At 39.0% G+C, this 142,547-nt stretch overlaps 11 protein-coding genes across 22 annotated transcripts in view; 6 read left to right on the forward strand and 5 right to left on the reverse strand.

The window, feature by feature from the left end:
• LOC122055705 (mitogen-activated protein kinase kinase kinase 1-like) overlaps nt 1-3,815 on the reverse strand; it is a 6,114-nt gene extending 2,299 nt beyond the window's left edge. Inside the window, exons 1-6 of the mRNA XM_042617258.1 lie at nt 2,228-3,815; nt 1,646-1,730; nt 1,453-1,515; nt 979-1,136; nt 364-439; nt 208-267 (exon numbers count right to left, since the gene is read on the reverse strand). Of these exons, the coding sequence (XP_042473192.1) occupies nt 208-267; nt 364-439; nt 979-1,136; nt 1,453-1,515; nt 1,646-1,730; nt 2,228-3,555 (1,770 nt within the window). The 5' untranslated portion in view covers nt 3,556-3,815. The remainder of the gene's footprint in view (nt 1-207; nt 268-363; nt 440-978; nt 1,137-1,452; nt 1,516-1,645; nt 1,731-2,227) is intronic.
• Nucleotides 3,816-17,917: 14,102 nt separating this feature from the next.
• LOC122055706 (J domain-containing protein spf31-like) lies at nt 17,918-21,878 on the reverse strand. The gene is made up of 9 exons (XM_042617259.1): nt 21,731-21,878; nt 21,167-21,257; nt 21,021-21,081; nt 20,685-20,762; nt 20,355-20,428; nt 19,248-19,361; nt 19,042-19,149; nt 18,317-18,355; nt 17,918-18,230 (listed from the first exon to the last, which is right to left on the reverse strand). The coding sequence occupies exons 1-9, from the start codon at nt 21,811-21,813 to the stop codon at nt 18,144-18,146; spliced, it is 735 nt and encodes a 244-aa protein (XP_042473193.1). The 5' UTR covers nt 21,814-21,878; the 3' UTR covers nt 17,918-18,143.
• A 145-nt stretch (nt 21,879-22,023) lies between these two features.
• LOC121968046 (reticulon-like protein B9) lies at nt 22,024-23,184 on the reverse strand. Its single transcript, XM_042518568.1, has 5 exons — nt 23,076-23,184; nt 22,826-23,006; nt 22,584-22,725; nt 22,412-22,481; nt 22,024-22,332 (listed from the first exon to the last, which is right to left on the reverse strand). The coding sequence occupies exons 1-5, from the start codon at nt 23,164-23,166 to the stop codon at nt 22,166-22,168; spliced, it is 651 nt and encodes a 216-aa protein (XP_042374502.1). The 5' UTR covers nt 23,167-23,184; the 3' UTR covers nt 22,024-22,165.
• A 35,414-nt stretch (nt 23,185-58,598) lies between these two features.
• On the forward strand, nt 58,599-63,545 carry LOC121968047 (rust resistance kinase Lr10-like). Its single transcript, XM_042518569.1, has 5 exons — nt 58,599-58,876; nt 58,987-59,562; nt 61,946-61,968; nt 62,068-62,565; nt 62,646-63,545. Exons 1-5 carry the CDS (start codon nt 58,632-58,634, stop codon nt 63,032-63,034), a joined length of 1,731 nt encoding a protein of 576 aa, XP_042374503.1. The 5' UTR covers nt 58,599-58,631; the 3' UTR covers nt 63,035-63,545.
• A 4,554-nt stretch (nt 63,546-68,099) lies between these two features.
• On the forward strand, nt 68,100-70,881 carry LOC122055707 (putative receptor-like protein kinase At4g00960). The gene is made up of 5 exons (XM_042617260.1): nt 68,100-68,529; nt 68,823-69,033; nt 69,451-69,688; nt 69,772-69,922; nt 70,385-70,881. The coding sequence occupies exons 1-5, from the start codon at nt 68,323-68,325 to the stop codon at nt 70,766-70,768; spliced, it is 1,191 nt and encodes a 396-aa protein (XP_042473194.1). The 5' UTR covers nt 68,100-68,322; the 3' UTR covers nt 70,769-70,881.
• An 824-nt stretch (nt 70,882-71,705) lies between these two features.
• Nucleotides 71,706-74,286, forward strand: LOC122055709 (G patch domain-containing protein 8-like). 4 transcript variants are annotated; one of them, XM_042617266.1, is made up of 3 exons: nt 71,706-71,853; nt 72,763-72,834; nt 73,313-74,286. In XM_042617266.1, the coding sequence occupies exon 3, from the start codon at nt 73,375-73,377 to the stop codon at nt 74,179-74,181; it is 807 nt and encodes a 268-aa protein (XP_042473200.1). In that variant the 5' UTR covers nt 71,706-71,853; nt 72,763-72,834; nt 73,313-73,374; the 3' UTR covers nt 74,182-74,286. The 4 variants fall into 4 exon arrangements, with proteins under 4 accessions (XP_042473200.1, XP_042473201.1, XP_042473202.1 ...); XM_042617267.1 differs by having other exon boundaries at nt 73,347-74,286; XM_042617268.1 differs by lacking the exon at nt 71,706-71,853 and adding an exon at nt 71,889-71,969.
• A 627-nt stretch (nt 74,287-74,913) lies between these two features.
• LOC122055708 (protein decapping 5-like) lies at nt 74,914-83,241 on the reverse strand. Of its 4 annotated transcripts, none has more exons than XM_042617265.1 (10): nt 82,965-83,241; nt 81,494-81,594; nt 77,391-77,459; nt 76,505-77,312; nt 76,377-76,423; nt 76,063-76,122; nt 75,749-75,943; nt 75,535-75,645; nt 75,307-75,455; nt 74,914-75,231 (listed from the first exon to the last, which is right to left on the reverse strand). In XM_042617265.1, the coding sequence occupies exons 1-9, from the start codon at nt 83,107-83,109 to the stop codon at nt 75,312-75,314; spliced, it is 1,680 nt and encodes a 559-aa protein (XP_042473199.1). In that variant the 5' UTR covers nt 83,110-83,241; the 3' UTR covers nt 74,914-75,231; nt 75,307-75,311. The 4 variants fall into 4 exon arrangements, with proteins under 4 accessions (XP_042473199.1, XP_042473198.1, XP_042473197.1 ...); XM_042617264.1 differs by having other exon boundaries at nt 76,060-76,122; nt 82,965-83,240; XM_042617263.1 differs by having other exon boundaries at nt 76,377-77,312.
• Nucleotides 83,242-99,419: 16,178 nt separating this feature from the next.
• On the forward strand, nt 99,420-103,171 carry LOC122055710 (phosphate transporter PHO1 homolog 1-like). Its single transcript, XM_042617271.1, has 13 exons — nt 99,420-99,812; nt 99,896-100,196; nt 100,342-100,747; nt 100,827-100,875; nt 100,966-101,037; nt 101,108-101,237; nt 101,312-101,435; nt 101,523-101,772; nt 101,870-102,019; nt 102,134-102,286; nt 102,376-102,654; nt 102,766-102,902; nt 102,989-103,171. The coding sequence occupies exons 1-13, from the start codon at nt 99,435-99,437 to the stop codon at nt 103,074-103,076; spliced, it is 2,517 nt and encodes an 838-aa protein (XP_042473205.1). The 5' UTR covers nt 99,420-99,434; the 3' UTR covers nt 103,077-103,171.
• Nucleotides 103,172-119,778: 16,607 nt separating this feature from the next.
• On the reverse strand, nt 119,779-132,309 carry LOC122055711 (paired amphipathic helix protein Sin3-like 4). Of its 6 annotated transcripts, none has more exons than XM_042617277.1 (23): nt 131,893-132,309; nt 131,207-131,374; nt 130,942-131,110; nt 130,767-130,865; nt 130,516-130,689; nt 130,011-130,320; nt 128,813-128,946; nt 126,091-126,166; nt 125,962-125,976; nt 125,547-125,791; nt 125,292-125,446; nt 125,010-125,125; nt 124,621-124,875; nt 123,774-124,436; nt 123,596-123,687; nt 121,639-122,289; nt 121,466-121,566; nt 121,244-121,382; nt 121,010-121,162; nt 120,694-120,866; nt 120,513-120,624; nt 120,243-120,426; nt 119,779-120,094 (listed from the first exon to the last, which is right to left on the reverse strand). In XM_042617277.1, the coding sequence occupies exons 1-22, from the start codon at nt 131,961-131,963 to the stop codon at nt 120,259-120,261; spliced, it is 4,239 nt and encodes a 1,412-aa protein (XP_042473211.1). In that variant the 5' UTR covers nt 131,964-132,309; the 3' UTR covers nt 119,779-120,094; nt 120,243-120,258. The 6 variants fall into 6 exon arrangements, with proteins under 6 accessions (XP_042473211.1, XP_042473210.1, XP_042473209.1 ...); XM_042617276.1 differs by having other exon boundaries at nt 125,947-125,976; XM_042617275.1 differs by having other exon boundaries at nt 125,935-125,976.
• Nucleotides 132,310-136,133: 3,824 nt separating this feature from the next.
• On the forward strand, nt 136,134-137,285 carry LOC121968048. Its single transcript, XM_042518570.1, has 2 exons — nt 136,134-136,763; nt 136,973-137,285. Exons 1-2 carry the CDS (start codon nt 136,211-136,213, stop codon nt 137,236-137,238), a joined length of 819 nt encoding a protein of 272 aa, XP_042374504.1. The 5' UTR covers nt 136,134-136,210; the 3' UTR covers nt 137,239-137,285.
• A 599-nt stretch (nt 137,286-137,884) lies between these two features.
• On the forward strand, nt 137,885-141,053 carry LOC122054645. Its single transcript, XM_042616093.1, has 5 exons — nt 137,885-137,895; nt 138,015-138,661; nt 139,766-140,197; nt 140,615-140,743; nt 140,875-141,053. Exons 1-5 carry the CDS (start codon nt 137,885-137,887, stop codon nt 141,051-141,053), a joined length of 1,398 nt encoding a protein of 465 aa, XP_042472027.1.
• Nucleotides 141,054-142,547: the final 1,494 nt, after the last annotated feature.

Below are 142,547 nucleotides of genomic sequence, written 5' to 3' on the forward strand. Positions count from 1 at the left end.
TTATTTGGATTTAGTTTTACTGATATGAACTTCCAGTAAAACAACCATACGAGTACATACTCTTTACTGTGGTGTTTGTTATGCATGCTACAAACACTTTTTGCAAAAGAAAAAAACTTCCACTGCCCAATATAATTAGTTGCATCAAACTTGTAACTCATGAAAAGTCAATTTGTATACTCTCATAAAAATGTACATGCAACTAACCTCAGGAGCCATCCAATATATACTGCCTTTGCAAGACTTCAGCATACTGATTTTGGTCATCTGTAAATGTTCACAAAGCAGTATTATGTATAAAAATAATGGCATTACCCAAATGGAACATGTATTGAAAAAAAAAATGTACATGTTGCTACCGACCTCCTTTGCCAATCCAAAATCAGTGAGTTTCACAGAGCCATTTGCATGAACCAATATGTTTGCACATTTAATATCTCTGAAAAAGAGTTAGTCTTAATAAAACCTTTTACCAACTAATAAACATAATAACACTTGGAAGAAGTAAAGAAAATGTCACTAAATCATATTTGGACCCATATTAACATTTACGTCATTATCCAAGTGATGGCACACTACTAAAATCTTGCCATCGCAATATCTCAGATTATATAACCAACCTCAAATAGTTGGAACAAAGTCACAAACACGGTTTGATGTCGGTCCTTAATTTCAAGCAATTTCTGGAGGATTGGCATAACTGCAGGTAAGAAGTTAAAATCATGGAAGTTGGGGTGTAGCATTCCACCAAAAAGGGATTGGGAAAGGTGACACTTCCTTGGATATGCATACATCTAATATCAACTTTAAACTTTATATGTTTGAACCACAAACACTATTCCAGAATATAGCTTATTTAAACCTCATCGTTCAATCTTAGGGCATTGCACAAGAAACACTATCATGGAATACAGATTTCATAACTTCAGCATTATATGTTACGGGAACCAAAAAACAAACAAAAACAAGTTGCATCACCTGTGCACAACATTCCGATCGTGAAGGTACTTTAAGCCATTTAGAATCTGTCTGGTGTATGCTGAAACTTGGGAATCTTGCAGGGAATACTTTTGATATAAGGATGCAAGAGAGCCTTGTGTCACGAGTTCCAGGAAGATAAATAATTTTGTGTCTTCCTATAAAATACATGTATTAAATAATTATAGAATGCACACAATTAGTTTCAAATTCAATGAGAGGCATCGAGATAGAACGTGAAAGATCTCACTACTAGATAAACTTGTAAAATTTTCTTACAGCAATATTATACTTCTCATAATTAAGGCAAAGTAAAAGGAATGAGAATCATGATAAAAAAAAAAGTTTTCAGCAAAGAAACTTTTTTGTTGATGAATCTGTTCATTGACTAGTCTATTAATGCAAAGTATCAATCAGAAGAGAAGATCATGAGAATTGAGAAAGTAAAAGAGAAGGATTGGAGAAACAGGATACCTTGTCTGTGCCATAATACTGAACTATATTTTCATGTTCGAACTGGCTCAAAAGTGCAATCTCCTGGAAGATAAATCAAAATGATAACACAGAAAAGAAGTGTTAGCTAAACTTTCACTTACATTCAACACCGCTATGAACAGATTAATGCAGAAAAGGAAACAAAGCTCGATTCCAACTAACATCCACTCACCTGCTCAAGTTGAAAAATACATTGCTGGGCATTGGCTCCTTGGTCAAGCAAGGACACTTCTTTAACAGCGAAAAAAAAGCCCTCTCTGTATGTGGAAAAAGAAAAAAAACTTGGCTTGAGTAAAAGAACCTAAGCACATGGCTAATTCATAGAAAATAAGCAAAGGGTTAATACACATGATTCAAACAAGATGGCACTCATGATAATTCAAATTAAACAACTAAGACATGCTTGAGGAGGCATGAAAGTAGTCGTAACCACTTAGACACGACAGTAATCATAGACATATTGGTGAGTAAACTATTGGGTTAAATTCTAAGTTGATCAATATGTAAGATAGAGCACAACTTACAAAAAGGAAGAACTGTGTGGAAATTTCTAACAAAAATCAAGAAAGGAAAGAATTCTGTTAAAATAATCATAATCAAATGCAATAGATAGAGAGGCTTTCTTCACAATTATCAACTTACTTAATGAACCTATATCCAACTGGAAGTCATCATAATCATGCAGTAAAAGAATTAAAGCATCAAGGATCTAAGTCATATATACACAAGGAGTTGCAGAGATTCTGATACTTACTCGCTCATCCCTTCATACACCATGCCGAAGGAACCATTTCCCAGGAGAACACCACGTGTCCAGGACTTTATCTTTCTTCTTAACTTCCCATTTGGCGATATGGTCAGCATTGTCTCAGTAGTTGTACTGCATGAGTCATCATCATTCATTGTTGAGTAAGAAGAAGTCCCTGTGAAATCTTCAGACGTTTCTCCGAACCATATCTCCCGCAACTCCTCCTCACTGACTTCATCTGCCACATGAATCTCCTCATCCTCGTTGTTCTCCAAATCCTCAGGCTTCCACCTGTCTGCATCAAGATCACTTTCCTCTTGTGCAAACGACCTAACAATGTCCCAAGTCGAGCTTTCATGATCGATGACTGGGCGGTTCATTGATGGTGGTGGTTTAAGAATTGGGGGTGGATTGTTGTCGAGCCTTGGCCTTGGAGAAGAAAGAGCCGGAGGCCTAACTCCTCTGATTCCTCTATCTCCACCAACAACGGGAGTCATAGGAGACTTTGCAGGTTCGGGGTCACAAACTGTAGCTCCAGCTGTTTGAACATAAGGAAGCCGTACATCTTTCTCTGCGGGATCCATCTGGTGAACTTGTTCTTCTCCAGGTGCTGAAATAGGCTCAGAAGGAACTGAGTCAGATGCCGAGGTAAGATCTTCAAACGGAAAGATGGGATCTCTCTGTGCTGAACTGTCCATCTGGAGAGGCCTTGAACTCGGACGGATGTCGGAGGACGACCTCACCTCGTGCCTCTCCCAGTCGGCAATAGAAACGCCAAAATCATCTGGCCGAAGCTGTACATCTTTCTCTGTGGGATCCGTCTGGTGAATTTGTTCTTCTCCGGATGCTGAAATAGGCTCAGAAGGAACTGAGTCAGATGCCGAGTTGAGGTCTTCAGACGGAAAGGTGAGATCTGTATGCGTCGAACTGTCCATCTGGAGAAGCCTTGACCTCGGAAGGATGTCGGAGGACGACCTCACCTTGTGCCTCTCCCAGTCGGCAATAGAAATTCCAAACCCATCTGGTCCGTCGAGGCCAAGGCTGCGGCATAACATATGGACCTCGCCCTCGATGCTGCCGCCGATCCGGAAGCTGGTTTGGTGCGCGTACCCCGACGGCAAGATATCCAAAGATCGCGTGCCGCGGAGATTGTGAGTCTCTTCCGACGGGGCGGAGGCAAAAGAGGACCACGATACCTCCGCCGCCTCATGCTCCACTTTCTTGACCGCGTTTCGCCGCTCCAGCCGCGGCCTCCCCTGCTGCTGCTGCTGCTTGGACTCCATCTTGCCCCGCCCCGAGCGGGAGGAATCTTTCCTATTGTTGAACAAAAACATAGATCGGTCGCGGCGCCACACCCATCAAACGGAAATAGAACAAAAGCAATCGCCCAAAGACGCGAGCTTTAGGAGCTCTCCCTGCCAGGGTTCCGCAAAAAAGCAATCTTTTGCAAACAAACAAGCAGAATCAAGAGAAGAAAAACCAAAGTCGATCAAAAACCGGAGGGATTCCGGCGAGTGAAACACATGAGGATTCCGCAAGTGGTTTGCTTTGCGAATGAGGATTAGAAACAAAAACGAACGTGAGACGAGAGAGGGAGGAAAGAGCTAGGAAAAAAACAAAACAAAACGCGGCCGACAAGACTCGATCTTGGCGGTCGGATCCATCAGCTCAATCGCCGTTCCTCGATTGGATCTTCCTAGTTCTGTGCCGTCACGGAAGCAGCCATTGGACTTGACGGACGCCAAATGGTCCACCCTACTCCGCCTCCGTTCCGTGAACGGTAAAAGAGCAGCACAGTAACAAATCAAAGGCAAACCCTTTGCTTTGGAAGCGCCGATAAAGTTGTCTCCCACCAAAATATCTGCGCGTTAAACCGTGGATCCAGGGATAAAGCTCCATGATTTTCGCAATGGCAATTGGCGACTCGGCGAAAGACTCAACCTTTGTCAACTGTCAAATTCGAAGGAGATGACAGGAGCGATTACGAGCTGGATCTGGGTTGGACGTATGAATGCGAAAGTTCACGCACCAAATTTGAGTCAGAGACGAAATTGATGAACACGAAAGAGAAATTGAATCGAACTGAATCTATTCTGCTATTCTTTAAAATCCTCGTTTACTATGTATATATTTATTAGATAAAGATTTTTTGGTCAAACACAAGCATTTTCCACCTTCCTAAACATTTGAAGCTCCGTTTGGAAGATTGAATTTTGGAGCCGTCAGATTTCACAGTTGACTTTGACAAATGACTCCATGTTCTTGGAGCTTCCACACCATTTTGCAATTTTAAGCTTTCATCATATTTTTTTCCCCTATTATTTTCGCATCAGCGTTGAGAGATTACGATTGAGAGATTAAAAGGAATTACGTGGTTTTATTAAACAAAGTGTAATTACTTAAGAATGGAAGAAATTTAATTTTCGAAATTTACTTTTTAATGTAATTAAATAAACAGCACGGCTAACGGTCAACGCTCGATTACAGTGGCTCCCACGCGTAAATCCGTATCCTCTCCTGTACGGCACTCGCCGTCTGTTAGTGAAACTCACTCCGCACCGTCGGTTGCTCCCTTGATATTCGTGCTGCGGAGATAGGCATTCCCCCCTACCGACCTACGTCCGCATAAATCGTGCAGAAAATGTTTCTATTCGTCGGGCGACGTGTCACGTTGGCTTAAACTCGTTTTAAGAGGTCTCTCTCGTGGGCCCCACTCTATCAAAACCAACGACAGGCGAGGTCGAGTTGTGGAGTCTGGTGTAGGACGTCGGGTCGATGATGCCGGGCCCCCGGCTTCGTTTCTTCGGTGGCGACGCTCCTTTGTAAACCAAACGCAGCAGCGGATCCCCGAACCGCTCCCGTTCATCCGCCAAAACCGCCGCCTCGTCGCCTCGCATGCGACCGCGCCTCCATGGCCCTTCCGCATTCCTCCTCCTCCTCCTCCGCCGCCGTCCGCGCGCCACGACCACCCGCACCGGGCCGCCTCCCTCTGGGCATCTCTCTCCGTCGGCAACCACGGACGTGCCATCCGCCTCCCCCAGTCGGAGCCCTCCTCCCCGTTATCCCTGTCCATCCGCGACGGCCGCCTCCAGGGCGACGTCAGCCTCAACGACAACGTCAGCAACGGCGTCTGCGGCGTCCTCCATAAGTGGGTCAACCATGGCCCGCATCGAGCTTGCCCCCAATGCCGAGGTGGCCTGCAAGGTCATTGGCGAGGAGTCCTTTCGTCGCATCTAACGCCGAAAGAATGACAGTCCCCGTCTCCTCAGCAACCCCGTTGGTGAAGCTAGTCCATCTCAAGTACTGAAGCTTATGGCGGCGAGTGATGTGGTGGTAGTCGTCTCGACTAAGAAGCTGAGGCAGTGGCTTCGGGAAGAGGGATTAATGAGTGAATCGGCTATATGTTTAGGGAGGGAGTTTGGCAGTTTGCTTCCCTACAGAATCAGCTTATGTTGTTTAAGCAGAAGCAAATTCTTCTCCTTGATATCATTCGCCAATTAGAGGTAAAAGATTGTCCCCCTTTCAACCCACACATTGCATTTTTTTTTCCTTAATTTCCATTTCCGTAGACATTGATCCCTTATAAAAACTTTTGCATTAAATGGAATATAATGATAGTCTCTTGATGAATGCTTACCATAGTTTTTTTTTAAAAAAAAATTGGAGTTAACCTGTACTCGCAGAGATCTTCTTAGTAAACCTTGCTGAGTGGAAAGATATTTCTCTTAGGGTGCGTTTGGTTCGGGATTATTCTTGATAACTTTGGTTATCCATCCAAGGTTATCAACAAAAACCTTATTTGGTTTAGGTATTCGATGATTCCCGAGTAATGTTCCATGTCCGACACGTCAGCAAAAGGGTCATGCAGCCCGGAATCGAAAAACCTTAGAAAACTAAGGTTTTTCTTGATTTCGGGGTTAACGAATTTTTTATACCAAAAATACCCTCCGATAAAAAAAAATATGGAAAAAAGATAAAAAAATGTAAAAAAAAATGTTTAAACAATTTTAAAATTTTTAAAAATATTTTTTTAAAAAAAATAAATATTTAATTTTTTTTAAAAAAAATAAAAATTTAAAAAATATTAAATTTTTTTTAAAAATATTAAAAAAAAATTAAAAAAATTAAAATTTTTTTTAAAAAAATAAAAAAAATTTAAAAAAATTAAATTTTTTTTAAAAAATTAAAAATTTTAATTTTTTAAAAAAATTATAAAAATTTAAAAAAATAAATCAATTAAAATTAAAATTTTAAAAATGTAAAAAAATATAAATATGAATAATATAAAAAATATAAAACCATTAAAAAAATAAAAAAACACATAAAAAGGTAAAAAAAAATATACAAGAAAAAGAAAAGTAAAAAAAACATAAAAAATAAATAATAATATTATGTATAGTTGATTTTGTAACTGAGGGTAATACGGTAAAATATTAAACTAAGGTATTCATTAAAACCTTCAAACAAACAAGTTTTTGTTGTATTACCTAGGTTGAACCAAACAACATTTGGTTATGTTTTATTCCCCGTAACCTTGGTTATGTGATTACTAGGTAATCACATAACCAAGGTTATACATGATAATTTGAACCAAACGCACCCTTAATGCATTTGATAGGCATAGATTGCTGAGCAAGCAATATTTCTCGTGGCATTTTTTAGGCTAATTAATAAGGTCTTTTCTGGAAATTTGAAGTTCACGAGGGGAAGTGAATCATTGCCAGCCCTCGAGTTGACAAGGCAAGGATTCTTTCCATGGGTCAGAGGAAGCGATTGCAGTTCGTTTCTATCAACATAAACATAACGTAAGAAAATAAAACAACATGCAAAAACACGACTTTTTACTTAGTTTCTAACCCTCAGAGTTTGTACGTACAAAGCTTAGACACTCAATCGAAAATCTATTATGTATATCTCCCTTTCCTAAACTTTTTCAGAAACGAACAAACCTCTTGTATATCAATCACATAATACAAAGATAAGCACATATCAATAAATACAAACAAATTAATTTGCCGAGCTGATCCGAAAGTTCTTATCGCAGCGCACTCTTCCTAGAACTTTCTCAGTCATAGAGCTTCACATCACGTTTTCTTTGAGCACAAAGTAGGAGAGCAGTAGGAAAATTGATTTCTCTCGAGCTCTATTAATTCCCGAGCCTTTTTATAGAGCTTTTTTTTTGGGTGTCTGGACCAGCCTAAGGCTCCTTAAAATCGGCCTCGTCCAATCCGATTGTGTCTGGACCAACCTCAAGTTCTCTCTAACTTGCTAGAATTTTTCTTTTGTTAAGTATTCAGTCACTCTTGACCTGTTTATATTTATTAGTCACTTGATAGAAAAAAATGATTAATCAGGTTGGGTAACGTCGAGTCTGGAATGATCGGCCCAGCCCTACGGAATTTTTCCACCTGTCATCAGGGTAAATCGAGAAGCGCTCGCAGTGAGCAGCCCATGAGCCAAGCATCCTTTAGTTGCGTGCCTCATTTAGAAGAAAAATTCTTGCAAATTCGCCATAGCTGGGGCTCATGGGTGCCTGGGTGACAACCTGGATGTCCTGCCACAGCACCATAGTCCTGGAGGTTATTAGTCACTTGATAGAATTTTCACCCTTGGTAGTCATCCAGTCAACATTTATCTAACTAAATTTTTTAGTCACTTGGTAGACTTACCTTTGTTAGTCATAAGGTTAACCTTAATCTGAATAGACTTTGCTTTGCTAGTCATCTGGTCACTACTTAATCTGACTAGACTTCTCATTTTCAAATATTAAATCATGTTTGGATCAACTCTTAATCAAACTGATCCGATATAAATATATTATCAAATATCAAAATTCTAAAAGTTAGATTGCACCAACACTCAGCTTCCTCATAATATCTGCCTCGAATACTCCAAAATGTCCCTGGCATGCGTAACGCATAGATAATCCTTAGAAATATCAATGTGCATGATGGCACTGCTCTTGTGTTGACCGGTGCAAATAGTTCTTTCAAGACAACCTTCCTTCAAATGCTTGCCGGATTCTCTTGCCCCTCCGGCGGGGAGATCCTTTGGAATGGACATGACATCACGTCTGCTGGAGTCTTCCAGTAGGACAAGCTGCAACTCAATTGGTTATCACCGTCACCGAAAGATGCCATAAATGCCAAGCTTTCTGTGTTGGATAATGTACAATGGTTTGAGGTTCTTTAGGGTAAGTGTGGGAAATCATTGCCAGCCCTCGAGTCGATGGGAATGTTGTAATTAAATTACGTTAACACAGTAATCTAATCTATAATTGTACCAATAAATGACGAGTATGCAATAAACAGTAATAAGAGTAAGGTTAAGAATTTGTGTATCTCCGGTTGAAGCGTCGGGCTTGCCGACTGTCTTTAGAGAATTTACTGCCGCCCACGGTGCAAAGGCTCTCCGGCAAAATCCTTCCAAGATCCGACAACCGCTCGCGTCGTTCGTAGGTGCACTCCAAGACGAACGCCGCACTCGGACTCAACCTCAAATCGCAGAAACCAAGCCTCAGAACTCGAACTCGGGAAGAAGAAAGGAGAAAGCAGAGAGCAAAGGAATGCTTTGCTTTGGAGTGAGTTGAGAAGGAAGTGAGGCAGTGTATTTATACACTTGAAGCAGTGCACGGGAACCAAAGTGTACGTGGGTTCGAAGAAGTGCGTTGCTTCTGCTTTCTCACGCGAAGACCAGCCAGGTGCGTCTCTTCCCTTCGCTTTCTCAGATGCGAACCAAACCGGACAGATACCATCAGGTGTGAACCAAACTGGACTCAGGTAGCCAAATCAGACTGGCAAAAACAAACCGGGCCGCCCGTAAGCGCGAGGCCCACGAGCTGGGGATTTGCACCCCCCCTGCGCGCGATGTTCGCGTGCGTCGCACCCGGTTTATTGATTTCCGGTTCAAACCCCCCTGAAACCACCTGATTTGGGTTCAACCCGCGCATGCGTGTAGGTCCCCTTAATTTTGCTAAGCATGGATGGAAGGACTTCATATATAAAGCCTTCCAACCTTTCTTTTCTTAGCAATGTGGGACTAAAAGCTTACACTTATGCATTACCAAAAGCAAAGGGAATAATGTGAATTAAAACTCAACAATCCCCCACTAATTCAAATTATTTTAGTTGAAAACAAAGAGATATGTTCTGAGGCTTGGTTGCAATGAGTTTTCAGTGAAAATACCTTACGGTTTGAATTTTCACCTAAGTACACCAATCTTATTCACATAGGTTTGAAGAGAACTGAGTCTTGATCTTAAACCTTTTATATGTGAAGATCAATTGGTAACAACTCATCACTGGCGACGGTTGAATCCTTCTGGGTTGGTGCATTACGGCCATGCCACCGAATGTTGTTTCATAAGTGCTAAGGAGAGTTGCCTAGACCCCCACACTGCGGCCCCACAATTACACTTACATAGGTGAGTTCTCCAAGGATGTACTGCAAGCATCCTGTCATTAAGACCTTGAACTCATTAAGAGCTCCTAAGCTCATCCTTACTAGCAATCAAGCATCTATCCAGGGAAGAGACTATGAGATTACATCTCAATCAATTTGATGCTTACGATTCATCCTTATAGCTTGTTTATACCACATTGAACCTACTTCTTGGGATCTCCAATCAGATAGGTTGGGTTGTTGCTATAGATGAATCCAGGACAGGCCTCAGTCTCATTCCCTTACTGGATCTCTTGATTTTCTCAGAATCAAGTGCTTTAGTGAGTGGATCAGCAATATTGTCTTTTGAACTTACAAAGTCCAATGACACCACTCCAAGAGACACTAGCTCACGAATGGACTTTAATCTTATTCGTACATGTCTCTTCTGTTTCTGGTTATACTTGGAGCTTCTAATCTGAGCTATTGTTGTTTGATTATCACAGTGTATTGAAATAGAAGGTATTGGCTTCACCATCAAGGGAATTTCAGAAAGAAGACCCTTAAGCCAATCAGCTTCAGTTACTGTGGTATCCAAAGCACACAATTCTGCCTCAGATGTAGAACGGGTTATAATCGTCTGTTTAACAGATCTCCAAGCAACTGCACCGCCTCCAAGTGTAAAGACATAACCAGTAACGCCTTTACACTCAACAGTGTCAGCTATCCAACTAGCATCACTATATCCCTCCAGGACTGCAGGGAATCTCCCATACCACAAGCCCAAGGATATAGTGTCTTTTAGGTATCTGAGTATTCTGTCTAATGCATCCCAATGCGTTCTATCCGGACAGCTGGTAAACCTGCTCAATTTCGATATAGCAAAAGAAATATCAGGTCTAGAACAATTTGCTAAATACATTAGACTACCTATTATTTGTGAGTATCTTAATTGAGACACTGCCACACCACTCTTATTCTTGTGAAGAGTTTTTGAAGGATCATACGGTATGACTATGGATTTAACTTGGCTATAGCCATATTTCTCTAATACTCTCTCAATATAGAGTGACTGAGAAATTGTTATTCCATCAGTTGATCAAGTCAACTTCAGCCCTAAAATCATGTCAGCACAACCCATATCCTTCATATCAAACTTACCACTTAAGAGGGTTTTAGTCTCATTAATAATAGAAAGGTTAGAACCAAAAAGTAGAATATCATCTACATATAAACATAAGATAATACAACTATCACCTTTCATTTTAGCATATACACATTTATCAGAGTCATTCATTTCAAAGTCAAACGATAGCATAGCACTATCAAATTTTTCGTGCCACTGCTTTGCAGCTTGCTTCAAACCATAAAGAGATTTGACTAACCTACAGACTTTATTCTCATTTCAGAAACTACATGTCCCTCAGGCTGATCCATATATATCTCTTCTTCAAGATCTCCATTTAGGAATGTCGTTTTGACATCCATTTGATGGACCTCAAGATGATATATGGATGTCAATACTATTAACACTCGGATTGTAGTAATTCTAGTAACAGGAGAATAAGTGTCAAAATAGTCAATCTCTTCTTTCTGTTTAAATCCCTTAGCAACTAGGCGGGCTTTGAATTTATCTACTGACCCATCAGGTTTTAGTTTTCTTTTAAACACCCATTTACATCCTATAGTGTTACACTCAGGAGGTAAATCTACCAACTCCCAAGTGGCATTAGAGATAATAGAGTCCATTTCATTTTTAATGGCCTCTTTCCAGTGCTTAGCTTCAGGAGAAGCCATAACATCTCTATATGTCACAGGGTCACCTTCTATATTATAGGTGATAAAGTCCTGACATAAATCTGTAGACACACGTTGCCTCTTGCTTCTTCTCAGTTCTGTACACTCACTAGATTCATCTAGTCTAGAGTGACTTGAGGAAGGTATACCTTCTATGGATAATGGAGCCTCTTCGGAAGCAGGCTTATCTCTAGTAGGAATACTAGATATAAAATGAGGTGTTCTTGTCTTCATAGGAAATATATCCTCAAAAAATGTAGCATCACGAAGTTCGACAATAGTATTTGCATCTATTCCAGAAATTTCTGATTTAATAATCAGAAATCTATATGCAATACAATTTTGAGCATAACCCAAGAAGATACCATCTACGGTCTTTGGACAAAGTTTTTTCCTTCTGTGTTCAGGTATTAGTACCTTTGCAAGGTACCCCCACACTTTAAGGTATTTCAAACTTGTCCTTCGGCCTTTCCAAAGCTCATATGGGCTTTTATCCCTATACCTCATGGGGATTCTATTTAACACATGGCATGCAGTGTATAGAGCTTCCCCCCACATGAAGTTGGGTAACCCAGAACTGCCTAACATGGAATTAATCATATCTTCAAGGGTTCGATTTTTTCGTTCTGCTATACCATTGGATTGAGGACTATATGGAGCAGTTACCTCATGAATTATACCTGTATTTTGACAAAATTTTTGAAACAGGTTTGAGGTAAACTCTCCACCCCTATCGGACCTTAACCTCTTAACAGATTTATTTGTTTGATTCTCAGCTTCAGATTTAAAAATCATAAATTTATCTAAAGCTTCATCCTTAGTTTTCAGCAAATAAACATAACAATAACGAGAGTGATCATCAATGAAGGTGATGAAATACATTTTATGATCTCTCATTATTACACCGTTAAACTCACAACAGTCAGTATGGATCAATTCTAAAATATCAGAATTTCTCTCAACTGATTTGAAGGGTTTTCGGGTTTGTTTATATTGCACACAAACTTCACATTTTTTCTTATCATTTATAGCATGCTTAGGAATCATGTCTAGGTTCATTATCCTTTTCACGGTATTAAAATTGACATGTCCTAATCTATCATGCCATATATCATAAGACTCAACGTTATATGAACAACCAATATCAGTAGATTTATTTAAGGTAGCATTTTCTACATTAAGTTTAAATAAACCTTTATTAAGGTAACTTTTTCCAATAAAGGTTCCTAAATGTAATATTACAACTTTATTACATTTAAAGTTCAACTCATAACCAGCACGGACTAACTTTGACCCGCTAATCAAATTCCGACGGACCGCTGAAACATGATGCACCTCATGCAGTGACATGACTTTTCCAGAGATGAACCTCAGGTCAACTTGTCTTATTCCAAACACCCTGGCTGCAGAATGGTTCCCCATGGTTACGGAAGTGCCTTCAATTACCTGATAAGTAAGGAAGGCAGAGTGATCAGCACAACAGTACACATTTGCACCTGTATCAACTAACCATTCATTAGGTTGATAGATCAAGTTTAGTTCGGGTTTGAAGATAACAAACCTATTGCTGGTGTCGTCACTAGCAGTCACGACATTTGCTTGTGCTTTGATGTTGGATGTATTGCTTTGGTTTTTCTCCTTGTCTTTTCGCTTAGGGCAGAATTTGGCATAATGTCCAATTTGTCCACATGCCCAGCACGGCTTGGTTACATTTTTCTTTTGAACCTTTGGTTTGGGTTTCATCTTGTTCTTCATTTTCTGATTTTTGAATTTCTTCTTGTCAGATGAGACTACTACATTTGCCTTTGGAATAAAATCCATAGGCATTCTTGTATCATCAATTTTATGTTGCTTCCGATGTTCTTCTTCGATATTTAAGGCAATCATCAAATCTTCTAGAGAGATTTTACCTCTCCGATGTTTAAGAGTCATGCCAAAATCTTCCCAACTCGGAGGCAATTTTTCGATGATTGATAAGACCTGAAATTTTTCGGGTAATGACATATCTCCTTCGGCAAGACCATGAATTTGAACTTGGAATTCATGTGTCTACTTAATTACAGATTTGCCTTCAACCATTTTGAAGTTTAGGAATTTTGCCACAGTGTACTTTTCTAAACCAGAATCTTCGGAGTTGTATTTTTTATCCAAAGATTTCCACAGCTCTTTAGCTGAAGAGGTTGAACAGTACACATCAAATAGTACGTCTGAGAGGGCAGACAGGATCCTCCCATGGCAGAGATAATCCCTTTGCTTAAACCTCTGTAAGGCAGCACTATAGGCAAGTTCCTCTTCATTAGGTGAAGGAGGATCTGTTTCTATAACGGAGAATAGCCCTAGCGTAGTAAGCCAAAATTTCATCCGTTGTTGCCAACGTCTGAAGTTTTGCCCGAAAAATCTTTCGGGTCGGGCGCTAGTCTCATCAAACCCTGTTACTCTATCATTCATCATATCTATTGATGCTACAATAAATTTTCTAAAACTGTTGTAATTAAATTACGCTAACACAGTAATCTAATCTATAATTGCACCAATAAATGACGAGCATGCAATAAACGGTAATAAGAGTAAGGTTAAGAATTTGTGTATCTCCGGTTGAAGCGTCGGGCTTGCCGACTATCTTTAGAGAATTTACTGCCGCCCACGGTGCAAAGGCTCTCCGGTAAAATCTCCCAAGATCCGACAACCGCTCGCGCCGTTCGTAGGTGCACTCCAAGACGACCGCCGCACTCGGACTCAACCTCAGATCGCAGAAACCAAGCCTCAGAACTCGAACTCGGGAAGAAGAAAGGAGAAAGCAGAGAGCAGAGGAATGCTTTGCTTTGGAGTGAGTTGAGAAGGAAGTGAGGCAGCGTATTTATACACTTGAAGCAGTGCACAGGAACCAAAGTGTACGTCGGTTCGAAGAAGTGTGTTGCTTCTGCTTTCTCACGCGGAGACCAGCCAGGTGCGTCTCTTCGCTTTCTCAGATGCAGACCAGATCACGCGGACAGATACCATCAGGTGCGAACCAAACCGGACTCAGGTAGCCAAATCAGACTGGCAAAAACAAATCGGCCTGCGCACGATGTTCGCGTGCGTCGCGCCCGATTTATGGATTTCCGGTTCGAACCCTCCTAAAACCACCTGATTTGGGCTCGACCCGCGCATGCGTGTAGGTCCCCTTAATTTTGCTAAGCATGGATGGAAGGACTCCATATATAAATCCTTCGAACCTTTCTTTTCTTAGCAATGTGGGACTAAAAGCTTACACTTATGCATTACCAAAAGCAAAGGGAATAATGTGAATTAAAACTCAACAGGGAATAGGTAGGCTAGCTAAGTGTACATTCGGTATATATGGAGTAAATTGAGAATGATTAATCCTTCTATATTTCCATTTCACAGGCAGTTTGAACTGGTTTCATTCTATTCTTGCATACCAAAGGCACCTTAAAATCTTGTCTTGTTTCAAATCAGTGTTGTCTCATAATGGCTAAGCAAGCACAAAAGCATTGGAGCTTTCTGCTCCAAAATCCACCACATAACTTGTCTAGGGATTCTCTCATAATTTTTTTCCCAAACAATTGAAAATAATATATAAACCCTTGTTCTTTTTATTTTTGTTTCCAATAATCCTCTCTTATTAAACGGACAACATCCATATGTTGATTTTCAGATACGAAACGAATTTGATTTCCAAAAATTGTTGTTTCATGTATTCTCCTAAAATACATAGAACAATCTATGAATAATAGTGCACATTGATGCTGATCAACAACAACAAAAGTGGGTTCATATTTCAACTTGATGAAAATCAAAATAGAATGAACTTGCTACTAAACATTACCTCTATGGAACTAGTATGATTTGTTGTTTCATATGGCTCTGTTCTCACCGATATGCTTCTTTTTTTATCACATGTTTAATCAAATATTTTACGTTTGGTTCATTATGCAGAAAGAAAAGGTTGATTTGGAGAATTCCTTTATTGATGAGAGCCATAAAGAGTCCAAAGAGTATTCATCCTCTTCTTTTCCGATGCATCGTCGATTTAATGGTATGCTGCATTGGAAAAAAGTTTACTAAGAAAGTCAAATGAATTCTGTTTATCCCTTGATTATCTACATAGTTATTTGTTCTGAGCATTTACAATGGTGCTTATTTGTTCTGAACATCTACTTGGGCCGTCTGAGTTTGTGCTGGGAGTTTTGTCATAGAGAAGTGGGGAGCTGAGTCCCGTAAATCCGACCGGCTCTTTGGTGATCGGATCTATGCTGGGAACCTGGCTCATGAGAGGTGGAGAGATGAGCCACGTAGGTTCGATCGATCTTTGGGGCCAACCGACTGTGTGCTGGGAGCCTTGTCTCAGAAGTGGAAAGTCGAGCCCCGTTAGTCTGACCAGCTCTTTAATCGATCGAGTCTATTTTAGGAACCTGGCTCATGAGTGACAGAGAGCTGAGCCTCATAGGTCCGACCGACCTTTGGGGCCAACCGGCTATGTGTTGGGAGTCTTATCTTAGAAGTGGAGAGAATTGAGCCCCGATGAGAATGGTTCGCTTAGCTACGTAGACTTTAACTTTGACTTTGACTGTTACCTCATTTTAACTTTCACTACCACATCATTTTGACTATCAATTTCATATTCTTATTTTTTTTTTTTTTTGGAGGGGGCTCACTACGTACCGTATAATGCAGCGTAGAATTATTGTGATATATGTTTATGCCCCGATCAATTTAAATAGTAGAAACAATTCTGCTCATGCTAAACTATGCTATTTTTCAATAGATTGGGATTTTTAACATTATGGAATATGAAAGAATGAGATGATGCGGCACCAAAGAGGACTTTCCTTATTCCAGAAAATTAGAGTGAGGAACATGAATTCTGCTTGTTTGAATATAAGGTCTTTTAGTGAAGAAGGAAATTCACTATGTCAAGATTTAGTTGCAACAGTTAGCACTAATAATGTTTGAAGGAGAAGATCATTTTTGATCTAAAGAAACAGATGATTGACATTTTTGGACAGTTGATTGGACAAAAAATTGAGAGGAAAAGGACGTGAATTAGGTACTATCTTGTGACTTTTGGATAATTGAATGTTGGTGTAAAATTGAATTTATAGTTTAGTATGTATCTAGAATTTTTTTGTCTAGAAAACTCTTATGTCAAGTGGTTTGAACTCAAGATGCTGCCTGGGATGGTACTATTCTTTCACCAATATGATTTAAATACCATTAGAAATGAATGTTTAATTTAACTAAATCTTTAAAACTAAACCCATCTTGAATCATAAACCTGCATACAAGATGAAAGGTGTTCATTCTGCTATCATTTTAAATTCACATTTGTTCCTGCACTTTTTTCTTATAAGTTAGGAACTATTATTTCTATTGGAAATGTTAGTATGTATTATTTTATACAAACTCATTATTACATTTTTGGTTTGATATGTCCATTCTTTTGAGCTATCTAACTGGATGGTTTATTCATTGTTAGGATTTAGATCATGTTGCTTGCGATACTTTCTTATGTTTTTTGATGCAATAAAAGAACATACAGCATACTTATTAAGGTAAACTAGAACATATTATTTTGTGTACAAATCATATGGAATTTAAAATCACACATCCATCTATAGGCAATAGTTAGCTATTAGCTTACAACTTTGTTAATTGTTAATGCTTGAACCTTTCAGCTGGTTAAGCAATGTCTCTCAGTTTTTTTTATTTATGTTTCTTTCAAGGATATTTTTCACCAGAGGGAACTGCTAGTGAATCTGATGACAATGAAAGAGCATGATGCTGTTAAGGGGAAGACAGATCAAGAAGATAATACATTTTTTGATGCAAAAGATTTTCTCTCATCAAATTCTCTTGAAAGCTGTGGCTCTGACTTTCCAATTTCTCAAGAAGGGTCTGATGATGAAAACCAATACAATGGTAGTTCTCTTGATAGTACTGGCTCCTCTATGATGTCTCTTCACAAAAGCTTGTCTTCCAGTTTAGTTTAATGAGCCACTTTCATCTCTACAAAAGTGCTGTGAAGATATTGAATACTCCTATCTTGTTGACCGAGCATATGAATTTGGCAAGAAGGTAGACTGGTGTATCTTAATCTTGCATGTCACTGTGAAGGTAATGGATGGAGGCTCTGGGGCTATAGCAATTTAAAACCAAATATTCATTTTGGTTTACTCAATGAAGTCAGTCAAACCTATCTTGTTCTAACTTATTGACTTGATCAATTGGACTGGTCAACTTGACTCGATAAAAACGTCAACTCAATTGACTTCATATTGGCCGGATCAATTGAATCAAACCTATCAGATTACATTGATCCTCTGCAATCGAGCATAGACTCACTGCCCAATCAAATCAGCCGCATGGATCAAAATAAATCTCATGGCAATTTTAACAAGGAAGTCTGGTCTTTGTTTTGTGAATAAACTATAAACTAACAAATTCACTTGCTGCCTGTAATGTGCACTACAAACCTATTTAATTACAAGTTGGATTTGGCATCCAGCAGTAAGTATATAAGCTAAAAATGATTTTATAACAACCAGTCAAAGACCAGCAAATGATTCAATCATCCAAACTGGCGCACAAAGCAACTGGCAAATGGAAATAAGGGAGTACTAATTAGCTTTGCAACTGCAGTGTACAACTCCAATTAATGTTAACGACTTAACAGCCGGATTAAATATAACATTTAACTGAATCCAGCATGGCAGACTTATCAGATATTGTTGTCGCGAGATTCTCAACCTCGATTTACTGGCCTTTGCACATAAGACTTGTTTGGATCTTCTGTCTTCAGTTTGGGAGGCCGTATCTCACCTTTTTTACCCTAAAGAAATGGGAAGTGAAGTTTGGATTCAGAGTTTGTATGTTAACTCCTGTCAGGAAAATTTGCAGAATTCAGATGTTGCTCACCTTCTTTCCGGTCTTCATGAAATCTCTCCAGCTGGAAACCTGTCATGAGGAAGTGTTCATAGGGATATTTATCAATTTCAATTTGCCAATTCATAATGGCAAGATCAAAACTGACTGGGTGCCAATATCTATTATTTCATTGTAGCATAAAAATATAGTGAAATAAAAAATTAAAAAAAGCATCATACTGCATGATCCATCACATGCTAACTTCACCCTTCCCTAGAAAGACAGCAGAATAGACCAGATCATGAACTTTGAGCGAGAAAGTTAATGACTCAATGCAAGATATAAACTAAAAGAGAAATGGGCTGAAGCCTATGGACCTGCTTTTCAACTACACCAGATGAGAAATGGTTACTTGGAATATCAAAACCGACTTGCAATGTAAAGAAAAGAATAGTCATATTGACATCAAACTGCCTTTCCACCGTTTAATGGACGGAATAAATTGAATTTATTTACAACCAACACAAAATCTCTTTCTGATATCTATATTCAACTTAGTTTGAACTTTCAACTTCTACAAGAGGGGCAAAAACCTTGACATAAAAAAAGAATGGTTCTAGAGCATCATATGCATCCAAGAGCCTAATAATTAGCTCATGTCCTAACTACTGATGTAATACACCACACCATTGAAACACGATTGGAATACAATAACTAGCTGCTGTACAAAAAAACATAGTTCAAATAATGAAAAATGTTGAAGATAGAAGACAAACTCGTTTATCTCTTGTTTCCTCCCACTGTTCCTCATGCTCACGTTTTCTTTTCCACATCTCCTTTGTTTCTTCTTCATCTTTCTTCAGTCTTCCTTCCTCTTCGGATATCTATTCAATTATGATTACATGTTCCACATATGATCAAGTATTAACAGCATAGAGTCAAATGCAAGAACATAATAGCACAGATGGGTAATATGGCTGACCCTCATTGCCATTTTCCTCCTCCTCCACTCTTGTTCAGTTAAAATTTCACGCACTTTAATTTTTAACTGTTGCTTGAACTCTTGTGATTGTTCATACTGCTGCTCAGATTTCCCCTGTTCATGCAAATTGACATTTATTTGAACAATGATTTACCTCAGATTATCTGATCACCTCACAAAAATGAAACATTAATTGTGCACACAAACATACAAAGAAAAAGATAGTGCATGCAGTAACTGACAAGTAATTAATTCAATGTGTCTAGCGATAGAATTTGTCCATCATGTCTGTACATATTTACGTATTATCCTAATTTGTTCTCATTTTAGTAAGTATCAGGGGAACACCTAATTGTTTTGTAGTAGAAACAAATTTATTTTACTCTCTCTCCTATAATTCATACATTCATATCAAGAATTACATTTTAATTTTTAACTTTTTTTGTTGTTTGTTTCTCAGATCCACAAGTGTATGGTGAGATACAATGACTTTCTTTAACTTTTTTTTTTAAAAAAAAAGCTTGTTGATGTTGTAGGGGCTCTCCAATTTAGTCACTCAACTTCTATACTATGAAAAAGATCTTTATCAATCGTCATTTTAACCATCTTCTCTTTATCCAGTGAACAATTCTTAATAGTAGATGTCCTATAGAGGTTTCATGTCCATATAGCTTGATTATTTATTCATTTTTCTTTTGTTATCCTTCAGGTTACATTTCATATACTCAGTAGATTTATTTTTTTTACTTTTTATTTTAACTTAACTCTGATCATTAGCACAATGCCATCTTTGAACATGCATTGAGGAAGTTTATCTTGATTTGGCTAATAAATCCATCTACTACACTCATTTCTTTCTTCGTTTCCATGTTCATTTATTCTACCAAGGTGATTTTCTTTGTTCAACATTCCTTAATCTATATATGGAAGTAGAAAATAGCTTGCCTTTCTTTCACTGGGAAAGATATATCCCAACATGGAAAGAAATTTTCAACCAGATTGAAATCAGACACATTTTATAAAAATAAAACACTTAAGTGGGACTTGCAAGAAATGCAGCACTCTGGTGCTATGCGTAAAAAATCTACAAAAGAATACATTTGATACCTCATCTAGCATTGCTTTTATTTTAGAAGCATTATCTTTCTTCAGCTCTTTTTTCTTCTTTACCTTAAGCTCTTCTGCAAAATGAAGTACCATCAGTTGATTGTCTCATTTTGTGACAAAAGCACCCAAACTAAACTAAACTTAACAAATACAAGCACATAATAAGGCCAGAATAATTTCAAGCAGGGTTTACTAATTTTGTTGATAAAATATAAAATTGGGTTAAAGATTTGTACATAATTTTTCTAAAGCTGACAATTCAATAAAGTTGATAGTTGAGATGAAATAGTCTACAATTATGAAATAAAAGAAAAATCTACTAATGCTCACGTTTAGCAGCATCAACTTGGCTAAGAATGTAGTCTCTTTCCTGAGGATCGAGGAGTAGCTGCTGAGCTTTTGCTAGTGCTGCACAATAATATCATTCGTCAATAACCTAGAAGATGTCAAAGTGAAGCAGAAAAGAAACAAGCTTCCATGATTCAGAACACTCATTTTTGGATGAAAAAAATGTGTCCTTTTTGTGCCAGTAACAAGACAAATACAAGATGAACTAGAATATAAGGTACCTTAAGAATGGTATTTTGTTGTGCAATTAGCATCAAAGCTATATGCAATAATATGAAAAGCTAAATACACAGACAAATGTCAATGTAATGATAGTACCTCCAAAAGCCTCTTTTGCTTGCGGATGCTTGCACTTATCAGGGTGAACCAGCAAGGACAACTACAAAACACGACCAGCATTTGATTACAAAACTGGTAAATGATCTCAGTCGCAAACCTGTTTACAGCTAAGAGACTAACTTTACCTTTCTATACTGTTTCTTCACATCACCAACCGAGGAATCAAAGGACAAATTAAGATGCTCAAACGGATTCAGCTTGAAGCATGACAGTATCCTGAATTGAATTACATTTGTTAGCAACTGAAACGTTAATGTCGGATCAAAATTATCAGAATGTTCCAACACCAAGAATATCTATCGAGAACAAGAAAAAGGTTGCGCAATTTCTAATTTCCCTTAAAAAAAAAACATCTTTCTCGGGAAAAATCCACAACTCTGAAACTTCAAAACACAAAAATCGTATCATCAAAATGATGCAAGGAATATAACAAATATACGTTGATCTATAGACTGCGCAAGATTTATATATATATAAAAAAAATACCACTTTCCAATATCCCCCAAGTAAAGCAATTAAAAGCAAAACCCAAACCCAAAGGTCGAAACACGTATTTTCCCCTCACGACGACTAACAAATTCCTTCGCAATCTACCAAATTAACCAGAAACCACAAGCTAAATCATCTTGGCACGAGGAAAAAAGGTAAACCTAGAAGTTTCCCCTACGTGGGAGCCGATCGCGACTTACCTTGTGACCTCGTTATCCCTCTCAACTTCGCTGACCTCGGACATGAAGCTCTTGAGCAGGAGATCCTCCATCTCGTCAGCCATCGCGACAACTCCGCCACCGGCGCCCAACCGCCCCCGTCTCCCACTTCGCAACCCAACAAGAAGGTAAAAAGGCTTCTCTCTCCTAATATTGGGCCTTATATGGGCTTTTACAAGCCTCTATTGAGCTCCTTAAGGCCTACTTAAGCCCATATATATATATTTATATACAAAAAATGGTTCTTTAATTAAAATATCAAAAGAGTCATATGATTATTGTAAATTATATTATGTCATAAATAATTGTATAATATATTACATTCCATTTTGATCCACATTGTTTCTCATATTGCATTTAATTGCACTAATACCTTGATTTTCCATACATTTATAAATATATATTCCCACATGTCAATCAGTTTGACTTTCTCTTGGCCGGGCCTCTTGGAATCCTCTCAAGGACTCTAGAGTCAACTCTCTTGAAGAACTCCTTGAGATCTTGACTTCCCCTGCTTGCCAAATAGTCAACCTCTTCCTCATACCTCTCATACAAAGCCGGAATGGTCAACCCACAAACAAGAACTAAAAAGAAAAACACCAATCAGTCAGTTTAATTCGAACAAAAAATATATAAATATTTCTTCAAAAATATATATTTCACCGAAAAATAATAGACTTATGGTGCTGCACCAGCTTCCTATTACAGAGAGTATCCACAGAGAAAGAACAGTCTGCAAAAGGAAAAATAAAATGAAGGAAGATTCAAGTAAATGAAGTAAAAACAAATTTAATCGATCTGAATATTTATTTAGGTCGAAGTGTTCGATCGATACCAAGAGGAACCATTTGAGATCCTTCCCACAAGCAACATAATGGAGCAAGGACAGGAACTGTGTGAGTTTGGCTCTGAAGGTTAGTGCCACTCTGGTGAAGGCCTTTTCAGATAAGATCAGCTCAGGAATCTTTGGAGGTGGTCTGAATTAAAGGGAAAAAAAGGTTAATTAGATAGAAATTTGGTGATTAGTAAAATTAAGGATGATCAAGTAGATTAGTGGAGGGGGTTTGTATTAAGTACTGTCCAAGAAGGGCTGCACCATTAGACCATATGAACACCAGAAGCATTGCAGTGATGGAGATGTGGCAAAGGAGTGAAAGGAAATTATACTCCAAAACCTCGAATAGTGTCCATATGATCGATACGCCAGCGAGTATGGAGGCCGACACTCGCTTGTCCCTCCAAAGGATGATGTCCGCGACTACAATTCACGACGATAAGTTTAAGTTTGTACGAGAGGGGAATGCGAGGAGGGGGGAAGAGGACTGACCTTTTCCGCCTCCGAAAAGGGCATGAAGAGGCCTGTCCTGGCCGAGGAGCCTTTTGATGGGCGAAGAAGAAGAAGAATAGTAGCGTGACATGTTTGTGTGTATTGATATTGTTTCAAGTGTAGAAGAATGAGGTGGGTTCTTATAAGCAAGTTTGATGCTATACTTTTCAAGTAAGAAAGTTCCAAGTGAGATTGGAAGAAAAGGATAACTTTGGTGGGCTTATTGGTTTCAGCACAAAGCTGAGTGAAAGAATAGTTTGTTAGTTTCTTCGATGTTATTGCCATACTTTGCTATCACTCCAAAGCTTTGAACCTTTAAATTGGCCGATGATCATTCTATTTGAGTTTGATTATGCAACTCTAGCTATTCTTTACATTATAATCAACTTGATCTGCCTTTGCAAATGAGAAGTTTTGTTTGCCATTCTATTGATGATCGGGGTTCTATATATGAGAACATTCGAATGGACTTAACTTTACGATTATTAAGTCTATAGTCAAGGTCATAATTTGTAAAATCGCGATTCTACGCAGAATCAATTTAAGGTTAAGATCGGATCAGTCGGGATTGGATCGTAAAATCGTACGATCCTATTAAAAACTCTTAAAATCTTATCAAACATGATTAATAATTAGAAAAAAATACATTAAAAACTCATTTACATATAAATAGATAACTAATTTTGCATATATATACAATCATTTACACTCAACACCTCATATTACATTACTATATGCACAAATTTAAATTAACTATTAATTTAACTACCATTCTTGCATAGTAATAATATTTATAATTTCATATCATAAAATGAAAGAATATAAAATTTCTATTAAGACAATAATAATAACACATTCAACGTCAAAAATATTTTCTTGGTTTATAAGATGATCCAATTTAAAGGCCAACAAAGCACCTAACGTATATAACAAAAGATATTGAATCCTTTGATTCAAATATGAATGTCGAAAATAATCTTCTAAAGATCGGTTGATATACACAATACTAGATAATAGACATCCAAAAACTTATCATTTGGGGGAAAATAAATGACAGAATATTATTGATAAAAAACTAACTCAAAAATAATTAAACATATGTTTAAATAATTTAAAACTCTAACAAGAAGAAAAAAAAGATAATAAAAAAAGATTAAATCTTCTGGGCATCCGAAAAAGATTTAAATGATATATTTTTTTTTGTTTTGAAATAGGGTGGTAATGGATAAACTTTGAAATTTATTCAAGATCTCTGAATGACTTTGATTTGATATATTATAGACCCCATAGTTCAATCCGAGTCAAAAGTTATGACCTCTAAAAGCTTCCACAGATCCTGTTACAATCCTACCGATTCTGTTCTGATCCTACCAATCCTATTGCAATCCTACTGTAAAACTCGATTCTGCACGATCCTGGATCGATTTTGGGTTTTCGGATCATAGGATCGTACGATCCGACGATCTGAATCATGATTTTGCAAACCATGGTCAAGGACAAATCAATTGGATATAGGTCGATTGAATCGATCAAACTCTCTTAAACTAACTAAATTTGATGAACTAATTAAACAATAACCTTCACATATGTAGTAAGATTTGGAAAAGAACATGAAGTCTAATAAGTTTAGCAAATTGTTTATATATAAAAATCTTTTTATCATCAAAGCTATTATAACTATATTTTTTATAATATTTCTATTAATTAAATATAAAAAAATAAAAAAATATTTCAAATTATATAAATCATTAAAGGAAACTCCTTTAAAAATAAAAAAATATCAAAAGGCCAGAAAATTTATTGCCAAATACCCCTTATTCAATGGTGTTAGGGACACCATTAAAGTTTCAAATTAGAAAGATATACAAAAGATCATGAATTTAAAAGGATGAAGATATCTCTATTAGTATAAAATCTTTTGGGAAAAGCTTAAAGTAGACAATATCATACCATTATAGAGATATGTAAATTCTTTTTGGACACAACAAATGGTATCAAAGTCATAGTTCAGACCAAATGTCATGTGTGGTGGATGACTTTGAACGAAAATGAGGGGAGGCCCGAAGCAAGTCAGGGTGATTGAAAATTTGGGAGAGACTCGAAGTAGGTCAAGGTGATCGGATGCTCGCAGGGAGGCTCGAAGCAGGTTAGGGTGACTGGATGCTCGAGGTGAGGCCCAAAACAGGTCAGGGTGACCGGATACTCGTTGAGAGGACTAGAGTATGAGAGTAATGGTGATCTTTTGTTTAAAGAGAGGATTTGTAAAATACCGAAAAAGGATGAATAACCATAAGGAAATTTTCAAAAAATTTTAGAAATTTTCTAGAAATTTTTTGGAGGTCTATGGCTTAGGCTACAGGGATAAATATTGGGTCACGGAAAATCTGTTTAGGTTACCCTATTTAAACGAGGAGAAGTTTGATTTTTCATTTTTTTTTCTTTTTCTTTATTTTCTTTTTTTCCCCCGTGTGCCCTATTTCTCTTCTCTTCCTCTACGTCACCGTTTTCTCTCCTCACTCGACGTTGAAGCCCTTCATCTCCTCCACCCGACAACGCCGCCCTCCCTCGCGTCATTTCCTCTTCTTCCCCAGCGTATAAAGTCCCTTGGCCAAGGAAGCCGGAGCCTTCTCTTCCTCCTCTCATTTGCGTCGGCTCATCTCCTTCCTCTCGGCTTTACCCTGACTCTTTCTTCTTCCGCGTCCCCTTCCTTTTCTCCAAATAGTGTCAATCTCTCTCTGGGTCGCTACCGGCCACCACGGCTTGATGTCGCCCGTCGCCGGTCACCAGATCCGACCTAGTGTCGTCGTCCTTATGCCCTAGTACAGTCGTCGATTCCTTCTTTCTATCTGGCTGTTGGCGATTTGGAGATAGGTGCTCTGCCCTAGTTGATCTGGGTGTTTGATTGGGAAGCAAAGGATGCTGTTGGCAGAGGTAAGTGGGGTTGTGAATAGATTTTTCTGGTGAAATGCTTGGTTGAACTCTTGATCTCCACTTCTTGATCTCTTCTTGATCTGAATGGTAGAGTGGACTCCAGCAGGGAGGTATTGTTTTGTGGGTTTTCTTGGTTCCGACAGCAATTCCATCCAGCAGCAACTTGTTCCAGCAGCAACAACGGCTGTGAATTGGCCCCCAGGGCGTAGCACAAACGGTAGGATCATGGTACCTCTAGCGTAATGGCCAGGGGTCGATTCTCAGGAACTGATGACCTGGGGTTTACCCCGCCATGCGCCTATGACTTGTATACCTGCATGAACCTTCCTTCATATCTGTGGGGCCGACACTAGGGGGGTCGCTAAGGTAGCGGATAAAAAAAAAATCACGGCTGTGAATTGAGGTAAGAAGTAGGGTAATTGATCTTAGTTGTAGATCATGTTGTAATTTGATCATTTTAGTGGTTGATTGTGCGTAGATTTATTAGTTTTGATTAATCTAATGGAATGATTAGGGTTAAGGCAATTAACCCTAGTTAACCGTTGGATTTAAATTTAGGTAGGTAAATGGTTATGTTAATTAGGGTTTTCCCTACATTAGTCTTGGGGATTTATTTAGCTATTTAATTATTTTGAATTTTAGCTAAATAAAACTATACATGTATGATTTATTATAGGACTTTGATTCGAGACGGCGTCTCGACGTGAGATTTGTTCTGATACGAACTACTGTTAATGGCGGGTACATTGACTTATCTCTTTTGATATGTCATGTTGATATACTTAGTAGATTTTTAACAAATAGTAATAATTATGTTTATATCTGCATCGGTATGTCACTATTTGTTTCTTGATCATGCTTTGTTTGTTACCTACTTGTTTTGCATACATGCCTTATTTATTATTTATGTTATAGAGGTAGTGGCATACCATGCCTTATGATATACCAGACTAGTTAGTTACCATATCTGACCCATGTACCTAGGTCTGTTTATTTGATCCATTTATTTTTGGTACATGTTTTATGGAGGTAGATATGGTCAGGATTTGCATGCTTAGTGTCATGCACCATCTTGCATGATTGCATGCTGTGCGATTGGTAGCCCCATTATTGTTGAGCTCATCGCCAGTTACATGGATCTGCACGCACAACTACTCATGGGTTAGTGGTATATCAGGCAGGGTGTGTGGCAGTTTGCTCTGTCAGTGCTTTGCTGGTCCACTCATGGGTAGCATGATGCAGTGTGGTAGCACGTTAGGGATCCCTCCCTGGACTTTCTCAGGGAGATGAGAGCATTGCGCTCCCCCACTTATAATTTGAGGTAGGAAGATAAGTGTACTCCGGCAGCATCTTGTCCACTCGGTCACTCATCAAGAGCAGTGACGACAAAGTGCACAGTTGTCATAGCTCTACCCACTTGGTCTCACTATCGTGTGTGAGATGGCTGACTGGCATCAAGGGTGACCATGTCATTTGCATCATATGCATTATTGCATTTATTGCTTGTCTTTGCTGCACTTTATTTGCTCCATATTAGATGGATGCATATGATTAATATGCATACAGGGACATGTTTTTTTGGTCTGACGACCTATCCTAATAGGAGGTCTTGGTGAGTACAGCTTCTCCCTTTTTCTTTTAGTTTTGCATTATATATTATCTCAGGAGACTGTACTCATATTTATGGGTAGCATGACGTAGTGTGGTAGCACGTTAGGGATCCCTCCCTGGACTTTCTCAGGGAGATGAGAGCATTGCGCTCCCCCACTTATAATTTGAGGTAGGAAGATAAGTGTACTCCGGCAGCATCCTGTCCACTCGGTCACTCATCAGGAGCAGTGACGACAAAGTGCACAATTGTCATAGCTCTACCCACTCGGTCTCACCATCGTGTGTGAGATGGCTGACTGGCATCAAGGGTGACCATGTCATTTGCATCATATGTATTATTGCATTTATTGTTTGTCTTTACTGCACTTTATTTGCTCCATATTGGATGGATCCATATGATTAATATGCATACAGGGACATATTTTTTTGGTCTGACGACCTATCCTAATAAGAGGTCTTGGTGAGTATAGCTTCTCCCTTTTTCTTTCAGTTTTGCATTATATATTATCTCAGGAGACTGTACGCATATTTATTACTATCAGTTCTAGTTTGCTATGCATGTCAACTTAGTATTCGCTGAGAAGTTGACTCACCCCGTTGATATTACCATTTCAGGTTGATGTTGTCGGGAGGTTCCAGTCGCTAGTCCCCCATCACTTCGTGTCGCGATGATTTTTTTTTTGTTTAAGGACTTGGGTTCCTTGGTTGTGTTGATATACTATGCTGATTTATATACTTGTGATGTTGGATTGTACTCGAGGATTTTATCGACTTCTGGTCTACTGCATTTATTTTTTTTTTCCGCTGCGTTGTTTTCTTTGTTGTGTTTTGTGTTTTCCGTGTGTAGTGGAGTAGGTGGTTTTCAAATATAAACTGTGTGGTTGTGTCAGCCAGAGGCTGAAATATATAAATTGTGTGGTTGTTTAGTTGTATTTTATTATTATTGTTTTGGTCGTATTGGCCGAGGCATTTGTGGCCCAGAGGACTTTGTAGTAAAGTCTCAGATTGTCACCTGTATTATAAAGTCCCACATTAGAATTGTTGGATCCTTTACAGCTGGCTAGATAGGGCTGAATAGCCTGAAATAAAAAATAAAATATTTCCCATCTTTTCAAGCTAAATTAAGAAACATTTGCATAAAAAAAACTTAATCAAAGAAAGAAAGAGGCAGATCATTTACTTGGTTACAACTCCCCCGGGGCGAGGTGCCTAGGGAGGTGCCTAGGTGATCCGGGCGCTTGGACCGTCTGGGCACCTGGACTTGGTCCGGGTGCCTGGACCAAGTCAACTTCCCTCTTGACTTCTCTGTCAGGGCATTCCATTCCAGTTCTTCTCGCTTGGGTGATTTCGACCATCCAGAATAGGGCTCACCTGAACCCATCTTCTAGCCTTCTCAAGCAACCTTCCGCTTTGACATCTTGTCTCTCAGAATCGTCGCACGCTTTCTTCTCGTCCGCCAACGTATTCCGCTCGCCTGGGTGATTTCGGTCATCCAGAATAGGGCTTACCTGAACTCATCTTCCGGCCTTCCCGAGCAACCTCCGCTCCGGTTTCTCGTCCCTCGCAGATACCGCGCGCCTCCTTCTCGTCCGGCCACACACTCTTCCGCAACATCTCGTTCCTCGACGCACCGAGCCCGTTGACTCTCGCCCATGCCATCCTTCTCGTTAGCTGCATTTTTCGCTGGACTGTGCTCCTAAGTTCCTGCATATTTAGACACGGGAGATAAACCACAACAGGACCTAACTTTATTTGGTTGATCACATCAAAATTACCTCGGGGTACTTACAATCTCCTCCTTTTTTATGTGAGCAACCTAAGTTAAGTTAGGATAAAAAAAATAAAAAAATAATGGATATATTTTGCATTTAAGAAAAATATGTAAAAAAATATTTATTTTGCATTAAGAAAAATATGCAAAAAAAAAAAAAAATCTACCCCTCCTAAACTTCACCTCTAATTCTCCTCATCTGATCACATTAAAAATGTGGTACTTTAAAATAACTTGAAAATAAAACTAAAATAGAATCTAAGGAAAACAAAGTCTAAAATGGCTATTATCCATAATCTTAGGAAAATGTAAATTTTAAAAAATATGGATTCTTACGGTAAATTTTGAAAAATATTTTTAAATTGAACTCTCTTTTCCGAAAGATTAAGATTAAGTTAATTTCAAATAGAAATTTTACAAAACAATTTATTTGAAAGTATTAGATAATTTTATAATAGTTAAATACTTAACAGTTAGTCAATTAAATATTTATTTTAGTAATTAGCTTCCAAGCTGTGCCTAGACACTATGCCTTCTTAGTTATTGGAACAATAATCACTTCTAGACAAAACCTTTTAAAGAAATTAAGTATTTAATTTTCTTTCTGAAAGCCCTAGGTCTAAAAAATTTTTTAAAAAAAAACAAGGCATGCACAAAGAGATAATTTAATTTAAACATGACTTTAAAACCCAAAACAGGTTCATTCTACCGGATTAATCAAAACTTTCTAGGAATATACTTCTATGATATTCTTCTAATTTGACTCTTATGGTATCTAAGTTACTAATTCAGTCCATTATATTTTTTAACTTGTTAAATATATGGGCATGCAAAAATTTTCAAATTTTCTATTTCTATTTTCAACTTTTCATTTTCAATTTTTATCTTATCAAAATCCTCTAATCGACAAGCTATTACTAAAGTTCCTTTTAACTCATTATTTTCTTTTAATAATTTTTTATTTTCTATTGCTAATTTGCAAGAACTCTTTGACTATATTTTTATAAATTTAAATAATTGGTCAGGAGTTAGGGATTGTACTTGACTTATCTTGTCATTTTCAAAATATGATGCTCCCCCTATAGAGCTGCTTTCTTTTGATGTTTCTCCCCCTTCGTCGATACTTTCGATGCTCATTTCCGAGGTGCTTTCATCGTCTTCGGGTAGGTACTCGACAATTAGCGTTGTTCCGGTAATCTCCTTGGATCCGGATGTTTTTTGAAGATGAGTCGGTATCCATAGCAGAATTAGATTCTTCTTTCATTGATTGTTTATAGAGCTCCAAGAATTTTTTCCCAAAGTTCTTTTGCACATTGATAGTTGTTGATTTTGTCGAGTTCTTAGCGGGAAGAACACTCAGCGGGTTGAACTTGGCATTACCATTTGCTATGAATTTATCATGTTGCTTCTGAGTCCAAAGATGCACCTCAAGTTATTTTCCATCTTTAGTTTTGGGGACATCAAAACCAAATTTCAAAGAAAGCAGTATATCAAAATCAATTTGAAAAAATACTTTCATTTTTTGTTTACAGAATAAGAACTCTCCCTCAAACGTTGGCGTATAGATGCTAGCTCCGACCATTTTTTGTGATTCGATGGACGATTAGTCTTTCTGAAGTGACCTGGCTCTGATACTAATTATTGGCCTTTGGCGGCCGGCTAGAGGGGGGAGGGGGGTGAATAGCTTGAAATAAAAAAATAAAACATTTCCCGTCTTTTCAAGGTAAATTAAGAAACACTTGTATAAAAAGAAACTTAATCAAAGAAAGAAAGAGATAGATTATTTACTTGGTTACAACCTAGGTGGTTATTAATCCAAGGGGAGTAAAGCTCACAAAAAATCTCCTTTCGACAGAGAAGTCTCTTACAACAGTTAAAGTACTCGAATACAAAGCTAAACAAAAGGTAGAATGTTTACAAGTGTTCTTCTCTATCTTTTTCAGTGTGATTTAGCTTCTGGTATCAGGGTTGCATTTATAACCCTGATCGGGGTGCTTAGAAGGGTTCCATGCGCCTGAACGTAGATAGAATTTTATCCACTTCGTAACAGATCGCGCCACGTTGCATTTCGATAAACTTTCAATTCCGAGCGCCCGGAAGTGTAGGATCGTTGCGCTAAAGGGGGTGAATAACGCTCGTGGCTAGTTCGTTCATTTAAAACAATTCAGTAAAAACACAGTGGAATAAGAAAGCAAAGAAAGAAAGACAATAACACAAACACCAAGAGTTACTTGGTTTGGAGCCTATGGCGACTCCTACTCCAAGGCCCGCACGTGAGAGTGATTTCGATGGGAAATCCACTAATCAATCAAAAGTTACAAAAGATTTACAATTATAGTACAAGTAACTTTTAAATAACACAATATTGACGACTTTGAGAAATAGATCTTCAATGTAGTCATCATTGGAGCAGCTTTTGAACGTCGAGAGGCATTATCGAAGCAACGTAAAAGCGCAGAAGTTGTTCTGAATGTCGCTATTAAGCTCCCGATCGAATGCTGCTTATATAGGCTGTTTCGAGCACCTGGAACCCCTCCGGGCCCCCAGACTGCCTGGGCGCCCCCCGTCTGCCCGGGGCGAGCCTGGTCCGGGCGCCTGGAGCAGCTCCGGGTGCCTGGACCCCTTCCGGGCACTTGAACCCTTTCGGTGCCCAAACTAACTTTTTCCAGCTTTTTATTTTATGCAAAATAAAGTTAGTCCAGGTAGTATAGAATATATTGTTGGTGCAATATTCCCCGGGTCAAGGTTGATCAAGTTGACTGAGCTTGGACTGAGTCAAGCTCGAGTCATGATGTTTGGGTTTCGATGTTTGACAATACATGTAAACAACACATGGAGATTGCAGGTGCAATTGTTCATGTGGATAGATTGTGAAGAAGAGTCAAGTAGGTCATGGTTGACTGGATACTTGACTAGAAAGTCCTGGTGAGTGAAGCCAGGCAGATGGAAAGTCCTGATGAGTGAAGCCAGGCAGATTGAAAGTCCTGGTGAGTGAAGCTAGGCAGATGGAAAGTCCTGGTGAGTGAAGCCAAGCAGAGTGAAAGAGCTAGTGAGTGAAGCTAGGCAGAAGAAAGTCCTGGTGAGTGAAGCCAGGCAGAAGGAAAGTCCTAACTGGGAAGTTAGGCAGATGGAAAATCCTGGTGAGTGAAGCCAGGTGAAAGACCTAGTGAGTGAAGCTAGGCAGAAGGAAATTCTGGTGAGTGAAGCCAGGTAAAAGACCTAGTGAGTGAAGCTAGGCAGAAGGAAATCCTGGTGAGTGAAGTCAGGTGAAAGACCTAGTGAGTGAAGCTAGGCAATTGGCAAAGTCCTGGTGAGTGAAGCCAGGCACGAGGAAATCCAGATGGATCAAGGCTGATCGGACATCTGGTGTTGGAAAGTCCAAGTAGGTCAAAGGGATTGACCGGATACTTGGCACGAGGAGAAAAGTCTAAGTGGGTCAAAGGGATTGACCGGACACTTGGTGAGGGAATCCTAGCAGGTCAAGGGTGACCGGATGCTAGGCATGATGGACCAACAGGTCATGGATGACCGGATGTTGGTTTAGGGGACTTTGGACTTGTTTTTGGGCAAAAATAAGGAGTCGGATCTATCAGCCGATCGATTGGCACATGCCCAATCGATCGTCCGATCGATTGGGTGAGTCCTCGCGACAAGCCTTCTCCCAATCGATCAGTGGATCGATTGGGGAGAAGCATCGTGCGAACAGAACAGCTCTGGATCGATCAGCCGATCGATCCAGAGCCCCCAATCGATCAGGCGATCGATTGGGAAGCTGCGATTTCGTGCGATAAGGGCTGGATCGATCAGCCGATCGATTCAGGCTATTTCAGAGAGCATACAGCCGCTCTGGATCGATCGATTGATCGATCCAAAGCCTCCCCGATCGATTGGGAGCAATCCAATTGATCGAGAGCAATCCAATTGATCGAGATCCGACCGTTGGCGTAATTTATAGCTGCAGGCGTTCGATTCCATCGGTAGAACTTGAAGAGTTCACGCATACAGCTCCGATCTTCACAGGCGACTCCATAGCTTTTCCACAGAGCTCTCCACGCCAGATCTTGAAGATTCTTGGAAGTTTTGTCCAAGTCAAGAGGCGAAGAAGAGAAGTTAGAGTTAGGGCTTTTATTACACTTCTTGTAAGCTTTTGCTTGTTCTTTACTGCCCTTTTCTTCCTTCTTGTATTGAGAGTCTTGTAGGGCTTCTCCGCCTTCGGTAGTTACCGAAAAGGAGTGTTTTTATTAGTGGAGGGTGCGTGAGTGTGTGGATCCTTGGATTAGTCACCTCTTCTTGAGGTGGATACCAAGTAAATCCTTAGTGTTAGCGTTGTGGTTGTTTTCTTTGTATTTTCCGCTGCATATCTTTGAAGAAATAAGCAACGAAGAGCAACGACCAACACGATGAGCGCACCGAGCTATTCACCCCCCCTCCTCTAGCTCCATATTTGGTCCTAACAAGTGGTATCAGAGCGAGGCCGCTCTTCACCAGAATCATTGCCGGAAGGGTCAACAAGCTAGAGGGTGAAGAAGTTGAAGCAAATTCTACAAGTTGAAGACTTCATCAAAAGGCTCAACTTCAACATGGAATTCCAAGACGGACTTGGATTCGATACAAGGGTGCCTCCACCATTCACAATGATGAGTTTCGATCTTTGGAGATCAAGGATCGAAAATTTCTTGATGGTGGAAATAGAGCAATGGTTTGCTCTTATGGAAGGTTTTGAGGCTCCAACAAATTCAAAGGGCAAAACTCTCAAGAGAAGCAAGTGGAGCCAAGAGCAAATTCAAAGGAGCGAGACAAATGACAAAGTGACCAAACTATTGGTCAATTTATTGCCAAGCAATATTTTGGCTCAAGTCGGAGAATTCAAAGATGTCAAGGAGCTTTGGAGCAAATTGGCAACAATTCATGAGATCCCCTCTACTGTACCAAATCACGAAGAATCCAAAGAGGGTGACTCATTGGATCAAAATCAAGAGGACTCCGAAGTTAAGAGATGCTCAACTTCCGAAGAAGAAGAAGTCCAAGAAGCTTCATCCTCAACGAAATGCAATGAAAAGAGCAAGGAAGGAGCATATTCCTTGTTTCATGTACAAGAGAACGAAGATGAAGAAGCCTTCACCTCTAGGATTGAGGGGGAGTGTAGATCATTGACACTGGAGCAAGAGGAAGTCTCCACATCCGGGTCAAAAGAAGAAGAGGATGAAGAAGTTTCCACCTCCACAAGTCAAGACAAATCTATTGGAGGAGTATCAAGTTCGGATCAAGAGGAAGCTTCTACCTCCAGATCAAAAGGAGAAGATGTCACCCCTACAAGCAAAGGTATAACAATTTCAATAGAAAATAACAAAAATCATATCATTTGCTTTGAGTGTAGGGAAAAAGTACATTACAAAAGTAAATGCCCTAAATTGGCCAAGAAGAAGGGCCAAGTGACACAAAAGGGCAAGGAGAAGCCCAAGGAGACCACTCCCGGAACAAAAAGGAGCAAGAAGCACATTGTGTGCTTTTTGTGCAATCAAAAGGGACATTACCGGATTCAATGTCCCAAGGGGAAGAAGGCGGTCAAGGCTCAAGGAGGAAGCACACCTCAAGGGGGAGTCTCCAAGGTAAAAAGAAAGGTATCATTTATTGAGCCTACTCCCTTGAACAATGGTAAAAAGCATGCTAAGTTAAGTCTTTATCATTTTAATGCTATTTACCATAAGAATAGAGAGCATGATAGCATTAAGGAAAAACACATGGCTCTCCATGCTAAAACTACCACACCTAGGGTTAAGAAGGTAGTGTTGGTGCAACCTTAGGTCAAGGTTGAACTGGGTGACCCGACTCGAGTTGACCTGACTCGAGGTATATTTTGATGTTTGACAAGAATAGAGAAGTTGTATTTTGATGTTTGACAAGAATAGGAACTTGGGGGATTGTGGGTGCAACCTTTGGTCAAGGTTGACCCGACTTGAGTTGACCTGATTCGGGAAAAGTCCAAGTATGGAGACTTGGCACGGAAAAGTCCAAGCAGGGAGCTTGGCACGGGAAAAGTCCAAGCAGGGAGCTTGGCACGGGGAAAAGTCCAAGTATGGAAGCTTGGCATGGGAGGTCGGAGAGGGCTCGGTAGCTCGTTCTCCGGACTAGGTCCGAGAGGGCTCGGTAGCTCGTTCTCTGGACCGGACGTGGAAGTCAGAGAGGGCTCGGTAGCTCGTTCTCTGGACTAGGTCAAAGAGGGCTCGGTAGCTCGTTCTCTGGACCGGACGTGGAAGTCGGAGAGGGCTCGGTAGCTCGTTCTCCGGACTAGGTCAGAGAGGGCTCGGTAGCTGTTTCTCTAGATCAGGAAGGCTTTAGGGTTTAAGGCTGGGAAATTGGATCGATCTGCTGACCGATCCAGTGATACTATGGGTATCTGGATCGGTCTGCTGACCGATCCAGTGATACACTGATTCTCACTATGGGTCATCTGATCGGTCTGGTGACCGATCAGTAACCAAACAAATTGGGAGAAGGAATAGGAGGGATCGGTCTGTGGACCGATCCACCTATGGCCTGATCGGTCCACAGACCGATCAGGGCTCTGCAACCAACTCTTTGTGAGAGTTGGGATCGGTCCCCTGATCGATCAGATCCGTCCTGGATCGATCAGGGTGGAGCCTGATCGGTCCAGGTCTAGCCGTTGAGTCACAACGGCTAGATTTCTGTGTCTGTGTCTTCTTCTTCACAGGTTCATATAAATCAAGAGGTGGAGGGCCTCTACATATGTGCAGACTTCTTCTTGCTCCTGCGATCTGAGCTTTGCTGAGCTCTCCACTGCTGAAGCTTCGTGTGAGCTTCCCTCGGCTGGACTCCAACTGATCAGTTGCTGCTGTTGTTGGCATCCGTGAAGTGGTTGCTTCATCACCAGTCGACGAGAAGGCAAGAAAACTAGTGTTTTTACATTCATATTGTTCTTGGCTTCTTGCTTTATCTTTGTACTCTGATCTTGTTGTTGCAAGAGAGATTGTGGCAAGGTTTCTCCACCCAGAAGGAGTTTTTATTAGCCGATTTTCCAGGGTCTCATCCACCGACGGAGTGATAGGATTCGTCCACCTTACGGACACGCCGAGGAGTAGGAGTATCATCTCCGAACCTCGTTATATCGTCGCGTTTGAGGTTTGATATTCTCCTGTTTCGTTTCTATCTTTTATTTCCGCTGCGCTAACTAAAATTGTAGGAAGAAACGTGAATTTGGGGTCGACTATTCACACTCCCCCTCTCTAGCCATCCGAAGGTCCTAACAAGTGGTATCAGAGTCAGGTCGCTCTTCGTCGGATTAACACTCGGGGGAGCACGAGCTAGAGAATGGATCAACTTGGAGAAGTCGTCACGATTCCACCCTTCTACGATCGCGACGACTTCGCGTATTGGAAGGTAAGAATGAAGTATTTTCTTATGACTAACATAGTAAATTGGAATTGTGTACAAGTAGGTTTTATTCCTCCGGTGGATAAAGAAGGAGAACCTCTCGAGAAGAAGAAGTGGACGAAGGAACAAATCCACCAATCCATAATCAACGACGAGGTAACGAAAATCTTTGAATTTTCATTACCTAATGATATCTTGTGTAAGATAGGTGGATATAACAATGCCAAGGAGTTGTGGAACAACTTGGCTAAGTTCCATGAGGAGAGCTCCAATTCAAGTCATGAAGAGGAGTCAAGTGAGCCAAGTAGCTCACATCATGGAGGTATGGAATTAGAAGTTGAGGGCTACTCAACATCTAAGGAAGAAGAGGAGGAGAGTTCTTCTTCAAGACTGGAGCAAGAAGAAGAAGCCTCTACCTCCGGAAGGGATGAAGGAGAGAGCTTATATCTATCCTCAACCCTAGGTAACTCAAGCAACTTAATTTCAAGTAAATTACATATAATGTGCTTTGAGTGTAAGGAATATGGGCATTACAAAAGTAAATGTCCAAAGAGGATTAGGAAGACTCCACCGGCACCAAAAGTCAAGGAAGCCGGAGTCCCGATACGCAAGGGCAAGGAGCACGTGGTGTGCTTCCAATGCAAGCAAAGGGGACATTATAGGAGTCGATGTCCAAGGGGGAGGCAACCTCACAAGGACAAGAGACCAAGCACATCTATGGGGGGAGCTAAGGCAAACCCTAAGGTATCCTTTAAGGTACATTCTTGCAATTCTAATAAGACACATGCTAGTAGTTTTATTGCAATTGTCAATAATGATAAGCATGATAAGCATGATAACCATAGAAACCGATACATGTGCTTAGGTGTCAAACATGTTAGCCTAGATAAGGACAATGCTAGAAATGCCAACCCTAGAGTTAACCCATCTAAGGTTAAGGAAAACCTAGATAGGAATCCCAAAACAACTAGACATATGCCTAGGAATACCTCAAAGAAAAATGGAAAATTAAAGCTTGAGGTATTAAAGAAGGAAAATCAAGTCTTGAGGTCAAGACTTGACACTTTAGAAAAGGCTCTTAAGAATTTGGAGAAGTCAACTCTAGGGTCTAAGGGTCAAAAATCAAAGCCTAAGGACATGAGAGGTTTGGGTCACAAACCTAAGTCTCAAGGGGTCAAGCCCGCTTATCATAATGTTCCATTCGATTATGGAACAAGACCTAGGGCTAAGAAGACCATCACCAAGGTCACAAGGGGAGTCACCCCTAGAGTTGATCTTGATGAGTCTCAAATGACCAAGGCTTTAAAGCCTAGGAGGGTCATTAGGAGGGTTGCTAGGGAAGTCATCCCTAGTGAATATTTAGTGAACCCAATGAGCTCAAATAAGTATTGGGTTCCTAGGAGCGTGATTCCTTCACGCTAGATGGTTTAGGGTGTGCCAACCTTAATTGGATAGGTAGTTAACCTACTCATGGCAAAATGTGACATTTTAGGAATTTTCAAGGTGTAATCAAGCCTTGAAAATGAAATTAAAAATTATTCCTAAGGTGATTAGGATGTGCCAACCACATTTGAGGAGTTTTCTATGGTCAATCTAATTGGCACATAGTGATCTAAAAATCTTTAGTATATGATTTTAGGTCTATTATGTTGGTGCAACATCCCTCAGGTCAAGGTTGACCTGGTTAACCAAGCTGAGTTTTGGTTTGGGTTTAGATGTTTGACAATAAGATATTGATTGAAGAAGAGTCAAGTAGGTCAAGGTTGACCGGATACTTGACTGGGAAGTCCTAACTGGAATGTTAGGCAGAAGTAAAAGTCCTAGTGAGTGAAGCTAGGCAGAAGGAAATCCTGGTGAGTGAAGCCAGGTGAAAGTCCTAGTGAGTGAAGCTAGGCAGAAGGAAATCCTGGTGAGTGAAGCCAGGTGAAAGTCCTAGTGAGTGAAGCTAGGCAGATGGAAACCCTAGTGAGTGAAGCTAGGTGAAAGTCCTGGTGAGTGAAGCCAGGCAAGGGAAATCCAGATGGATCAAGGATGATCGGACATCTGGTGTTGGGAAGTCCAAGTAGGTCAAAGGATTGACTGGATACTTGGCAAGGAAGGAAAACCAGATGGATCAAGGATGATCGGACATCTGGTGTTGGGAAGTCCAAGTAGGTCAATGGAGTGACCGGATACTTGGCACGACGAGTAAAAGTCCAAGTGGGTCAAAGGGATTGACCGGACACTTGGTGGGGAGTCCTGGCAGGTCAAGGGAGTGACCAGATGCTAGGCATGATGTACCAACAGGTCAAGGTTGACCGGATGTTGGTTAGGGAGGTTTGGGACTTGGTTTTGGGCAAAAACCAAGTGCTGGATCGATCCGTGGATCGATCCAGGCTCTGGATCGATCAGTGGATCGATCCAGATTCTTCCCAGCGAACAGAAAGCTTCTGGATCGATCAGTCGATCGATCGGGACGATGCTGCTTCGCGCAACAAGCGCTGGATCGATCCGTGGATCGATCCAGACGCTATTTCCAGAGCACAGAGGCGCTCTGGATCGATCCGTGGATCGATCCAAAGCCTCCCCGATCGATTCAGAACATTTGAATCGATCGGGATCCGACCGTTGGCGTCGATAAAGGCCGCAGGCGCTCGATTCCTTCGGCATCACTTCTCCGATTCACTTCAGCTCTTCGCCAGCTTCTCCACAGCTCTCTACAAGCACGTGATCGCCAGTTCTTGAAGGATCTTGGAGGTTTTCCAAGTCAAGAGACGGATCCATTGCAAGAGGAAGAAACTAGGGTTAGGGTTTGCACTCATTGTAAGCTTGTAAGCTTCTATTTCTTGTACTCTTTCCCTCTCTTCTTGTATTGAGTCTTGTAGGGCTTCTCCGCCTTTGGTAGTTACCATAAAGGAGAGTTTATTTAGTGGAGGGTGTGTGCGTGGTGTGGATCCTTGGATTAGTCACCTCCTTTGGAGGTGGATACCAAGTAAAATCCTAGTGTTAGCGTGGTTGTATTTGTTTCTGTATTTTCCACTGCATATCCTTGAAGAAACAAGCAACGCCAAGCGACGAGCACGCGACGAGCTATTCACCCCCCCCTCTAGCTACTTTTGATCCTAACAAGTGGTATCAGAGCGAGGCCGCTCTTCACCGGAATCATCGCCGGAAGGGTCAAGCATATCAAGAAAAGCTAGAGGGTGAAGAAGTTGGAGCAAATTCTTCAAGTTCAAGACTTTATCAAGCTCAACTTCAAGATGCAATTCCAAGATGGACTTGGATTTGACACGAGGGTGGCTCCACCATACACCTCCACGAGCTTCGATTCTTGGAAATCAAGAATCGAAAACTTTCTTATGATGGAGATAGAGCAATGGTTTGCTCTTACGGAAGGCTTCGAAGCTCCAACAAATTCCAAGGGCAAAGCTCTAAAGAAAAGCAAATGGAGCCCGGAGCAAGTCCAAAGGTGCGAGGCCAATGACAAAGTGACCAAGCTTTTGGTCAATCTATTGCCAAGCACCATCCTTTGCAAAATTGGAGAATTTGAAGATGCAAGGGAATTATGGAGCAAATTGGCCAAGCTTCATGAAGAGATCCCCTCCACTGCACAAGATCAAGAGGAATCCAAAGAGGGCGACTCATTGGAGCAAGACCAAGAGGAGGACTCCGAGGTTGAGAGATGCTCAACCTCCGAAGAAGAGGAAATTCAAGAAGCTTCATCCTCAAGGGAATGCAACGAAGGGAACAAGGAGGGAGCACACTCCTTGTTTCACATTCAAGATGATGAAGCCTCCACCTCTAGGATTGAGGGGGAGCAACCCTTGGTGACACCGGATCAAGAAGAAGGAGAAGCTTCTACATCCGGGTCAAGAGAAGAAGAGGAGGAAGAAGCTTCCACCTCCACAAGTCAAGCAAAATCAAATAGAGAAGTATCAAGTTTGGATCAAGAGGAAGCTTCTACCTCCGGATCCAAAGGAAAAGATGCCACCCCTACAAGCAAAGGTATAAATATTTTAATTAATAATAAAAATCATATCATATGCTTTGAATGTAGGGAACATGGGCATTACAAAAGTAAATGCCCTAAATTGGCCAAGAAGAAGGGCCAAGTGGCACAAAAGGGCAAGGTTAAGCCAAAGGAGACCACTCCCGGAACAAAGAAGAGCAAGGAGCATATCATATGCTTCTCTTGCAATCAAAAGGGGCATTACCGGAGTCAATGCCCTAAGGGGAAGAAGGTGGTCAAGGCTCAAGGAGGCACTAGTCAAGGGGGAGCCTCCAAGGTAAAGAAGAAGGTATCTTTTATTGAGCCTACTCCTTTACATTATGGTAAAAAGCATGATAGTTCTAACTTTTATCATTTTAATGCAATTTACCATAAGAATAGAAAGCATGAGGGCTTTAAGGAAAAGCATGTGGCCCTACATGCTAAGACTATCACTCCTAGGGTTAGGAATGTAGGTAAAAGTCTAGGCAATAACTCTAAGGATTTTAGATACAAGCCTAAAAACCAACATGCTCATGGACTTAATGAAAAACCAAATTCTAAGGATTTAATGATAGAAAATCAAGTCTTGAGATCAAGACTTGATAAAATGGAAAAGACCCTAAAAAGGATGGAAAATATCCTAAAAGGGCAAAATGAGCAAAACCTAGGGCTAGGAAAATCAAAGCCATCAAATAGCCATAGAGGTTTGGGATACAAACCAAAGGCTAAGAAGGATGTGTCTAGTTATCATAGGGTTCCATATAGTTATGGAACAAACCCTAGGTCTAGTGGTCAAGTCAAGAATACTAGGAAGTCATCCCTAAGAGTATTTTTGCAACCAAAGTGACTAAGACTTCTAAGAAGTCTAAGAAAGTCACTAACAAGGTCACAAGGGAGGCTATCCCTAGGGTTGACCTAGAAAATGTGACCAAGGCTTCTAAGAAGCCCAACAAGGTCACTAGGAAGGTATCTAGGGAAGTTATCCCTAGTGAGTACCTAGAGCATTCAAGGAGCACCAATAGGTGTTAGGTTCCTAGGAGCATCTTCTCTACCCCATAGAGGGGTTAGAGAGTGTCAACTCCGATTAGAAGGGTAGTTAACCCAACTTTGAGGAAATTGACACTCAAGGAGCATTTTCAAGGTTTTTGTTAACCTCTGAAAATGAAATGGAACTAGTATTTACTCCTTGAAAGAGTAAAATGTGCCTAGTGGTGAAAATTTGATTTTAATCTTAAAAGGCACATATTGGGAAATTCATAAGAGCTACCAAGTTGGGATTTTGGTATGTTCTTAGAAAATTAAAGGAAATTGAAGTCTTATGTTGAAGTGCTACTCTTGTGGAAAAATGAAATATGCCAACATTTGAGGAATATGCTTAATTTCAATTGGCATAAATTAATCAAGGGAATTAGAAATGCCAATTTAGGTTTTGGCGTTTTCTTGACGCACTTAAGGGCAATCTAGGTTTAAGTTGTAAGTTTAGCTAAGGTTTTAAGGATACTTAGATAGGTAGTCTAGGTATATTTTATTTATGCTAAACCTTGCCATGATTGTTTGCTCATAATATGCCATGACATCATATTTTATCTTATTTGTATTTTGCATTCATGACTTATCATGAAAAATACAAAAATACCATGTCATGACATTCATACATCATGTAGTTATAGGATATTTTCTTTTGAAAATTATTTCCTTTTGATGTATGCCATAACATTATCATGCATTAGTTTAATTTCTTGTAATTAAGGATAAATGGCATTTAACAACACTTATTAACAAGTGACATCCTAGGTGGATGTCTAATATTTTTGAAATGCCTAGATAGATATGCATGATCCCTAGAATAGGGCAAAACCAAAATCTTATATCTCACAAGGACTATAAGATGACATGTATGTGTTTTAGTGCACATTAGATACAAGTGAGATGTTAGGAAGATGAACAAAACTCAAAATGTTGATTTAGTGCATTCTTTTGAGTTTTAGGTTCATCAAAACACATAGTTATGTGTTTTCCCATCATTGGGAAAGCTAATGTACAAGTCATGTGCATTATGCCCAAGGAACATGATGGGATATTGGTTTTGAAAATGTTTTTAAAATGTTTTTGGAAAACCTTGGTGAAGGCTATCTTTTGATAGTAATCACCATTGAATAGTTAGACACAAACTTGAAGAAAACACTAAAGTTTTTGCAAGTTTTCAAGTTTGTGTCAATCTTTGAAAATATGATGTATTTTCATAGAAAACTATTTTTCCTTGATAATATATGCCCTAAACAATGTCTACACGAAATTTCATAATTTTTGGATTTTTGTAGAATTTTCTAGGGGTTTCAGTTGACTGAAATGGAATTTCAGCAACTATCGAGCTCCGATCGATCCATGGATCGATTGGAGTGCCTGAATCGATCCATGGATCGATTCAGAAGGTAAATCATGCGAGCAGTAGCTCGCTGGATCGATCAGCCGATCGATCCAGGTAGTCTGAATCGATCAGTGGATCGATTCAGAAAGGTTCAATCGATTGGAACCCAACTCCAATCGATCCAAGTTGCTGATTTTGGCTGGGAAAGCCTGATTTCAGCACTTTGAACCTATTTTAGTCTAGGTAACCATTCCAAACCCTTAAAATACATTTGTATACATAAAAAGGGTGTTTTCGTGTTGAAAACAAGGATGGAATGGTAAAGGAAGACTTCATTGAAGTTTAGGTTGAGGTTTGTTTCAAATTTTGAATATTTGAACCTCAAAACTTCTAAATTTGGGTTTCCTAAAGTTTTAGGGATTCCAAGTCATTGTTGGTGCAATGATAGAAGTTACCACCATGTCTTTAGGGGAGGTACTCTTTAAAGACATGAAAACTATTTTTCATGAACCTTGGAAGGTGGTTAACCTTCTGTTAAGAATATGCTCAAGGTTGAGCATGGGTTGAAAATGGGGAGTGGATATCCTCATTTGTTCAGAGGTTTCAAAGGATAATGCTCAAGGATGGGCATTTACCTACATTGGGGGAGAATGTAGGGGTAAGGATAATGAAGGGTATGGGACCTTCAGTATCGTGTTGATCACAACGAGTGATGTTGTGAAGAACGATGAGTAACTCTTCAGGGGGAGAGTCTTCAACAAATGGAGTTGTTGAAGTGTGCCCAAAATTGGAGCATAGGTTGATGTGTCCAAATATGGGTCGATGTGGTTTATCAATAAGGGATTGATGTGTGCCAATAGGGGGAGAATGAAAGGGCTTGTGAAAGGAAGTAAGTTAGGCTTTCATTACCTAGAGGGAGTTTGCCCTCTTAGGGGGAGAATGAAGAGCTTAACTTATGCTTTCATTACCTAGTGGCATGAAGAATAAGGCTATGGGATTAGCCTAACTTACATGTGGTATTGTAAGTGTTAGTGTGGTATTGTCAAACATCAAAAAGGGGGAGATTGTTGGTGCAACATCCCTCAGGTCAAGGTTGACCTGGTTAACCAAGCTGAGTTTTGGTTTGGGTTTAGATGTTTGACAATAAGATATTGATTGAAGAAGAGTCAAGTAGGTCAAGGTTGACCGGATACTTGACTGGGAAGTCCTAACTGGAATGTTAGGCAGAAGTAAAAGTCCTAGTGAGTGAAGCTAGGCAGAAGGAAATCCTGGTGAGTGAAGCCAGGTGAAAGTCCTAGTGAGTGAAGCTAGGCAGAAGGAAATCCTGGTGAGTGAAGCCAGGTGAAAGTCCTAGTGAGTGAAGCTAGGCAGATGGAAACCCTAGTGAGTGAAGCTAGGTGAAAGTCCTGGTGAGTGAAGCCAGGCAAGGGAAATCCAGATGGATCAAGGATGATCGGACATCTGGTGTTGGGAAGTCCAAGTAGGTCAAAGGATTGACTGGATACTTAGCAAGGAAGGAAAACCAGATGGATCAAGAATGATCGGACATCTGGTGTTGGGAAGTCCAAGTAGGTCAAGGGAGTGACCGGATACTTGGCACGACGAGTAAAAGTCCAAGTGAGTCAAAGGGATTGACCGGACACTTGGTGGGGAGCCCTGGCAGGTCAAGGGAGTGACCAGATGCTAGGCATGATGTACCAACAGGTCAAGGTTGACCGGATGTTGGTTAGGGAGGTTTGGGACTTGGTTTTGGGCAAAATCTGGTCGGATCGATCCGTGGATCGATTCAGCTCGATCGATCTCTGGATCGATCCGTGGATCGATCCAGAGGTCCCGATCGATCAGCCGATCGATCGGGACGATGCTGCTTCGCGCGACAAGCGCTGGATCGATCCGTGGATCGATCCAGACGCTATTTCCAGAGCACAGAGGCGCTCTGGATCGATCCAAAGCCTCCCCGATCGATTCAGAACATTTGAATCGATCGGGATCCGACCGTTGGCGTCGATAAAGGCCGCAGGCGCTCGATTCCTTCGGTATCACTTCTCCGATTCACTTCAGCTCTTCGCCAGCTTCTCCACAGCTCTCTACAAGCACGTGATCGCCAGTTCTTGAAGGATCTTGGAGGTTTTCCAAGTCAAGAGACGGATCCATTGCAAGAGGAAGAAACTAGGGTTAGGGTTTGCACTCATTGTAAGCTTGTAAGCTTCTATTTCTTGTACTCTTTCCCTCTCTTCTTGTATTGAGTCTTGTAGGGCTTCTCCGCCTTTGGTAGTTACCATAAAGGAGAGTTTATTTAGTGGAGGGTGTGTGCGTGGTGTGGATCCTTGGATTAGTCACCTCCTTTGGAGGTGGATACCAAGTAAAATCCTAGTGTTAGCGTGGTTGTATTTGTTTCTGTATTTTCCGCTGCACATCCAAGAAGAAACAAGCAACGCCAAGCAACGAAGCGCACCGAGCGAACGCGACGAGCTATTCACCCCCCCCCCCCTCTAGCTACTTTTGGTCCTAACATATTACACTTAGGAATATAGAATTTATGGAAAAATGATCAAAATTATCAAAAATGGCAACTAAGGCTAGAATTAGGTATTTTCTATACCTTTATATGTTATTTGCCATACATTGTTTGTCATATGCCATGTCATGACATCATATTTATTTTATTATCATTTGAAATATCATGATAATGCTTAGGTTAGTTATATGTCATGCCTTATTTAAGTTTCATACTTGATGACATGACATCATGACATTGGCACATGTTTCCACTTATGATATTATTTTATGCCATGTCATCATCTCTTGCATTTATGATCAATTAATTTGATGTAAGGATAGAAACACAATTTGATATGGAGATCAAATTGTTGTTTAGAAAATGCATGAGAACTTAGCTTAAGATGACCTAAACCCATATCTCACATCAAAATTGACTTGGATGTGTTTGATACACCTTAGATGTGTGTGAGATATTAGGATTATGAGTTAGGATCAAGGTGCATAGTTCTTGTACCTAGATGAGCCTAATTCGAATTTGAGGATCATAGGGAAAACTTGTGTACAAGTCATGTACATTTAGCCCTAAGATTGTGGTCCTAAATTGAATGGTTTAAGATCATTTCAAAATTGATTTGAAAAACCTTGATGAAGCTTTTCTAGTGATAGCATTCATCATTGAGCAAGTTGATACAAAGATGGATTAACCTTGAGCTATTTCAAAGTCTTTCGAACTTTGTATCAAGATTAAAAAATGGGAGTTATTTTCATAGAAAACTATTTTTCCATGATAATATATGTTATGAGGAATGTATCCTCAAAATTTTATAATTTTTGGAATTTTTTGTAATTTTTTAGGGGTTTCTGAATTTCGGGAGAAAAATCAGAAATTCTTATCAGAGAATTGTGGACCGATCAGAGAAGATTCTGATCGGTCTGGTGACCGATCCAGTGGAGTCCTGATCGGTCTGGTGACCGATCAGAGCGTGCCAAAATGTTGATTTTCGACTGTTATCTGAAATTTCAGCTATGGAAGTTGGTGCTTTAGATTTCTAAAGGGTTGAAACTCTCCAAGACATTGTTGGTGCAATGGTCAAGGAGGAGTTGACCTTTAGGGGGAGTTTTACCTAATGGTCAAGGGGGAGTTGACTTTTAGGGGGGATTTTTGTTCGTCAAGTTTTTTTTTTTTTTGATAAGTGATTATCACTAAGTTGATTGTTGATTTTAGTATCAAGGGAGAAATTAAGGGTTTCAATGAAAGGTATGGGACTTTCATTAGGAAGAAACTCTTGACCTTGATTCACTCTTTTTGATGTGTGTCAAAAAGGGGGAGAATGTCCAGAGAATGTTCAAGGAAGAACATTGGAGTTTGGGGAGAATGTTCAGAGAATGTTCGAGGAAGAACATTGGAGAACTATTGGAAAACCTAAGTTAGGTTATCGGGTTAACCTAACTTGATTATGGTTTTTGTCAAACATCAAAAAGGGGGAGATTGTTGGTGCAACCTTAGGTCAAGGTTGACCTGGGTGACCCGACTCGAGGTATATTTTGATGTTTGACAAGAATAGAGAAGTTGTATTTTGATGTTTGACAAGAATAGGAACTTGGGGGATTGTGGGTGCAACCTTTGGTCAAGGTTGACCCGACTTGAGTTGACCTGATTCGGGAAAAGTCCAAGTATGGAGACTTGGCACAGAAAAGTCCAAGCAGGGAGCTTGGCACGGGAAAAGTCCAAGCAGGGAGCTTGGCACGGGGAAAAGTCCAAGTATGGAAGCTTGGCATGGGAGGTCGGAGAGGGCTCGGTAGCTCGTTCTCCGGACTAGGTCTGAGAGGGCTCGGTAGCTCGTTCTCTGGACCGAACGTGGAAGTCGGAGAGGGCTCGGTAGCTCGTTCTCTGGACTAGGTCAGAGAGGGCTCGGTAGCTCGTTCTCTGGATCGGACGTGGAAGTCGGAGAGGGCTCGGTAGCTCTTTCTCCGGACTAGGTCAGAGAGGGCTCGGTAGCTCGTTCTCTAGATCAGGAAGGCTTTAGGGTTTAAGGCTGGGAAATTGGATCGGTCTGCTGACCGATCCAGTGATACACTAATTCTCACTGTGGGTCATCTGATCGGTCTGGTGACCGATCAGTAACCAAACAGATTAGGAGAAGGAATAGGAGGGATCGGTCTGTGGACCGATCCACCTATGGCCTGATCGGTCCACAGACCGATCAGGGCTCTGCAACCAACTCTCTGTGAGAGTTGGGATCGGTCTGGGGACCGATCAGATCCGTCCTGGATCGATCAGGGTGGAGCCTGATCGGTCCAGGTCTAGCCGTTGAGTCACAACGGCTAGATTTCTATGCCTGTGTCTTCTTCTTCGCAGGTTCATATAAATCAAGAGGTGGAAGGCCTCTACAAATGTGCAGACTTCTTCTTGCTCCTGCGATCTGAGCTTTGCTGAGCTCTCCACTGCTGAAGCTTTGTGTGAGCTTCCCTCGGCTGGACTCCAACTGATCAGTTGCTGCTGTTGTTGGCATCCGTGAAATGGTTGCTTCATCACCAGTCGACGAGAAGGAAAGCAAACTAGTGTTTTTACATTAATATTGTTCTTGACTTCTTGCTTTATCTTTGTACTCCGATCTTGCTGTTGCAAGAGAGATTGTGGCGAGGTTTCTCCACCCAGAAGGAGTTTTTATTAGCCAATTTTCCGGGGTCTCATCCACTGACGGAGTGATAGGATTCGTCCACCTTACGGACACGCCGAGGAGTAGGAGTATCATCTTCGAACCTCGTTATATCATCGCGTTTGAGGTTTGATATTCTCCTGTTTCGTTTCTATCTTTTATTTCCGCTGCGCTAACTAAAATTGTAGGAAGAAACATGAATTTGGGGTCGGCTATTCACACCCCCCCTCTCTAGCCATCCGAAGGTCCTAACAGGTAGATGAAATTTTAGGCAAGAACTCTAAGGATTTTAGCTACAAGCCTAGAAACAAAAATGCTCATGGACTTAATGGAAAACCAAAAACTAAGGACTTAGTGATGGAAAATCAAGTCTTGAGGTCAAGACTTGACAAACTAGAAAAGACCATAAAAAGGATGGAAAATATCCTTAAAGGGTAAAATGAGCAAAATCTAGGTTTAGGACAACAAGGGTCATCCAAGGGCCATAGAGGTTTGGGATACAAACCTAAAAACAAAAAGGATGTACCTACTTATCATAGAGTTCCATATAGTTATGGAACAAACCGTAGGTCTAGTGGTCAAGTCAAGAATACTAGGGAGGTTATTCCTAAGAGTATTTTTGTAACAAGTGTGACTAAGACTTCTAAGAAGTCCAAGAAAGTCACAAAGAAGGTCACAAGGGAAGCAATCCCTAGGGTTGACCTAGAAAATGTGACCAAGGCTTCTAAGAAGCCAAACAAGGTCACTAGGAAGGTATCTAGGGAAGTTATCCTCTAGTGAGTACCTAGAGCATCCAAGGAGCACCAAAAGGTTTTGGGTTCCTAGGAGCATCTTCTCTACCCCATAGATGGGTTAGAAAGTGTCAACTCTAAGTGGAAGGGTAGTTAACCCAATCATGATGAAGTTGACACTCTAGGATCATTTTCAGGGTTATTATTAACTTTTGAAAATGAAAAGAATAAAGGGTTTGCTCTTTCAAAGAGTAAAATGTGCCATAATGAGGGAAATTTGAGATGATTTTAATTGGCGCATGAAATCAAGTGCCAAGAACAACCAAGTTGGGATTTTGGTATGTTCTTAAGGGATTAAAAGCAATCCGGGCCTTAACATAAAGTGGTTACTCTTGGAAGAGTAGATTGTGTCAAAATTTGAGGAATATGCTTAATTTTAATTGACACAAATTAAGAAAAGCAAAAGAAATATCAAAATTGGATTATTGATATTTTTCTTGGAAAATAGTGGGCAATCTAGGGTTTAAATTTTAATTTAGCTAAAGTTTTAGGATACTTAGATAGGTAATCTAGGTATTTTATTTATGCTAAAACTTGTCATGATTTTTTGCCTTTTATATGTCATGACATCATATTTATTTGCTTTTGCATTCATATTTTATTATGAAAAACACAAAAATACCATGTCATGTCATACATACATCATCTAGTTATAGGAAATTTTCTTTTGAAAATTATTTCTTTTCGATGTATGTCATAACATCATCATGCATCATTTTAATTCCTTGTTTATTAAGGACTAATGACATTAATTAACAAGTAGCATCCTTGGTGGATGTCTATAATTCAAAAATGCCTAGATAGATATGCATGATCCCTATATTAGGGCAAAACCAAACTTTACATCTCACAAAGACCCATAAGATGACTTATATGTGTTTTAGTGCACATTAGATATAAGTGAGATGTTAGGATGATGAACAAAACTCAAGATATTGATTTAGTGCATTCTTTTGAGTTTTAAGTTCATCAAAACACATAGTTATGTGTTTTCCCATCATTGGGAGAGCTAATGTACAAGTCATGTGCATTAAGCCCAAGGAATATGGTGGGTTATTGGTTTTGAAAATTATTTTAAAATGCTTTTGGAAAACCTTGATGAAGACTATCTTTTAACAGTAATCATCATTGAATAGTTGAGCACAAACTAGAAGAAAACACTAAAGTTTTTATAAGTTTTCAAGTTTGTGTCAATCTTTGAAAATATGATGTATTTTCTTAGAAAACTATTTTTCCATGATAATATATGCCCTAAATAGTGTCTACACAAATTTTCATGATTTTTAGAATTTTAGGGAATTTTTGGGGAGTTTCTGAAATTCACCGTAAGTGAATTTCAGAACTATCAGGCATTCAATCGATCACCCGATCGATTGAAGGGTTAATCGATCGGGCAATCGATTGAGAGAAAGCTTCTCGTGAACAGAAGCTTCCTAGATCGATCCACCGATCGATCCAGCCCTCCTGAATCGATCAGTGGATCGATTCAAGTTGGTTTAATCGATTAGGACCCAACTCCAATCGATTGAGGAAGCTGATTTTGGCTGGGAAAGCCTGATTTCAGCATTCCAAACCAAGTTTAGTCTAGGTAACCATTCCTAACCCCTTGGAAAACATTTGTATACATTTAGGGGAAATTTTCATGATGAAAAAAAGAATGGTTTGGTTAAGGAAGACTAAGTAGAAGTTTATGTTGAGGTTTGGTTTCATTATTGAATTTATGAACCTCAAAACTTCTAATTTTAGGTTTCCTAAAGGTTTAGGGATTCCAAGTCATTGTTGGTGCAGTGACAGAAGTTTCGTGCATGTCTTTAGGGGGAGTTACTCTTTAAGGACATGAAAAATATTTTTTCATACACCTTGGAAGGTGGTTAACCTTCTTTCATGAAAATGCTCAAGGTTGGGCATTTGAATATAATGGAAAGTGGATATCTTCATTATTCAAGTGTTGTTTGCTCATGGATGATCAATTGATGACAATGAAAGGTATGAGACCTTCATTGGGTTAGGTGGTTTATGCTCAAGGGTGAGCAATGTTGATTATGAAGGGTATGGGACCTTCATAATCGTGTTGATCACAACAAGTGGAATTGTGAACAACGATGAGTAACTCTTCAGGGGGAGAGTTTGCTTTTTTGATGTGTGCCAATAGGGGGAGAATGAAAATGTTTAAGTTAGGCCTTCATTATCTAAGAGGGAGTTTGCCTTCTTAGGAGGAGAATGTAGGGTTTAACTTACGTCTTCATTACTTAGTGGCATGAAAGGAGTTAAGGCTATGGGATTAGCCTAACTTAAATATGGTATTGTCAAACATCAAAAAGGCGGAGATTATTGGTGCAATATTCTCCGGGTCAAGGTTGACCAAGTTGACTGAGCTTGGACTGGGGAGTCTTGATGTTTGAGTTTCGATGTTTGACAATACATGTAAACAACACATGGAGATTGCAGGTGTAATTGTTCATGTGGGTAGATTGTGAAGAAGAGTCAAGTAGGTCAAGGTTGACTGGATACTTGACTGGAAAGTCCTGGTGAGTGAAGCCAGGCAGAAGGAAAGTCCTGGTGAGTGAAGCCAGGCAGATGGAAAGTCCTGGTGAGTGAAGCCAGGCATATTGAAAGTCTTGGTGAGTGAAGCCAGGCAGATGGAAAGTCCTGGTGAGTGAAGTCAGGCAGATTGAAAGTCCTGGTGAGTGAAGTCAGGCAGAAAGAAAGTCCTGGTGAGTGAAGCCAGGCAGAGTGAAAGAGCTAGTGAGTGAAGCTAGGCAGAAGAAAGTCCTGGTGAGTGAAGCCAGGCAGAAGGAAAGTCCTAACTGGGAAGTTAGGCAGATGGAAAATCCTGGTGAGTGAAGCCAGGTGAAAGACCTAGTGAGTGAAGCTAGGCAGAAGGAAATCTTGGTGAGTGAAGCCAGGTAAAAGACCTAGTGAGTGAAGCTAGGCAGAAGGAAATCCTGGTGAGTGAAGTCAGGTGAAAGACCTAGTGAGTGAAGCTAGGCAATTGGCAAAGTCCTGGTGAGTGAATTCAGGTGAAAGACCTAGTGAGTGAAGCTAGGCAATTGGGAAAGTCCTGATGAGTGAAGCCAGGCATGAGAAAATCCAGATGGATCAAGGCTGATCGGACATCTGGTGTTGAAAAGTCCAAGTAGGTCAAAGGGATTGACTGGATACTTAGCACGAGGTGGAAAGTCCAAGTAGGTCAAAGGGATTGACCGGATACTTGGCACGAGGAGAAAAGTCCAAGTGGGTCAAAGGGATTGACCGGACACTTGGTGAGGGAGTCCTAGAAGGTCAAGGGTGACCGGATGCTAGGCATGATGGACCAACAGGTCATGGATGATTGGATGTTGGTTTAGGGGACTTTGAACTTGTTTTTGGACAAAAACAAGGAGCCGGATCGATCAGCCGATCGATTGGCACATCCCCAATCAATCGGCCGATCGATTGGGTGAGTCCTCGCGACAAGCCTTCTCCCAATCGATCAGTGGATCGATTGGGGAGAAGCATCGCGCGAACAGAACAACTTTGGATTGATCAGCTGATCAATCCAGAGCCCTTAATCGATCAGGTGATCGATTGGGAAGCTGCGATTTCGCGCGATAAGGGCTGGATCGATCAGCCGATCGATCCAGGCTATTCCAGAGAGCACAGAGGCGCTCTGGATCGATCGGTCGATCGATCCAAAGCCTCTCCGATCGATTGGGAGCAATCCAATCGATCAGGATCCGACCGTTGACGTCGTTTATAGCTGCAGGCGTTCGATTCCATCTGTAGAACTTGAAGAGTTCACGCATACAGCTCCGATCTTCATAGGCAACTCCACAGCTTCTCCACAAAGCTCTCCACGCCAGATCTTGAAGATTCTTGGAAGTTTTGTCCAAGTCAAGAGGTGAAGAAGAGAAGTTAGGGTTAGGGCTTTTATTGCACTTTTTGTAAGCTTTTGCTTGTTCTTTACTGCTGATCCTGTCCGAATGCTGAATCAACGGACGCTGGGCACGGGGCGCTCTCCGACCGCTGACGTTGCTTGCTGCTCCGGCCGCTCGGCTGTGGCTTTCTGTTTTTGCTCCACAAGCTTGGCGGCCCTTATCTCGATCAGAGCGTCGAGTTCCTCCGTTGAAAGCGTCACCGTGTGTTGTCGTCCAGCCTCGTCCATTGTTTCCGTTCGGATGCAGGAGCGTTCCCACAGACGGCGCCAAATTGATCTTGTCCGAATGCTGAATCAACGGACGCTGGGCACGGGGCGCTCTCCGACCACTGACGTGGATCTTCGACGGGAGGCACGAAGCTACGGCGAACCTGCACAGAAGTCGAGCCGGGAAGGGGTTCCCGGCGACGACCCTCCGATGCTCAAGTCAGGTAAGCAAGTGGTGGAAAAAGTAGCTCCAAAGGTGTTTTTTCGCGTACCTCCGGCGAAGTATGAGGCTCGTTATATAGAGCGGTGAAAGAGCTCCTGCACGTCCACCGAGGCGAATATGTGTCCGCAGCCCATGCCTCGGTATGTATCTGTCAGAAAGCTTACCTGACGCCATACTGCTATAGTCCACGCACGTCTTCGATGGGACAACGGAGCACCTTATTGTCAGACTTGGCGTATGGCCTAGCCATAGGACTTGACAGCTGTCATAAAATGTTCTTGTCCCTCTTTACTGATCACAGGCCAGGGCGTCCGGTAGGCCGGCCGGACGGGGAGTCCGTCCGGCCAGCCCTCACCTTACGCGCGGTAGGGTGGTATGTAGGGACTATTTAGCAGTATATCACCTTCTCTTAGGCCTTCCGCTCGGCTCTTTGCTACTATTATATTGAGCGTCGGAACCCCGACTCCTGTCGGGGCGACTTTTGCCCTCGGCTGTTCACCGGTCGGCTGGCCGGGAGGTCGGCCCATCCTTCTCCGGTCGGCCACCTGGCCTTCTGACTCCCGCGTGGCACTGGCATCTCAGAATGGGGGTCCCCTGTTCTAACCGCCGGATCACTTATTAAACAAGTAACCTTAATTTTGGGCCCTTTGCCATAATCAAAACTTAGGTTTGATCGTCTGGTGCTCCCTGAACCAATAGGAAGGGTTCCGAGCGTTCGGATGATGCTATTCTAGCTCCCCTGGGGCAAGGTGCCCCGGGGGCACCTAGGTGATCCGGGCACCCGAACCAGGTCTGGGCGCCTTGACCAAGTTAACTTCCCTATCGACTTCTCGGTCCGGACCTTCCGCTCTGGTTTCACCCACTTGGGTGATTTCGACCATCCAGAATAGGGCTCACCCGAACCCATCTTCTAGCCTTCTTGAGTAACCTTCTGCTCTGACTTCTCGTCCCTCAGAATCATCGCGCGCTTCCTTCTCGTCCACCAGCGTACTTCGCTCACCTAGGTAATTTCGGCCATCGGGAATAGAGCTCACCCGAACCCATCTTCCGGCCTTCTCGAGCAACCTTCCGTTCCGACTTCTCTTCCCTCAGAGACGCTGCGCGCTTCCTTCTCGTCCGCTCGCGTGCTCTTCCGCAGCACCTCATTCCTCAGATGCACCGAGCCAGTCGGCTCGCTCCAGTGTCGTCCTTATTACTAGTTACGTCTTTCACTCAATTTCCTATGCTGCTAAGTTCCTGCACACTTAGACATAGGGGATAAACTACAACAGGACCTAGCTTTACTTAGTTGATCACATCAACATTACCTTGGGGTACTTATAGGAAAGACATGAAAAAGATCATTCATTTGGGGGAAGGATTGCTAGGGATACAATCAAAGTCTCATGTTGGAAAGACATGGAAAATATCATGGGTTGAAAGGATGATGATATTTCCATTGGTATGAGGTCTTTTTGAGTATAACCTAAAAATAAAAACCATGATGGCTTAAGACTAAAGTAGACAATATCATACCATTGTGGAAATATGTATATTCCTTTGGGCACAACAAATGATATTGTAGTAGCTATTGGTAACTGTTACAATCAAGGGCGGATCCATGAATTTAAGTTTGGAGGGGGTCACATACTAAGTAATGAAAATAATTATTATATGTTGTATTCGAAGGTCGTGCAACCAAGACAGTGGGAGAGGAGGCGGAAATAATTATTATCGCTCCGTTTTGTAACATAAGAAATGTTAGTGCCTAGCCAGGGAAGGGGTCCCCGACATTGGCCTTCCGATTCTCAAGTCAGTCACTGGAAAACTGGAAGAAAGTGGAGCAACAATAAGGACAGGCATGAATAGTGAATAATGCGTACCTCCACCAGTACATGCATCCCCCTCTATATAGCGCCTTAGTGGACGACGTGCACGTGCCTCAAGGCGCAGGCATGCTTTCCTAACCATCCTATGAAAGGACCTGTCAGAAAAGTGTCTATAATACCATACCTTAATAGGACATGCAAATCCCTGATGCGACAATAGAAGTTTTCGTCGTACGATCCGCCTATTGATCATGCCTCGTTGTTAGTGGCATTATCTCCCAAAGAGATATAAAAGGGGTTCCACTATTTGGCCGAGCGGGGAAGCCGCTCGGCAAGAGATCCTCATCCTATCGACATCAGCGGATCTTCTCCAAAATCCCTTGGCTCAGTTGATTGTTTCCACCCGGCCGGACCAGCGCTCTAGTCTCCTTAGCATTCCTCCACTTCATGATAAGCATCTGATGTTCTGGCCATAGTGCTCTTGGTTGTCCTAGCTTGTATCAGCATATCTAATTCCTCCTTTGTCAACATTATCGTCGTACGTTGTCCAACATCCTTCATCTCCACGTCTCGGATGCAGGATACGTTCCTACAGACGACGCCAATATGATCCTATTCGAAAATCGTAAAGAAAGCTAGTTGAGGATGTGGCTTCTGGGTTGACTGCGCATAGACCTCGCTCCACTCTACAACACAAAAAATGTTAGTGCTAATCTAGAGAAGGGGTCCCCGGCGTTGGCCCTCCGACGCTCAAGTCAGTCACAAAAAAATGGAAGAAAGCAGAGCAACAGTCAGCACAGGCGTGAATAGTGAATAGCGCGTACCTCCTCCAATACATGGACCCCCTTTATATAACGCCCTAGTGGGCAACGTGCACGCGTCTCAAGGTGAGGGCACGCTTCCCTAACCATCCTATGAAATGACCTGTCAGAAAAGTGTCTCTGACACAATACCTTAATAGAGCATGTAAATTTCTGATGCGACAGTAGAAGCTTCTGTCGTATGATCCACCTGTTGACCATGTCTCGTTGTCAACGACATGATCTCCCAAAGAGATATAAAAGGGGTTCCACTGTTTGGTCGAGCGAGTGAGCCGCTCAACCGAGAATCTCTGTCCTGTCGACATTAGCCGATCTTCTCCATAATCCCTTGACTCGGTTGATTGTTTCTACTCGATCGGACCAGCGCTCTGGTCGCCTTAGCGTTCCTCCACTTCGTGATGAACATCTGATGTTCTGGCCGTAGTGCTCTTCGCTGTCCGAGCATTCCCCTCGGACAAGCCACTTGTCAATTAGACACTTCATGCCCGATAGGCAACTACAATAGACCTCCGCTCAGCCACCTTTGTTGAGTCTATTAGTTCTCTGACGTTGATCGTCTTAACTTTAAACTCCTACGTTATCTAATATTCCGCACTTGACTTGCATTTGGTGGGCCCCTTTATTACCGTATCATTTGGTATAGTTATATTTCTTATATAATATTCTATTAATTAAATATAAAAATGACATTAGTGATTTCTTTTTGATAATTTACCAAATAACATAGGTGATCCCTATTTTTACTATTCCTTTTCGAGTTTCATTATGCAAGTCTAGCTTATCTTTACATTATTATCAACTCGACTTGCTTTTGCAAATGAGAAGTTTTTTATAGTCAAGGCCAAATCCCTGAATAAGCTGAGCTGAGTTGAGTCGAGCTGAGATTTAAGGTATTCAAATTTATTTAATAAGGTAACTAAGTCAAGTCGAGCTTAAAATGATCTAAGCTTTTAAAATAATTGTTTAAGCTTAGCTTAGTTTCTATTTATGAGCTTGAGCTTATTTGAAGTTTAATTTGAGTTTGATTTGTTGAGATATTTTAAGCTCTCAATTCGAGCTTGGCTTGAGCTTAGTTCATCTAGATGTTAGCGAACTCTCAATTCAAGCTTGTTTGATTATTTGAAACTTTTAGTTGTTGATTGGTTATTGAGCTTGATAATTTAAATTTATTTATTTATTTTATTATTTATTTAGTATATTAGAAAAATTTTATTAATGAATATGGTCGGTGAATATTGTTTATCAACGTTGTTCACGAATATTGCTGACGAACGTTAACGAGCTGAACACATATGTGTTTAAGCTTGTTTGTTTAGCTTAATGAGCTGATTAAACTTATTAATTTAATTAATTTTATATATATTAAATGAACATAAATAAATTCTTATCAAATCGAATGTCAAACTTATTTACAATCATTTAATTTAATTTATTTACGACCCTAGCCAAATCAACCAGTAGGTCAATTGAATCGGTGAAACTCTCTTAAACTAACTAAATTTGATTATCTAATCTAATAAACTGAAGCAGTCAACTCAATAACCTGCCAAAGTAGTAATTTTTTTAAAAAAAAAATTCTCAAAAACCATGATAAAAGTTTCGGTAAAGTAGAGAAAAATCTCCAATCATAACTTGAATTTTACATGCAATCCCCACTCATGAAAAACTTTGTTTCCACTCCCTGCATGCAAAGTTTTATTTGTTTCAACTCTCTCATGCAAATATTGTGACCTAATTGTCCCTTCAATTTTTTAGATACAAAAGGTCCAAAAATAAGTATAATACCTCTTAAATTCAACACTTTACATTAGAATCGAGTATATTTTCTATTAAATTGAGCATATTTTTTTTCCTATTTTAATATAATTTCTCCTGAATTCAGCACCATGTAAAAAGAAAATCTAGTATATTTTCTATCCAATTAAATATCATTTAAAGAAAATCTAATATATATTCTATCCAATTGAGTATTATTTAAAGAAAATCTAGTATATTCGAGTATATTTTCTATTAAAATTGCCCTTCATATTTTTTAGGTATAAAATAGTCTAAAAATGAATATAATTTCTATTAAATTCAGCATTTTAAACTAGAATCGAGTATATTTTCTATTAAATTGAGTACGACATTTTTCCTATTTAATATAATTCCTCCTAAATTCAGTACCATTCGGAAAAAATCTAGTATATTTTTCATCCAATTGAGTACCATTTAAAGAAAATCTAGTATATTTTTCATCCAATTGAGTACTATTTAAAGAAAATCTAGTATATTTTCCATCCAATTGAGGTGGAAAAAGAATTGTACTCAATTTGATAAAAAAATATACTAAATTCTAATTTAATGTACTGAATTTAAAAGTATTTATACTCATTTTTAGATTTTTTATACTTAAAATATCAAGAGTAATTAGGTAAGTATATTAGATTAGGGAATAAAAATAAAATTATTTTCAATGGAGACTGCATGCAAAGTTGTGTTTGTGAATGGGAACTACATAGTTAGTCAAAACGACTATTGATTAAGTTGATCGCTGGTCGTCGTCTGCCAAAGTCATTCTTCACTCGGTTCATGCATTCGAAACTATGACGATGAACGCCGTCGTCGCCTTCTTGTTTTTCTTCTTCCGCTTCACGCAGGAATCCACCTCACAGGGGACCGCCGACTCCTTCTACTACGACGCCTGCGCGCCGTCCATGTGCGGCAACGTCACCGTCACCTTCCCCTTCGCTTCCTTCTCCTCCGAGGCCTTCTGTGGCCTCCCCGGCTTCGTCATCAACTGCAACCCCTCCTCCATCGCCACCATCACCCTCTCCGGCCGCCACTACCGGTAAATTTATTCGCTTATCAAAATCTCATCTTTATAGTTGAGGAACACTTTAATCTGATTCCCTATCGTAATTGATGAATCAAAATCAAATTTTGATTCGAATTCGACAGGGTGAACGCGATCTATAATTACAGGGAGGGCGAGTTGTTGCTCACCGTGTCGGACCTCGAACTCGCCGGCCAAATCCGGTCCAACTCCTGCACTGCGGCCGCCGGTGGCGGCGGCGGAGGCTTGCGAGAACACTTCCTCCCGCAATCCAGCTTTGCCGCATTCCGGCCCTTTGATGGGTACTTCTACCTCAACTTCACCTGGTGCGATCGCGGCCAATTTCCCCCCAATTCTGTCAATCTCCTCGCCGACTGCCCCGGGAGGAACAACGCCAGCAACAGCCTCTTCTTGCTGCCGCCGGAAGTGCCTCTGAACAACGACAGCGAGCTTCCGGCGGGGTGCGATCACGCGACGTTGCCGGTGCTGCAGCTCAACCTGCAGGGCAAGGACGTCACCCACCGGGACGATCTCTCCGCCGTGATAGATCAAGGTTTCGGGCTGGTGTCAGCGGAGTGGGACAAGAACTTCGCGGCGTGTAGCAGCTGCCAGGCGGAGGGAGGGCGGTGCGGGTATAACCAGATCTCCGGCGAGCCGCGCTGCTTCTGCCGGGAAACCTGTGGTCGCAAAGTCAACAACAAGTAAGACTCCCAATCTCCCATCCTTCATCTTTGCTAACCATTCAACGCCTGAGAAAATTAAATATTTAATTTGACCCAAAAAATTAATAATTAATTATTGTGGAAATTCTACGAACGTGTTAGAAATGAATAGCTATAGTTTTTGGATGGATCTGTCGAATGCAATTATTCTTCAAGTTAGTTCTCATGTTAGGCTCAGGGCCTTGTATAAGTTAACTCGAATCAAGCTTATTTAGGGCAATTGAGTCAATTTAAGCTCAAGCCGTTAAAATAATTATTCAAGCTTTACCGGGTGGGGGTAGAATTAAATGCATACGAGTACAATGCTAACACAATTTTTTTTTTACTTGGTTCACATTCTTTCCTTTGCTATTAGTTTAAGGTTGTGATCGTTAATCGCTTCTGATGGATAAAACACTAAAAATTTGAAATTACACAAATTCGAATATGGGAAAGAAATACAAATAATACTAATACGGATACCAAAATGAAGTAGAGATTTGATCGTTGTTGTCAAAGCAGTACTTCAGCGTTGTAACAAAATTTTAGAGTAGCGCGAATATCGGTTGAGTGTAGAAAAGTATTGTATTAAGCTTTTGGTCATAAGCTGCTTTTATAGTATATTCGGGGTACCTCGAATGACCCAGGGCGCCTCAAATAGTTCTTATATGATCCGCTTCATTCGCGTTATCCTCTTGATAAGAATTCTGATCTAGGGCGCCTTGGATGTTCTAAGGCACTTGAAATCTTTCGGCTCCCAGAAACTCCTTCAGGTGTCTGGAACTTCGTCCAAGTCATTTCCTTCGGTTGCCTGCATCACAGAGTTACCACACAAGCATAATATCAAAGCAGACATAAACTAATTTGACAGTCTCAGGACTGTCTGGTCCTAACTTTCATATTTCCAGTGAAATCCTTGGTCGATTGGATCGATATCTACTGCTCCCTTCAAGGAAATGAAACCTCACATATTCCTCTCAATTGAGTTTAGTTGACTTCGTCAAACATCTAGTCATCCAGACCTATTTGGATTTCTTGCTCGGCATCCAATCCTCTGACCCCTAGAACTTCCTCTCAATGTTCGATCCTCTAGACCCATCGACCTGCTAGACATTCGGTCCTCCAAACTCATTTAGACATTCCATCCAGTGTACTTGATATGCTAAGACTTCTTGCCTAGTCCCACTAACTAGGACTTCCTTGTCCAATCACTAGCCAGGACTTTCTTGCCTAGTATTAACTAGGACTTTTGTCTTGCCTAGCATCCACTAGGATATTTGTCTTACCTAGTATCCAGTCAACTTGACCTACTATCACTTTATGGTTAAGCTACTTGCACACTTAGTCAACCTTTATTAAATCACAATGAAACTTATCTTTGAAGTTTTGCTAACATCAAAACCTAGGTTCAACTATCTAATGCTTCCTGCATCAATATGAGTTTGATTCATTTAGATGTTATCGAGCTCTCAATTCAAATTTGTTTGATTGTTTGAAACTTTTACATTTTAAGCTTGTTTGATTAGTTATTGAGCTTAATAATATAAATTTATTTATTTATTTAAAAAATTATTTATTTATTTAGCAAGTTGATATGAGTTTTATTAATAAACATAATTCACGAATGTTGTTCACGAATATTGTTCACAAACGTTGTTCACTAATGTCGTTCATGAACATGCTCACTAACGTTGTTTATGAACGTTGTATTCAAACTTGTTCATTTAGTTAAACAAATTATTCAAACTTATTCATTTAATTAATCTTATGTATATTGAACGAATATAAATAAGCTCTTACTAAGTCGAATATCAAATTTATTCAAGAACATTATTATTACAACTGTTACACTAGGTAGTTTCTATAAAATTTTTAAAGTGATTTTAACCCAGTTAAAATAATTTTAATAGAGTTTAAACAATTTTATTCAAGTTGATAAAAAAATATATAATTACTCTATAATTATTTCTACAACAATGCTAAAAGTAAAGATATTCCTGAGATAAAAAAAACTATAATAGGTCGCCTATTTAATGTTTTTTTACAAAAGGGTTGCTCATTTGACAATTGTTTAAATGTAGGGCACCCTTTTGATTTTTTTGTCCAAATTTTTTCTTAACCATCCTAAACCCTAAACACCAAACTCCTTCACCTTCATTTACAACCCTAATTAAAACCCTAAAAATATTTTAAAAAACCCCCAAAATATTAAGAACCACAACCTCCTCTATTTCGGCACCAATTCTCCATCGATCTATTGCAACATACAAGGTGGTTTGGTCTTGTTAGTGTAAATCCATCAAAGTCATTGCTATAATAAAATTCCATGCATGTTCCAAGTTTGATAATAAATTTTATATATTTGTTTTTAATTTTCTTGCAGGTTTTCATGGAAGATCATTGTAGGTAATTAATTAATCAATTGTCTCTACAACAACTTTGTAAGTGTCTATTTCTTCTTGCACTCTTTTCATTTCGTTTACCTTGTTTCTCCTTACAATGCAGCCATTGTTACCCCAACAACAATACTTTTCGTAGCCGGGCTGATTGCATTTGCCAAGTTTAGGTCATCGATCCTTTGCATACTTGCCAAGCCTTCGAGCGACAATTCGAACATCAAGGAGTTCATTAGCACCTACAAGTCAACACTAACGACGGAGTACTCGTACCCTGACTTGAGAAGAATCATAAGAGGTAGCAAGGAGAAGCTCGGAGAAGGAGGATACGGTAACGTGTACAAGGGGAAGCTACAAAACGGGCTCCCGGTGGCTGTCAAAATCTTGGAGAAGTCTAAAGATGATGGTCAAGATTTTATAAACGAAGTGGCCACCATCGGACAAATTCACCATGTGAATGTCATTCGCCTTCTAGGGTTTTGTTGCGATGGCCCGCATCGAGCTCTTGTATACGAGTTCATGGACAAGGGATCACTAGCCAAGTTGATATCAAATGAGGAGATGAGACATGTAGTTGGTGCCCAACGGCTACTTGATATTGCTCTTGGTACGATGCAATTCAAATTCAAATACATATATATTATTTTAATGGATATAGTTTATCTTTTTCTTTTCAATATTTTACAGGTATTGCTAGAGGTCTTGAGTATCTTCACAATGGCTGTGAGAGGAGAATTTTGCATTTGGATATCAAACCGCACAACGTGTTGCTCGATAACAACTTGCAACCCAAGATATCGGACTTTGGATTGGCAAAGCTTCAATCAAGAAAGGAGAGCGTGGTGACATTGACCGGTGCCCGCGGCACCATTGGCTACATAGCCCCCGAAGTGTTCATGAGGAGCCTCGGAGGCGTCTCTCACAAATCAGATGTTTACAGTTTCGGAATGCTGCTTCTCAAAATGGCCTCAGGTAAGGAGAGCACCGAGTCGACGAACATGCAAGAAGTTGGATCCGCAGCGACAAGTACTTCCCCGATCGGATTTACGATCAGCTGCACGAATGGCAAGTGTTAGACTCGGGGCATGTGGAGGCAGAGGAGAATCGAATTTTGAGAAAGTTGTGATGGTGGGGCTGTGGTGCATTCAGGCCAATCCAGTAAGTCGGCCGTCAATCAGCCGCGCTATCGAGATGCTGAGTGGGGAAGCTGAGTGGGTCGAGATGCCTCCGAAACCGCTGCTGTTCTCGTTTCCGGATCAACAACAAAGTGGCCATGGATCCCAAACTTCCTACTTCTCAATTGAGTGCTCATCTTTGTAGCCTGTTTAAGCAACATTGTTCGAAGAGCAAGATATCGAAATCTATCGACATGCTGAGACAAGAAGGAACCGCTGAGACGATTTGAAAGACAGTTCAGCTATAAAATCACTTGCTTCACCTGGTGGATTTGGGGAGTGGACTTGAGCTAAGCTTATGAATTGTGCGGTTTGTTCAGTCCCACAACTTCTTGCACATATGGATCCACTTTCAAAGTGCATTACATCATGATTTGATGTGTTAAAATTCATATATGAATTCACTTTACAATTTATGTGCTAATAATTTTTTAAAAATATAATTTAGGTGTTCAAATTTCATTTGGACGATCTTCTGATTCCTCTACAATGTAAATTTAGAGTCTCCGTACTATGGTACGGTAGTAGGATATTTAGATTATCATCTAGAGATTCGTAATTCGATTCTTAGGTATGATATATTTGTAAGAATTTTTCCTTCAAATAGGGGGTGTAACTAAAAGATGCTGGGTTTTTGAGTTGACCATCATATGCAATTCTCGATTTATTCTGATGGCCGGTGGGAAACTTATGTGGGGTCGAGTCAGTCACCCCAGGAATAGTCAATAAGGCGAACTAGGATTATCATTCCCCCCCCCCCCCCCAAGGCTATGGTACCGTTGTAGGACATCCAGATTGTCACCAAGACACCCGTGGTTCGATCTCCAGCTATGACATATTTGTAGGAATTTTTCCTCTGCCGGGGGTACAACCAAATAATGTTGGACTTCTGGGTTGGCCGCTGTGTGTGCTTTCCGATTTATCTTGGTGGCGAGTAGGAAACTTTTGTAGGGCTGAACTAGTTACCCTAAGGATATTCAATGAGACTAACTGTGATTATCATTTTTACTAAATAAATTTAGAGTATAATTTATGTATATTAATAAATGGATCCATAAGTAAGATATTATTGGTACTAGAAATTTTAATTTTAATTTTCTATGACTGTGAGGTATTTTGTATTGGATCATTTTAGAGGTCTCGTGTAAGCGCTATCGAGTTTGAATCTTGCTGTTGCTTTTATATTTCGCGATTTAGGGCTCTCAATCGATTAGACATGCTCCCAATTGATTGTCGTGTCAGATCCTTACGATCCCAATCATCCAAAGCTCGCAACCTACGCAACGGTCATACCCTAATCAATTGATCAATCGATTTGGGAGGATTGAATCGATCGACTGATCGATTCATAGCACCTCTATACATTTGATGGAAAAGCCCTGGATCGATTGACCGATCGATTCAGGCTTCCTCGCATTCTTGAGAGAATTCCAGCCTCAATCCATCGGCTGATTAATTGGCGTTGCCCAATGGATCGGTTGATCGATTGGGAACCTCTCTGTGCTCACGAGAAAGTCTCCCCAATCGATCGGCTGATCGATTGACCTGCTTTCACTCGTAGCATACTCACAATCGATCGCCTGATCGATTGAGCTTTGGTTCAATCGATCACAATCGATCGCCTGATCGATTGAGCTTTGGTTCAATCGATCACCTGATCGATTGACCAATCCTAACTTGCCTAACTCAAGTCTAGAGTTCCCAAACCGAATATCCAGTCAACCTTGACCTGTTGGAACTCCTCATTGTCTAGCATCCGGTCAACCTTGACCTGCTGGGACTTCTTCACTAAGTGTCTGGTCAATCCCTTGACCCACTTGGACTTTTCTGCTTGTGCCAAGTATCCGGTCAATCATTTGACCTACTTGGACTTTCAATTACCAAATGTCCGCTCATCCTTGATCCACATGGATTTCCATTGCCTGGATTCACTAACCAGGACTTTCATATTGTCTAGCTTCATTCATTAGGGCTTTCACCTGGTTTCACTCATCAGGATTTCCATCTGCCCAACTTCACTCACTAGGTCTTTCACCTGGCTTCACTCACCAAGATTTTCATCTGTCTAACTTCACTCACTAGGTCTTTCACCTAGCTTCACTCACTAGGATTTTCATCTGCTTGACTTCACTCATCAGGACTTTCAACATCAAGTGTCCGGTCAACATTATCCACTTGGATTTTTCTCTTCTGCCAACATTCCCGTTAGACTTATCCTTACCTAACTTTTAGTTAGGACTTTCTCAGTTAAGTATCCGGTCAATCTTGACTTACTTCACTCTTCTTCTTATCAACCTGTTCAAACATTGACCAGAGGAGAATTGGTCCAATAATCTCCTTAAATGGATGATTACACCTATAATCTTTATATATTATCAAACATCGAAACTCAAATATGAAAATTCAAATTTGAGTCAATTTAAGTTTAGTTAATTTAGTAAAACTTGATGTAAGAAATATTGCACCAATATTTTGATTTCCAGTTCTATCCCATTCGCTCTGCTTTTGTAAAAACATTAATCAATAAAAATTTATAGTAGAAAAATTAAAGAGTATTTTTATATAAAAAATATTAAAATAATATTTTATTCATAATTTTATTTATTTCACCTTAGTCCTTAGATATGTCGATGATCATTCTAATTTCGAGTTTGATTATCCGTGCAACTCTAGCTAATCTTTACGTTATTATCATTCAACTCGATTTGAAGTTTTGTTCGTCATTCTATTCAATAGAGTATATATATATTTTTAATATTATTTAAAACTTAGCGTTTAGAATTTAAGATTTAATATTGAGAGGGTATGAGTTGAGTTATAATATTAAAGTTAAATAAATTTTAAAAATTTTTAAAAAAATTATACATATATTTATAAGGTGGGCATCATAAAATAAATAAAATATCGAGAGTATATAGAGAGAGGGAAATACTATGCTACATACTTATAATTGAGCATGCTGTGAGTATTTAGTGTTAATTTTTTAAAATATTTTTTTTAGCATTTAAAATTTAGGATTTAGAATATAATATTTAGACTAAAGAAAATAATTTTTTTTTTAAAAAAAATAGTGCTCATGGGATAAAATGGATGTGCATCATATTACCCCTCATATATATATATATATATATACAAGAATATTACCTTATTTATCTGATGATGTTTACTTTGCACTAAGTATTTTTTGTTTTCTTTATTTTTTGAAGTTTAGAATTTAGAATTTAAAATTTATTGGATAGGTCAATTGAATCCGTCAAACTCTATTAAAGTAATTAAATTTGATCAACTAGTCAAATAAGTTGAAATAAGTTGAAGCAGAAGTGAAATTCTTGGAAAAGAATTATGAAATCAAATAAATTTGGTATAGTTATATTTCTTATATAATATTCTATTAATTAAATATAAAAATGGCATTGGTGATTTTTTTTTTTGACAATTTACCAAATAATATAGGTATTTGTATATTTTTCCTAATCATATATATAATTTTAAAAATGTCGAAACAATATATTCTTTCTTTATTTTATTAGTCTCTCTTTTTTACTGTTCCTTTTCAACAATAACATTGTAATGTTGATTTCCGAAGATTGTGCAGACTTTTGAAAATCAACGTCATATTGCTGGTTTCTAAAAATTAATAAAATAAAAAATCTTTAAATTTAGTGTTGTGTTATTAATTTTTAAAAATGAATAACTATATATATGCTATTTATATTACTATTTTTAAAAACTATCAATATCATTATTATTAACTTAAATTTTTAAAAGTTATAACCATATAATATATGAAATCGAAACTCATTCAAGAAATATTCGATTCAATATATTGTGCTTCTTATAGTTAAATCTGAATTAAAATTTATCACCTTTTTAAAAAAATTTGTAGTTATAGTAGCTATATGTTATAATATAGATGTTGAATAAATTTTAAAAAATTATAATTTTTAATTCAGATTTAATCATGATCATACAATATATCAAATCAAAAATCTCTTAATATTATTTGAAACTTTTTTGAGGTGAATAAAAAAAGTGAAAGAAGTAAAAGGAAGATAAATACAAGTAAAAAAGAAAGATAAAAACTAAATTGTTGGGATTTTTTAAAAATCACATATGTGATCGTGTAAAATATATAATCATCTATGTTGTTCGGTAAATCGTTAAAAAGAATTCAACAATTTTATTTTTTTTTTCAAAAACAATGGTAAAATTTTCATGGTTAGTCAAATCACTAAAGAAATTATTGGTTAAATTTATTTATAATTAATTTTTTTTTAAATTGACATGATGTATCTAAATGTGATAATCTTAAAGTGATCTATTTAGGTCATTTGACTCCATAAATATTTATCATTGATCATCAGGATTAATTTAGAAAGCGCATGTGAAAACTCTTCTTGACCGCCAATCTTCTTAGATTTGTTATCCATCGAAAAAGAAATCTTCTACAATATACTAGTGTAGTTGAATTTCAAATTTTAGACGTCCAATTTAGTGTAGTTGAATTCAGTTGCAATAATTGGATCCGGTCCAGAGGATCAGTCTCCTAAGGGCATATGTAGTCGGAGGTTTATAGCATATAATTTATAGTATAAATTTGTCAATATAAACCTCTCCCCCACTATATAGGTAGGGTTTATAATTTTTTTTTATAAACCTGTATCAAAATCTTAGGACCAAATTTATAAAAAAAAAATAGTGAAGAGAGAATAGAGAGAAGATTTTAAAAGAAGTGGAATTTTTAAAAGAAAAAAGTTTTATGATAATAAAGAATGATTTTTAAAAGAAATAATATTTTTAATTTTTGATGGGACAATAATATAACAACATAAACATCTTTAAAAAATTTATGATTACATATGTCCTAATATTAGAGGGCCATAATTGGATATTTTTAAGTTTATTTATTTATTTATTTATGCGTATGTCCACGTAGTTCTCCCTCCATATTCCACAATGAAACAAGTGCCTGCAGGAGTCCGCGGGCGAGTTGAAGACCGAAGAAGTTTCCCCAGCGAGACTTGGTAGCGAAGGCGAAGTTACCCACGGCTGATGCATACGGAAAACCTCGAACGCGTACCTTCTTCCCGTCTTTCTTGGTCAAGATGGAGCTTTACTTTTCTCTAACATCCACTGACGCAGCGGTATATAAGGCCTGAGCTCCAAGAAAGTCGTCCGAGGTTGCAGAAATGAAGGTCGAGATGTGCGGATGCTGGAGGAGGTGGAGAGGAAGGAAGGAGGAGGACGAAGGTGGCGCCTGCGGCGGCGATGCGGAGCGTAAGAAGCCATCGTCTTCGTGGAACTTGTTCATCAACCTCAAGGAATTGGAGGCGGCGACTGGCCACTTTTCCGAAGCTAATCTTCTCGGCCAGGGCGGCTTCGGTCCTGTCTACAAGGTATTCTTTAATCGATCAGATATGCGTTCTTACGCACATCTTGCTCCCTATTTCTTAAAAAAAAAAAAAAAAATCATGCTTTCAGATCGGCTCAAGGAGTTGCAAATTGACCTAGGGTTGACTGTTCATTGACAAGCTCAAATTAGGGTTCTTGCGTTTTATGGCATAATTTGTTCGACGAGCACAAATTAGGGATCTTTCTACATTTCAACTGTTCTCTTTATTATCAAATAGGGAAACAAAGATTAGATCACCTTTTGCCTGAAAGATGGATGGTTGGCCAATTGATACAGGGGGTGTTGGAGAATGGGCAGGAGATAGCAGTGAAAAAACTGTCTTTGACCTCTCGGCAGGGGGTGAGTGAGTTCACCAACGAGGTGAAGCTACTGCTCAAAGTTCAACATCGCAACCTCGTGTCGCTGCTCGGTTGCTGCATCGACTCGGATCAGAAGATGCTTGTCTACCCCTACTTCCCTAACCGAAGCCTTGATCACTTCCTATTCGGTTTGCATCTTGCTCCTCTTTATACTTGCCATTGAATCTTGTTCATTTAACAATATGCAATATAAGATTAAAAAAAACACATTTGAAATAACTAATTATTGATAAAGAATGATTTGGTGGTATCTATTCTTCATAAAACAGATGATTTAGTGTTTTTAAAGAGTAGAGGGAATAAAGTGTATAAGGGAGTGATGACTGCTAACTTTCAATAGAGTATAAACTATTATATAAAAATCAACTGTAAGAACAGCAGATGCAGAAATTTTATTTTAATATTTTTCTTCAACAATATTCACCTTACTGATCAAGTAAGATTATTGTCTGGTTAAGCCTTCATGCATTCTTTTAAGAGGAAAATAGAATACAAAACTGGCCATACCGATCTCAACATGTCTTAGTATTCCTTGGTTTCACTAGATATGCATCGTCCAGCATCGCTTGATTGGCCACGGAGATTCGAGATCATTGTGGGAGTGGGAAAGGGACTCCTCTATCTCCACGAAGAATCTCCGGTGAAGATCATCCACAGGGACATAAAGGCAAGTAACATTTTGCTTGATGACCAGTTAAACCCAAAGATAGCCGACTTTGGCATGGCCAGACTCTTCCAAGGGGATGACACACATATTAACACATTTAAAATTGCTGGCACCTAGTAAGAGCCTCCGAGGATGCCTCTGTTTATACAACCTTTTAAATCTTTGTGATTCTGATGTAACAAGGCTTAGTGATTTGCAGTGGCTATATGGCTCCAGAGTATGCAATGAATGGCTATTTGTCCACCAAGGCTGATGTTTTTAGTTTCGGAGTATTGATGTTGGAGATTCTGAGTGGCAGAAAAAATCTTGACAAGAAATTGGGAGAAGAAAAGCACGACCTACTGGGCTATGTAAGTGATTCTTTGTGTCATATACTTTTCTCACACTCCAGTTTAGTTCCCATTGCAAGTTGTTTTGATAGTTGCCCTAGATTTAGACGAGTTGGTAATGTTCATGATGACTACTATCTTCGAATTTAGTTATTCCGGTGTGGTCACCAAAATCGGTTTGCCTGGTTAACAACACAAAAGAGCTACTTGGATGTTAGTCACCCATTGAATTCATGTTCCTTACTCCACTAGGATATCAAGAGCAATTATGCTATCCAGTTTATTCCTTCAAAAAGAATGGATTAGTCCTGTATACTTCACATAGATAAATGTACTTCCATGAACTTGTGAGTGACAAATTTACTTTCGATTAATTTTCCATCGATATTGAATAATTCTTGCTTGCAAACACAAAGTGTTGTTGTGGACAGACTGTAGCCTGTAGGTAAATTAAGCTCTTTCCGTTGTTCTGATTCTTGACAGACATGGAAGCTTTTTGAGAAAGGCGACTCATTGGAGATTATGGATCCCACCATTTCCTCAGTTCCTTCATGGAACAGTGATGAAGCTGCCCTTTGCATCCAAATAGCATTGCTGTGCTGCCAAGCGATTGTCGCCGATCGACCGGACATGTACACTGTCCATCTCATGCTATCCGGTGATTCTTTTTCACTACCAAGGCCAGGCCGGCCAGGAACTCGTGGGAGGATCGGGCATTGGACTTCCACACCTTCATCCATGCTCACAAATACAAAAACAAATTCTACTTACTCAGGTTCCGATGCTACCAAAACTGCATTTTACAGTGCAAATGAAGAGTACTCTCGCAACTCTATATCTGTATCTTTTACCTCAGAGGGTCGATGAAAGGAAGATTATAATACATGTTCCCAGGTATTGTGCGTTTATTGAATAAATAATTTTAAATTTTGATTAATGTAATTTCAAAACAAAGAAAGGAAAAGAAGATTGAGTCACCATTTCATGAGCATCTGTTGTTGGAGAAAATGAAACAGCACATCAGGCTTCAAAGGTGAAGTTACATAGCTAAGATTTTGGAATGAATGAAATGTGAGTGCACTTAAAAGAAGCTATCTGATTAATTTGGAGAAAATTACAAGTATTGTAATTTATATCTTTTTCAATTTTAATCCTGTTATGAATTAATTTATGTTCTTAGTCCTATAACTTGTAATATTTTTTAATTTCAGTTTTTTTTTCTTCCAAAATTGAAGTTTTTCAACGGAAAATGTCTAGTTTGTGGTTGGAATATAAAAAGGACATGAGTCATAAAAAATCAAAATCTCCAAATTCAATTTACAATTCATCATTTTCCGTTGAAAAATTTCAATTTTAGAGGAAAAATGATTGAAATTGAAAAATATTACAAGTTACATGATTAAAAATATAAATTGACTTATAATAGGATTAAAATTGAAAAAAAATGTAAGTTACAAGATTAAAAACATAATTTTCTCGATTAATTTATCTAATAAGAATTTTTCACATCTCAATAAAACGATTTAGATAAATTTAAGTAATTTTAATCAGATTGAGAAAAAGAGTTTTATATAAAACATTTTATATTTAATGTTTTTTGATGGAATGATTTTTTTTTAAAAAAAATTTAAACAACAACAATAATAATAATAATAATAAAGAAACAGCTTATAAGAAATAATCCGAGTAAATGGAAAATGCTAACTTATTAAAAATGACAAAAATAAATAAAAATGTTTTTTTTTGAATTTTAATAAATTAAAAAAAAATTATAGGTATAAAAAAATATACGATTCCGTCGGCGTCTTCCGTTCCGTATTAAAATATTTTGAACGCACGCGTGATCCAGTAGAAAGGGGACAGCAGACTGCGTGAAGAGGGGAGGAAGTCGCGAGGTCGTTCGGATTCTCCTTCTCACCGCGCCTCCTCCGTTGCCGTGTCCCTGGACCTAGGTAAGATCCCTCTTCTCGTCTTTCTTATGTGTTATTTGTTTGTTTTTCCGATCTATTCTCTGCAATCTCGAGATCCTCTTTCTGGCTTCCGCCGCTATGTTTTTAGGGTTTCATCGGTGAGGAGCCCGTGCGCTACTTGATCGTATCAGTTTTCACTCGGGCATATGATCTTCTCGCTCGATCTGTTGATTGTAGCGAGATGATAGGTGTTTTAGGTTCTAGGGCTGCCTCAGATCTGGGTTCTTTTTTTATTCTTGAATTAGGAATTTTGTTCTAGGTTTAGATTCAATCTGCCTGTTTTTCCTATTATGTTTTTACTCTGTGTTGAGTTTGTGTACTTCCGGGAATGCGTAATTAAGATATGGTCATAGGAGATACTAGCATCGGTGTCTTGATTGATTCTTCTTGCTTTATATTGTATTCTCCTATTCCATTGATACTGGATGAAGACCTCTTTTTGGTAACTTACTTTAGTATTGTAGGTTACAAGTGTTGATTAGAATACAACTGTTCTTATGCAAAGACCCTGATATCTTAGAATGTATGCTTTGATATGTTACTGCAAAGGTACTCTATATGTGACTCTAGGAAGTTATCATAACTAACTGTCAAATCTCAGATATCAGCATTAAAAGTTAGCTAGTTGGCTATTGCAATATATAATGGCCCCTTGTTGCTCAGAAATTCTCTGATCTATAAGAGTATTGGATGCAATTCTGCTCTATATTTGACTCTGGAAGTTCTTTCAAATTTTCATTTGCAGATACATGAAAGCTCTTTCCTTTAAATACACTTGCAGATTTTCTAGATTTTGTTACATTTACATGCCTTTTCTTCAGCCATTTAGTTTGCACTTGATAGTGTTAAAAGTCTACAGGCTCTAAGCATTGTTTTGCATCTGTGTGGCAGAGATTCCTGTTGATCTGTTCCAAGAAGTGAATTGGCTGTTTGTTCAAGTGTGCCTTCTCACATCCGCATAAGGTAAAAATTTGACCCTATGTTTCTTAGTGTAATTTTCTTTCTAATGAATCTTTTAGTATTCATTATTCAATACTCTCAAACACATACATATCTATCTGATTCTTTGCTATTTTTCCAAAAGTTAGCTTATAGATGAAGAAAAATTTACAGAATTTACTGTTTCCAATGCTGGGCATTTACTCCAGGAGTCTGTTATTTTGCCAACTATAATCTTAGGGCAGTTGTCAAAAAGTCATTATGGTGGCTATAGATAAAAATTGATGTAGTATCTGCCTGAAATTGCAATATTAGCAATATGATTGTCTAGAAATGTTTTCTCACTTATACATGATGTATAACATAGATGGTAGGAAAATTGAGCACTATACGGTAGTTACATTTTAGAAATACTAAGATTATGCTTTATGATGCACCGAATCCCTAGTGTTTTGACTCGTGAAATACTAGAAGAGTTAACATGATTTTTCTCTTTTGTGAGATGCACTTCCTTGCATCATTTCACATATATGCAGGTGTCAAGTTGTTCTGGTATACTATCAAATGGACTGCAAGAAGTTCTTGCAATTCGTTGAAGAGAAGAAGAAGAGAATTCTGGATAAGAAAGAGGCCCCCTTGAAATGGGAGCAGAAACTTGAAGCTGCTGCTAAGGCGAAGGCTGATGCAGAAGCAAGAGAGTCGAAATTAAAGGCTTCAACAAAGCACAAAAGAAGATCCTACTCTGAATCAGACAGTGACAATGATTCTGACAGCAGTTATTCTGATAGGAAGCGTAGAAAAAGGAGAGTTCAAAAGAAACACAGGAAACATGGCGGCAAGCCTGACTCAGAAGATGTTGGTAGAAGGAAACACAGATCCAACAAAAGGAGCTCGAGCTCCAGTGATGAAGATAGCAGTGAGGATGATTCACACAGGAAGAGGCGCACTCACAGGAAGAAGCATAGTAGATCGCCCACAGTGGACTCCAACAGCTCAAGCAGTGAAGGTGATGAAAAGAGATCTAACAGGAAAAGTCATTCTAAGCGCCACAAACACCATCATCTGTCAGGTGATGAGGATTCTAGTTCAGACGCTGAAATAAGGAAACAAAGCTCCAGCCACAGGCGACAGCACAGGCCAAGCTCAGAAGTATTGTCTAATTATGATGCTAACAAACACAATAATTCTTCCCTGAACAAATTGTCAGATGGAGAGCCTGAGACCGGGAAGCCATGGGATACCAAGAAGTCTCAGCATAAGCATGGGCACCACCATCACCACCATCATAAACACAACAAACATGGTCATGATCATAATCATGATCCAGTGGAGGCATATATGGTTACTGGGACAAAGGAGCTTGCAAGTTAGATTGTTAAGCATTGATGAAACATCCTGCTGAACTTGACTGTGCATGACAGCATTTATATAAACTATTCTCATGCTAAATTACTAATTGCTTGAATTATTGGATTATTTATGGCCTTCGATTGTTTAGCATATAGTGAATGATTCCCTCTCATTTGTGTTTTTTCTGCCCCCTTTTAGATGAACACCACACCCCTGACGCTGATTACAGTGGCAATGCACACTGAAACCCTTAATGCAAGTACGCGATCCCTATTGCTGATTACAGTGGCGATGCACACTGAACCACTAATGCAACTATTTGATACTAACTGCTGATTACAACGCCTCCTTTTCAAACTTCTAATTACGTTAGGGCACCATAGTGAAGATCAAAGGAAGTTTGGAGCATAAAGGTATTTTAACCGATCAAGATGCCATAGAAACGCCAAAAGTCACTCAAAAAGAAGTGGATTGGCGGTTGAATGTAGCAAGATCAGTAGGGTCACTCGATCTAAGCAGGCCAACATGACAGGACAGATGTTAAAGGGGCGGACTGAGGACCGTGCCAAGCAAACTGAATGCACATATTTGTAAAATTCAAGAACAAATAAAACATGATTCGTGCAGTTTAGGAAAGAAAAGCCAGTGCTTATCGATCATAACACAGTATGTAAACCCTAAACAGAATGTAATTCCTATGTAATATCACATCAAAAATATTTTTTTTCAAAAAAAAAAACTAGGTAGATTCCATTAAGCAAGTCACAAGATTGGGGAAAACCCATTCCTTTTGCTGTTTTACATGAGATTGGTCCGAAAACCATGATATGTAGCTAATGAAAAACATTAACCAACCAAACCTTGCATCCGAGTAATATGAAGCTAAACTATGCAGAAACATAGGTTTTGCCAGTGACAGATAACTGCTACAATGAAAAATATATCCCGAGGGGCCATCCATCGACAAAATGTTTTTGCAGAATTTTAGCTTGAGGTTGCATCTGCTTATTCTCCGTGTGGCAGTCGCACGTCGAAGGAAACACTGACTGGGAACATATTCTAGGCATAGCCCTACGATGATCAATTCGATTCTGATTAAAGCTGAATCGAATTTTCTTGCATACACATTAAAACTAGTGTGTGTACCTTCTCTAGGAAGCACGATGTGAGTAACCATAACCACGGCCTCTATTGTATCCATAGCCACCTCCGTAGTAGGATCCTCGACGTCCTCCGCCACGGAAGCCACGTCCGCCACTGCGACCTGGCCGTAGTCTTGTAAAATCCCCAAAAGTCTGCATGTGCAGTGTGGAAATAAATGCATAAACATCAAATACGGCGGCAACAACATCTCTGAAGAGACTCCATGTATACCTCTGTGTCTATTTTCAACTGCTCCGAAAATCTTGTTCTCCCACCCCGAGTTCCACGATCAAGAGTGGTGCAAGAAAGAGTATCAAAGAAATCATCCTTTACGTACACAGGCTTCGAAAAGAAAAGAAATAGGCAACAGTTGAAAAGAAGAGGTGAGAATATATAACCAGGTAACTGCATAAAACCCAAAAAAAAATTTAGTGAAAATACGCACCTTAGACGTGATCTTATTTAGAGTATCATCGTCTTCTTCCAGAGTATCATAAGTTTCATCTTCCTGAAACACTCCATCATTATCCTTCAAATGGGTTTTATTTTTACCAAGGTTGCCCCAAACTTCATCTTTGTTGAACTTTTCGTTCATTGCTGTGAAGTCAAAGTCTTCAGTAAATTTTGTCACATGGCGTGGCTGCAACCACAACAAACACGAATCACTTATAAGTAGTTATAAGCATCAAATCCAGAACTTCCCAATGTATTTATGCTGTCAATTCAATATAACTCAAAAGGGAAGTATGTCAGTACAACGTTTCCTTGCCCTCTTCCACGCCCTCTATTGTAGAAATTGTGTGAGGTAGCCCCATTAGCCTGCAAATGATAATAGCTCCACTAAAGTCACCTTACAATACTAAAGAAAATTTTGAAATAAAAGTTATCGCATAAAGGGAATGCCCATGCTAGAGTCTGATTGCTGAAAGTCCCACGAATCAAATTGGAAAAGCATCAGCACTTGCATATAGTGTTTAATAACTTCTTTACAGAGTAACAATCTGAAAAACCCAGTCACTACAACCATCCACCATACTCAATCTGTGTAAGTAAACACCAAAATATTAGCATACCTTGTGCAAGTTAGATTTTGGCAGTGGCAATATTGGCTCCTTGGTTTCTGCAGGTGCACCGAGTGTTGGTTCAGAAAGCGATAGTTTAGCTTTCTCATCACCCACTTTAACATCAGCATCTATTTTACCTGTCTGCAATGGCTGAGATGACGGAAGCACAGTGGTGACAAGCGGCAACAGCTTATCTGGAGTCACTAAGGCTACTGCCTTTTCAACTTGACTAGAACTTGATGAAACAGTGGTAGGGGGTTCTGGCTGTGAAATGGATAAATATGGCAAGGTAGAACCATGTCCGATGATAGGGTTGGAGCTAAAAGCAGGTGTAGTTGGAGGGATAACTTTCTCAAAATTAGAAATGGATAGTGAGGCCAGAGGAAGACTAGTGCCAAAAGCTGATGCAGCGATAGTTGTTACAGGAGCCTTATTTTGCAAAAGAGTGGATGACGTTTCCATAGATAATGAGCTTGTTGATGAAAGATCCAATGTCAATGGCAAAGGACTAGATGTCAGAGCTGGGTTTGAGTTGGTTTGTGGAAACAGAGGAGGAAGCTCAGGAAAACTTTGAGCTCCAGATGGTAAAGAAGGATTTATTCCGGGATATTGAAAAGGGTGCTGCATTGAATGAGGCAGAGGCAATCCTGGTGGCGGTCTGAGCAATGTTGTCTGTTGCAACTGCGGCAGCCCACTAGACGGGGCATAATATCCTTGCCAATACATTGGTGGCATTCCAAGCCCAGAACCATTTGCGGTTGGTGGGGCGGGTGAAGAACCCCAAGTCCCTAAGCCTCCACTTGGCTGGTAAGGAGGTAAACCGCCCTGAAACGTTGGCCTAGGAAGTCCCAACTGAGCCGAATGGGAAGTAACGTCTGTTGTTGTACCTCCACTTCCAGCAGTAGGCAGACTTGTAGAGGTAGATACAGGATGAGGATAATGCGTCTGTCAATATTTTTAAATATATCCATTATTGAGGACTTTAAAATCAAGTATTCTAATTAAGTAAGATTATCTCCTTGCCTGAATTATAGCAGGATCATTGTTTATGGTAGTTGGCTGAGCTGGTGGAGAGGACTTAACTTGCAAGTCCTGCAGTAGTAAAAATGATTAAATCATCAAACATTCGATCATTCAAAATACAGGAGGAAGAAGTGAAATCATTCAGAATACACTAACTGCATCAGTGATCAGATAAATAGAAAAACATTATAGAGTAACCAAATGCAATTTGACAGATCAAATAATATAACAATGGAAAACATAGGCAAACCAGCATGTCCAAACTAGAATTCAAGAATAATCAACGAGCAGAGGAATTATGAAGTAAAACAGCTGCAAACGGCAAGGCAAATTGAAATTTAACAACTGACAACATTTCTAATTAGCTAAGTTAATTACTACGTCTTTAAAAAATAAAAATAATATTAAGAATTACAAGGTATGCAATACAAAATAAATAGCAACCTGAAACAAAAATATCAATTGAAAATGATTTCAATTTTTTCAATGTGTGGCATGTTGACTGTGAAAGTTGACTAGGATCTTCCAGTCATGTTAGTCCAACTATTTGGTGTAACTATTTCAAGCTGGCTTGCAAGTTGCAGGAACCAGAGTCACTGGTATAAATGGACCAGAAACTCCTAGCCTGCTGCTTTCTGTGACAATATTCCCGCAACGAGACTAAGTTATTCTTTCTTTTCTTTGTTGTGTTGTGTTTTTCAAACTCGCATGTTGCGAAGTAATTATAACTTACTGCTAATAAAAAAGGGATCATATTCAATCATATGAGATTTATTAACGCTTATCATCCATCCTAAGGTTGTCAATCTGCATCCTACAGTTGTGAACATAAATTTTAACAGTCTACCATTTTTTGTATTATTTGCACTATCCAATGAGACATTTCAACATATTACACCGAAACATTGTGCCTCAGTTCCTCTACATCTTGTAATATTTTTTAATGGCCAACTATCATTGCATGCCCTTTTGTACCTAGATGTATCACTAGTTCAAACACACTATAAGTTTAACATTAAAATAGAGACCTTTTTCTATACAACAAGCACTTCGTCAGCTAAAAGAAAAAATTATATTTTCAGGAACCTGCATTAGCTTGATAAGTGAAGCAAAGAAAAAAATGGAAGTTGCCAAAAAGAAATACAAATTTAATGCAGACTTCAGAAGGAAAATAAAAATTGTGATATTTGAGTCTGCAATTGACGGGATAATCATTGGTTAGCTCCTTAGTACTGACACCTTAAATCCTTGTAACATATAAGGACAAAATAGTGTACATGTAACCAGGATCATAATTCCCCATGAACTCTTGCATTTAGGCCTCACAGATTTAAGTATAAAGCAACACAGAAAAATTCCAGGCATAGAATCTAACAGCACAATTCTGGAAAGCAAGAAGACGTATACAATATTTCCTAAGATAAAATAGAAGCTAACAAATGAAGAATTCAAGCTACTCTTTTAAATGTAACCTTTGTGAAAAACCAGAAAAACAATGGAATGTGCTAAGATATAGAATAAGTTTAATTTAAATGTGACAAACATTAGTAGATTAAAAAAAATACATTAAGTCAATCAAATTTAACTATATTCTCAAAGAATGATATTGGTTTGTTTTCATAATAGAAATACATGAATATTTATTTAAATAGAATTTATAAGCTCATCTCTCCAAATAATATAGGCACATTTAGAGTCTGCAAAAGCTAATTTTATAGATTACTGCAACAAGACACAAATGATTTGGATTATATTATCGTGAATGATTTGGTTATTTTTACAGACATTTTATGAAGAGCAAACACAGGTTGTGTGCAGCTCTGAATATTTTGGTGAATTACTGAATCATGAATCATAAGGTTCACTTAAAAAATTATAAAATACGTTTAAAACATATCTCTAACTTAGCTATTATCTTAAATAATTTTCACAACCTAAACTATATTAAATATTATAAATTTTTAATTATTAAAACAATTTGATTATTAGAGATCATGATCCATAGCCAATGAAAAATGTAGATTTCCATCCCACATTATAACAAGTTAAAAATTGCAATTATTTTAAAATGAAATGGGCAACATGATATTTCAAGTCAACTGAATCTGACAAGAGATAAACACCGTAGACTGAACCCTAGCCATCAATTCTGGGTGTTGACAATATCAACACAACTGAAGAGAGGAAGGGGGGAGTAGACCACATGACCAGACTTTTCATCACTGTTGAGTGGAAACTATAGACTTTGATCCTCCAGACAATCAAAAAGAATATTCATCCACACAACATATTTCTTCCATATCACCCTCTTCCAAATGGACACAATAATCTCCACTCACACAATCAACTCTGCCTCCATGCAGTAAAATACCTTTATATCCTTTCATCATGGAACTCTGAGATTTCACCCTCTTGACCTCTCAAATCTGCCATCAAATAGAATATTCATCTTTTTTTCCTTTTTCTAGTAGATTAGTTTTGACATACTGTCTGTGGAGTTCAATTTAATGGATTGGGTTAGGTCTGATTTTGACAATCCAAATTAATTTCTGCTGTTGAGATTTCTGTTTGATTAAATCATCTAGGCATCTGTTTGTACTGAATCATGAGTAAACCATCACAACTCTTTTAATTCTGTTTCATATAGTATATACATATTCTTTTAAAATGGGATTGGCATAGAAATAATGAATGAACGATTCTAACTAGGAAAAATTGAACTTTATTACATGTTTATAGCATTAGGGAGCAGCTACCACACTACTAAGTCATTGAATGTCATACAATGTCACTTATTATGCCTACATAATTGATATCTCTTATAGTTGAATAAGAATTTGGTTGATATTCTAGCATCTATCTATATACATCATCAACTTTCATTGATTTATTTTTCCCACTACTAAAACTAATAGATATCTTTTATAAATCATAATACCTTAATATAATTTCTCTTCTTTTATTTTATCTCTCCTAGTAGCCCCACACTTCAATCTCAAACGTTTTCATCCCTTTAAGTTTAATTAATTGAATCTATTGCTTCTTAGCTATCAAACAATCTTGCCCATAAGATATAGCAAATCAACACTGTTAAATAGTTGAGTTTTCTTGTTAAATATTGCATATGCCTAAGTATTATTGTTTTTAATTATTCATTTTGATGTAACCATTGCTGACACCAACTGGCATATCACTATTCACTAGGTTCAAAATTTTATACTTGATTCCAAAATGAGTGGAAGATTCAAATATTTAGTAAAGAACAAATGGAAAAAAAAAGCCAAAAAATAGTCTAATTTATTTATCTACTGATTAACTTTATAGAGGTGATAATACCTTCATAAGATAAGTTATGAAACTCAAACACAACATGAACATGACAACTCATGTCTTGACCATTTAATATCGAAGAACACATGATATGTAAAAGTACTCGAAGGAAAACCTTGAGTTCTAAACTCCCGCTAGCAGTATATCTGACACTGTTAGGAAAATTTAAAGTTGCTTGTCAGCTTGATAATCCTTTTGGGTGTGATTTTGTTTCCCTATGGACTCATTTTGTGAGTAACAGTTGTCCTTACTCCTTACTATGTTTGTTGCCTCGTTTGCACTACATATTCAATTGGTAAGAATTGACTCTAATACTTGAAATCTTCATTTACCACCTTCATGACCATGCTCAGACAGAGAGATTCTGAGTTGACACCTGACGACCCCATTATAGACGCCTTTATGATGGACACTTGAATCCATGATTCTAAGTTACATAGACAATTGTACACATAAATTACAATATAACTAGATCCAAATTTTATTTTGTAAACAAAATAAGAAAAATGGAACACTCAAATAAGAATACTAAAATAACATTAAAATGCTCATAAAGTTGAATAAATTTGGGGAATAAACCTTCTACCTCAACTATTTATAGACTAAGGATCATGTATCTAAAAGATGACCAAAGGATAACATAAGAGAGATTGATTCTAACATATAAAGTACACTAAATCCAAGATGCTCTCCATGTCTCTATAATGTGTAGAAATTCATGAGGTTCATTATATATCTGGAAACAAAAATGTTTCATTTCATCACTCATTTACCTTAATGTCAGTTCCCCGGAACAGTATGTACTCATATATCTTATCACTAGGAGGAATTTGTGGCCCATCCTTCTTTCGGCCTTCAGTTCCAAAAGAGCGTACTGCAACCATCAAAGAAAGGCTGAAGAAAACAAACATTGCAAAGCACTCCGTGCATCACCAGCAAACACAGTAACTATAGGGAAAAAAAAGGATCAAAAGAATACTAATTTCCCCTGGTTTGAATAGGAGGGTGAAAAACCAGATGCTTAAGTAATATATTACAGAAATAGTTCAGCACTAACTCTTCCTTAAAAGAGCAATAAAAACATTATTCAGTATGCAACAGATACTGAAACATGAAATTGGAAGGCCTAGAGCATTGACAACATAAAGCAGCCCCAAAATTTGATAGGGGGGATTGGAGAGAGAGTGTGCTCACAAGTGTGTTGTTACATGCATCTAATAACTCAAGCTAATAGTTATAGCATATATTGGCCAAATATCCTCATTGCAAAATTGACTGGCCACTTTCATATGCGTGGCTTCTCCAACTAATTGACTAATGGATTACTCAAAACTTAACAATTTGGAACTAAACGATGCACATACATATCCCAATGAGCATTTGTTGTGGATCATTGCAAGATAGTCTATCTCTACCCATGCCAATCCATTCAAGGGCTCTCTCAATCGCCTGAGACACCTGGCTCAACCTACCAAAGCTTGTTAGTAAAGAGTAAAGAACCACACTGTCTCGCTTATTATAAAGCAAGGAAATCATCAAATCAAATCAACTGAGCACTTTATTGGAGTATAGCCTCAACTGAACTAACTCATCATCTATCACCACTTACAATGTGCACAGATGTGGCGTGAAAGAGAATGTGTGTGGAATGGTTTCACCTTGTTGATAGCAAGTTAAAATTTCAATCCATTTAATTGTTGAGATAATGGATTACTGATGTGCCGTATAACAACTCTGCAAACCACATAGATATTCTCATATGAACTCTTATCAACTCTGTTAATAATCAGTAAGAAGCGTCACATGCTTTATTTCTTGTTATCTCAAACCAATGTGTCTTTCCTAGGTGAGAACTTTTTGTGAAACATAGTGAGAAATCAGCCGCGTGCAGAAATAATCAACGACCCAAACAAATTGCAGTTTCATGTTTACTGGTTCATAAACACTGTGTCATCTAGGCCATAACGACATTTCGCACATCAAAAATATCCTGAATGTAGAGAAAACTATAATCCAAGCACTATGCCCTAAGTCCCAAAACAACAATCAAATCAAGAAAATGGGAAGCTTCCTCAAGAATCAATTTCGTGAAGTGGAAGTCCCTTGAACATAGAAACCCCAAAATCCAGAGGAAAAGGTTCGAAAAGAGCTCCCTTTGGAGGGGAGCAGCGCAAAAGAGAGCAAGGAAGCGGACTGGAGGAAAGCGACGAGGCAAGCAATATAGGGGAAATGGGTAAACCGTACCGTTGCGCAAGCCTATGCTGGATTCCTCGGTGTTGATGCTGTAGAGGATGCCCTCGTATCTGATCTCGCTCTTGGAGGTCAAGCTTATGAGGCTCCCTATGTAGGAGTCCGCCGACGCCCCCGATCTGGAGGTTTCCGCTGCCATCGCCGACGCCACAGAGAGAGAGAGGGAGAGAAAGAGAGAGGAGATTGGATTTGAAAGGAGAGGAGGAGTTCACAAATCCAAACCCTCGTCCGCGTTCCTCTTCCGCTCGGATGCTCTATCGTTATATAGGCAAATTAAGTTTTTTTTTAAAAGAAATCTCCCAACAAAACAAATAAATAATTTAAAACATATTTAAAATTAAATAAACTCCTTCTTAAACAATTTTGAATTTTAAATTAAGAAACTAAGAAAAGGTTTTGATCAATGTTCAATTTTAAAATTATACAAATTTTGTAAAAGTATTTAATTTAGAATTCTTTTTAAAATTATTAATATTGAATTTATTATTTACTTTTTAGTTTAATGATCCTATGTGCCTAAAATTTTCTATCTTCGTGTCTCATTCATCGCCCCAGCTCATCGTCGACTCGATCAAAACTATACCCTTGGGGAAGGTGAACCCAAGAAAATCATTGTCGATGCAATCGATATTGAAATTCGGTCGGATTTGAGTAAGATTTCTTTCATCGTCGATCTAAGCTTCTGTTCAGATCCGGTCGGATTCCGCTGTCGATTGCATCGGTGTCTATCCCCTAGGCTCACCTTCCCCTTAGGATATAATTTTGGTCGGGTCGATGGTAGACTGGGAGCGATGAGTGAGGTACGAGGATAAAAAAATTAGAGATTGAGGTCATAAGAATATAAGAATATAAGATGACAAGATCATCTCAGGGTCCATTTCTTACAAGTAGGACTAGGGACGGATTTATGTAAGGGTTGGGTTGGGCTGTGCTGTAGCCCAGGCCTTCGATAAAATCATTTGAAAATTTGAATTTCTCATCTGGTATCTCAAAGCCAATTTTGGTCATCTCAACTAAGAAACATACCTTTGTACAATACATAGCAATAACTAATAAACTAAATTACAAAAATATTTTAGACAAATACTCATTCGCCTTGTCAATTTAATAATTTAAATGAATTCTTTCCCTACAAGAAAATAAGAATATAAAAAAATCTATTGCTCAAAATTATTTTTTTCATCTCTATCAAAACCCGTAGTTAATTTTGAGATAAAAAATATTTCATTTCTAGTTGGATTAAAAAATTATTTACATATTTATTTTTAAATTGATCAAATAAAATTAATTTCAAATAGAATTTTTATCTCTAATTTTATTTAAAATCCGTTATTAATCTGTCTCAAATAACATATCAAATATAATTTTAATTTATTTATAAATTTGTTTACAATTCTATTTATAAATCTGAATATAAGTTTTTTAAAAAAATTGATAAAATATAGGAAGGCGAGATGATAACGTGCTCGTGTAAAGTGAACTCGGACCCCTTCTACAACATCCTTGGCTGACTCAACAAACTCAAAATCAGTCCAACCCACTTTTAATTCTTAGATCCGTCCTTGGGTAGGACGGTAAACAAGTTGAGCCAAACTGAGTTTTGGAGTGTTTAAGTTTGTTTGATAACGTAATCAAGTCGAGCCGAGCTTAAAATGAATCAAGCCTTTGAAATGATTATTCAAACTTGGCTCGGTTTATTTTTTATGAGCTTGAGCTTGGTTCATTCAGACGTTTTCGAGCTCTCAATTCAAGTTTGGCTTGAACTTGGTTCGACTTTGATTATCGAGCTCTTAATTCAAACTTCTTTGATTATTTAAAACTTTTATTTGTTTAATTGATTATTGAGCTTAATTATTATCAGAACATTGATATGTAGAGACGATAATTTTCGTAGCTAAAATAAGATCATTCGTCGCTAACTATTATTTGTAACAATATATTTTTGTCACTAGTGTCGTCGTTATAAGCTTATCGTAAACATAACTTAATGATAATTTTTTTATATTCGTCGCTAATATTTTTACAACGTGAAGTTTTTCGTCGCTAATCCATAGTTTTCGTTGCTAAATGATTTACGTCGAAATAAGAGGATCTGTCGCTAAAAACATTAGCTATAAAATAATAGAATTCGTTGCTAATAATTAGTTATGATTTACCCATTTCCGTCGCTAAAGCTATTGCAATTCGATAAATATCAATAAAACTGAGATGTTAGCTAGCAACGAATTATTATAAATTCGTCGCTAAACTTTGTTTTTTAGAAAAAAGGATCTTTTCTATTTTCATTCGTATCTGGTGTACGAATTTATAAAACCATTCAATCATCTATTAACAATATTCACAACAATCACAACTCTAACAACATTACTATTCACAAATTTATACAAGTACTAACTATAATAACAAATTCACAAATAAACTCACAAACAACTCATCCTTCAACATAAATAAGTTCACAACTATAGCAACATTCACAAACAAGAGATGCAAGTACCAACATTAAAGTCTAATAACAAGTAACACAACACATAAAGTACACAACAAGTAACAAGTTCAAATCATCAAGTTCACAACCAAAAGTTCAAGTTCACATCAAGTTCACGGTAAGTCTAAGAAATAAATTTCACAACATCATATTTATATCCAAAAGCCCACAACATCAAAGTCTAAGATCGAAGAGGAGGAGGTGGAGCTGAAGATGAATGATGTATCAAAGAATCTAACGCTCCAGGTGTCAATCGGTTAAGAATTTGTTCAAATATATTTTGTCTTGATTTCATTGATGCTAACCCATCTTGGATACTTGCTAATTGAATTCTGGTGTTTGCTAACTCTTCTTGGGTGGATTCAAGTTTCCCATGCAATGCGGTGTTAGTTGATCTAGATGAGGGGGTGACATTTGAAGAAGTTAATCTAACTGGCTTTGACCCACTTCCAAATCCTCTAATATATCCAGAACAAGTACTGAGGACCTGATATAAGTTCCAATATTTTTTAAGATAGCACATGATTGTTTAATAATTAAGTAATCACTTAATAAAATGTAATTTAGCCTCTATATGAATGGTTATATGAGATTTGATTATGAATTTGCAATAAGTACGTAGAGAATCAGTATTAATCTTATGTTAGATTAGCAAGAGTAAAATAAAGAAGTAATTTAGACATGTGAGTTGATATTGTTAGATTTTAGGATGTTATTAGTAATTTCGTAGAGATGATGTGAGTAAGTCATAACTAATAAAATTAGTAATCGTGAAAACCCTAGAAGAGAGTAACAAGTAGCAATAATTAATAATTATAGAAGAGATTACATAATAACAAAATTTGCAAGTATAAATCAAATTGTGCCAAACATGATAAGCAAATATAAGAATGAGTATCGCAAATCTGATCACAAACTGTATCTACAATTTAGACTACATTGATGGCCTCTTCTAGATTTTGTGTTTAAATACACTCATCACGTAGTTTCACCACATTATCTTAGAAAAAATAAACATGTTAAAAATATCATAAAAAAATAATTGTACACAGTTAAGAACAAATTCACTAAATAAGGGCATAACATACATATGCAGTTTTGGTCGTCTCCCCAATCCACCTTTTTGACGAGCTATAATGAGTTTCATTAAAGACAGTAATCCAATCTTTTCTTTATGACTGATCAATCTGAAAAAAATAATGTGTTAATATTTAATCAACAAATAATATATAAAAATATAAAAATTATCACTTTCACCGTCATAACTATATTTCCTCCTCCATTTTATATAAGTCTGCTATGTGTAAAGATCTTGCAGTTATCTTTTTGAAAAAATCATATAACTCAATTAGTGTACCACATATATCTTTTGGGAAAGAATTTCTGTAAGTAGCTAGAAGTATTCTTTGTAATAAGAAAAGACAAACACATGATTTTAATCCATGTAACTTTCCATCATATACATTCACATTTCTAGATATATTAGATGACATATCCATCAAGAAACTTCACGAATTTTAGAAATTGACAAAATGCACGCATTCCTTCCAATATCAACGTGTAACTTGCATATGATTTACTAAATTTGTCTCTAACTTTCTTTAAATGCAATTCACTTATAATCCCCATATCCTGCAAGTATAACCTTGCTTTAAATGTATCCTTTGACTTTCTATCTATATTAAATAATGTGCCAACAAAAGCATCATAAATATTTTTTTCAATATGCATCACATCTACATTGTGTCTCAACTTTAGATCCGGCCAATACTTTAACTCGAAAAATAGACTTTTTTACCCAATTTATATCATCCAAAGATCGATGCCACTTTTTGTTGGCGCAGTGGGGCCTGCAAGAAGGGAGGGGTGAATTGCTTGAAATAAAAAAATAAAATAAAACCCTTCCTTATTCTTCAACTCAGATTAGTAGCACACGTAAATAAATGAAATTAAGCAACTAATAAATCAAAAAGACACAAAAGAATTACTTGGTTACAACCTAGGTGGTTGTTAATCCAAGGCAAAAGAAAATACTAAAAGAATCTCCTTCGTGTAGGTGGAGAAGTCTATTACAATCGTTGACAGCTCAGGAATGTACTAGGAAATGAAATCTAGAGTTGATACTAATTTCCTAGCTCCAGGGGTCTTTTTATAACCCCTGGAAAATCCATCCAAAGCTTGAGGATGCCTCTAAAGGGCTTGGAAGGCGTCTCCAGCGTGGCAAGTGGATAAAGCTTTATCCACTTGCAAACGACTAATTTGACTGGCCGAAGGCACCTTCCATAGCCTTAGAAGGCGCCTTTGCACTATTCATTGAAGGCGCCTTCCACAAAAGGTGCAGAGGTGCCTTCAACAACCTTTAAAGGCGCCTCCAACAACACTCGCAACTCCATTTCGCTCCTTTGTTATTGTGATCTCTTGGATGATTTCGGCCACTGGAATAGGGCTCACCCGAACTCAATTTCTGGTCTTCTCCTCGAGCAGGCTTCCGCTCTGACTTCTTGTCCCTCGAATGCCGTAAACGCTCTTCTCATCCATCGATGTACTTTTTCGCAGCCCTTTTGTCCCTCGGATACACCGAGCTCGTAGGCTCCCTTCTCGTGTCATTCTTCTCGCTAGCTACGTCTTCTGTTCGACTTCCTGCGCTCCTAAGCTCTTGTACACTTAGACACATGGATCAAAATCAAATAAGACCTAACCTAACTTGGTTGATCACATCAAAACAACCACGGGGTCCAACAATATATCTTTCCCTTTTTGATGTGCATCAACCCAAGTTCCAATTAGAGTAATAACAAACAGTAAAAAAAGAATTTACAAATCAAACATTTTAAATATAAAGTTTGCAATAAAGAAATTGCAACACTAAGTATGAATTAAACTGATTTATCAAATAGCAAAAATTTAAAGTTTTGAGAAAAAAATTCTAACCCCCCTGCTCCCCCTAAACTTGTACCTATTCCTCCCCCTTTGTTCACATCAAATAATATGGAAATGTAAGTTTTAGGAAAAAACTTGATTTAATAAAAACAAGTAAAAGAAATTTAAAATAATTTCTAATTTATGGAGTTTTCCAAAAATTGACAAACATTGAAAGTAATTATTTTAATTAATTTCACAATCTTATCAGTTTGTCAATTAAATATTTAATTCAATAATCGACTTCCAGGCTGTGGCGAGGGACTAGACCTTCTTGGTTATTGGATCATCAATCACTTCTAGACAAAGTCTTTTAAATAATTTAAACATTTAATTTTTTCTGAAAGCCTTAAGAAAATATTTTAATCTAAGTATGATTTTAGAATCCAATATAAGTTCCTTCCTACCGGATTAACTAAAAATTTGGGGGGTAAATGATTTTTTGGAACTCTCCTTATTTGTCCTTGGTGATGTCTAACATATCAATTTAGTCTACCATAAATTCTAAGTTTTGATTTTTGAGAGTTATTTGGTTTCAAGCATGCATTGTTATTTTTCAATTTTGTGATTTATACTTTCAACTCTAATTTTAGATTATCATATAATTCTAGAGGGCATGTCTTTGCTAAGTTCAATTTTAACTCAACATTTTTTTTAATTTTACTAGATCTTTAGTAAGAATTTTAATAAACTTAAAAGATTATTTGGGAGATAGAGCACATACCTCACTTACCTCAATTTCTGATGCTCCCCCTTCATCGCTGCTTTCTTCTGATGATCCTCCTCCTTCATCTATACTCATCTCGGAGCTTGTCTCATCTTTTTTTTGATGGATTGACATTAGGGCTAGTCCAACGTATGCGTCGATTCAGATTCGGAGGACGACGACTCATCCCATGTGGCTTTCAGGGTCTTGTGTTTGGAAGATGTTGGTCTTTTGTACTTTTCCTTTTCCTTTTTCTTTAGCTTAGGGCATTCATCTTTGATGTGTCCTTCTTCATTGCAGTTGTAGCATCGGATCTAGCTTCTTTTTATTTCGGTAATCCCTCTTTATCTGCGATTTGAATTTATTAGACTTAATAAATTTATTGAACTCCCTTACCATCAACACTGCTTCATTTTCATCAATTGATTCTTCGGAGTCTGAATCATTGGTTCTTACATTCAGGGCAACGTTCTGACTCAGTCCTTTTCTTTGTCTTGTGCATCGAGATTCATGTAATTCAAAAGTAGAGAAAAGACTTTTTAAAGTACTTACCTCGAGATCCTTGGATATATAGTAGGAGTTGTTGGTGCAATCGACCTCCAGGGTTTCGATGTTTGACAATATGACCAAGGGTTGACTCAAACATGACTTGATGTTTGGGAGAGAGAAGTCTAGTCAGGACTAGATGACTAGCAAAGGTAAGTTCTAACCAAAGGTTAGGCAAGATGGAAGTCCCGGTGAGTGAAGTCGGACCCTAGTAAGTGAAGCTAGGTGGTGGAAGTCCCAGTGAGTGAAGTCGAGCGCTAGTGAATGAAGCTAGGTGGGGGAAGTCCCGGTGAGTGAAGCCGGACCCTAGTGAGTGAAGCTAGGTAGTGGAAGTCCCGGTGAGTGAAGCCGGACCCTAGTGAGTGAAGTTAGGTGGGGGAAATCCTGGTGAGTGAAGCGGGGCCCTAGTGAGTGAAGCTAGGTAGTGGAAGTCCTGATAAATGAAGCTAGGTGGAGGAAGTCCTGGTGAGTGAAGCCAGACAATGGAAGTTCTAGTGAGTGAAGCTAGGCAACCCTAGGGAGGTAACCCTAGGTTTACTGTACTATTTTTATCTAATGTGCTAACTCAGTGTTACTAGGTCGATGGGTTGACAGGGTAGTTGGCACGAAGTCCAAACGGGTCGACGGACTGACCGGACGTCTGACAGGTAAATAAAGGTAAGTCACTGGAGGGGAGTATCTGTGAGGACGCGTTGCTGGGAAGGAAACTTAGGCGCCGATCCAACTTAGAACCATTTCAGAACTCTAAGTTGAGATCTTGACTAGATTCCTGTCTCGGCGAGATGGAATCTAATTACTACTTGTTCTTTATATAAATTATGCTAACACTTTGTTTTGCAAGGTTGTATAATTTGCATTTTGTCTCGAACTAACGTTTCCTTACAGGTAGCTGGAAAATGGAGGTCCGAGCACTCGGAATGCAAACTTTATCCCCATCGCGCGTCGCCACGTGGAGCTCTATGGTTGGCTGGGTTATGTCATACTCCAGGCGCCCGGAAGGGATCCGGGCACCCGGAGCCTCCTATATAAGGAGGATGCGCCATGAAGCAAATAACAATTCAACCAAACGCCTTCCAACGCTTGCTCTGTTGTGATGTGCTCCTGCTGTGAAGCTTCTCCGACAACGTACTGCCTTTCTTCTTCATTCCTTATTGTTGTTGGTATTTCTACTTTAAAAGCATTTGTAATTTCACTTGTAATCACATTTTTCGAACTACTAGTGGGTTTCCCAACGAAAGCACTCGACGAGTGCGGGCCTTAGAGTAGGAGTCGACGAAGGCTCTGAACCAAGTAAAAAATTACTTGTGTTAGCATTGTTCTGTTTTTGATTTTATCTTTCCGCTGCGTACTCGATTTTTTACTCAAATATCTAAATCGCTATTCACCCCCCCCCCCCTCTAGGGAATTACTCGATCCAACAGGAGTCTATTATCGTTGTCCATTCGGGTGTTCATGGGAACACATTTAAAGCATACCTTTGTGCGTCCCTCCGAGGTTTGTTAGTCTAGTGATCAACTCATTGATTCTTCGGTGTAGTTGTGCTACTGACTCTTCTTCTTCCATCCGGAGGTTCGTCAGTTGATTCTGGAGCACGTCCCGCCTCGCAAGCTTTGTTTCGGAAGTTCCTTCGTGCAGTTCCAGGAACTTGTCCCAAAGTTCTTTTGCTGAGTCATAGCTGCCGATTCGATTGACCTCCTGGGGCGGAAGAACGTTGATCAGATGGAATTCTACGTTACCGTTCGCCACGAAGTCGGATTGTTTCTTCTTCATCCATTAATATTCTTCTTTATTTTTTTGAACTGTAAAACCATATTTCATTATTAAAATAATTTCAAAATCTGTCTTGAATAATACCTCCATCCGGCGTTTCCATTGTGCGAAGTCTCCTTCAAACTTCGGTGGATAAATACTTGTACTGGCCATCGTCTTGATCTTGATGCTTCAATCGGCGGTTAGTTCTTCTGAGACGGTTGAGCTCTAATAACAATTATTGGCGCAGCGGGGCTGGCAAGAAGGGAGGGGTGAATTGTCTGAAATAAAAAAAAAAATCTTTCCTCGTTCTTCAACTCAGATTAGTAGCGCACTTAAATAAAAGAAATTAAGCAACTAATAAATCAAAAAGACACAAAGGAATTACTTGGTTACAACCTAGGTGGTTGTTAATTCAAGGCAAGAGGAAGCGCTAAAAAGAATCTCCTTCGTGTAGGCAGAGAAGCCTATTACAATCGTTAACAGCTCAGGAATGTGCTAGGAAATGAAAGCTATAGTTGATACTAATTTCCTAGGTCCAGGGGTTTTTTTATAACCCCTGAAAAATCTCATTCGAAGCTTGAGGGAGCCTCCAAAGGGCTTCGAAGGTGCCTCCAGCGTGGCAAGTGGATAAAGCTTTATCCACTTGCAAACGACAAGTTTGACTGGCCGAAGGTGCCTTCCATAGCCTTGGAAGGCGCCTTCGCACTGTTCATCGAAGGCACCTTTCACAGAAGGTGCCTCCAGCAGCACTTGTAGCTCAATTTTGCTCTTTGCTGCTGTGATCTCCTGTGTGATTTCGGCCACTGGAATAGGGCTCGTCCAAACCCAATTTCTGGCCTTCTCCTCGAACAAGCTTCAGCTCCAGCTTCTTATCCCTCGAATGCTACGTATGTTCTTCTCGTCCATCGGTGTACTCTTTCACAGTCCTTTCGCCCCTCGGATGCATTGAGCCCGTCAGCTCCCCTACCGTGTCATCCTTCGCTAGGTGCATCTTCTGCTCGACTTCCTGTGCTCCTAACCTCCTGCACACTTAGATACAGGGATCAACATCAAACATGACTCAACTTAACTTGGTTGATCATATCAAAACAACCACGGGGTCCAACACTTTTTTTTTCCTTAATGTAGGATGCTTACTGAATGTTACTTGAGGTAACGTATCTAACTGTGCTAAAATCTTATAACCACTATCTTTGTGATTATCATTCTTGTTCAACCTTTCCATTGAAATTCTTATTTCTATGTCATGGGTGTTGCACATTCAAGAATCAACGGTGGCATGTGTAGCATATTTTACTCTGTAATCTTTAAGATTTAGTTTCAACTGCACATACTGGACATGCTTTATAACCCTTTGTGCTCCATACAGATACTGTTCCATATGCTAGAAAGTAACGAATGGTCCATATCATAGCATCATGTAATCGAAATACTTGTTTAGTTGATGCAACATATGCTTCCACCCCATTATCCCATAGTACCTTCGGTTTGTTGATCAAATGTCGTAAGTATACATCGATCTCTTTCCTAGGTGATTTAGGCTCAGGAATTAAAAGAGACATAATCAAGTATAATGAGTTCATCATTTTTCATGATGACAAATTATAATTTACAAGTATAGCATGCCACATACTATAAGCATTTAACATATTTCCAAACGGATTAAAACTGTTGGTAGCCAACCTTAAACGAATATTTCGTGAATCACTAGCAAATATTTCATGTGATGTGTTAAATTCTTTCCACGATTCACTATATGCTGGATGCCTTAATACACCATCTGTTTCAACCCGTTTTTCTTTATGTCATCTCATATCTTTTGCTGTATGTTTCACAATAAATGGCCGCTTAAGTCTGGGTTTCAAAGGAAAATATCAAAGAATTTTTTGAACATTCTTTTTCTTATTCATCCCATCATACTTGTATCTAGGCTCCTTGCACACCAAACATGTATTCTTATTCTCGTGTTCATCCCAAAATAATATACAACCATTTTTACATTCATGTATCTTCTCATATGTTAATCCTAACTCTTTTAACATTTTCTTTGTTTCATAATAAGAGTTTAGAATCATATTCAATTTGGAATGCCTCTTGCAATAACTGAAGTAACATATCAAAAGATTTATTGCTCCAGCCATTTAATACCTTCACATGCATTAACTTAACCAAAAAATCGAATACAGAAAAATTAGTACAAGTGTGATATAATTCTTTTTGTACTTCTTCAAACATTGAGTTATAACTTCCTCTAATACCATCTGCATTCATGTTTTCATTAATATCATCTAATTAAGGTTCACTGGCATTGATATTTTCTACATTTCTTAAATCAGTAAACATGTCTTGAAAATCATTTTTTTTCAAAATCATAATCAAATTCCTCTTTATTGATAATATTTATATTAACAGATGATGTAGAAGCTTCGCCATGAAAGTTTCAGACTTTGTATAATTTGTCAAATCCTCACTTATAAAGATGTCCTCGAACATAATCCAACTCATATTTAAATAAATTGCCAAACCTTTGACATGGACAATGAATATTAGATAAATTTAAACTTATCATAATTTTTTGTCACCTTTAGAAATTAATTTAACTCATTTATATATTCAGGGCTAATCCGATTCTCAAGCATTATCCAACTTTTATCCTTATTTATAAAACCTAGTTAAACATATAAAAAATTCATATTATTACACCCCATGTCAAATGAAAGTTCTAACAAATACAATACTATAACATTGGTCACAAAATCCACATACGATAATTCCGTACTCAGGTTACAATTTAGAGTTTAGGTACATCACATATTGTAGCCTCTAATAGCAATGAACAAACATAAAATCTGAACTTGTAATTAACTCACAGTGATCGGAAAAGAAATCGAAGAAGTCGTTGGATGTCGCTGCCGTCAGAAGCGCGATCACGGATGAACCGGAAAACTCTTCGAGTTTCACGAGCCAAATCCCTTTCCTCTCCGATGTTCTCCTTTGTCCACCGTTGCTTCCGCTGCGCACACTGATCATCGTCGCACACCCCACACCAATTGCTCTTGGACGTCAGTATAAATAGGAAGCAAGTAAAACCCAAAATAAGATCAAGTTGCAGTTGTTTGACATCTAATACATGTGATAGAGAGATGTAAGTGCCATTTAAATTTATTACTTGTTTGTCAAATTAGTATTAGTCACAATACTTGGAACATGGAAAACCACAGAATTCCCCAAATAGCTAGTCACTCAACATACTTAGTTGTCAATCGCCAGAGCAAGGAGGAGGGAAGAGTCACCAGAGGAGGGAGGGCACCGGAAGGAGGGAAGAGACGCCGAAGGAGGGAGGGCGTCGGAAGGATGGAAGAGTCGCCAGAGGAGAGAGGGCGCTAGAAGGAGGGAAGAGTCGCGGAGGAGAGTGCATTGAGGAGAAAGGTGCAGCGTCGAAATTTTTGTTTTCGTCGCTATTAGCGACTGAATAACCCTATGTTTAGTGACAAAATGTAAATATTTCGTCGCTAAACTTTTAGTGGCAAAAAATTTCACTACTAATTTCATTGCTAATATATATTTAAAAAATATATTATCTGTGACGATATTATATTTAGTTTCAAAAAAACGTTACTTAGGTATTTCATCGTTAATAATTCGTCACTATTTTCTTGATTTTTTTCTTTTAGTAAATTCAAACTTATTTGTTTATTTTTTCTTTATTTTTTTTATTTATTTATCATATTGATAAGAGTTTTATTAATGAACATCATTCATCAACTTTATTCATGAACATTATTCACGAATATTATTCACGAACATTGCTCACGAACATTGCTCACGAATACATATGTGTTCAAGATTATTTATTTAGTTTAACGAGCTATTTAAGTTTGTTTATTTAATTGATCTTGTGTATATTAATGAACATAAATAAGCTCTTATCAAAACACATATGTGTTCAAGATTATTTAGTTTAACGAGCTATTTAAGTTTATTTATTTAATTGATCTTGTGTATATTAATGAACATAAATAAGCTCTTACCAAACTAAACACCAAGTTTGTTCACAAACGTTTGACTCATTTACATCACTACTTACGACCATATGTCTTCGGGAAAAAAACTCTTTCTACCTTTTAGTCAGTTAATGGTCGGTTATAAACTGATCTCATAATTTATCTCTCTTTATATAATCTGAAGATAAACGGTAAAAAATATATGAAAATAAATGTTTGGAAAGTCTCATCGATTACCATAAATATATATTATTTTCCAAATGTTGAATGTCTTAAATTATTCATTAATTAAACAAAATTTAAATATTCATAGATTAAATGTCTAAAATTAAACAATATTGTATGTCATAATCCTAGTTTTTTAGAAGAAATTATATAGAAGTTTTTTTTATTAATTATTATAATAAATCGGAAAATATATATATAAAAATTCATTCTGACAACTAATATTTCCAGATTCGCTGCCCACCACCCTGGAGGCTTTTTATTTTCATTATAGAGCCGTCACACGGTCTATTAGTAAAAAATTTATCATCTATAGTTGGGGTGGTCCAGCTTAACGGGTTAGGAAATTCTTAAACTAATTTAGGATGGCTGCAGATTAGACGGTACAAGTCCACTAAAAATTTTTTAAAATAAAAAATTATGAAAAATGTTGATAATTTTAAATTTAGTTACAGAGAAAAGGAGCCGGCTCACGAGTTTTTCATTTTAGTTTTAAACTCAAATCTGTAATGGTTAGCTCGGTTGGAGACGTAACAGGTTGACCTGTTTAGGTTCATAGACGATAAATTAATAAAATTTCAAACCAATTTAAATATTTAAATGGTTTGAAAGGACAGATCTGATCAATCAATCCAACTAAGAAGGTAATCGAGTCGAATCGAACCGAACTCTTGAATGTTTAAATTTGACTTGTTTATAATCGAACCGAGTTCGAACTTTATTTAACGAATATATTCATGATTCATCATTCACGAATTTATTCGAACTTTTATTGAACTTAATAAATATAAATTATAAATTTAAATATTCATTAAAAATTAAATTATATATTTTAAGAAAATTATAATATTCTTATTAAAATTTATAAATTTATTTTAATAAATAAATTTAATATATTATTTCATAAGTAAAGTATAAAATCTATAAATTCAATATCAAAATTATTATATTTTTAATTCAAAAATTGATACATGAGCTGAACGAATATATTTACGAGCTAACGAGTCGAATATTGTGAAACTTGAGTTTGATTTATTTATCTTAACGAGCCTCATTAAACGAGCTCAAATAAATTTTTATCGAATCGAACTTCAAATAGCTCATGAACCATTTATTCATTTACACCCCTAAATCCAATCTAAATGCACGGTTTTATTAAAAAGGTCTCTTATTTTAAGGTAAAAATAAAAAAAATAAATTTTAAAATATCTGTATCAAATATTTTTATAATTCTTAGCGAAATTATTTAAATATTATATATTATAGTAATTTTGCTTAAAACTGTCTGAGAAGAAAAAAGCTGAACCCGTCAAATGCTTCCTTGCGCATGCAGCTCCATCCGCCCATGGAGCACCTCGCGGCGGAAAACTGAACCCTCTAACAGAAAGCCTTCGTCCGCTCTCTTCCGCCGCAGATCGAACTGGTGGCCAAGGAGAATTTCTCGATCTTTTTCCTCTTCCTGCGGATTGCAGAAGCGAGAGGTAGAAGAAGAGAGGCCAAACGAGGAAAATTGCTACGGACGAGGTGAGGAGTCTCTTATATATACCTGAAGGTTACCGGAACCGGCGGCCTCCCAGTCATTCTCTTCGGGCCGTTGGATCCTAATATGAACGACAGAGCTAGAGAAATGGTGCGTAATCCGGTTAGTTTACAGGGGCATGCGTCAAACAGGTCGGGCCGATTTTGGTCAAAATGGCCCAGCAAGTAGTATGGACCGCCCCAGGTACACCTTTTTTTAGTATTTTTTTTTTTTCAAATACAACTTCCATTTATTAATTTTATTATTAAATTCAGAGTTTATAAATAAATCTAATATAATATTTTTTTAAAAAAAATCTAGCACAATATTCATAAAATTTCAAGTTCATAGAGTAATAGTGATTCTCAAGCTTAAATAGTCAATATTTGTTCATAATTGATCAACATGGAGAAAGCATATTATGTAATCTTCTCCTAAATAGCATTATTCCAAGCATAAACCATTAAGATTGGTTTATGCCTACAAAATCCCATTTATTAAGAATAAACTTGAACAAGAATATACCAATAAAATGAATTTGCTACATAACAAATTCTTCATTCCTTCTTAAGCATGCATATGATTCAAGAGAGCATGTGCGACATAATTCATATATATATATATATATATATATATAGAAGATAAGTTAAAGAACATATTCTTAGTTACGATATATTATTCCCTTTCAATTTGTCAAAATCATTATTGGGAATCAAAGTTGAAGAATCATATTCTCCAAGTTATAGACTCCCTTGTCTTTAGAAGTGATCGGGTATTGAATTAAGTATGTACTTTAGTGATTGAATCAAGTAGGGTTTGAAATGCTATTTGGCATCATTAAGGAGGTGTTGGAGGAAATTTGGACAAGAAGGAAGATCGAGCATTATGCTATTCCACTCTGCAAGTTTTCAATGTTTGTTTCTGTGGTTGCATTATGAGATTTGATGATGAACTTCAAATTGTTCATTAGGGGTTGGGCAGTAAACGAATCAAGATAAGGTGATTGAATCAAATCAAATCGAGTCTAAAATGAATAAAATTATTGAAATATTTGTTCAAACTTGATTTTATTTATTTTTTATGAGCTTGAGCTTGGTTCAAACTTGACTTGAGTTTGGTTCATTTATATATTAATGAGCTCTTAATTCAAGTTTGTTTACTTGTTTAAAATTTTTATATTTTAAGTTTGTTTAATTGGGATTATTAAGCTTTATAATATAATTTTTTTTTCATTTTATTTTTTTTTATTATGTAGTGTTAATAAGAATTTTATTGATGAACATTATTTATGAATATTAATAAGTTGAGAAATATTTCGTTATCAGAAATTGACCTCCAAATCTCTTGGTAGCAATGAAAAACACATTCATTCTCAATACGACAACAAGTATCTTACTCATAAAAGTAAAAAAAAAAAAACCACCTTTTTTACAGAACAAAGTAGAAAAATAGTAGCATAACATGCAAATTAATGGAGGAGAGGGATGATGACTTTGATGATGTGCATTGCAGTCCATCTCAGACCACACCAATTGCAGTGCCTTGCCATTTGATAGGGAAGCCAAAAGGACAAATGAATACAGGAACAAATTCCAAATGCTCCTTGCAAAGAAGTGGAACTGAAAGCTCAAAAGGGAGATGACCAGCATTTGTAGGGCATCAAGCCATGCATGGCTAAAGTAGGAGCATGTAAAGTCCAACATGGCAGAGATTAGGGTTGTGCATTAAAGGTAGAAAGGCATTTAGTTTGTGGACTCCATGTATGAGCTAGACTTTTGAATCCATCCCTTTGTGATAAGGCGCGATATGATGGACTAGATGTTTCAGTGCGGCATAGTCATGTTTTATCGTAAAAGATTAAGTTTTGTGAAGAAAAAATTAACGGGAGTTTCATACATCGGGCTTCTAAGATGTGTACTTCTCGTATGATCACATTCTAAGCATGAAACAAACTCTTATTTGGAATTTTGCATGATTGTGAATAGGTGAATTTTTCACTAGCAAAGCATTTCAAAAATAAAGGAGAAATGGGAGACTAATTACGTTAAATTGTTCTTGTCTTTCATCGTGTGATTGTATCAGTGAAGGAGAGTTTTGACGCAATGATAAAATTATTATAATTTTGACCTTAAAAATAATCTTTTACAATAGACCCTTGTTCGCAAACTTAAAAAGGTGTCACATTCCCCTTCACTCCCTGTCTTTGTTCCTTCCTCCTCACTCTGTCTCTCGCTTCTCATCACTGAGCATCATCCCTGCCACCATTCTTCCAAGTGGAAGAAGGTGCAGCTACATCAACCCTAGAATTATGCACGGTATATTTACTGAGAATGTGCCGCAGCACCACCACCACCGACGCCAAATGATTCCTTGGCCCCTGCCTTCAGTCTCGTCAGTTATAAAATGCTTTCATGGTTTCCATTCCACACACCCACCGATCTCCTCCATCATCGCCGCCCCAGTTGAAATGGTGAAGTTCTCGAAGCAATTCGAGGCGCAGCTCGTTCCCGAGTGGAAGGAGGCGTTCGTTGATTACTGGCAGCTGAAGAAGGACGTCAAGAGAATGCAAGCTTCCCGCGAGAACACTACTGCGCCGCCGCCTTCTTTGGCCCTCGCATTGCTCTCCTCTTGGACGAAGCTCCCTCCGTTCGATTCCATTCCGCGCAAGGAGCACGGAACTATTCAGGCACTCCCTCTCTTTCGCCTCGATTGCCTCAAAATCCGATTTTTTTTGTTTTTTTTTTAATGTGTGTTTGTGGTTTGATTTAGATTCACAGGAAGCTGATGAACTCGGCGAGTAGGGGAGTCATGTACGAGACTGAATTGCTGGAGCAGTTCGCCGATAGTGATGCCGCGAGGGAGTTCTTCGTGCGGCTGGACCTCCAGCTCAACAAGGTGAATCAGTTCTACAAGGGCAAGGAGAAGGAGTTCGTTGAGAGAGGGGAGTCGCTCAAGAAGCAGATGGAGATCCTCCTCGAGCTCAAGGCGGCTCTCAAGAACCAGAAGGGCCAGGTTTCAGTGGGTGATGATCCGAAGGATGATCCTTCCATTTCCTGCTCGATCTTCTGCGGTGAGAAAATCATTTCTTTCGAATTTGTGTCTTTCTTTTTTGAAGGATTAAAAAAAGGCAGTTGGGAGGGAAAGTTCATGTGAGGGTGCACACAGAAAGCATGCCATTTGATACTGTAACTGAACCTTTTTTTTTTTTTTTGTAGAAGAAGATGCTATGAAGGAAGAACAAGAACAGGCCCAAGAGATCCTAGCAACTGAATATGAAAGTGGTGATTTCCAGTTTGTAGACCCACCTCAGGGATCCGACGAGTTGGAGAAGCCGAAGACCACCGATCGTCTAGACGAAGTGAAGCTGAGGAGTCTCTCTGGAAGAGCATTCACCTTGCAGGGAAAGAACCTATTGATCAAAATTCCCCTTACTACACCTTCAAGGACCATCTCTGCCTTGGCATACTTATTCCGAGAGGACTTAGGTAGCCAATTGAGGAAATGTGGATCGCAGAGTGGCAAGCTGAACATCAACAAGGCCAAGATCCACCGTGCCGAGAAAATGATCAGAGGGGCCTTCGTCGAGCTCCACAAAGGGCTGGGCTACCTCAAAACTTATCGGTGAGTTTTGGAGCTCTACAAAGAACCTTTGCATTTCTAGCATGTTGTGTTGAGTTTCTTTTCTAGTTTCTTGTTTCAGAACTTTGAACATGTTGGCTTTTGCGAAGATTCTGAAGAAGTTCGACAAGGTATTGACTCACAAAAACTAATCTAACTCGCTGCAAAATGATTGTTGGAACTGTAAACATTGAGATACATATTGGAAAAATCTATTTCAGGTGACAGGAAAGCAAGTTCTGAACACATATCTCAAAGTGGTGGAAGTCTCCTACTTCAATAGTTCAGACATGGTAATCGAAAATCTTTTAACTTCACCAGTGACTCACGATATCGAGTGCTAATCATTCGTGTCAACAATAGGCAATGAAGTTGATGGACGAAGTCGAAGAACTATTCATCAAACACTTTGCTGATGACAACAAGCAGAAGGCCATGAAGTACCTCAAAACCCATCAACATAAAGAATCTCATGGTGTCACCTTCTTCATTGGTAATAAATGAGGCTTCTATCACTGAACCTGAGGCATTGGCCATTTCTTACAAGTCACTAATGATCTTGAGCAGGCCTTTTTACCGGATGCTTCATCGCGATGTTCATCGGATATTGCATTATGGCACATATGGCCGGCATGTACACCGGGCAATCGGATACTACTATCTACATGGAAACAGTGTACCCAATCCTAAGGCAAGTATTGCACTCAAAGCTGATAATTTACAGTTCAATGTGCTTTTCTCATCTAACATGGCACAAACTCGTATCAACTAATCGCAGCATGTTCAGCCTCTTGTTCCTACATTTGTTCCTTTACGGATGCAACATCTTCATGTGGCGAAAGACGAGAATAAACTACGCCTTCATATTTGAATTTGCCCATACAAAAGAGCTGAAGTATAGGGAAGTTTTCCTCATTTGTACCACAGCCATGACTGCGGTGGTAGGAGTGATGTTTGCTCACTTGGTCCTTATTGCAAGAGGGCACTCCTCGACTCATGTCCAAGCAATCCCTGGATTCCTCTTCCTGGTAATCTCATGCTTAATTGTGATTCTAAAAATTGTTGGTGTGCATTAGTTCATACTTTGTAGCACAGAGTAACATGATTTATTCTTGCATCTTGCAGATGTTTATGGCATTGCTCATTTGCCCATTCGACATTGTGTATCGGTCGAGTCGCTATCACTTCTTGAGAGTGATCAGGAATATCATGTTGTCCCCTTTATACAAGGTAGTAATGGTGGATTTCTTCATGGCTGATCAACTCTGTAGTCAGGTACTCATTTTATCCAAGCATTCAATTTCTTTCTCATTCTTTAGACGAAGATCGTCCCTCGATGTATCAAAAGAAGCTTGATACTTATGAAGAAGTTCTATTGCTGAAAAACAGGTCCCAATGCTCAGAAATATGGAATTTGTGACTTGTTACTACATAACAGGTAGTTATCGAACGCAAGACTACGGGTATTGCATGAGATCCAAGCATTTCAAAGACTTATCTTATGCTGTCTCATTCCTTCCTTACTACTGGAGAGCTATGCAGGTCTCTTTCTCTTGCTGCTTTTCACATTTATCGCGGCGATTTTGTGCTTCAATACATGAAAAGTCACAGATTTTGTTATGATCATGCAGTGTGCTAGAAGGTGGTTTGATGAAGGAGAGACAAGCCACCTAGTCAACTTGGGGAAGTATGTTTCTGCCATGCTTGCGGCCGGTGCCAAAGTAGCCTATGAAAAGGAGAACAACATCGGCTGGCTTTTGCTTGTCGTGGTGGTGTCAAGCGCTGCCACTGTCTACCAACTCTACTGGGACTTCGTTAAGGATTGGGGTTTGCTCCAACTCGACTCCAAGAACCCGTGGCTTCGAAGCGAATTGATCCTCCGAAGGAAGTATGTGTACTACATTTCCATGGTATGCCATCCTAATGACTTGGTGATGAAAACAAACCTTCACTTTAGCAGTGTCTAGTTTAGTTCCTTTCCGAAAGATATCAGATCAAGCAATGTGTCCTCGACATTGCAGGGTTTGAATCTCGTTATGCGACTTGCGTGGTTACAAACAGTCCTCCATTACAATTTCGGAAATGTGGACTATAGAGTTACTTCATTCTTCTTGGCGGCTCTCGAGGTGATTAGACGAGGGCAATGGAACTTCTATAGGTAAGTCCTTTGCACGATATTCAGGTTTATCCATGGCTCCAAGTTGTACGGTATCAGTCTAAGGGTGAAATATAATGATGTTTCAGGTTGGAAAATGAGCATCTAAACAATGCAGGAAAGTTCAGGGCTGTCAAAACTGTTCCACTGCCTTTTCATGAAGTGGATCAGGATTAGTGTTGAATAAGGATTGAAGAGGGAGGAGTTTATATTAGGAATTATACACACTGATTTGTTCTCAAGATGTATACAGTGGAAAGCATCATTCATCATGTTCTTTTTTTTTCACTTCATAATTTGCAACATGTAACTATGGAACACTGGTTTCTGGTTTAAACTCAAATGCCACAAACTTCATGGTAGAACCATCCAAATAAAAGATGTTCATCGTCGCCTCTTGCTCCTTTTGTATGTATTCACTATTAACGATATACGGTTGATTAAGTGTCCAAAAAAAATAATAAATCTAGCTAGCCTTAGGGTGACTAGTCCGATTTCACGAAATTTTTCCACCGATCATCAAAATAAATCAAGAAGCGCTCACGATGGACAACTTAGAAGCTCAACATCATATGAGGTGGTTCAACCTAAAGAGCCCTAACTATCTAGCCATAAGTAATGATTCATACCTTATTGACAAGATGTCTGATCCATACTGTTGATCATTGTTGACTCTTTGTATACAACTCTTATAGTTATTTTAGTGGACGATATCGGCCCACCAAACCTATTTAAATATTAGCCCAAAAGGATTTCACTGTTTTTTTTAAAGAAGAAACAATACAGGATTCTATTCGGATGCAATGAATATAGCATTGCATCTAAGGTAGTCATAATTGTAATAAAAGATAATTATATTTGATCATGTCCGAAAGTCGATGAGTTAAAAAGCTGGAGATGTGGATGCCCCGTTGATTGCTCGTAAACTCCGTTTCACTCTGCAAAGCAGAAGACGTCAGCGCCGAGCCAGGGAAGGAGTCCTCAGCGTTGGCCCTCCAACGCTCAAGTCAGTCACCGGCGATGATGTAGAAAGCGGAGCAACAGAAATGAAGACTATAGCGCAAACAGTGTATATGGCGTACCTCCGTCGATGCTTGGACTCCCCCCTTTATATAGAGCTCCTATAGCGCGCGTGCACGCTTCCTCAAGTGAGCACGCTTCTCGAAATTTCCCCTGAAAAGACTTGTCAATAAAGTGTCCCTGATAAAATACTTTAACAAGCCGAGCATATCTCTGATGTGACAGTGGAAGGTTCTGTCGTACGGTCTTCCTGTCGACTATGCCTGGTGTCAACGGCACTCACTCTCACAAGGATGTCGAGAGGTAACACAGTGGGTCTGTTGCTGGGCCGAGCGGGTTAGCCGCTCGACCGGAGATCCATTGCGCGTGTATTGCGTCTGCTCGGCCAGGACTCCGCTGAGCATGTACCGAGTCCTGTTGTCTGGCCGAGCGGGGTAGTTGATCGGCCAGGATTCTACCTATCGTCTCCTCCTCCTGGCGTCCAACACTCCATTGAGCCTGTCGTTTAACACCTCCCCGAGTCAAAAGGTGGGGTCGGACCGGAACTTTCTCCTCCCGGTCGGGGGCCTGATCGCCCGACTGACCAATGAGATTATCCTTCGTTTGACCATATGATACCTGAACGTTGACCGCCTTGACTCTGACCTTCATTGTGGCAACCGACCCCTTCCAGGTGGACCCCTTCATATCGTCGTATCACATGCCTCCCCCTCAAGTCTAGTCGAAGGAGGCTGCAAGTCCGACTGACTGGACAATTTGTCAATGACGCTTTTCACCCGATCGACTTATGACCCTACTTAGCTCTAGATCGGACCGACGTAGCCCGATGATCGGCTATGCGACTGCTCCATTGTGACTGAGCGTGTTAGCAACTTTCTTTGTCGATCGACCTGTTGAAGACTGTCGTTCGGCAATACGTCTGCTTCCTTACGCCGATCAACACAACGAACATTCATATTAGAAAACCTTTTCCCACGCTTCTTTGGGTGAGCGCACTCTGGGCTTACGTCAACCATATTTCTGGAAACCGTGCAAATCCCTGCTCATGATGGTTGAGCGTGCCTCCATGCCTCTTTAATTGTCTTTATTAAATGTCATCCTGTGGGCAAGCGTCGTGTGTCTCGCCTGCTGCCGCCGCACGCTTGACGTGATAGGCGGATATCCACTGACGATGTGACCTTTGGCGCTTCAAATTTAACTGCCAAATTTCTACCTGGGTTTCCGCAACCTAGATCGGACGGCTTCGATCTACCAGCCTCGAGGTTTATAAACTCGTGCTTGTCGTTGCCTTCCTTTGCGAATTTCCATCTTCGAGTTCATCCGGCGACAATCCGTCTCTGCTCCTGTGCGATTTCCTTCCTCCGTTGCTCTCTGGCAACATTCCAGTAAGCTTTTCTTCCCTCCAATCGCATCTTTTCGCTGCCTTCTTTATTTTTTACAATGGCGAGTTCTTCACAGCCTCCTGTCGCCGCTCCTGGGCCTTGGTATACCTCTATCGAGTCCAAGTTTCATGTCGGCGACGCTGAGAGCCTGACAGTCGCCTTTAAGTTTCCTTCCGATTACCAAGTTCTTCTTCCTTCTCTGTTCGATCGACCAAATTCTCCGCCGCCTGGTTGTCTTTGTTTCTTTAGGGATCAGTTTACTGCTGGTCTACGATTTTTGATTCACCCCTTCTTTCCTGTCGTATGTAAATATTTTCGCATCTCTCTTCATCAACTAGCGTCAAACTCCTTTCAGCTACTGTGCGGGGTGATGATCTATTCCGCCTGCATGACATTCCTCTCACTCCCCGACTTTTTCATTATTTTTATTGTCCAAAATTATTCGAGCAGGGGACCTTTCTCTTCCAAGCCTGAGTGGACTTAGTTTTCTTCGATAAAATGTCGACCTCCAACAAGCATTAGAGGGAGTACTTCTTTTTTGTATGTTTTCTCAAGCGGCCAGACTTCCCGACCAACTGGCAACTCGAAGTGCCGAATCAGCCTCCACTTAAAAAGTACAAGAGCCAATCGGACTACCTTAATGCAACTTCAATGTTGGCCGGTCAGAAATATGGCATCCACAAGTTGCTGCTGGAGGGTGTTCTCTACGTTTTCGGCTTGAGTCCGATCCACACAAGGCTTCCGTCCAGCCTAGGTATGCAGCTTCTTCACTTCTTACTTTGATTCTAACTGATTTCTCTTCTTCTTTTGCAGCTGACATCATGTTACGTGCGCGTCTGGCCGGAAAGGCCAAACTTGTGGATGCTGAGATCAATGAGGTGGTCGCGACCGAGTTGGAGAGTCGCGGTCTGTAGCCAATCGACTCTCAAAATGACCCGCACGGTGAGAGCGAGGGGGCGATTGGTGCATCGAATCCTCCCTTCGAACGACTGTAGGTGATTCCGGTGGAGCGGGAGTCGGGTTCGGCCTCCTCTGGGGAACCTTTGATACGGCGCAAGAGGCGTCGGGCGGAAACATCATCGTGATCCACTTCCTCGATGGTGCGGACCCCCACCCGAACTACCCCACGTCATTCCGTCGAGCGGGTTGAAACCTCAACCCCAACCCCAGCATTGTCGACTATTCCCCCTACATCATCTGATCGGACTCCATCCCTGTTTGGTCTGCTACAGGGAACAATTTGCTCGCCACCAATTTCCTCCTTGCCGCCGCCATCGAAGGTTTAAAAATCTGGCATCCGTCCAGTGTCCGGTAGAGTGACCTCGGCTTAGTCAGCCCCGAGCGGCCAATGCTACAACGACAGTTCTATATCTTCCGACCGAGGAATGGAGCAAGTCGGCTGGCACTAAATCTCGAGCCCCCGAGCACCAATAATCATTTAGGGACCGCTAGCGCAGTTATGGGCTAACGCCCGGGCTCACGCAACGGTCATGCCCCCGGGGGTGCTCGCGGACAGTCACACCCAGATGTCCACTGAGATAAGTGTTGTATTCCTCTTAATTTATCTCCGATCGGCGCTTATATTTTCTTGGGTGCTTGCAGTATTAGATAGAGAGCCTGACCATGTACCAAAGATTCACTTTTTTGGAGCAAGAGGTGAAGCAACTGAAGATGCCGAGTGGCCAATCATCTGCTTCTCAGGAGTGGCTGGTGCAGATGAACACTGAGATGGCTCAGCTAAGAGCCGATCTGGCTAAGAGCACTGATCTGCTGGAGGCAGAGAAAGGAAAAAACACTGAGCAGGCCACCCAAATAGCTCAGCTTAATAAACAAGCCAACACTTTTGAAGCAAAAATCCATTCGGCTAACACCAGGAAACTCCGAGCTATTGAGGATTTGGAGATCAAGAATAAGGAGGCTCAAGCTCTCACCCAAAAACTCAAAGAAATCGAGGATCTTCTGATTGTCGAGCGAGAGAGCAGGTCAGCCACAGAAGCTGCCTTTCAAAGCCAACTTTCTGCGAAAAATGATGAGTTGGCTACCGCGAAGGACAAGCTGGAGGCATCCCGAGCAGCTCTGAAAACTTATCAAGATGCCGAGGTTGACCGGTTTAAGGCTATGAAGAAAAACTACCTTCGCTCGGATGCCTTCAATGATCAGCTTTCCGACCGGGCGCTCCGCCTCTTCAACTTGGCCATCGACGGTACGATTGACCAGCTCCGAGAGGGAGGCTATTTGTCGACTGCTCTGACCGGCAACATCATTAGCTGGGATAAACTCACCGAGTCACTGCCTGACGATGTGCTTGATTATCTGGAGTGATTTTGTATTCACCCTTGTTTGTAATCATCTTGCAAGTCTTAATGAATGATCACTCGTCCGACGATCTTTTCTTATTCGTTCTCTTGCCGCCCTTCGACATTTTTCAATTTGACTCGCATTTTAGTTGCTAGTGTTGCCGCATAAAACCCTGAGCGAGATTGCAAGTTGCTTATTGTGACTTTATGACCTTCCGATCGGTGACGAGAAGTCATAGTAGAATAATCCCGAATAGTCACCATTTTTTGAAGACTTGGAATTTTTTAGTAGTGCGTATTCATGGTCGGTCGTTCATCGTTCTTGAGTTATAAGATCAGTGTTTGATAGCTTATCAAGACCTGGGTTTAAGGTCGCCGTGTTAGTTTATCCCTAATACCAATTATGAGATGATTGTAAAGGACTCTTGTTGTATCATATTTCATTATTAATAAAAGGCAAAGTTGGTTATTATATTTGTTTCAATTCAGTGCCGATTGAATAAGTATAATAATGTCCTTGGGTAGTAGGTTCTTATCTATAGTATATCAATTGGTTGAATTGATAGTGAGATATTGCAGATATGCATAGAACGCTATTTTTAACTATTCCTAGTCAAGCATTAATATACAAGGACAATATTAATGCGTTGAGACTAGCATGTAGATCAACAGATGACTTAATCTTACAAGTCATGGATATGAGATATCAGGTTGACACATGGGTATATATTAGAGAATATTTACAAGTCATGGATATTAGAGGATATTAGAGAATATCTTACAAGTCATGAATCGTTATATGAGTGTCATAAACATTCTCATATGACTATTGGCATGAATAGTCCTTAGACTTGAAGTCATGACTATGTGTACTTTGGTATCGACAAACGTCACCTGTAACAAGGTGGACAATAAAGTCGATTACTCGGTATGCAATGAATTATGCGAAGGGATGTGAGTGATGTAGATGGGATCTATCCCTTCTATATAATAGAAGTGATATCTGTGGGCCCCTTGATTAGTAGGACACAAACAAGCAGGGTCATGCACAAATTAGTCAATATGAGATATTGAGCTTATTTGATTGAGTGTGTTTACTTAGAGATCAAGAAACACAAAAGTTGATAAGAGGATGACACGATCTATGCCTCACTGATCAATCTAGATATCAAGGATAGAGGGATCAAGTCATACAAGATAATAGTCACGGACAGGTTAGGTCAGATCTTGACTTTCTCGTCACTTGGATAGCAATGATGTCTTGCTAGATGCTACTCATTGCTTATGTATCTAAATGTTGATTTAGGTACATTGCCAACATTACGAAAACCAATTGGGTCACACACAAAGAACAAGCAGATATGGAGATGGGTTCATCAGATTAAGTCTAATCCGAATTGGACTTATTGAGTAAGACTTAATTGGATCTAATTGTTAGATTAAGTCCAATTCAAACTAGACTCATTGAGTCGATTCGAATAAATAAAATGGTGATTCATTGAATTTGAAATTGCATGAGAATCAATGAGTTAGACTCATTGGGTGAACTCGAGTTCACCAAGGATTTAAATGGTCAAAATTGAACCATTGGATTGAATGATTAATTTTGAGTCATTGGATTGGAAGATGAAAGGGCAGAATCCTTTGATATTCATGATATGGATATATATATATAATTTTGGATGATATTTTTCATTATGATGAGAAGGTGAAAAACCTTTGATCTTCTTCTTCTTCCTCCTTCCCTATCTTGGCTGAAATCACCATTGTGGTCACTAGCACAACCTTAAGTGATTTCCATCTTCATCTTGTGAGTTTGTGAGACAAACGAATGCAAGGCTTGTTCGTGTGGATACTGTAGATGCGCGAACATGTGATCGTGCTGAGATCCGAGCCGTCAGGAGATCGTGTGCACGCATCAAGGGTATAATCCTATCATGTAACTTAGTATAGATTATTTTTAGCAATGTTTTTTCCCTTCGCATAGATCCGTTGGATAGAGGATCTAGTTAATTTTCGCTGCGCTTTTCACGTGTTTAGCGCGCTAGATCCCAACACGCCGCTCGACCGTTGATGAAGACGAGGGTTTAAGGTCGCCGCTCGACCATTGGTGAAGACGAAGGTTTAAGGTCGCCGCTCGACCGTTGGGGAAGACGAGGGTTTAAGATCACCGCTCGACCGTTGGGGAAGATGAGGGTTTAAGGTTGTCGCTCGACTGTTGGGGAAGACGAGGGTTTAAGGTCGCCGCTCGAACGTTGACTCAGCTCAAAAAGTGGCATACTTTTCTTTTATTCATATTTGTCCAGCATCCAGGAAACAACATACAAGTACATCTGTATTCACTTGTGTACCTCTTATCCGACATTGTAGGGTTAGAGATGATTCGCGCTCCACGGCCGCTCGAGTTGCCTTCCGCTCTCATCCTCCAAGTAGTAGGCGCTTGAGCGGAGCCTCTGCATGAGACCTTGAAAAGTCCTGCCCATGGAGTTTCGAGCTTGGCGACGTCACCAACCGACTTTACTTTTTTCCACACGAGATCGTCGACCTGAAAAGACCTCGGGATCACCCTCCGGTTGTAGTTCTGCTTCATCCGTTATCGATACGCCATCAGCCGCACGGCTGCTTTAGCCCGCGTCTCATCCACCAAGTCGAGCTCCATGAGCCTTCATCTGATGTTTTCTTTATCGTAGAACTGCACCCGATCGGACTCCACTTCAACCTCTACAAGAACGACTGCTTCGCCGACGTATACCAAGTGGAAAGGAGTTACGTCGATCCCCTCCTTTGAGGTCGCGCAAAGAGCCCACAACACACTGGGGAGCTCATCAACCCAGCTACCTCTGGTGTGGTCGAGTCAAGCCTGTAGCCCTCTGAGGATTTCCCTATTGGCGACTTCCGCTTGCCCGTTGCTTTGGGGGTAGGCCACAGAGGTGAAGGCCTACTGGATGTCATAGCTCTCGCACCACTCTCTAAGTTTCTAACCGGCGAATTGTCTCCCATTATCTGATACGAACCGACGTGGGATGTCGAACTGGCATATGATATTCTGCCAAACGAACTTAATGACCATATGCTCGATTATTCTTACGAGCGGCTCGACCTCCACCCACTTCGAGAAGTGGTCCACCACGACGATCAGGAATCTCCGCTGGCCTATCGCCATAGGGAATGACCCAACGATGTCCATGCCTCATTGGTCGAACGAGCAAGACACCGTGAACGTCTTTATCTCCTCTGTCAGACGATGCAGAATATTTCGATATTTTTGGCAGACAACCAAGTGCATACTGTCCGAGCGGAGTCCTCTTGAAGAGTGGGCTAAAAATATACGGTCAGGAGTACCTTCCGGGCCAGCGAGCGGCCGCTCGAGTGGCCTCCACAAGAGCCTTGATGTACCTCCTTCAAGATGTACTCGGCATCTTCCGGCCCAACGCACTTGAGCAAGGGCCGAGAGAAGGCTCTTTTATATAATGATCTCCGATGAGGGTGAACCGTCCGACTCTCTTTCTCAGTAGACGGACTTCTTCCTGATCGGCTGGTGTGACTCCCGATTGGAGGAATTCTATCAGTGTCGCTCTCCAGTCACTCGGGAGGGTTATCCCTTCTGTCCTGTCAATATGTGCCACTAATGAGACTTGCTCGATCGGATGCTCTATGGTGATCGACGCTAAGGAGCTGGCTAATCTTGCCAACTCATCCGCTGCTTGGTTCTCTGATCGGGGGGATCTTCTGTATGACGACCTCCTTAAAGTTGACCTTCATCTTCTCAAAGGCTTCCGCGTAGAGCTTAAGTCGGGCATTGTTTATCTCGAATGTCCCAGAGAGCTATTGAGAAGCCAACTAAGAGTCCGAATGGATGAGGACTTTAACGGCTCCCACATGCCGGGCCGCCTGTAAGCCATCTATTAATGCTTCATACTCAGTTTTATTATTGGTGGCTCTGTAGTCCAACTGTACGGACAAATGCATACGATCTTCCTGTGGTGAGCTTAACATTATGTCAATCCCGCTACTTTGCCAAGTGGACGAACCATCCACATATATCTTCCAAGTTGCCTCCGGCTTAACATTCTGGACCTCTGTGACGAAATCAGCCAAGGCTTGGGCCTTAATTATCGTTCAGGGTTGATATTCTATGTCGAATTCGCTTAGTACGGTCATCCATTTAATTAGCCTCCCAGATCCCTCAGGGTTGAGAAGGACCCACCTCAAGGCACTGTTAGTCAGCACAATGATTAAGTGTGCTAGAAAGTATGGACAAAGCCTTCAAACGATGAGTATCAATGCATAAGCTAATTTTTCCAGACTGGTGTAGCGAGACTCTGCATCCTTCAATATATGGCTTAAAAAGTATACATGTTGTTGTTCCTGGTCGTTCTGCCTTACTAAAGTCAATCCAATCGCGTGTTCACTAGATGATAGATAGATATAGAGCGGCTCACCAACAATCGGCTTGGCTAATACAAGTAAGTAATTAAGATACTCCTTGAGCTTTTCTAATGTCTGATCACACTCGACATCCCACTGGAATTTTGTAACTTGGCGAAGCACCTTAAAGAATGGCAAGCTCCGGTTGGATGACTTGGATATGAATCTGGATAGCGCTGTGATCCGACCGGTCAACCTTTAGGCTTCCTTCGGACTCCGGGGCAGAGGCATGTCTTGTAGCGCCTTAACCTTGCTTAAATTGGGCACGATGCCCCGCTCGGTGACGATGTAACCCAAGAAATGGTCACTCTTTGTGCTGAACAAACATTTGTTCGAGTTCAGCTTTATCCCATAAACCCTCAGAGTTTAGCAGGTCTTCTCAATATTTGCGCATAGGTCAGCAGCACGGAGAGATTTCATCAGTATGTCGTCCACATATATCTCCATGGTACGACCGATCTGCCTCCGGAACACCTTGTTCATGAGTTGCTAGTAGGTGGCGCCCGCATTCTTGAGTCCGAACGGCATGACATTGTAGCAAAACGTTCCATCAGCACTGATAAAGTTGACCTTCTCCTGGTCTTCTCGAGCGAGCAACACCTGATGATAGCCCTGATAATCATCAAGCATGCAGATCAGCTCACAACCCATAGTAGAGTCCACCATTTGGTCAATCCGAGGTAGCGGATAGAAATCCTTTGGGCATGCCTTATTTAGGTCACGAAAGTCGATGCAGACCCGCCATTTATTTCCCGGCTTGGAGACTAGCACGACGTTAGTGAGCCAGCTCGGGAATTGGACTTCTTTGATATGGCCGACCTTCAGTAGTTTTTCTATTTCCGCCCGAATGATCAAGTTTGTTCCGTGATGAAGTCTATGTCTTTTGCTTCACCGACCGAGCATTCGGTCGGACGTGAAGCTCATGCTGAGCGACGCTCGGTGAAATTCCAAGGATCTCGTGTGTCAACCATGCGAACACATCATGATTTTGTCTAAGGCAGGCGACCAACTCCGCCTTCTGCTCCACCTTCAGGTCGGCTGCGATAAAGGTGGTTGCTTCCGTCCGGTTGGGGTGGATCTGAACCTCCTCCTTTTCTTCGTATACCAATGAAGGAGGTTTTTCAGTGATTGCATTCACCTCAAGGCGCGAATTCTTTCGAGCGTTCTTGGCTTCCGACTTGACCATCTCAGCGTAACATCACTGAGCGGCAAGTTGGTAGCTTTTGACTTCTCCCACCCGGTCGTCCACCAGAAATTTGATCTTTTGGCAGTATGCAGACATTACTGCCCGGAATTCGTTGAGTGTTGGTCGACCCAAGATGATGTTGTAGGCCGACGGTGCATCCACCGTTATGAAGTTTGAGGTCCTGGTTCTCCTTAGTGGCTCTTCTCCAAGCAAGATGGCCAGCTGGGCCTGTCCGAGCGACAATACCTCATTGCCTGTGAAATCGAGAGCGAGGTGGTCATAGGTAGCAACTCGCTTCGATCGATTTGCAATTGATCGAACACCTTCTTGAAGATGATGTTCACCGAACTCCCTATGCCAACAAAAGTTCGGTGAATGGTATAATTGATAATTACCGCTCGGATGATCAACGCGTCGTCATGAGGTATCTCCGATAGTATTAGCCCTAGTACCAATTATGAGATGATTGTAAAGAGCTTCTTTGTATCATATTTCATTATTAATAAAGACGAAGTTGGTTATTATATTTATTTCAATTTAGTGCCAAATGAATAAGTATAATAATGTCCTAGAGTAGGAGGTTCTAATCTACAACATATCAATTGGTTGAATTGATAGTGATATATTGTAGATATACATAGAACACTACTCTTAACAATTCCTATTCAAACATTAATATGCAAGAACAATATTAATGCGTTGAGACTAGCATGTAGGTCAACGGATGACTTAATCTCACAAGTCATGGATATGAGATATCAGGTTGACACATATGTATATATTAGAGAATATATACTGAATGACCCATCATGAGAATGTTTCATGGATCGTTATATGAGTGTCATAAACATTCTCATGTGACTATTAGTATGAATAGTCCTTAGACCTGAAGTCACTACGGTTCCCTACATAAGGAGTTGTATACTTTGGTATTGTCAAACGTCACCCGTAACAGGGTGGACCATAAAGTCGATCACTGGGTATGCAATAAGTTATGCGGAGGGATGTGAGTGATGTAGATGAGATCTATCCCTTCCATATGAAGGAAGTGATATAAGAGGATGACACGGTCTATGCCTCATTGATCAATCTAGATATCAAGAATAGAATGATTGAGCCATACAAGATAATAGCCACGGAAAGATTAAGTCGGATCTCGATATTCACGTCACTTGGGTAGCAATGATGCCTTGCTAGATGTCACTCATTGCTTATGTATTTAAATGTTGATTTTGATACATTGTCAACGTTACGAGAACCTATTGGGTCACACACAAAGAACAAGTCAATAGAGATGGATTCATATGATGAATCATTGGATTAAGTCTAATTCAAATTGGACTCATTGAGTAAGACTCAATTAAATCCAACTATTAGATTGAGTCCAATTCAAATTAGACTCATTGAATCAATTGGATTAATAATTAATGAGTTGGACTCATTATATGATTTCATGAATTATTTGATGATTAATGAGTTGGACTCATTATATGATTTCATGAAATTTGAATTGATGAAAAAAGAGGAGTGTACAACTTGAGTTACTCATGCATTGGATGCATTGGATGAAGAGTGAACAATTTGAATTTCTCATGCATTGCATGCATTGGATGCATTGAATTCATTGGATGAAGAGTGAATCATTTGAATTACACACGCATTAGATTAATTGGATGAAGACAAATATTAATGTCAATCAAGACAATTGACATTAAGGCATGAGGCAACTTCATGAATCTATAAAAAGGATTTTTTGGATTCATTTTCATGATGAGTTTTTGGTGCTCTAGTTCTTCTTCCTCCTCCTCTCTTCCACTTGGCCGGAACCTCCAAGAAAAGTTGCTAGCACAACCTTTGGTTGTTTCATTTTCCACCTTGTGAGTTTGTGAGACAAACGAGACTTGTTCGTGTGGATACCATAGAGGCGCGGCCACTTGATCGCGCTAAGATCTGCATCTAAAGAAACGTTGAAATCGGGATTGCGAAGGGCACGCAACAAAGGTATAACTTTCTCATGTAGATAATTAATACTTAGTATATGGTTTCCTTTCGCATAGATCTATTGGAAAGGAACTAGATGTTTTCCGCTGTATTTTTACATGTTTAGCGCCCTAGTTCCTTACAATTTCCACTCCCTCCAAATCTCTGGGGCCAAAGCTGATCTCGGGCCCTTCGGTCCTCTCCCTGTTACATCTCACAACGTAGATTTCCAATTGGCAAGCATGCGCTTTCCTAGCTCTATTCAAGTCGTCGACGGTCGGCTCCCCTGCGATCATGCATATTTCTCCTCAAGTGACATTATTTCTATTTTCTTCTTCTTGAGCTGAGGGTCTACTCTGCTCAGCATGGGGTCGAGAGGGACTCGCGTTTTCCCCCCGTCGGTGTTCTTGATCGCGTCGCTCGAGCACCCTCCTTTCGTCCTCATGTTGCCCCGTGGATATACGCCTATGGTTCCGATCAGGCAATGGAGATCGGCGGTGGTACCCTCTCGGTGCTGGTTGGCTAACGATCGGTGTCAAATCGTAACAGTCGTGTGTGTTATGCGTCGCTGACTGATGAAAAGAGCAGAACATTGGCGTCCACACCTTTCCTTTTGCAACCTTATGCCGACCGGAGGCCACATGTTGCACGACATGTGTCCTGCCGTCCTAGTGTGGTTGCGCTCCCTCTGCCCTTCGCCCCTTGGGCGACTAGTGGTTGTTCGACAGTCGACGTTCGAACGCTACCGAGGGTTCGATCGCTACCGAGGGTTCGATCGACGCTTCCTTTTTCCTTACTACCTGGGCGTCTTCCACGTTTATGTATTCGTTAGCCTTCTTGAGCAGGTGGTCGAAGTCTCTGGGTTGCTTTCGGATGAGCGACCGGAAGAATTCTCCTTCGGCGAGCCCCTGGGTGAAGGCGTTCATCATCATCTCGAAAGAGACTGATGGAATGCCCATGGCCACCTGGTTAAAGCGCATGATGTATGCTCTGAGTGCTTCCTTGGGCCCTTGCTTTAGGGAAAAGAAGTTGCCGCTCATCTTCTGATAGTGTCGGTTGCTGGAAAAATGGTGCAGGAATGCAACTCGGAAGTCCTTGAAGCTGCGTATTGATTCATCCGACAATCTTCTAAAATAGCGGTCTAGCACCGTGCCGATCCGGAGATGGTAGTGAGAAAGACTCGGCACTTTACCCCATCTATGTACCGGTACAGTGTGGCCTCATTATCAAACCTATCCATATGATCATCTGAATCGGTCGATCCGTTGTAATCCCCGATCGCCAATGGGGTATAGTGTCTGGGCAGAGAGTCACGCAAGATCTCCTGGGAGAACTGCAAATTGATCCGTTTGGGAGAACCGTGGCTTCTGGACACCTTGCCTTTTCGTGCATCCCGAACGAGCGCGTCATCCGAAGATGATCCCCGTTCTTGGTTCGCCTGGGCTAGTTTTGAGGGGTTTGGAACAAGGCACGATGGAAGGGGATTGGCGTAGGCGGTGCTTCCCCCTACGTGTCAATCAGCCTCCTATTCTGGCCCCATATGGAAACTTGTTTCGCTTGGTCTTCTAGCCCCGCTCATCTCCCGGCTGTCGACGTCGCAGGCTGTGGTGCTTGTCGATCGACTAACGCCTGTTGTTATTGCTGCTCGACCATCTTCGCCGCTCGGGCTTGCACGAGCATGTCGAGCTCCTCCTTGGTGAGCGTCATGGTAGTGAGTCGTCCAACGTCCTCCATCTTCTCAACTCGGATGCAGGTTAAGTTCCCACAGACGGTGCTAATATGATCTTGTCTGAAAATCGATGAGATGGAAAGCTGGGGATGTGGATGTCCCGCTGATCGCTCGTAGTCTCCGTTCCCCCTGCAAAACAGATGACGTCAATGCCGAGCCAGGGAAAAGGTTCTCGGCATTGGCCTCCGACACTCAAGTCAGTCACCGCCAATGATGTAGAAGGTGGAGCAACAGAAATGAAGGTTGTAGCGCAAACAGTGTATATCATGTACCTCCACCGATGCTTGGACTCCCCCCCTTATATAGAGCTCCTGTAGCCTATGTGCACGATTTCCCAAGAGAGCACGTTTCTCGAAATTTTTCCTGAAAAGACTTGTCAGTAAAGTTTCTCTGACAAAATACCTTAACAAGCCGAGCATATATCTGATGTGACAGTGGAAGGTTCCGTCGTACGATCTTCTTGTCGACCATGTCTGGTATCGGCGACACTCACTCCCAAAAGGATCTCGAGAAGTAACACAGTGGGTCTGTTGTTGGGCCGAGCGGGTTAGCCTCTCGGCCGGAGATATGTTGCGTGTGTACTGCGTTTGCTCGGCTAGGACTCCATTGAGCCTGTACCAAGTCCTATTGTCTGGCCGAGCGGGGTACCTGATAGGCTAGAATTCTGCCTATCGTCTCCTCCTCCTCCTGATGTCCAACACTCCATTGAACCTGTCGTTTGACACCTCTCCGAGTCAAAAGGTAGGGTCAGACCGGAACTTTCTCCTCCCGGTCGGGGATCTGATCGCCCGACCGACCAATGAGATTATCCTTCGTTTGACCATATGATATCAGAACATTGATCGCCTTGACTCTGACTTCAATCGTGACAATCGACACCTTCCGGATGGACCCCTTCATGTCGCCGCATCAATATTCATTCTAACTGTTCCTTTCAATCTGTCCTCAGATTATAAGAAAGGAAAATAGTCCCTGTAGTAGAGATGCTTGACGGAGATTATAAGAAAGGAAAATAGTCACAAGACTTTAGTAGAGATGCTTGAAGGAGATTATACGAAAGGAAAATAGTCACAAGACTGTAGTAGAGATGCTTGAAGGAGCACAAATGTTACAGAACCAAAGAAGCAGGCCAATAGGATTTCCATCCAAAGGTTTCAAAGGTTCCTGTTTGATTGTCCAATCCAACCAAGATTTGAGTCCGGTGAATCTGGTACGAATCTAAAGTTCACTCGGATTCCTAATTAGGTGTTCATTAGGACCACGTTTAGTTTTTTTTTAAAAACACATAATTATTAAGTATTTTCTAAAAACAAACAAAAATAACAGATGAAATCCTCTGATATGTAATTTACGTAAATTAGAGGATGATCTACACTTTTGATTGATCCTCAAAAGAGAATAAATTAATGCAATTCAGAGACAAATTGTATCACCATATTCAATATTAGCAACCCTATTTTAAATCACTTGTGAATTATTTAAATAGCATCAGTTTTTATTGTAAAACTTTAGAGAGAATAATTAAAAAAACCTAAGAAAATTGTTAAAGATTAATTTATATCTCAACTATTAACTATAAAAATTATACATCTGCCTTAACGATTAATTGAAAAGTATTTAGAATAAAAATAAAATTTACATATAATCCTAGTTGATCTTAAAAAAAAATTCTTAGTCCTAAAAAAATTTATATTAAAAATTATAAAAAATTGTTAACGTAATATATATTAAAATAATCAAAAATATATAAAAAATATATAATGATAAAGAATAAATGTTTCAGGCGAACTAATCAAAATATTTTCTATAAAAATAAGATTACACTGAACTAATCGAAATATTTTCTATAAAGATAAGATTAGATAAAAGATCAACTCTAAATATCTATCTTTTACATTAATTATAGATAAATTTAATGAACATATCCAAAATACCATATTATTTCCAAATAATATTCTAATAGACAACATACATGGAGTAAATATTATGTTTAAGATTAGTTTTTTCTAAAAGAAGGAAAGGAGTGAGAGATGAGTTACATATAATAGAAACAAGATTGCTGAAATAAAAGAGATCGTGAGGTATATATGATAGATAAGATGTGGAGTAAATATTATGTTTAAGATTATTTTTCTAAAAGATCGAAAGGATTAAGAGATGAGTTATATATAATAGAAACCAGATAATTGAAATAAAAGAAAGGATTAAGAGATGAATTATATATAATAGAAACCAGATAATTGAAATAAAAGAAGCCGTGGGGTGGGGTGTTCTATCTCTAAATTTAAAGAAAAGTTTTAAGAAATAATCTAATATGTTCTATGAAATTGAATGTTAAATTGTGACTGAGCACAAACATAAAATGAAAATATTAAAATAGGGATACATATAAAATAAGAAATAAAATTATTAAAAAGAAAATCAAAATTACACCTATTAAAGAGAAAATCAGAAAATTACAACTATTGAGAAAATTTTTTAAAAAATATATAAATAAATACTTAAACGACTAATAAATACTCTAAGTTGGACGATATAAAATTAAAATAAATATGCAAATAAAATAAAAAAGAAGACTAAAACAACCTTAGTTAATAATAATAAAATAAAATGAAATATATTTAAATATAGATAAAAAAATATAATAAGAGCTAGAGTCCAATAATATAGAAGGATTCATATAACCAACCTCACCTAATAAACCTAATAAAATAAAACTGGTTGTTATTGAACCTTTTAACACATTCAAATTAAATATACTAGAGGTGAATGGTATCAAAAGATTAATGATAAAAAAATTATATTTCTTTTTCAAACCTCAAATTTAACCACAATCCAAATTTCCCAACACGAGGCATCCATAACACATGGAAGTGCATTGAAACCTACACTTGTTACAAAAATAAAATAAAATAAAATTTAAAAAAAAAATATAAGCATTTTATAACTGAACATTACACATTTGTTCTGGTAGACTGGCAATATGTGAATCAGGTGGAAAGAAAATAGAGTATGAATAAAGAGGGGGAAAGTTAGGGGTTGCATATGTACAAATTTGTGATGCCAACAGCTATAGAATAATCTATATACAGTGTTGACATGCGTACCAGAAATCCAGCAAAGCAAATTCGCCATGGTTGCTGGTAGATTCTTGACCTTTTCAGATTGATCACCTGAAGGATGGAAAGCTTGAGGAAATGATGAAAATAGATAAACAAGCAAATTATAGTTTTTATCTCTAGTCTTTTGTGCAAATATATCAGAAAATTCTTCTAATAACTGAGGGAATTGCAATTGAATGAAGGAATATTTGATTCTTACCAACTGCAGCATTGCATTAGGATCTGCACATGAAAGTGGAAACGAAGTTGCGGAATCGATTCGCTTTAGTGTCGTATTCTTGTGTCAAGTTTGTTTGGCTACTCGACATAGTTCCGTCGCTTGAATATCTTTTTCTCTTTCTTGACCGGAGCAATAAATCCTCGGTATCTAGCACGTAAGACACCTGGGAAGAAAAGGGGAAAGAAATAAGATAGTGTGATCGAAGAGGTAATTAAACTAAAAGTTTCAACTAAAAGTTCATTCATGTACCTTAGATGAACTGCAAGATATCTTGCACTCCAAGCCGTTGATGACTTGAATCCCTTTCGTGGCTTTGCAAGTAGCAGAATACTCATCTGCACCCTTGTTTTTGCGCTTATTCCTGCCAAAGTTCATCTGGTAAAAACATTGGGTAATGTAAGAACTTGAGATTAGTGTTGATAATACTCACCTTCCCATGAAGACACCCTGCAACCGCTTCCTGACTGGCACACTTGAGAGAAAATCATTGTACAAGTAAGATGAGAAGTTGGGATCCATTGCAACTGCCGTAGCATCGTGTTTTTCATGTCCATATTCCATGAGTTGGATTGACAGTCGGGTTACATCTGAAGGATGTGAATACTGAAAGAAGAAAGCATTTGCTTAACTATGGATAGAGCACAAAAAAGGTAATTAGAAAGAGTATTGTTTGTATGCATTTCCCCTCTTTCGATCAAAAAGTGAATGTCGCTTCATAAAAAAGGCTAAGAGATGAAGAAACTGACACTTTCAAATCTGTAAATACTCTCATCGTGCAGAAGAACCCGGGCATTTTCATGATAAACAACATCAAAATGCCTCCCAGCTCGCCTTGATTTTTCATACAAGTAGAGATGGAGAAGCTTACTATTCATCTCATCTGAGACTATTGCCTGAAGCTGGAAACAAACAAAGATGTATATATAAAACAAAATGATACAATAGTTTGAGAGCCATCTATGAATATATAAAAAAGATACCTGTTTAACGACTTTGAAGATTAGCTTGTCCAATGTAAAAAGTACATATGACTGGGTCCCAATAATGGAACGGCAATCATCTTCAAATTTGGTATTGTCAGCAGAACCATCAAGTAGATTGAATAGAGCGCTCATAAATCTGCAAAGTAAAATATATTAAGCCTTCGCGCATAACTATCTGGAAACCCAAAATAACTGCGGAACATGTTTAAGTGACATTACTTAGCATATAAATCAGGATGGTTTGAATCTTTAGAATTTCTCCATTTGTTTTCAGCAGCAGATGAGTTTGTCTTAGCAGAGACTATCCTTTCATACAACATCTGCAATGGAGATAGCACATTAGTCTACTATCTCATATATTGGTAAAAAGAATTAACCAAGGACTATCTGACCTGATGAAGCCGAAACAACACATAGAATGAATCATTTCCATAAAATATCTTCGAAGATTTTTCATGCTTATCATGTAATGCAGCATGCACATGCCTAGCAAGAGGTTTCACAGTGTTAAGAAATCGTTCTGAATATGGTAATGATGTAATTTCCCCTTCAACATCGTGTGCTTCAGTCATTCCTTCAGCCTCCCCTTCACTTTCAGCCTTAGGCTCCTCATCATCATGCTCTGCATCATCCTCTTCCTCATGATCTTCATGGGAGCATTCCTCCCCATTACCAGATTCACTACCAGATGCATCCTCACCCGCCTCTGATGCATTTGCACTGGCATCGGTGGATCGTTGAGGACTTTCTTCATCCTCATCATCAGCATTATTCTCACCAGCAGCATCACCACATCCAGGCCTGACTTGGTACTCTCTGCTAATGGAAACATCTTTCTGCTCAGCAGCTGCAATTATGGCAGTGTCTCCAAACGCCACAAAATTATCCTCTTCAAAATCTCCAGTAGGTGACAATTCACCTTCTTCTCTTTCAATCTTAAAATTCCTAAGGGATGTAGGACTTTCAGTAGGCTTGAAACCTTTATTACCTTCAACCGTGCCACCAGTATTTACAGACATAATTGGCCTCCCAGAGTGTCCACCCTAGAACATTAAGAAACATCATGGAATTCCATATGAAATTGTCATCTCTAAGTAAAACATCAAAATTCCCTTAACAGGGCAAACATCACTAGCACTCATTGATACGCATGGACAAAGAAAACAATAAATTCTGAAAGAGTGGTTTAGGTGGTCAAACAACAGATGTGCATTATTTCAGGAAAGGGATGGCTAATGCATCCACCTTAACCACATATCCCTTCAAGTTGTGCATCCTTCCAAAAATGCATATGACTGCTGTACATTACTCAGATAGAATAACTGACGCAGCTCAAAATATTTGACATGGTTATTAATTTTTTTACACATGATCAATAGAAATATTGTGCAACTCGTAGTATCTTTGTCCAAACGTTGATATTTGACATGACTATAGTGGAGACAAATGTCGAGTCTAAGTATGAGAGGAAATCACATGGGTTGATTAATATTATACTGCAAAGGTTGGCATATATTTTTGGTATCTGAAATTATAAATGACATTATGTAGAATTATAGATGCATAGATTTAAACATCATATTTTCATTAGTTTGCTGCACAGATTTTATGTATTTTTATCAACATAATGATTAATAATATTTCTTAATATGGACAGCATGGACTACCACATATGCATAATTATGTGGAGTGTGTGCAACGGATTTAATTTCCTTTTACTGCCATGGTCAATTTAGAAGAACTCTGCCTATGATGAATAAACTAAGGTGAACCAGTCAAATTTGTAAGCCAGATCCGGCAGGTTCTTTTGGAAGAACCCAATTAGAACCTGATTAGTTTCAAAAATAATGCATTCCGGTTGTATTCTTATATAGTTTTAAAAATGCAAGATTCTAATGCAAGAAACATCTTAGCAACCAAAAAAATACTGTTTGTCACCCGATTTAACCATTATCATCATCAATAATGCCTGAAATTAAGGCAACATAATAATAGAGAAAAAAAACATTTCCAAAACATGGGTAATGCATCTGTCCATACTCTCTTTCAACTATAATGAGCAACATTTTTAGTTCCCAATTGAAGTAGGATAACAATTAATGTTTAATTTCAAAATATTGATCTGCTAACCCAGCTGAAAAGACTTTTTGTCATATCCAATAATAACCATAAGGCATAGACCTTGGCAAAACATGGAGCATACTGCCATATTCATATGGCTAAGACCTTGGAAAAACATGGAGCACACTGCCATACTCATATGGCTAAGTATAATATCATGATTCATGCAAACATAAATCATAAGCCATATATCCTGACTCAAATAAGGACAAAAGGTCAACGTTATACCTCTGAAGAAGGTAAAGTTTCACTGGTTGCACGGGGTTCACCTTGCAGCTCTGTTCCAACATTGACAGTTCTCAAAGATGCACCAGTAATCCCTTCCAGATAAAAACCAGAAAATAAGAAAAAGGTGAAAAAAATGGAAAGTTAAAATCTTTTGATAAACAAAAAGTAACACCAATACCTGTTATATTCTCTTGATTTGATCGAGTATCAACTTCTTCAGCTCTATTTACAACATTGTTACTATCTGGCAACTCTTCTGAATGCACATTTGGCAAAGCTCCTCGAGAAACTTCATCAATCATAGGAACACTACTCTGCACAACTCCTTGATGTGGATTATTGATAAGATTTTCACCATGCCAAATGGCACGATCTACATTATGAGAGCAAGTTTCAGTAACGATCACGTCTTCATTTAGTAAGCCAGTCCTGCCACAACCTGCTTGTTCATGTAGAATATTATTGTCAGTTTTAATTTGCTTAATAGCTCCAGCATTCCCATTGCTTTCAGCCAAATCTGCAACACTGGTTTTGACAACACGACTCTTCAAATTTATATCTTGTCCATCTCCTACACCTTGATTTCGATTTGGAACACCCAACAGGGACTCCAAAAAAGTACTCCATAACTTCATGACTTTGTCCAACTGGTCTGAAGATGTGCACACTTCTCCACTTGAATATTTTATGATTCGATATAAATCCTCGTGAACATCTACATCTGCATACTTAAATTCCATATTGGGAATAATTGGGTGCCTATTTTTGGCAGCAACAGCAAGAAGAATGTCATCGTCCTTCTTCATCTTGTCATTAATTTCTTTAATATCAGCCAACAAAGCTATTCAAACAATAAACAAACAGATAAACAAGATTGGAAGGAAAAAAACGAAGAAAATGACATAGAAGGCTAGAATATGTGCATTACAGCATTATCACTTTAATAAGCAATGAGAACTTCTGTTGTTAATGTTGTCTCTTAAAATACTCATAAAGAACTGTAAACAAAATAAATGATCACATACTTTTTGTGCTCAAATTCTTTGAATCCTGTTGCTTGAAATAGAAACTGCGATGATCAAGTGACTTATGATAATTCTTGGCATATATTTCTGCCCATACTTTATTGAAATCTGACCGACACCTAGACCATTCCTCTTGCTTTTGCTTCAGACGAGTTAATATGACTGGCAATGCAAGACTAGCATTTTTCTGAATTACATCCATGACATCAAGACCATGGTCTCCATATAGCCGTTCAATACATCTCAAATTCAAAGCTATTTAAGAGAGAGAAAGAAACAGAGAAATTCAAGTCATTGAAAAGCTAAGCATGTAGTCAAAGTAATGCAGTAAAATGCTTGAATGAAACATAAGCTACTTTTTAATAGGTGAAATTGTGATGTATACTAACAAGTAAGATGGTCTTCAATGCGTATAGTATTGGCAGGATCTTGCATCATTTCCAGCAGTTCCTCAACACGCTTAGTGGTGGCATTCACTGATTCCAATAACATATCCATCTCAAATCTGCACATGCATCAATAATAAAATAAAAAATAATAAAGACCAAATATGAAATTAAAAGATGGTGTAAAGGACAAAATACACTTATAATAGCAAGTCATTGTTAATAACCCCAAAACAGTGGCTGCAAAAAAAGAGAAACTAAATCGGCAAGTATTTATGTCATTACCTATCATCTTCACATCTAAATAAGCTTTCTTCATATTGATTTTTTCGCATGTGCTTGAAAGAATAATCCTCACTTCCAGAAGTCACTGACACCCAATGATCATTTAATACTGACTCTCCAAGTTCAGTTCTGTGGCTAGTGGATGGTATAGGATACTGGCAAGCAATAATCAAAGTATTCAACATTAAAATCAACTCAAATATGAACTACATAAATAAACGTATACACATGAAAAATATTAGGGATAAAAATTACATTTTTTGGAAGAAGGCGGTAACTTGGAGTACAACATTGACAATCTGAGAGATCAAGCTCTGAAATTGGTTTCCATAAATTATATTTTTCTTTGTTTGAGCATAAAGTAGCCTTGTGCAAGATGCCTTTATCAACTCTTTCTCTTTCAGTGTTTCTCTCACTCTCATGATCTTTCTCCCGTTCAACCAGTTCTCGGTCCCTTTCTCTGTCTCTATTCTCTATCTTAACTGGCCTAGCCATATGTCCTTCATTGAACAAGCACACGGTTAGAATAATAATAAAACTGAAACAAAATAGATGTATTTCAAAGTACTGAATTTTATGGACATAAAAAATCCAAGAAAACAAAGAATTTATCAATTTCAACATACACTAGAAAGAAAAAGACCTTTGAACGTACTTTTGTTGAACACACCTTCTAGAAATCCATCTGCAGAAAAATTTTGGGGTAGAAAACTCTGAAAGCCTAAATTACCAAAATATATTAATAAAAACACATATCAAGTAGTTGGATGGCTGATATTAGAAAGATGTATAGCCACACCTATATTCTCGCAGTGGCCCAGAAATTCATTGAAACCTTCCATAAGCTCTGGATACTTCCCTAGGATGTCGCTAACCTGTAACAACAAGCATGGAGTTTTAAAATATATAATTTACTGTATCTTCAAACAGAAGACAATAAAAAATACAAATATTGAGAAACATGTTATGCATAATAGGATAGCCATAGAATTATTGTCTTTCCAAAAATATATCACTGTCTTAAGAATTTGCATTCTTTAGCAAAGAAAATTGAGACATATATATGCATATGCACCGCATGGGTACACAGTCCATTTTGTAACCGAAAAAAGCTGCTAGAGAGCCACCTGTACTTCGAATCATACAAGAATTTATTTAGTCCATTATAGATTCACTTTTATTGGATAGCTACCATGAGCTTCAAGAAACACAAGGTAAATTTAGAAGGTAAGCATAGCATAAAGGTTGTTGCACTTGGGTAATATTAATTATTTACTAAGAGATCCTTCTAAATACATATATTTTTGTGAATTAAATCTGCTAATACAAAGTGGTGACGCTATAACACAATAATGACGATAACTTTGGATATGGTGCAAAAACTGGCTACAAAAGGAGGGTTATTAAAAAAATATCAAGATAGGAAGACATCAACTAGATTAAGATAATCTTTGATTTGTGAACTTTAAATTCCTATGAGATGGGAGTTGGTATAATTATTTATTTTAGAAACCCATGTTTTTATGTGCAGCTACAAAACCTACCAATTTAATAGAGATACCTTAAGTATCACATGTATTGGGATTCTAAAATTACTTTGATATTTACCATTTTTTGCCTTAATAATTTTCTAATAGTTCACAATTTTCCCTCTTTGACACAATTCTGCCCATCTTATTTTACTATGTTTCATTTTATCTATTTTGGTTACTTAGTGAATGGAAGTTGAGATTCTCATCTCGATGATCTAGTTAAATCTTTACGAAACGAAATTGGGTCTTATCAAATAAAAAACCATAATTGCCTCGTATACAAAAGTAGGAATAGTGTTTTGGAAATTTTCCCAATGCTGCATCGAAAGATTGATGAATAAAGAGCAGCCCGATGCACAAAGCTCCGGTCAGTGCACGGTCCTGGAGAAGAGTCGGACCACATTGGGTCTATTCTAAGCAATCTTACCTAGCATTTTGCAAAACGTTGTTTCTACGACTCGAACCCGTGACCTCAAGATCACATGGTAACAACTTTAACGTTGCGCCAAGGCTCCCTTTCTAGAATACGAGCCTCTATGGAAAACAAATCCTTAGTTAAATATTATTGGGGGTATACAACATCCATTGCCATCGATGAGGACAAGTAGCGTTTGATAGTAGATGAAAAAACACCATAATTTAGATCTGGAAAGAGGAGAAAGGGATTAAAGTTTAATGAAGTCATCGATGTAAAAAACATTAAAACCCAGAATGTTAGCCCAACTCCTATAAATTTAGTGCAACTCTCCACAATAAATCCATTCCTAATACTCTCATCCATGGAGGAACAACTCCATATGAACCCTACAATCTGTCATGGTTATCTCATCACATAAAACCAAAAATGACAAAAGTAAGGCAAAACAAATAGTAAAAATACAACCACAGCCCAACTTTGGACGACACAGCGACCACAATAATTCAAGTGACTGCTTGATGATTGAATTAGTCCCTGATGTGGCATAGAAGCAGAATTGATCCAGGAAGAGAAGGTTGCACTCAAACTACCATGGGGAGAAAGCAACCTTGTGATAGGAAGAAGTGGTGGAGAGAAGGGAAGGTGGAACCAAGATGGGGAATAGAATAGGTCTCGTGAGAGGAGCATTCTCGAGGTAAAAAAGGTCTCTAGGATGGGATGGCAAAGGCAGAAGTGGTCACTTGGTCCCTGGGAACTAGTAGGAGAGTATACTACTAGATCAAACATAACTAGTGTTAGAAACATATTGATCACTATAAGCAGCAAAACTTGAGATGTACTTATACAAGAACTCCAAAGACTTCATAAATTTCATCATTTTCCCTGTATATGAATGTTTTATATAACCTTTAGTATGTGGATTATATTGGTAACACATCATATTCTCGGCAATGTTGAGGTATTGTCTGCTTTGACCGATACAATTTTGTTCTACAGTGGAATACAACTCCAAGGTGAGGAGCCCTCCCAGTGACCATTCCGGGACTACTTTACACAATCACAATTAATTATGGAGTTCTTATAGAACCCAACCAATTCTACTAAAAGGTGCCTCGTTAACAAGAGTTGCCTTAGACCCATGGGCCAGTCATATCTTTTTTCTTCTTTGATGTGTGTTTTGGTTCATTCCTGCCCCCTGCACCGTATATCACTGCCAAAAGGCACGCCTTGTTCAAGATCTCGCCGGAGCAACCACTTCCCATCCTCCATAGACGATGTTATTAATTTCTGTGGAGGGTAAAAGTTGTCATTTATCTTCTTAATGCACTCAGTGCCAAATATACATCTCCGGTTATTTTATTCACTGCATGTCGAAAAGCCATTTCTTTGTAGTAGGTCAAGGGTCAACCATCATAACAAGTAGTTTAAATATTGGACCGTAAGAAAGAGAGAACAATAACAGGTTACAGCATTTGATACATTAATGCAAAATAAAGTTGATGAATTTCAAAGGCATTCCAATACTGACATAGAAACCATACATATTCTTGCTTCCAGAATCAATTGCTTACCAGATTCTTTAGCTCTGTTCTAGTAACTATTTCTTGGCTGTATATGTGAAGACATTTCAAAAATTCCTGGTAGGTGTCAGGATGCAACTTTTCCTTCACTTTTTCGCAGAAATTAAATTCTCGAGTATACACACCTGCCACATATAAGTTGAATATTAAATAAGATACAACAAGATGCAGCATTTACGCAAGTATATATAGACATAATTAGACAACTGACAGATATCTAGCTAATAGAAAAAAATAAGCAAGTAACTCTGATAAGCACAGTAAATTCTCATTAAACTGTTGAACCTAACGTAGGGAATTGGCCAGGCAGGATTTTTAACCCAAAAGCAACCCAACTTGGTCGTATATTCTCAACTTCTAAATCCAAGTCTAATTGAACCAGGTTTAACCAAAATTAAGCAAATGGAGTATATTCCAGCAAACTATCAAATATCAACTCCATCCAGATAGACATGTTACCTACACTACACTGCATTATTCCAATATTCTGCATAATTTGTCCAGTAAACATTTCACATTGCATTAAACTAGATAAAGTAAAATACCTTCAAGCAACCCAATTTTTATTATCATTTTCATTAGTGTTCAATAATAAATGAATGAATCATTATTTGAGTTTCTAGTATAGAACTAAACATCTTTTTCACATTCCTTTGACCAAAATATGGAAAAATTGAAAATTCAGATTTGGCAGAGTCACTGTGCAGTCCAGGTTTGGCAGCAGGAAGATTTAACCGAAGCCTGTCTCCGATCTAAAAAAATATAGTGCTAATCTCAAAGAAGTTTGGTACATCATGCTACAGCAAGCCTTAGACTCTGGAAAAGTCAATTTCCCTGGGAAAGGCATACTTTTTTACAGATTAAAGCAAAAAGTAATAAGATAGAATAAGGCCTTAATCAGAACAAATTAGCTTTATCACACAAGCTGAACAAGTAGGGAAACATGGTGAGCACGACATCATTAGAACATAATAACAAGTTAATAATCTACAAGTTCACTCAACGACAAATGTCTCAAGGGGCATAGTTAATAATATTGCATGAGCACGGATGTTGAAGATGGAAAATTTATATCAATGCATTAACTATGCAAGCTAAGGAAATTATTGTCAATGCATCAAATATGCAAGCATCAGAAAATTAACCAGATTAAACATATGAGTCAACTGGCCGATGATATGAGACATACTCTTCAAAGCATTTTTATCATCAAATGTTGAAGATGAAATGCTATAAATGCCAGGGCCATCAGCTCCTTGTTGCATTGGCTCAGCAGTAGAATCATCAGCTCTTCGAGGCGAAAGTTTACGCCTATGCTGTGCATTATCTAAATCACCACTATCTAGCTCCAAGTCCTCATCTCGTTCATGATCTTTCCTGTCACTATCATCCTTCCTATCCTTGTCCCTATTTGGATGTCTTCTCTTTCTATCATGTTCTGTATCAGGGCGATCAACACTAAAGTTGCGGTCAGCATGTGCCAAATGAGCTCTGTCCCTCTAGAAACCAAAATGGACTTAATTAAGTATAATAACTGATAATAATAAAGTCATAATTCTCTTAGAAAAATTTGCGCCAGCACCAAAAGTGCAAGTCTTAATTAGTATTCACTTTTTTAGAGTCACAAAAAGAAAGACTTTCAAGAAAAAATTCCAGAAATGAATAAATCAGCTTAATAGGAAAATACAGTGTACCTTATCCACATGAAAATGCCTTACTGCAGGCATCATAGAGCTCCTGTCATCTCGACGTGGAAAAGCTCGACCAGCATGTCCATGATGCAGCGGAGCATATGTTGCTGAGGTATCAGGCAAAAAGTGTGTGAATTCCTCAAGCAAATCGTGATGATTTTGAAAGAGAGCTGCTACCTGGTAATATCAGTCAATATGTTCAAATCGCACTTAGTTGTAGTCACAAAGTACAGTGTTAATTACAAGAATAATACCTCTTCATAGACCTCATGGATTGACTTATTCTCCCTACGGTACATATTCAGGATATCTAAGAAGGACTTGTAAACATGTTCATCATTCTCAAAACGATTCTGCAACAGAAGAAATGCATTAAGGTAGTTGGTTTAATAGTTATAGTTCTAGAAAAACCATGAGTTGCATCTGTACCTTGATTTTATTAACAAAATCAATTGCCTCCTCAAACTCAATTGGTTTCTTTTCTTCAGGTAGCTTAATCTCATATCCCTTTGGTAAGAAGGTGTTAAACCCCAGGATCAAATCCCGATGCCCCTTAAATAACTCCTTCACCCTCGCAATTACTCCATTTGTATCAATCCTGCAAAGGGACAACAGTAAAATACACATGTACTTAACCATGCAATAAGGCAAGGTGAGGGAAAAGAAAATTAAACCAAAAGGATAAAGTGCAGACCTCTGGCTCTTGAAGTCCTTCATGACCTCAAGAAATTCATCGTATTTTTCTCTTTTGTCCTGAAATATATCCTTCACGGCCTTCAGATAGGCAAGGGCATCATTGGTCGTAAGCTTGGGTGTAGTACCAACAGCGGCTGGTGCTGGCGCCATATGGGTTTGCCCAGACCTGTAGAAGAACACCAAAATCCTTCTAAATCTAGCAGATCTAAGCCTACCTCACATCCTTCCTAAATCAAAAGCGACAATGACCAAAAGGGCGAAGAAAATAAAGGAGGCAATCAGTAAAATGGAAGATAAACATTTTTGTTCTTCACCTTTCAAGATCACCCACAATTTATGCATATGAATTGCCAAACCTGAACAAAAATCGAGAAAGAATAGTCGTCGCGGCGACACTTTTCATGACAAAACGAACAAGGTTGAAATAAACCTACTTGCATAGAAAAGGACTCATTTTTCCTGCGTATCCAACTTTCTCATCGAATAAAGTTCTAAAAATTTCAAAACTTCCTTAATATAAAAAATATCGGACAAAAATTGAAACTATCAGATACAGTATCAAGCTTATAGCCAACGAGACCAACCAACCACACGACGAACAAACTAGACTAATCTCACAACAAAAAATCGCAGAAGCATAATCAATCCACGAGCTAGCGACGTGGATAACTAGAAGAAACTCACGGATCCGCTCTAGAAACGGTTGGTCGCTTCAGCTGGGAACCCATACAAGCCTCCTCCCGCAGCCCTTTCATTCAGCCATGAAACGACCGACAAAACCAAAAAGGAGCACGCTCACAAAAATCCCCCTTCTTCTTTCCCCTATTCCGTCGATAAGTCGCCTATCGGACCCGGAACCAAGGCGATCCTCGATCTTCCTCCTCTCACGGCTCCAATTCCGATAGAACCGATACGAGAGCAGTAATTCAAGGGGATCAAGACGAAGAAAGCTCCCAAGACAACAGAAGCACGCGCCGTGAGACCGGAAAGGAGAGACAGAGAGGGAGAAGGCCTCTCCGTCGTCGCTATCCGCCGAGATGGAGAGGAAGGAGAAGGAGAAGAAGCAAGCGGGGAAGCGGAAGAAAGGGCTCGAAACCAAAACAACTTAAGGATATACGAAGAGGTGAGAGCTCCCTTATATATCGGGCGAATTACCGTAACCACCTCGTGTCGTACTCTGCTTCTCCTGACCGTTAGATCTACAATCGACTGTGATAACGTGATCGATGTAGGGTGGGGGCCTCGCCTTCTCGTATCACCATACCGCAGTATGGTTAACTTACCGTGCCTATAGAATTTCGAAGAATGGAAGGAAACAATTAAATCTAAATGCATTTTGATTTTTATTTTTCAGTTTTTTCTAATCCAGCTTTTATTATATACTTGACTTGGACTTATTTTTTTTTCAACTTTAAATATTTTATAAATTAAATTTTCAAATCAGACTAGTAAATCTTAAATTCTGTTTGCAAACACTATTAAAAACCGAACCCACTAAATCGAACGAATAACTATTTTTTATTTTTACAAACAAGCTAATTGAATTTTGTAATTAAAATCAAATAAACTAAACTGCAGTTCAGTGGATTATTTGACACTGTGAATCAATCAATCCATAGTAATTGGATAATCGAGCTCTCAATCGACTATTAAACGTATTATTCAATTGTTATTAATTTTTTTTAAAAAAATATCAATTTAGATATAATAATCGGTTGCTCAGGTAGTCGATTAATAGCAAGTCGATTTAATTGGTTATGATAAGATGTCAACTTGAGTGGAATGATTAATAGAGTTACACAATTATCAAAATCAATTTAAGTTCATTTTATTTTGGTTAAATTTATCATTCGATTAAAAAATAATTAATTAATTTATGTAATATTGAATATGAGGCAATCGGTCTAGTTCTAAAGTTTTTTTATCGGCCGATAAATCAAAAAAATGTACACTAGACTCATTACTAATGAACAACATTATCAGATTCACTATACATTAAGAAAAAAATTTCTAATAATACATCGCAGTTTAATTTCGAATTATAAAACCATGATCTATCATTTAAAATCTAATCATGACACTATGTTCTGGATATGACCATTCGATTAAAAAGTAGATCAAAATCAAATTAATTATTTTTTGATAAATTAAATCATGAAACTTTGTAATTAAAATCAAATAAACCTATATAAAATTAATTAATTGGATGGATTTTTAAATTAATTATTTTTTTAATAATCATCATTAACAATTGTTTGCTCAATTGAGATCGCAACGTGTGAACTGAAATAAGTAAGATTTTTTTTTTATTCAATGGCCTGACTACCCTTGATTTTGACTAACCAAATTAAGTATGCCATTTTGAATGATTTGTTCGATCCAAATAACTCGAACAACTTTGAAGAATTGATCGGTAAGACTTGAGATCGATAATCAAACAAATTAATTCGAACAAATCAAAAGGATCAATTAAGCTACTCCCAGGACACATGTTTTTTTTGGTAATCAATAATCATATAATCATATACGTGAAAAACATATTGTTTAATATGTGAAACAAAAATTGACTATGTATCTATCGCATGCTTCAATTACCGTCCACGGCTTCCGTTTTGCAAATCGAAGATTAATAAATTATATTTAATTTGATTTATTAATCAGATAAAATTTATGTATTGTGGTAGTTAAAATAAATTGGAATCCGCCCCAATAGCTCATAACTATATATGAGGAGATAAACTAAAAAATTATAATTAGTTATTATGGAGAGGTCTTTTTTCTCGGCTCAACTCTACCTGGGACAATAAAATTTATGTATTGTGAAAAATAAGATAGGAGTTTAGAACCATTTGATTATTTCTCACCAAATCGAAAGTCTAGCATCGAGCCTCCACCTCTATGGCATCAGTGTGATCGGTGCGGGTAGGCCGTTGAGTTTGGGAGATTAATGGGTAGAATTTGGATGGAAATTTAGATCTTTAGATATATCTCTATTTATTAAATTCATTTCCATATCTAATTTTATGTTTATAGGTATTAAACTTTTATTCTCATTGTATCGATCCAATATCCATACCCTACTCATCCTATTATTACTTATAATTTTTTAAAAATCAAATTATTTATTAAATTAATTCTTAAATTTTGATATTCCTTTTGCTCCTTATTTTTCATGGGAAAAAAAAAGGTAAGTATTAGTGACTAAATAAAGAGGTAAACTAAGTTTTTTCTTAAGACAATAAGTGGACTATGTATATCGGGTATCAGTTAGGGTATAGATAAAATTTTATCACATTCGATTCTATACCCGAATTTAAAAATAATACTTGATTATTTAATTGAATCTAAAAATTTTCTCCATTCAGATCAGATATCATATTTTCCATTTGATCTAGGTGGAGTTGTCATCCCTAAGTTGAGCACTGTCGATCACCTTTGCGTGTTTCTTCGTACTATCTCCTCCGGTGCTACTTCTTATCGATCGAGTTAAAGATAAAAAAAAATAAATTATGGTCTAACAAACTAAGTTAAGCATGAAAATGTAGCAAGTCAAAGGTGATTATCTTCATCTCAGCATTTTTCATAGTTCATCCCTAAGTTACGCGAAGGGAGATAAATCATCATGTCAACTTATAGTTGACCACCAAATTTATTAAGGGGTGGGAGATATTTTTTTTTTGTTTGTCCGAGGACATGCGTCTATCATGAAATGATCCATTGCCTATTATAATAAGTCTTTTAACCTCTAATCAATTGGACACATTGCCGGTGCGAATTTATGACAGATAAGTGTTGTAAAACAGAGATACTAATATTATGTTTGGCTAGGGATAATATAATTAAACTTATAATATAATTGAATTATGCCTTGCAATGCAGATTATATTAAACATAGCAATCAATCTCGAAATATAATCTTATTGCATTGAAAGGTTGATTATCCCTCATCAAACATAGTCTAAAAAGACTCCATTTTTTATGCTAATTGTCATGTGTGATAGAGATTTTGTATGAAGAATGGGTGTGATAAATAGGATCAAAAGTAATTAACATGTACAGAAGATGTTGCAAAGGCGGGTCCCGCCGCCCAGCGGCCCCCTCACCCCTGCCCCACGAGTATGAGAGGGAGTAAATCACGGTGAATACGGGCCCGGCGATGACATGGCGGTCGAAGGTGTTTAGCACGGACAGATATTGATGTTATCGCAATTGCTGCCGCAGACCTTCGACCTCCCGACCCATGTTGCAAGAATACCATGTCATAACCGGTTGATCCCGCCCGTGGGGGCACAACATGTACAGAAGATGATTGGTCGGTGGGATGCTCGAAGGATGGGTTAAACAACTCTAACAAATTATTATTCAAATCATCTGACTCATCGATCGATTGATCAATCATCATCGAAGGTTAAAGATGAGTTCAGATCCTTTGATCAATAATCCCGCTCGTGATCGTCTAGCTCGATTCAAAACTATAATTTAGATATGAAAGCGAACCCAGAAAAGATCATAGTCAATTTTAACCTGATTCCTATCGCGAACCAACATATAAATTGCAAAAAGTATCATGAAAAAACTTTGGATTGCGAATTAGAGAATCTAGACTTAATTAAAGATGAGTGCGTATGAACTCCTTTACATTGGCATAAGGTGAATATATTCATCCCAATATCTCTATCAATCTATCTTAGGATCAACATAGAAAAGATAAATGATGAACAACTATTAATTTTAGAATAATAATTAGCCAATGAAAATATTTATTAGTTGTCAAAATTCAAATTCTAAATCTTAAATTGTATCTCATGTGCTAGACCGGCTACAAATGAACTCCTTCACGGATGAATCTTCTCGGATAAGTATAGTATTGAGAATTACCAAAGGAGGAGGGAACGAACTTCTCCTCCGGCAACTTTATTCTTTGCTTAAATGAATAAACAAAAAAGTCCATGGCTTTAGTTGTCCTTTTTCTACGCCTGATCAGCCACTGACGGGAAACCTCATGCTCCTCCTCCGGGTTGCAGCCGCCGCCATCACCGGCGCCGCGGCGCTGCTCTCCGTCCGCAGGTACCACCGGGAGAGAGCCATCTATGCCCTCCGTCGCGAGCTACGCGACGCGCTCCTTCTCCTGGACGACTCGCCTGCGGTGCTGGTCGCCGGGTTCCGGGCCCACGGCAAGAGCTCGTTCGTCAACACCGCGTGCCGCGTCCTCTCCGCCGAGTCCGGCCCGCTGATCCTCCGGGCCCAGACCGCCCCCGGGGGCGGCGCCACTCCCGAACAACGCCGCGTTGTACGGGCTCCCGTGGCAAGGCCACCCGACGGCGCAGCCGGCGAGGAGGAGGAGGATGACGAAGACGGTGCGGTGGTGGATTTGATAGACGCGCCCCCGTTTCCGGAGCCGCGGAGGCTGACAGATGCTGACGTGGAGGCGGCGCTCACCGGCGCCCCGACGGCGGAGTGCGTGGTGCTGGTTCTGCGCTGCGGCGGGTCGTCGAAGCATCGCCACGTGGCGGTCAAAAAACTTGCTGAAGTGGCCAACGCCATTCGCCAACGTGGTAGGTCCCAAATAGACCGAACCATGACCAGAATTAGTCCGGTCCGGTTCAATTTTGATCTTGGTTTCAGAGAAAAGGAAACGGATAAGGAGCAAATACTCAAATACGCCCCTGATATTGTAAAAACCTCAAATAGGACCATCTAAAATGCTCTTTGTTTGGTGCAATTTTAATATAAAAAATATCACTCATTAAGTTGTTTACTATAGGGTTGCAGTTTGTGGTTGTGTTGACCCGAAAGAACAACCTAAAGAGCAAGAGAGAAGCCTCCGAGCTCCGTCAAAAGATCATTGCTCAGGTTCAAATCAATTGTGTCTATTTCCTTGAGAATTATGTAGTCGATGAAATGCTCAACTTCAAAATACCTTGGAGCATGAACAATCAATTTGAGACACATTTCACAACACTAGTAATCATGAGGCAATGTGTGGAATTCATCAAGGTACATCGATGTAATAACTCAAGAATAATGTAAGCATCAAATGATGAATAAAATAATTAGTATTTTTGTTATTTTTAAAATTTTAGTAGAATATGAATAAAAGAAAGATTTTTTTCCCCTTTGTTGTATTTTTTGGGGGGAAGAAAAAGAGTTTACAATGAATCGGTGAAATGAAAGTTTGCCAAATTTAGATAAAAAAAAATGACAGACTGCGCGGCAAAGGCGCGCGTTGACCATCGTTAATTTAAACTCCAGTGAAGAATTTCAAATAGGGGCTTACATTTAGAATTATCGAATCGACGCCTATCTGACGTCATCAATAGAAAAATTGCGCGGTCAGATTTTCAAGACCACAGGAGCAAGAAGGTAATTTCGAAAAGTTTCAGAGCGAAGTTAAAAGTTATGGAAACTATAGGGGTGTCATTGTAATTTTTGTCGCCTCTGTATCGAATGATTTTTTTTTGAAATCGCGAGGGTCGTCCGTGTCCGTGCGAGAGGGTCTTCCTCCTCCGAACGAATTAGGTCAAGTTTCCGATTCTCGCGCTGATTCACCGGCATCGCGCGACTCCTTGAATCCTACCCGTTCTACGCTGTTGTAGATCCCAATCTCCTCGCGTCGCCCTCGCCAATTCCGTCTTCCCTTTCGCCAATCTGATTCGAGTATTTTTTTTCCCCAATCATGCGGCGAGCGTATGTTAGCAAAGTTGCTTCTTTTTCCAAACATTCGCTAAGGATTGTTCATTGTTATCGTTGTTGTTATGAATTAATGGTGGCAAATTTGTGGTTTTAGGTGTCGCGTGCTGGTAAAGTTTCCGTCTTGATTCGTTTCCTGTGCTTCTCGATCGACGATACCCGTCATATGCTGTGAGGCCGCAGTCGGAGAGGTTCGCCAAGCTGGATTCTCGAAATCCTCCCCCGAAGCGGCCGCTTCCGGTGACATCCACCGTGAATCGGCCGCTGTCCCCGCGGAACTTGTCACCCAAGAACAATACCCCTCGCCTCAACATCTCCCGGTCTTTGAACTCCATCCCGGAGTCCACTACGCTTCCGGACTCTCCCTCGTCCTTCCCTCCGCCGTCTTCTAACCTCATCAACCACAAGCCGCGAGGCACACGCCTCCTCGATGGCGCGCCTCCGAGCGATGCTAGTGACGTTCGCGGGCAGGAGATCGAAGGGGAACAGAAGCCTGGTGCTTCAAACGGCCGCCAAGGGGAACCAAATTCTACCATCGTCCAACTTCTTGAAGAGAAGCCTGAAGAAGACACGCATGTGGATGATGATGGGCTTGTAGAATCAGATGAACTGGCTAAACCTGGCTCTCTCGATTTTGATAAAGATACGGAGATTAACAATTTCTATAATCCCAATTGCTCAGTTAATAAGCTCGACAGAAATCTCAACTCTGCGATCTGGAAACCTTCTACTCCTTCAGGGGAGTATTTTGATGCCTTCGAAGGTATGCTGTCATACCACACTATTTTAGTTTCAGATGTCATCATTTTCCTACAAGCATGGGTGCCCATATAACAGCTTATAGTTTCAGTCATTAGTTCTAGATTGAATATTCTTGACAATAACTTGGATATCTGAGTCGGATTGCAAAATGAATATAAATCTTTCTCTCGTACTGTAAATGATAATGGTCAGTATGTTAATGGCAAACAATGACATGAAAAGAATAGTTATTTTAGTGCAGCATTGATCCAGCCCTAAACGAGCCGAGTTAAGCCAAACTTTGTGGTGTTCAAACTTGTTTGATAAGGTAAAATGAATCAAGTCATTGAAATGATTGTTCAAGCTTAACTTGGTTTCTTTTTTATGAGCTTGAGATTGGTTCAAGTTTGGATTGAGCTTGGGTTGTTTAGATGTTATTGAGCTCTCAATTCAAACTTGTTTGATTCTTTGAAACTTTAATGAGCTAACACATATGTGTTCAAGCTTTGTTTCTTTATTGGAATTGCTCTTTTATCTACAGTTACTGATAGAGATGACTCCAGGGACTGGCTCGAAAGATGTTAATGTTCTGATCCCTAAATTACCTTGCAATAGTATACCTGTGCCTTTTGTTATGAATACTTTTCATTTTGGTACTTTAGCAAAATTATGGAGGATGCTGAATGTGCAGTAGTTGCAAACCTTCTTGGCATGTCGCTCTCAAGCTGATGGACAGTCTAAGGTGGCTGATCGAAGAATGCTATCTTACCTTTTCTGATGGACAACCTATTCTTGTAAAGCACTGTTGCTTCATCTAGCATTGTTCTACCATGAAAGTTGTTCACTCACTTCAGTTCTGTTTATCCATTGTACCATTGTCATTGTAGGGAGGCTGATAATTGTTCTAGTTTTACTACCTGGCTCTGTGTGACACCTCTAGGATCTGTCAAAAGTCTTAAGACATACTTTGCTTATCCGATCTCAGTCTTATTCTTCGTACCGTGCAACTTTGTAGGACCAGTAGAGCTTGACAACTACTTCAATTTATATACTTACAAATAGTTATTTATATGACAGTCTATTATTTATGTCCAGAAGTCCTGTTTTATTCCTTGGTGTGGTGCAGAGTTATCCAGTTGCGGCACTTCACGATCTTACAGTTGGAAAGCTGAAGAACTGCATGACTTGAAGCTGAATACATTGTTGGAAGTAGAGAGACGCAAGCAAGCTGAAGAAGAAACTGAGGCCTTGCAAAACCAATGGCAGATACTGAGTCACCATTTGTCGCTTGTGGGATTGAAGCTTCCCGCTCCAACTTCTATCCGTGATGTTATAGATCAACCGAACATCAATCCTGCAGAGGATTTGTGCCAACAGATTGTGGTTTCTCGCATAGTGGCTGATGCTGTAGGGAGGGCCATTACTTGTGCCGAGTCTGAACTGACTATTCAACCTTTGATCCAGTCTAAGAATTTCGAGATTGCTAGGTTGCAGGATCGGCTCCAGTATTATGAAACTGCAAACAAGGAGATGTCTCAGAGAAACCAAGAAGCATTAGGTGAGCATATCAAACTTGATCATTTGTCCTTTCATTTATTGTTTCCATAATCTCACTTAAAAAGTAAATATTTACTGTTTTTAGTCTTGATCAGAACACAATTTTGAAATTATGTCTATGTCAAGAACAATTATCACTTTTAATAAAGATAATTCTCACCCGTAAGCTTTTTATTGAATGAGGAACTATTAACAAGTCTAAAAGAATTGCATCCTTCCTTCCAAATGGTTCTTCAAATGTTGGCTTGCTTCTTGCAGTTTTTTATTTGGAAATATTGAGTAAATAAAATGACTAATCACAATTTAGTCTTAAGACAAGTTTAGACATAATATCGAATCATATCTATACATTCTCTGAAGGTACTTGTTCTTAGTTTGATGTTCTCTATTCCTCAACATCCTTCTACAAAATAAACAGTGGGGTATGTTTCTGGTGCAGAATTGGCACGACAACGCCGTAACAAGCGCAAGAGACAGCAGAGGTGGATTTGGTCCTCAATTGCCCTCGCTGTGACTCTCGGTGTCATTTCTATTGCATGGCCATGCCGTATTGTTTCAAGGTCTTCCGCTGCAAGCAAAGGCGATGCTACAGAAAAAGAAACTTCAATTTAGTCGTGGCTGGACTTTGTTCATTTGAGTTATACACACATCTCTTTCTTTCTTTTTCTATATTTCCAGTGGCCATTTCCATGTCTAGCAGATCAAATGCAGAGAATTTTGGATCAAATGTGGATGGCTACTGTGCCTATTCATGGCATCTGATTCCTTCCATTTTAAGCATTCTCACCATCCAGCTTAAAAGATGTCTCTGCCATTATGCCTGTGGAATTATTGTGCTACGAGATAATCATCATTAATAGTATTTTCATTGCAAACATTTATTTTACTTTTATGTGGAAGTGTGTTGGCAAAGTGTGTAGTATCTTTGAATGTTTATGAAGTTAAAAACATTTCTAAACAAAATGAATTGTTCTCTGTACATAAATTTGTAAAGACTTACAATTCTAAACTAGATTAAATACATCGATGTACATCCGATTTAACAAAACGGAAATGATGAACTATTGTATGAAATTTGTAGTTTGAATGGAATCAGTTAATAACTGAACGGTTAAATAGAAAAAAAACATGCTTTGTTTTTTTTGGAATGATGGTAATTGATTGATTCGATGATTATTTAATTTAGTCAATTAACGAATTAATTGGTTTCTTAGCCGTTGATTGGGAATTAAAATTTAGAGAATTTTTTTAAATATCAATCTAGCAACATCAATCCACTGCTTATTATGTAATAGTTTTCCAACTAATGTGAGTTGGTGTAATTAATTTTTCAATTTTAAAATCGAGATCTAATGAATACATCAAAATAATTGATATTTTTTAAAAAAAATTTGAATTTTCGAATAAACAAAATCAAAATTTTGAATTCAATCAGTTCAGTTGATTAATTTAGTTTAACCGATTTTTTTGCTCACCTTAAAGAAAATGGACGATTAAAAATGAATCAAAATTATTATTTCCTTCATTTTTAGTCTTGATCAGAACACAAATCTGAACTTATGTCTATATCAAGAACAATTATTGTAGTTAATAAAGATAATTCTTACCCATAATCAATTTACCAAATGAGGAACCATTAACAAGTTTAAAAGAACTGCATCCTTCCTTCCAAATGGTTCTTCCAATGTTGGCTTGCTTCTTGCAGTTTTCTTTTTGGAAATATTTGGTAGATAAAATGACTAATCGCAATTTAGTCATGAGAAGTAGAATTCTATTGTTCCTATCTCAAAGTCATACAGACATGTTTAATTCGTAGAGAGTAAACACCATGTCTTAAAAGGGTCTAGACAAAATTTCCAAGTAGAAATAGAGACACTAACTTTTTTAGGAGGTATTTAATATAAATTTATCTGTATAATAATTCCAAAGACATCATTTGATTAACCACAATGATTAGGTAAAATGATAACATTTCGGATCATATCTATAAGTTACTTGTTCTCAGGGGTGTAATCGAGCCGAGTCGAGCCGAATTCTTGAATGTTTGAGTTTGACTCGTTTATAATCGAGCCGAGCTCGAGCTTTATTTAACGAATATATTCATAGCTCACGAGCTTATTCGAGCTTTTATCAAGCCTAAACGAGCTTAATAAATATAAATTATAAATTTAAATATTCATTAAAAACTAAATTATATATTTTTAAAAAATTATAATATTCTTATTAAAATTTATAATTTTATTCTAATAAATAAATTCAATATATTTGTCTATATTTTTTATAAGTAGAGTGTAAAATCTATAAATTCAATATCAAAACTATTATATTTTTTTTAAGTTGATTCATGAGCT

The sequence above is a fragment of the Zingiber officinale genome, chromosome 3B (genome assembly GCF_018446385.1).
Source record: "Zingiber officinale cultivar Zhangliang chromosome 3B, Zo_v1.1, whole genome shotgun sequence".
NCBI lineage: Eukaryota > Viridiplantae > Streptophyta > Magnoliopsida > Zingiberales > Zingiberaceae > Zingiber > Zingiber officinale.

Bases quoted from the DNA above. Each gene is read 5' to 3' on its own strand.
- LOC122055706 (XM_042617259.1), bottom strand. From the start codon at position 21,813: ATGGCTGACGAGATGGAGGATCTCCTGCTCAAGAGCTTCATGTCCGAG. The intron at 21,082-21,166 runs GTAAAGTTAGTC...CGTGTTTTGTAG, and splicing joins TGAAGAAACAGTATAGAAAG to TTGTCCTTGCTGGTTCACCC. The intron at 19,362-20,354 runs GTATCAAATGTA...TTGCATGAACAG, and splicing joins TAAAAGCAATGCTAGATGAG to GGGAAATCTGAGCAGCAGTA.
- LOC121968046 (XM_042518568.1), bottom strand. From the start codon at position 23,166: ATGTCACGCTACTATTCTTCTTCTTCTTCGCCCATCAAAAGGCTCCTC. The intron at 23,007-23,075 runs GTCAGTCCTCTT...CGTGAATTGTAG, and splicing joins CCTTTTCGGAGGCGGAAAAG to TCGCGGACATCATCCTTTGG. The intron at 22,482-22,583 runs GTATCGATCGAA...TTCCTTTTGCAG, and splicing joins ATCTCAAATGGTTCCTCTTG to ACTGTTCTTTCTCTGTGGAT.
- LOC121968047 (XM_042518569.1), top strand. From the start codon at position 58,632: ATGACGATGAACGCCGTCGTCGCCTTCTTGTTTTTCTTCTTCCGCTTC. The intron at 61,969-62,067 runs GTAATTAATTAA...CTTACAATGCAG, and splicing joins TTCATGGAAGATCATTGTAG to CCATTGTTACCCCAACAACA. The intron at 62,566-62,645 runs GTACGATGCAAT...AATATTTTACAG, and splicing joins GCTACTTGATATTGCTCTTG to GTATTGCTAGAGGTCTTGAG.
- LOC122055707 (XM_042617260.1), top strand. From the start codon at position 68,323: ATGAAGGTCGAGATGTGCGGATGCTGGAGGAGGTGGAGAGGAAGGAAG. The intron at 69,034-69,450 runs GTTTGCATCTTG...TGGTTTCACTAG, and splicing joins CCTTGATCACTTCCTATTCG to ATATGCATCGTCCAGCATCG. The intron at 69,923-70,384 runs GTAAGTGATTCT...GATTCTTGACAG, and splicing joins AGCACGACCTACTGGGCTAT to ACATGGAAGCTTTTTGAGAA.
- LOC122055709 (XM_042617266.1), top strand. From the start codon at position 73,375: ATGGACTGCAAGAAGTTCTTGCAATTCGTTGAAGAGAAGAAGAAGAGA.
- LOC122055708 (XM_042617262.1), bottom strand. From the start codon at position 83,109: ATGGCAGCGGAAACCTCCAGATCGGGGGCGTCGGCGGACTCCTACATA. The intron at 77,460-81,493 runs GTAAATGAGTGA...TTACTACTGCAG, and splicing joins TCCGGGGAACTGACATTAAG to GACTTGCAAGTTAAGTCCTC. The intron at 75,456-75,534 runs GTATACATGGAG...CTGCACATGCAG, and splicing joins AGTTGAAAATAGACACAGAG to ACTTTTGGGGATTTTACAAG.
- LOC122055710 (XM_042617271.1), top strand. From the start codon at position 99,435: ATGCACGGTATATTTACTGAGAATGTGCCGCAGCACCACCACCACCGA. The intron at 99,813-99,895 runs GCACTCCCTCTC...GGTTTGATTTAG, and splicing joins AGGAGCACGGAACTATTCAG to ATTCACAGGAAGCTGATGAA. The intron at 101,436-101,522 runs GCAAGTATTGCA...AACTAATCGCAG, and splicing joins ACAGTGTACCCAATCCTAAG to CATGTTCAGCCTCTTGTTCC.
- LOC122055711 (XM_042617272.1), bottom strand. From the start codon at position 131,963: ATGAAAGGGCTGCGGGAGGAGGCTTGTATGGGTTCCCAGCTGAAGCGA. The intron at 125,792-125,934 runs GTCTTTTTCTTT...TGTTCAATGAAG, and splicing joins CAACAAAAGTACGTTCAAAG to GACATATGGCTAGGCCAGTT. The intron at 121,163-121,243 runs GTATCTTTTTTA...GTTTGTTTCCAG, and splicing joins TCTTCAAAGTCGTTAAACAG to CTTCAGGCAATAGTCTCAGA.
- LOC121968048 (XM_042518570.1), top strand. From the start codon at position 136,211: ATGCTCCTCCTCCGGGTTGCAGCCGCCGCCATCACCGGCGCCGCGGCG. The intron at 136,764-136,972 runs GTAGGTCCCAAA...TGTTTACTATAG, and splicing joins CAACGCCATTCGCCAACGTG to GGTTGCAGTTTGTGGTTGTG.
- LOC122054645 (XM_042616093.1), top strand. The intron at 138,662-139,765 runs GTATGCTGTCAT...GGTGTGGTGCAG, and splicing joins GTATTTTGATGCCTTCGAAG to AGTTATCCAGTTGCGGCACT. The intron at 140,198-140,614 runs GTGAGCATATCA...CAAAATAAACAG, and splicing joins GAGAAACCAAGAAGCATTAG to TGGGGTATGTTTCTGGTGCA.